This window comes from Pipra filicauda, unplaced genomic scaffold (genome assembly GCF_003945595.2).
Source record: "Pipra filicauda isolate LSUMZ 115617 unplaced genomic scaffold, ASM394559v2 scaffold244_size1468961_pilon, whole genome shotgun sequence".
Classification (NCBI taxonomy): domain Eukaryota; kingdom Metazoa; phylum Chordata; class Aves; order Passeriformes; family Pipridae; genus Pipra; species Pipra filicauda.
Window position 1 is genome coordinate 817,242 of NW_024104359.1, and position 144,179 is coordinate 961,420.

Consider the following 144,179-nt stretch of genomic DNA (forward strand, 5'->3'; position numbering starts at 1 on the left):
ACAGGGAATTTTATCCATGACCTTATGTCAAGGGAACAAAAAAAATAAGAAAGAAAGCTCTAGGTGACATTTTGGAAAAGACAGAATCCTTAATTAATGACCAAATGCTATTGTTAGAAGAAAATAGTCAGAGTTCTGTAAAAATGAGATTATGAAATTAAATCACAGACCTTGTGAATCCCACTGGTGTCAAAGAGAATGGAAAGAGCTGTGGTTTGTCCCTAACCTGTAGAAAGCTTGATCTTTCCCAGCAGGAGCTGCAAAATACCTTTGTAAAGTAGTAATTGTGGTGAACAGCCCAGGTCAGCCCTCTGTAAGATACTCCTGGTTGCAGGACCCCGAGCTGCTTGTGCACAGCAGATATTCCAATGGAATATTAACATCCCTCCCATGTTACAAGGATTTACAGGAATTTTCTGGTCATTTGCTGTGACAGGTGAGAAAAACAACAGCTCCTGTGCATGAAGCTGAGAGGGCTTAACATATATATATGTATTATAATGGGTACAAATTGAAAAATGGGAAATTTAGGTTAGATATTATGGAAGGAATTCTTCCCCGTGAGGGTAGGGAGGCCCTGGCACAGGTTGCCCAGAGAAGCTGTGGCTGCCTCATCCCTGGAAGTGTCCAAGGCCAGGTTGGACTGGGCTTGGAGCAACATGGGATAGTGGAAGGTGTCCCTGCCCATGGCAGGGGGGTGGAAAGAAATGATCTTTAAGGTCCCTTCCAACCCTAGGACAAGTAAATTCAGCACCAGCCATCGTGCTGGAAAATCACCAGGAATCAGAGGATGTGGAAGGGAGCAGGGAATGTGAGCAGGAGTGGAAGAACTGGAGATATAACCACAGTTACTGTGCAAGAAGAGGAATGAAGGACATGAACCCCAAGACAGCAGATTTCACTGGCTCCAGTGTCCACGGAGCATTTTGTGTTACCTTGAAATGACACAGGTTTTGTCCCTGCCCATGTTAGGGGGGTGGAATGAGATGAACTTTCAGGTCCCTTCCCACCCAAACCATCCTAGGATTCTATGGATAGGAATACACAGGTGTACAGAAATATAGATTATTACATCAAGAAATAGTTTGTGCAGAATTCTATCGACTGAAGCTTGGGCAAGACTCTCGTAGATGAGCTCAGTTCTGAGTTTCCACAACCTCCTGCAACCCAAGCTAGTCCTTTAGGAATACCTGCATCCCACTGGGCTCTCCCACCGAGGAGCAGTAACTTTATGTGGCACAGAAGAGCCAACTGCAGCCCTTGGGCTTCCACATAAGATGTGGAAATAGTTCCCCTCCTTGTTTTACTGCCATGCCAGATGGTCGTGTCAGTGGATCGATCTGCTTGTAAAATTAGGGGATGTGGTGCAATAATGAAAAGTGTTGAGATGTTTCCCATCTCAAGATCAATATTTTGATGGGTTTTAAAATAAATTTGTCGAAAATGATGCTGTGATTGAAGAAAGTCTTTGTAGAAGTGTTATATTTCACAGTGACAAATCTGCAAAGCCGCAAACCATGTTATTCCTGAAAAGACATTGAGATTTATTCTGGAGAAAGCATCTTGGAAATTAGAATACTGGACAAGCTGATACCTATCCTTCTTCAGTTTCAAAACAGAGAAGCTATTCAGAAAGGAGTTTTTCGTTGGTGTTTTTGTACAGAGGTTCAGAACCCCAGCCAGGAGACATATCCAAAGCCCAAAAAAATGAAGAGTTCCTGGGGGTTATTTGGGGGTTCTCTTACAAAGCAAAGGGACCCGGTGCAAGTATGAGGAAAGAATATGCCACAGCTTCCAGCCTGCTTCCATTTCCATATTGATTTGGACTGTACTGTAATTAGCAGCTCACAGGTTATTGTACGTGGTGGTTCCACACTGTCAGACATTCCCTCCGGGCTTGTCCTCGCAGCAAACACCATTAAATTTGCAATTTACCTCAGTGCCTGCTGCATTCCCCATCCAAACCTTCCTGTCACATTGCTTCAGCTGCACAGAGTTACCTAAATGCAACATAGAGCACAGTTCTGTCCTTCCTTACCCTGTTTTATTTATTCCATTTAGGTTTCCTGCCTTTAACAGTTGTTCTGGATTTCCACTCCATGTGAATCCTCCCAGATGGCACTGATACCTCAGGTCTTCCCCTTACATGCTAAACTGCTTTATTAAGCCTCTTGGATTTAAACCTTTTGCAGAAAATGTCACCATTAAATTAACCTAAACTCCAAACTCGAGCTGCAGGTGTGTAGCCCACCTTGTTAGAGCAGCATCTGCATTACAGGAATTACAATCGGTGTCATGAGGGGCAAAGAGAGGAAGGAAGGGGGCACTTCCATCTTGTTGGATAGCAAAGGTTTCCCATCTCAAACTATCAGATGTAGCAGTGTGGAAAAAGAAGAGGAGATTATTTGACATTCCTCTGTGTCTCAGGAAACTGCGAAAGATTCATGAATATTTCAAAGAACCCTGGCTTTTCAGAAAGGTGCCTTAAATCTCTTTAGTGTGCAACAGCTGTGCTGTTTTTCATACCAGGTACAGCACCACAGATGCATAGATTAGGCTCCACCATGAATTTACTCTGTTTTAAGCATCAGGGGAAAAAATAAAATAAAAATAACTTTTTTTCTTCTTTTTCCTATGGGACAGTCCCGGACCCTGCTCAGTTGGTTCACGTGAACACAGAACTATTTTCACACCCTGCTAATTCTTTTGTAAATCAATATTTTCTAAGCCAGATGAGGTCACACAGGACTTGTTCATCCTGCACTGGCTCTTGCTCTGTTCCCAGGCAGCTGCACTTTCTGTAGTGTCTCCTGTAGAAAGCAACATTCAGCTCAGGTGAAAGTACAGAGGCAGCTTCCAGTTTTCACAAGTTTTGTTTCCTTGCCTCCATAAAGTGGCATTTTTCCTTCTAAAGGTGCTGCCTTGGGATAATTTTGCCCAGAGCCAAAGCAGCTGCCACCAGGTCACATTCCAGGGAACCCTGCAGAAGTTCCCTGCCTGTTTCTTTGGACACACAAACCCCATCTGGTGTGAGCAGTGGGGTTTGTAACCTCCCCTCTGCCTCAGAAAGCCCCAGATTTCATCCCAGTGAATGCAGGCAAGGAAAACACAGAGAAACAAGGAAACAAGACTTCAGAACTCCAGGAAGGCTTTGGTTTGTTTGGTTCCTTCTGGATAGGGAGGTAAAGGACATTCCCATTTGTATTACCAAGCCCATATTCAAGAACTCTGCAAGGCAAGACATACATTTAACTGTCAGAGACAGAAAATGGTAAACCCGGAGTGAATTTCCCCCATTCCTCACAAGATTTGGGCCCATCTGGGTTTCATCTCCTGCAAAGCATCACCACAAATGGATTGCTGCATCATCCCTTTTTATACAAACCATTTACAACGTTCTCCAAAAACGACAGATTGCTCCCTTCCTCGCTCTCACCAACAGGCAGCAAGCACACTGACAGCCAAAGTAATGCAATACCTAATAAGAGGATTAAGTAGAGAGGAATTCTAGTTAATATTGTATTAGCAATGGCTGATACCTTCCCTGCCCATTCTAACTCCCTCACAGGATACAATGTCCATGCTTGTAAGGGAAGCTTATTGACATCTGATCAGTCAATAAATCTGTTCTTGTTTTTTAATGACCCCAAGAGCTGGTTCCACATGCTCACATCATCTTACCAACAATTTACCCTCATAAATTAATGACTGCCTTTAGGGCCTTTTAAACCCTAGAACCTGTTTTAGCTCCTTTTCAGTAATTTTCATCTAATTGCAAGTCAAGTCTTGGGGCAGAGCAGGATTAAACCTCACCAGCCCCACCAGAGCTTTGTGGAACCAATAACAGAGAGGCAGAGACATGAGGCTCCTCCTGTGCACAACCAATCCAACACCTACAAACAGCAGGAAAAACCTTCTCAAAGAATCTGGGAGTCAGGACCCCAGATTTTTGTCCAAGGTGATTAGAGCGATGGAGCATCTCTGCTGTGAGGAAGGACTGGGAAAATTGGGGTTGCTCAGCCTGGAGAAGCAAAGTCTTGGTGTGACCTAATTGTGTCCTTCCAGTACCTGAAGGAGCTACAAGAAAGATGGAGAGAGACTATTTACAAGGGCCTGGAGTGACAGGACAGGGGGGAATGGATCCAAACTAAAAAAGGGTAGGGATAGATGGGATGTTAGGAAAAATTCTTCCCTGTGAGGGTGGGGAGGCCCTGGCACAGGTTGCCCAGAGAAGCTGTGGCTGCCCCATGCCTGGAAGTGTCCAAGGCCAGGTTGGATGGAGCTCTGAGTAACTTGGGAGTGTGAAGGTTGAAAATGGGAAGGTGTCCTTTCCCATGGCAGGGGGGTGGGAATGACATGATCTTTAAGGTCTCTTCCAACCCAGGCCATTCCATGATTTGGAGTAAGTGGGTTTGAGTTCACATGCTAAATCCTGCATGTGACATTTGCAATTGGTTTCCCTCCTGTGCCTGAGTTTTCTGCCTGTGTAAACAGGGAGGGTGGCACTTTGTTATCATACAAAGACCTGATCAATAGGAATGTATTAAAGATTCATACACTAGTATATTAAAGCATCCATGCCATGATAATGTCTCCCATTTAAATACTATAAAAAGCTCAGTGGGCTCTTCACTGAGCCATTAAGTGAGTGATAGGCAAATTGGAAATGTCCAAGAGAAAAGGAGCAGAATTACACTCTGCTATGAAACACCAGGCAGCTCCCATAAAAATCAATGGGACTGCACAGCAGTAAATTGCTGGGGAGATGAGCTTTATTTCATGGCTCATAAGTGAGCATGAATCTCTAACAACCTGTCAGCCCTGACAGCTGTGCCTCTGCAAGGAACTGCCTTCTCCAGGGCGACCTCCGTCCCCTGGACCTGCCCCTCTCCCATCACACCCACGGGCTGGGGAATCAGCAGGGGCTGGGACATCCCCACATGGTGCTTGATATACTGGGAGGTGGTAGGAAGCCTCTCAGGACTTATCCCACCAAAACCTGCAGAGATGCTAGAGCGACTGACTGAGCTGTGCAAACACCTCCTGAGACTGTGGGCTTTATTTTTGTGTGTTCTGCTCTCTCTGCCTGAGGATCTTCTGCTTCAAGCAGACAAGTTACTCACTAATAATGTTATCACTGCACTTTAAAGGAGGCACTGAGAGAGAAAGCAGCCTGCCTGAAAACTAACAGAGAAATCTCTGACAAGGCTACAAATGGAAACGGGAGCAGGGCTCCCACATGCCTTTAAATTCTGTCTTGATCCAGGGCCTAAGCAGAGCAGGAAGCTGCAGTGTTGCTACTTGGGTTTATGGCAGGAAAATTGGTAAGGCATGGCAGTCATCAAATCAGATAGGCAGCAACTGTGGTGCCACAGAATACAGGACAAGAAGAGAAGACAGAGATGTCAGACGTGGACTTTGGTGACTGTGTTGCGCTTGCTGAACTGGGAGGGCTGAATTTGGGGGAAATGCAGGTTAATATGCAGGATGTCCTGCAAACAGGAGCAGCTTTGCTACTCCCTTAGCTCCATGGAAGAACCTCTACCTCTCCTTGTATGCCAGAAACACTGCAAGGGCCAATAAATTATCTCTTTTTGAAAAGATTCCCATCCAAATAACTTGTTTTGATGCTGGCTGGTCACTTGGGAGCACAGTGCCAGCTCAAGAGTCAACAAGAGCCAACAAAGGATCTACACAAATCAGCACTCTGTGGCCTTATCTAGAGATAAAGGTCTATGGGAACAATAGATAAAAATCAAATAGATTACATAAGTCCCTGAGGTTCTGGAAGAAAAAAACAGACCCAGATTTAACCACTGCTCCCTACTTTTTATCTGACAGTGAAAAGCACGAACTCCTAAAACTCTGAGATGACAAACCAGCCTGAAAACAGAATGTATTTTCCCTCAAGCCAAGTTCTTCACCTTATCCTCTCCCCAGACTCTGCACTTGCCTTCAGCTCCCCCTTCAAGCTGCCAGCCTCCTCACACAACCCACGCCAGGCAGGCACTTCCAGCTCTCTCTGCCTAATCTTTCAACTATTTTCTTTTTCCGTAGTGTTTTTTTTTTTCCCTTGATGATTTCCTATTATCCTCCAAAAGGCTTTTGAATCTGTTTTCCCAGCTCATCCAGCACAATACATTAGCAGGAATTAAATTAGCTGTCAAAGGGCTAATAGACTTGTTCCTTCAGGGGCTAAATTAGTAATATCCAACTTTGTCTGGAAGGGGGAAGGTTTAAAAATTCTTCCAACAGGTTTTGGTCCTCATTAGATACACTGGAGCCTATTTACAGCAGCCACTCAAGAGAGCATAAGAATCAGCTGCTCAGCACAGATGGCCTTGAACTAAAGGTCAGAGAAAAGAGCATAAAAATGTGGAAATACTTTAAAACTGTTCCTGCAGACGGTGGTTGCTGGCTGGAGTTACCCTTCTGGATATGTTTCACTGCCTTTGAAATGCTTTCTCAGTGTTACTGAATGCAATTTCATTTTACAAGTGGTTTTTTTTGCTGTTTGGCTTTGCTGTGTGTTTTAAGTGGGATTTCTGGTATCTCTCAAGAAAGAAAAAAAATATTTGCTTCATTGTGAAAGGATTAGGAAGTATGGACAGCTGAATTAGCTGAGATGTTGTGCAATATTAAAGCAGCATATATTCAATGTCATACAATAAAAACTTAATAACAAAAGCTCTCAAAAACAGACTATGAGACTATTTTTCCTTGTATATCCTGATCCCCACTGGCAGGTGAGTGGATGAAAAAGCTATACTGGACACTATTCCCTCTAGGAAAAATGCTGGATAAACACCTGTTGTGTAAAGCCCCTTTCTGTTTATCCACTAATATCTGAGCAAATCTGAGTCTCTAATTACTGTGACATTTCTGCCTAAATGCTGCTCTCAAATCCCAGCCTGGTGCTGCACTTTGGACAGTTATTACCTACACTCTCATTAATACAGAGGTTATATGAAGACAGATCCCTGGAATAACTGATACTGATCCTTAAAGATTTGTGAGACCCATCAGTTTGTGGTGCAATCTGGGCAAAGGAGCCCTTTGGGTGCAGGATCTTACCTGGGTGAGGCTGGTCCAGGTGACCTCCAGAAGGGTCTGTTCCAGCCCAAACTATCCCATGAGGTGATGTCCATCAGGACCTCTCTATCCAAGCATCAGCACTGAGCTGCCTGTCCTGACTACCACAATGTATTCCAGCAACAAGACACACCTGGGAGGCAGGAGATCAGCCCCAGCTGCCCTGGGCAATGAAAAATGATGCTTCATCACAGCATGAGTGCAAACAAGTAGGCTCTTTGTTAGCACCCCCCCAAAACAAGGAGTGGAAATACTGATAGGGCTTAATTTGGAGTGGAAATTAGTGGGGTGGAATTTAAGTTTCACAACTTTTTAGGAAAAAATGGTTAAACAATGCACAACAGCAACAGTCTGTGACAGACATGTGGGGTGCTCTGAGTGTGCTCATCTCTAGTGTTGGCTGGGAGCCAAATCTCTGCACAGAAACAACATATTGTGAGTCTAAAAGGAACCTTTAAAATGAACGCCTAGTTGATTTTAAGAAGCACCATAACAAGGGGATTTTATCCTTTTGGAAATATTATGAAACAGAATTCTTTGAGGCCTCCAGGAAATACTTGAGAGTAATTTGCACAGCCCAAAAAATTAGCACAAAGATGAAAAAAGGCACTTTAAAGCAAGCCCTAAAGCCAGCTCCCTCAGGTGGGCTCTTTCAGGCAAGTTGGGTACGACTTACAGAAAAACTCACCAGCCAAGAGACTCACAATGGCTTAAGGAAGAAAGAGCAGCTGATTATTATTGTCAAAAAGTTCAGTGTTTCTCTGTGAAATCTCCATTTCTTTTGGCTGCAGTTCATTCCACTGAATAAAAACGTTTTCCTTTTTCCAATTCATTTGAACTTTTGGCACTTACACTGCAGTTCATTGGCCAGCTTTTGGTGGCTGCCCTGCTCTCTGCAGTTCTTATTGTTGGGTAGTTCAGGTCATATTATTTCACACGAGCCAATATTAATGGCTGTGACTGTTCCCAGTGCTCACACAGTCATCTATCAAGTAGACAAGCCCCTAATTCTGTGAATATCTCCTCTCCCAATCAATGGGCTTTGTTAAAACATGGTTATACAGTGAAATGAATAGGAGACTGTATAGTGAGCAGCTAAAATTAGTACTAAGGGAGTTGCAGAGCCCCGTGGGTCAGGAATGAGCCATGGCCCAGCTGGTGACAGCAAACTTGCCCTTCACCTGCCTCTAGGAAAGGACAAGAGCTAAGCATGTCTGGGAAACTATTCATCTTCTCTGAAACTTGCACCTTGGCTCTGCTGCAAAGAGCACACCACCGTAGAGCCCTACAGCAAATTAAAGGATGTGTTTCCAAGTAAATTAGGAAAACAATTTGTTTCCAAGAAAGAGATGAATTACAACTTAATTAAAACAACATAAGGAGGCTGGAGAAGGAAGGATGAATTCAGATCAGTCCTAAGGGAGCTCCACAGTCCTTGCAGCACGCTGAAAGACAACACCCAGGTGTCATACAGCAGCAGCACAAGAATTTCCATCAGTCATTCCCGGGGGGCACAGCTCTCCTCAGGTAGATGGTTTCACAAATATATACCTTTTTACCACAGCATACAGAAATCACTCACTGCAAAGTCAGCTTGTACTTAGAAACAAGAAGGGACAGAGATTGAATGGGAACACAGCAGCAGCCAGCTCCTGGGAGATGGGAAGTGGCAGCAGAGGGAACAGGACGTGCCCCCAGCATGGCATGGAAGGCACCCCCGACCCCCAGCCCAGCAGCCAAGGGGGTGTCTGAGCACACTGTCCGTGCTGGAGGCAGGCAGTGCTCTTGGGAAGTGGATAAAGGCAAGGAGAGTGTTACCCTTCAGCAGTGTACAGTCTTTCGAAGAACTTGTTTACCAACTGCTTTTCAATAGCAAAGAACCCTCAGTAATTAACAACCCAGTTTTATGGCCAACAAAAAAAAAAGAGTAAGATTCAGCTTTCCTTGTTCTGCACTTCTCCAGTGAGGAAAGGCTGAGAGAATTGTGTTTGTGGAAAAGAAAAGGCTTTCCTTTGGGGCCTTCCAGTAACCTTCAGGAAAGTACTGGAAAGAAGGCTGGAGAGGGACTGTGGACAAAGGCACATAGTGACAGGACAAGGGGGAATGGATTAAAACTAAAAGAGAGTAGGTTTAGATGGGATATTGAGAAGAAATTATTCCCTGTGAGGGTGGGGAAGCCCTGACACAGGTTGCCCGGAGATGCCCCATCCCTGTAGGTGTTCAAGGCCAGGTTGGATGGGGTTTGGAGCAACCTGGGCTAGGGGAAGGTGTCCCTGCCCATGGCAGGGGGTGGAACTGGATCACCTTTCAGGTCCTTTTGAACCAAAACCATTCTGTGGTTCTGTGATCTCCTTTAAATCTCATTGCAGCAAAATGACTCAAACATCACCAGGACATTCTTGCTGTTGGATGCACTTTAAATAAAATCAGCAAGGCTCCCCAGATATTACCTCGTATTTCCCTGGGATCCCAAAGCCAGAGCATTAAAATAATGAAATAAAAAATTATGAGAGCAGAACCAGCTTCCTGATGGGAAAGAATAAATCACTGCCTGTGCCTTTCTCTTGTGACTGACCCAGGGCTCAGGTCTAAATAGCAAAGCCTCTGAGCGTGTTCCCAGGAGAGACTCAACCAGCTCCTAATTACATGTGCTAGAAGTGGGTGGTAACTTTACTAGGAGCTGGTAACTGAGCTGTCTGCCCACGGGACTGGAGCAATTTCCATCTCAGCCTCACTTTCTAATGCTGGATTCTGGGAAGAGAGCCTAGTCCTCGAGTGCTTTTTGTTGTGATTTCAGCACTGCTGATTTGAATGCTCCCTAGGGTCTGATACTCTGAGAAAAGCCTGCTTTCCTTTCCCATTTCCAGTCACACAGCCCGACAGCAGCCAGTGTCCAGCTGCTGTTGGGCTTGGACAGGTCAGTAAGGCTGGGTCAGTAAAGGTGCTCCCACGGGCTTTGTTTCCTCTCTGCTTTAGCTCCCTGACTTATTCCCAAGAACATGGGGTTTTCCCTCCTCAGAACATACTTCCTCAGTTGAAAAGAATATACTGAATCCTTTGTGTTCACCCTTCCACTCCCAAACCCAACAGTCGTTTTTTTTAATGTGTTATATTATATCTGGAGGTAGAGCACCAGCCCCACTCCTCAGAAAGCTTTCCTGTTTTCTGTTCTCACCCTGCCATTCCTCTGGCCCACTCTGCCGTGCTGTACAGCACAACACGTCCTGCTCTGCCCCTTCCAAAGCTCTGCTTGCCTCTGTGTCTGTGTGAAGCACACAATTCCTCTCTGGATCTGTAAAAGCTCGTTGCTGTGTGTTGCTGAGCTGTTCCTCTCGGCTCTGTGCTATGTTTGGGAAGGGGTTTGTCTCAGTGTGGTCTGTTCCCAGTGCTGGGGTGGATTGCACTGACTGGGTCTAGTTTTCAAACCCTGTGAGCACATAAATACTGCTCTGCTTCCACGAATTTCAAGGATATCTCCTGAGGGTGACCATCCATCCAGCTGATGCCTCTTTGCAGTGCTCCTTTGCCTTTTCCTGTCACAGCTGTGGAAAATACTCTGAGCCAGACACTATCACACATTCAAAACCTTGTGATTCAGTTCATGCAATATTTTGATCACCTGTTTTGAGTGCCAGGCTGTGGCAGAGGCAAGGGCAGTCCTAAGGGAGAGCCTGGAAGCTTTCCAGGCTGGTGATTTCTGTTGCCTGGATCCAGTGCAGATGTTGTACAGAACTGCTGTGACCTTTCTGCTGCTGAGCTGTGGCCCTGCAGAGCCCTCCAGGGCTGAGCAGCCCTTCCTCCCCCCTGTGCAGCTGAACCAAACTGCCCCTGCAGCCAAGGCACAGCAGAGAATTTATTGACTGCCTCTGGAATTAGGCAATTCTCTTAATTGTCTTCATTTTCCAGGACTCTGTCATTCTTTCCCTGCACCACTGGTGGCACAGCTATTTCTGTGCCAGCATGAGCTGCTTGGGAAAAAAAAAAAAAAAAAAGCTAAAAATTGAACAGCAAATCAATCCAAGACAAGGACAGATACCTCTGAAGCATAATTGCATTCAGATATCCTGGGGAGCCCTTACAAGTCCCTTTCCAGCTTCCACAGCTCTTTTCCCTCTTGTGGCTTTGCTCTGAGGAACCTCTATTAAGCAACAAGACATTGCTAAACAGTGCCAGCAGTGAGTAAAAAGATTTCTTTTTTTTTCATGATTTCCCTCCCCAGTGCTCTCCAGCCACACCAAACTCCAAAGCAAGAACTTTTTGCATTACTTTTTTTTATTTCTAAGGGTCAAAATGGTGAGGGTGGCTCTGCTTTTCTCACCTACAAAGCACGTTAAAGAGCACGAGGACATTGGTGGGTTCTTTTATTTAGCTGTGGGGTTTTTTTTCCTTTTCTTTGCAGCCTGGATGTTCATCCCTGTGCCATTTCCCACAATGAACTCGGGGTCTGAACTTGGATATGTTTTAAGTAAATGAGGTGGGAGTCAGTAATTGTGAGTTGTTGTCTACACAGAGCTCCTAGACAAGAAAGTCACCCAATAGTTTTAATACATTGAACTCATGACACTCAGTGTACACATTATGTGTTATTTACATATCCATATCCATACTTACTTGAAGTCTGTGGTATCACAAATGCATTCAAAACTGTTATATTTCTGCTTCAATATCTCTTTGGTTAGAAAAAAAAAAATAGTAACTTCCATAAGGAGGATTTATTGCCTCTTTTCAGCAAGGTGGTTGTAGCACAGTTGTGATCCCCCAAAAATACAGTGCTAGAGTATAGTACACATTTTGTAAAAAAACCTGATATCTGGGGGTGAACAGTCCTCTGGCAGTTTTGGGATCCCATCCAGCATTTTCAGATTTGGCAAACTGGAGAATACACTTAAAAGAGAGACAAAAGAAAAATAGAAATTGAGATAAATAACCTTGGGAAATGTTGAGAACAAAATAGATGCTGCTAAAAAACAAACAGTGGATTCAAACACATCTAAAATGGATTTGTGTTGCTGGAAATCTTGATTTGCCATTTGTTGCAGAATTTACCTGATAAAAAGCTAATTAGAAATTCTCAGGTTTCACTCCGTTGCACAAGTTTTATATCCTCGGACTGAGTGAAGCACTTCAAATATCTGTCTGCCAACACTGGCAGTGAAAGTAATACCAGAATTTAATACCAAATAATACCAGTATTTAATTGCCTTAAAACTGGCAGGAGTGGGAGAAGAAACACAATTAGTAATTATTAAAAAGTGCTTTTCTGCTTTTGTTCTCCTGGACCCTTTGATATGCAATTAAAATATGAAATCCATCATTTTTAATTTATGTTTTGCTGATATCTGCCTTCCTACCTTTAAAAAGCATAAGCATCACCATCCCACTGCCAAGGGGATGCCTGGAAGACTAAAGGAAAAACAAACTGGAAACCCAGAAAGGTTTTCACTAAACACTTTCTTTTAAACTTCTCCTGTCTTTTATTCCCCTTCCAGGATGAGGTGGGAAGAGATGTATCCCATCCTAGACATGCTGTAAGGTTTATCTTTAATATATCAACAGTGCCTTCTGCAGATGGCTGACATGACTGTGTGCAGTGAGGAAAAACTCTCAACCACACACATTTCTGGAGAGCGAAGCTTAAAATAAGTTATCTTCTCCTAAATTCTTTATCTTTGTATTTAAATTTCCATTGCCAGTGCCTGAGGGAGGTCTGTTAAGTCTGTGTTGCAACACGACCTACACTGAGTGGGGTGTTCAAGGCAGAGCATCTTCCCCAGCGCTGCCAGGAAGGGGAGAGACTCCAGAAAAAATCAAATGAAGGGAACTCAATTTTCTCTTGCTTTTGCTCTCATCTTTCAAGGCATCCTCCTGATTCCATCTCTGACATGTAATGCAATTTTAGACTCCTTGCAGAACACACGAGGGATGCAATGAGACTGAAGAGAGTTTGAGTAATAGGTAGTTTCTATTAATAAAAGGAAATCTAATTTGTCTGCCCTACTCACTGTCTCTAAACTTGATCCATGGACTTAGTTCAGTTCCAGAACTGCCAGTCATGTGATTAGAAAGCCTCCTAGGCAGCTTCTGAATATTTTGGGGCTTTTATCAGATACTGGCTCACCAGCCCATGATCCTGGAGCAATTTGGATAGTTGAAACTAGAGGAAAATAAAAAAGATTCTTCTAGAAAGCTTGTTGTATTTGAGATCCTATTCCTTTTAAGCTGTCTCACAAACATTTCTTTGTGTTTATCAACTTTTGTTAGCTGTTAGACTTACAGTTGTCTGTATTTTTCTTGGAACTCACAGGGATTCCTCTTGAGAATGAGGGATTCGAGCGGAGTGTGTCTGAAATCTGATATTCCACTTAGTGTCATAATGTTATTTTCAGCCAGAGATAAGTGCTGAATCTGAGGGATCTTTGGCAGCTGTTTGAAGGATCTAAAGTGGTTTTTATTGACATTTAATTCTCTGCATCTGTAAAGTATAAATTGTATGCCATCACTATCACATCTGTGACAGAATATACCTGTAAGCCAACACAGGGGGGGATTTTATACACTAGTTTTACTTTTGTGCCATTTTTGCCTACCCATGGACATCAAGATCAGATCCCTACACTTCAAACTCTCAGCTTGCTTTATATTGCACAGTGGATGCATCACTATTCCAGTTCTCAGTGTCACAACTCTCCGTACACTCACACATAGAGCAGCAAATGGATTGTAAAATACAGCTGTCATGGTCATGCTTGGCTTCTGTTCCACCATCTCTTCATGGAGATTCCTTCAGTGTGCAACAGCTTTCTTTTTTTGGCACAAATCTCCCTGAACTTCACAAGGCTCATTAATTATTCCCCAGGAGTGAAGGGGTCATCATCTGATCTCCTCACTGAATAGTTTCGGCTTGGGATGACATGAACTCAGAACTACAATATACTGATAGATTTTCAATACAACACTCCCCCTCAAAAAGCATATTTGTTGGTTCTCAAGAGTCTGCTCCAGCTATTACCTAAGTAAGTAATAATTTTGATTTCTATGATATTGCATAAAAATAGAAATAGGACATTTTGTCTACCTTGGCAGCCTTATGGCACTGAGGTCTGTCAAAGAATTGTCCACCAACCAAAGCTTTTCCACCCGAATTAATCTTCGGAGAATCCTCTTGAAGTTTTCCACCTGGTAAACATCACCCAGGTCCTGGAATGAAAGGTTCAGCTCCTGGGAAGGGAAAAATAAGATAAATCACTCATTTTTTTCTTTTTTTTTTTCTTGCTTTCTAATAACTATTCATCAAATATTTTTATTGCCAGAATTGGTTAAAAGGTTTTATCTATTTTATGATGCTGCTCTTATAACAATTGGTGGTGCCAGTTGCCAAATTCACCTCAGAGCTGTAGTGATGGACTCCATAATTCTTTGGAAGTAATGAAAGAAATCATCCTTTAAGCATGAATTTTACTGTCCCACTCTTTGAGTGGGGAGGCCAGAGTGTGTGCACTGGGTGGGGAAAGCAGGACTAAGTGGTTGTGGCTTATTGCTTTGGCTTCTAAACTCATCTGAAACAAAAGTGTTATCTATCAGCCAGATATTAATGTTGATAGAATCACCATGGAATGGTGTGGGTTGGAAGGGTCACGCAGTTCCAACCCCTGCTGTGGGCAGAGACACCTTCCACTAGATCAGGTTGCTCAAATCTAACTCTGTCACAACACAGAATTTTTTATCTTTTGGGTCACAACCTAAATAACATTATATTCCAGTCCTCCTTCCCTTGTAAACCCCTTCTGGTTTACAATGTCAAGGTGCCAACCTGAGCTTTAAACCTGCTCACTGCAGGGAGCAGCCAACATGTTATTATTTGGTTTGTTTACAACCAGAGTACAAAATGGTAATGAGAAAGTTTTACAGCACAGTTTTCCCAGTTCTCTTGCAGCCTCTTCTCCCATTTCTCTGTGTCAGTTACTTGTTTTCTTTTTTTCAAAGTATGTTGTTCTCTTCTGAAAAACAGCTCTTCTTCTGGGGGCCCTGGTCAGAGAAAAAGATTTATAACAGTGGATGTGATATGGAACTGGCACTTAGTTACCTGCTGAAAGATTATATATGTGGCTGGGAAGAGATCTGTAATGAAGAAATATATATAATATTACAGGTGTGTAGGTTTCCAGGCTTCTAAAATATAAATTAATGTGAAGATATTTCTACCATTTCCTGGCCCATAATTCAACAAGCAATCTGAGGTCCTGATGATTTGGTACGTGGTTGCTAAATGACAGTTCTTCTACAGGTCAGAATAAAATAAAGCTATTTTTTAACGGATGTTCGAAAGGACCTGAGCTCTAAAATCCTGTTTCTATAAGTTCCTTCACGTGCTCTGAGTTAGCCTTTAGTTGTTCTGAGAAAGGAAGGTGTTTGCAACTTTCACTGACAACAATGGGGTCAATGACTGTACCCAAAACCTCATTTGTATTAAGAAGGACACACACTGAACACTTAAATTCTTAAGGTTTACTGAAATGTCTAGAGCTATGGACATCTTCAAACTCCTAACTAAAGCAAGGACAGGGTGGAAATTTTCCACTGTTTAGTCCCAAACTTGCAAATACTGGATTTTGAAATCCATCTTTCATTCTTGAGTGTGTTTGTAGATCGTAATGGAGCCAATTCAGCCTTAAAACACAATATATGTGCCACTGTTTGCAGGACTGGATTTCCCTCTTGGTTTCTTGTTTGGCATATGGCTACTGCATTCTGAGCAACATTTAAATGTTAATGAACTTTTGAGAGAAGTAATCAACACCATATTAATACTAAATATTTTCAATTTACTGTTCTGGCAGTTGTTTCCCATTTTTTGAAATTACAAAGGATAACTTTTTTAGCCATTAAAAAAAAAGCACATCTGTACAACATGGGATAAAATCCTGCCCCTTTTCAAGAGAATGGCAAACTCCATGATTTCTGGTCATAACATTTTAGGCATGTAGGTTTTGAGCAAATAAAGTTAAGGCTTAAATGTGAATGTGTCTTTTTGATCTTCACCTTCTCTCACTCGGGGACAGCGGAGCTGATTTCCTCGAACATCGTGTTCCTCTATGTCACACCAGCCAAGGTACTTGAAGGAGTCAGAAGGAAGCTTAAAAAAAAAAAGCAAAATAAAGACATAAAAGAATCAGTAAAAGTTCTTCAGTTCCTGACACTGTATTTTCTCGTATTTCTGGCCTTATTGCAGCAGAAATCCCTCCAGTTAGAGCCAAGCCCAGAAGCTGGTAAATGCTGTGAGAATTCACAGTTCAGAGTAGTTTGCCACAGCTCATTCTGGTTTACTTCTACAAATCGGCTCAAATATTGGAGAAGCTTTTCCAGGGCTTATTATCCCCTTGCCCATCACCTCCAGTTTGGTGCAGAGTGCTCAGAGGCCGAGTCAAACCCCTTTCCCCAGCACAGACACCACAGCACAGAATCTTATTTATAATCTGCCCCGGCTTCGGAAGATAAGAAGAGGTGACAGGATCAGCCCCAAAGCTGAGGAAGAGATTTCTGCCTTAGCTATTCTTTGTCATGTCTCTCTTCTATAAACCTGTGCTTGGACTGGTAAAGCCAAACACTTACTGGGGAAGGCAGCCCAGAGTCACAGCTCGGCCTGATGATTCCTCTGCCTTGTGATAAACCCGGTGGGATTGGGTGTGTGTCCCTCAGGATGGAGCAGCAGGATGGATAGGATTTACTGAACTTTTCATTGCTTGTAGTCAGACCTGAGGAACTGAGAGAGATGTTAAACCAGCATTGATTCTGTTCAGAGAAAAGCAAATTGTTTTATAATTAAAGAGAATACCGAGAGTAGCACGGGGTAGGACTTGGCATCAGGCAACAGCCACGTGGTCCTGAGGTCAAACCATAGACAGTCCCCTCACCTCTCACCTGAGCAGTGTGTACACACATGGAGGCTTTCAGAGATGAGTCCAAACATCAGAATGAGGAATTTACTGACAGTTTGATAGAAAAATTCATGAGAAAATGAAGGATTGATCTTTTTCAGCAGTGTGATGTGTCCCCTTCTACCCTGTACAGCCCTGCTTTGATGGATCCAGGTTGGATGAAAAGATACCTCAATTATTTATTTTAATCCCTTGTATATGTATTTTAATTTGTTATTTTACTAATATTATACCAGTATATTTATTTTAATCTCTTGAATACGTTTTAGGGGAATCTCAAGAATCCAGAGAAAAGCTGAACTTAGTCCAATAGAGTCTTCAAACCATAGAATCAATAAGGTTGGAAAAGACCTCCAAGATCATCAAGCCCAAATTTCAACCTGAAGTGATGTGTTTTTGTGCTTTGCTACTCCATTGCCTCAGAACATTTCCAAAAGCCCATTTTATATACCCTAAATGATGCAATTCCTCCAACTGTGCTTCAGAGGGACTGAAGAATTTGCAGACTGGCAGCTTTTACCATGGAATCCTTGAAAAAAAATGATTTAATTGAGTAAGTGTGTGCACACAGCACTGTAATTTGACTTTCACTGTACAGGCTGGGTGAGCTCTTGCCAGAAAGTATCAGCTGTCAGTGTGTATTGTTAGAACAACTCTAGTCAGGAATGGAGATAAAAATGCAGCTTTGAAATGGTTTGGGGAGCAAGGCAAAGGAAGTTTCCTACTGAGTGTAACAGACAAACTAAATAGAACATCAGTTAAAAGGTGCAATTACAGGTTATTGAAGAGACATGTGCTGTTGACCTTACTATGATTTTTTTCCCCAGTATTCCATCTTTGCTGGCTTTGGCCCAAAAGTGCTCCCAGGCTCTGACGCACGGATCTCCTCCTCCCTTCATACTTTATGGTGGTTGTTAATGGGATCAAACCAGCCCCAATAAACCATAGGAGACTTCAGAGAAGCTGAGTGAGCTCAGCATTTGGGAAATCAAACAGCTATTTACTGGTTTTTGAAGTCATCTTGAGGCCATTTTCATGTGTGTGTGTCACAGAGCAGCAGGTGTTCCCATGCACAGCAGCCCTGTGAAAAGGGGATTTATGTTGGGTCAATATTTTAAAAAAACCCAACCCAACAGGAAATAAAAAGTGCTGGGAATCCTTGTTTAGCCCTATCTCGGTATTTGCTCTGCTTCTGCTTCCTTGTATGTTAAATGAGGTCATACCAAAGAAATATGGAGAAATTATTTTGTATTCAAGAAAAAGGTCTGTTATTTTTCTCAGTTTAGAAGCGACTTTTTAGGATGTATTCAAGTGACTATTTATAACTGCAAGACTTTTCAAAACCTACCTTCTTCTCAGCCAGATACCTCCTCCTCTGCTGAGACAGGAATATGCATTCCCAGTGCCTCGAAATGTGGGATAAAACATTTTAGCTGAACCATTTCACACAACACCTATTCTTATCTCCTGGCAGAAACCCACTCACAAAATTCTATATCGTGATAGAAAATAAAACCTAAAAGTCCAGAACCAATATGTGATAGTTACGACTTCTCCAATCAGGTGGGGAGTGAGATTTCCATGGGAAAGAGGGACAGAAGGAAACATTTTTCATCTCAAAACTCCCTGAGTTTAATAAGCACCAGCTGGACCTCAACATTCTGTCAGAGGAGATTTTTCTGGAGGAGCAAGTGCCATCCTGCTTTTCTCTCCCTTGCTTTGTTTTCCTCCCTATTTTGCTGCAAAATTGATGCAAAAGAAATGGCAATGAACGAGGCAGGATGCAATTCCAAGCAATTACAGATCACACAATACATGAAAGGAACGAAATTTCCTGCCTTGATTGTGAGGCCCTTCGGCTGGATATGAATCTCCAATGACACCTCTGGGAGCTGCACACTAGATTATGTCAAGCATTAAGGGAAAAAAAATTAGATTCATGATGTCTGTCCAGGCTGAGTCATTTCCTCTCACTTCGCCTGCAGTGAGAAATTGGTGGTTATCATAAATCATGGACCTAAATTCTTATGAGAGAAGAATTAATTTCACTAATGGAAACCCTCTGTGGCAATAGCATTCCACCAGTCTCTCTCTTTTTGGGGTGAGGGAGCTGTATCTATGATGTATTTTAAGTAGAGATACTTGACTATATTTTAAGAATTCTACAAAAGAAGACTTGAAAGGAAACTTAAAATGATTATGGGGTAAAAAAATCCTGTGTGTGACCAACTTCTAATTTCTGAGGGTGGCTCTCAGTCTGGTTCCTACCACAGCTACCTTTGCCACTGATATCAAATCCAAGTACAAAATTTCAGAGTACACCAGTCAAAATCAAACATCTAAACCCTCCATCTGGTTCAAGTATGATTTCCCCCACCTAACTGGAGTTGCCAGGCTGGAAATCCAAGCTTAGAAAATTTTTTTGTCTCTCTCTCCAGTCAGTGGAGATGAGTGGGAATGTCCAGATATTCACTTACTCAACCCAGCCTCGATGCTTTTTACTTTCAGCTGGAATGACTCACCATCCACAGGATCCCACAGGCTTCCCTGAGAGTAGGCACAACTTCAGGGCATCTGAAGTTTGATGAGGAGGATTCCACCCTAAGTGCCTACGAGACATTTTGAAATAGAAGGACTCTTGATCCCTTCAAAAAAGCTCAGGGGAAGCTTTCTGTTCCATGTAGCAGCACTGAAATATATAAACCACCCATTCCATCTAAATAATTAAACAAACAAGCAAAAATTTGTACTAAACAAGTCCTAAGCACCACCTTGAAGTCTGGAGCTGACTGGAGGTAAGTGAAAGTACTCACAACTAAGTCCATGTATTTCGTGTATTCTGCTCAGTGGAAGTCCCAGTGGGGAATTAAGGGGCTGAAATGTTTTGCAAACTGGCAGGAACGAGGACAGAACTGCTACTGCATTTTTCAAAACACGACTGATGAGATATGAGGCCATATCTTGGCAAATCATGCACTGCCACAGAGCTCCCCGATCAAAGTCCCACTTTATCAAGACGTCAGTGTCAGCTGTGAGACCATGAAATGCTTCTCCTCCCACTGACCACATTTTTACAGACTCCAGAATGCTCTAAGTTTCCTTAATGCAGTGCAAGTACATTTGAGCCCAGCTGACTTTATGGGTAGAATACATTAAAAGCCCCTGAAATACTTTGAAGAGCTGTAGCTGAGCTACTTCTGAAACTACAGCGGGGAAAGATATTGTGAGGGGAAAACTGAGTGAAAAATCCCTCCTGTGTATATTTTAGACACTCAGCTGCTAAGAAAGGACTGTCAGACAAAAGACTCCTTTCTCCTGATAAAATGACAGCCTCGATAAACAAACATCTGAGGCTCTACAGCACAGGTCCAGCTTTGCCTCACAGAAAATGGAAAGCTCAGTGGAAGAGGAGGAAAGATAAAGAAGGTTATAAGCGAACTCTTGCAGTTGGGATTTGAAAGGCTTTCAGTCCCAGTGTTTTCAGTAGTTTTGGGGTCTGGTCCAGCTTCCCACAGTCTTATTCCCAGCTGCTCTTCATGAATCAGCAGCCTTGAGCAGGCTTAGCTTTCACTGAGTGATGTCTACTTTCCCCATAGATCTGAAACGCTCTTGATAAAAGATCTGGGAAAAAGCAGTAGGGCTATTCATACTAACTCTTCACACATCCAGTGTCAGAATTCCTATGGTGCTCCCTACAGCTTCACATCCCACCAAATCACAGAGCATATCTGATGGAAAGGTCCCTGCTCCCATGTGGTTGATCTCAGTGAAGTCTGGTCTGGTTGGTACTTTACAGCAAAGTGCTCCAAGTTCTTTCAGCCCTGCTACAGTGCAAGTGAAAAATGTGGACCATTCTAAAGGAACCGAACCAAACGTGTTTTAAGATCATCTTTCAGAAAAAGCAAAATAAAACCAAACCTAAGAAACCAAGAAAAGGGTGATAAATCCTCCCAAACCAAGGAGTTCTTGTCACTAGGTCAGAGCTGCTGATTTTGCAAAGGCTCCAAGAAGCTGGTTCTGGGTCTGCCCAAACCACTTGCACAAGTAGCTGTTTGCTCACAGGATACAAACACCCCATTATTTTTGCTGTCCCAGTCAGTGGCACAAGCCAAAGTCCCTCCACATAAATGAACTGCACGGTTAACTTACAAACACAAATCCTGGAGGTATTTAAAAGGCGTCAAACTCACAATTTGGGCTGTCCTTAGTTCTGAATGCACCCAATTTACTGCTCAGGAGCAGCTTTGCTTGTATGCAAACATTTATTATGAGAACTCTCTGAACTTACAACAGTCAAGGATGTGGACACAGTGTTTCCATGCTCTATTACCTTTCAATTATTTTTATAGGAGTTTTATGAGACATTATGCAACATTTTGAAGCAGCTCTTTTGAGCATAATTTAGTGACAAACACACCTGTAAGTTATGGCTACAATGCACCCTTGCTGTTAGCTGTAACATCAATTATCTTGCTTTATGCATCATAAAATCGCCCCCCACAAGACATAATTAACATAATTAGGTCCTATCACCATAATTATACATACCTAGAATATTAACTAACATTTTCTTCGTGGATACAAATTCCACATCTCAATCCATGTGCCTTTCACACATCTTTTGCAACAAATTAGGCATTTCTGATGGGACAGCTTTTGTCTTTCAGCAAAAGATGGCACCAAGAAAAAAAAAATCCCCCATTTGAATTCCTGTTTTTGTTGCACAACAACCTCCATTAGCAATACAGGCTGGTACATTCTAAAAAGACACTCAATCCTGTAACACTATCTTTGTTGTCAAAGCATGTCAAGCGGTGCAATGACTACAGGACCGGCTCTCCTTTCACCCTCCTACCTTTCAGACATGTCTCGCTGGTGCACAAAATCCTCACATCTTGCATAAGGCTATTTGTCTACAGCCAAAGCTTATCTTCCCATCTCTGCCCCTGCATAGGGAGGGAGTTCTCCAGCCTCTGGAGAGGGGTAACCTGCAAGGATCCTAGCCGGGGCTGGATGGATTCACTGTCTCCAAGGAAACGCTGTCACCTCGCAACGCAGTCACGTTAGGAGCTATTGTTACCAATCTCTTAAGTACATCAAACAAATTCCTGGGCTGATGGAGCTGGTATCAATGAACTGTCTTTCCAGAAGGTGCCTAAAGATAGGTTGGTGATACCTGTAGCAAGATACGTGATCATCCGGAAGAGTCTCTGGTCTGCTCACTCCGGCGGCTTCACTTTCCTGAATCACTTTCACAGTTTTGCCCACTTGAAGTTAATATTCTCTTTGCCTAAAAGACTTCCTGCTTCATTAATGGCTTGTTAAATGCCTTATTAATTTATCAAAGAACTTTGGATGAAAAGAAACTACTTGAAGAGCCTCGTGTTTTATGTAACGTTCATGAAAGTTCTTCATGGGCACCTCTTCAATCTGTTGAGGGTTCTTGCCTTGTTTGAACCTGCTCAGCCATTTAGAAACAACCTTCCAGGCTTCTTTCTTCGAGTTTGCAGCTGAGAACGAAAACAAGAGACTCTTCTCTTGGTGGGAACCAACAGGTCAGTTTTGTGTCTGTTTTTATGTTGTATTTTTCTTAAAACATCGAAGATGTAGGTTCTGAGAGCCAGTCCAGTGAAGCTATTCCCTTGAAAACATGTTTGGTGTGATGTTTGTTTGGCTCACCCAGACAAAGTGCAGATGCTGGCAGGGTGCCACTGATGGAATTGCAGCCCAGTGTTGTTCTGGGCACTGGTTAGCTCCTGCTGAAGTTTACAGATGGCTTTTAAACTCCAGCAGCTGTTACGGGAACCAGGTTTCGGTGTAAGGTTATAATGGAGCACTCAATCACGCCCTATTGATTGGCATCTCCCACACCACGGGCACAGCTCCTGCCTCACTTGAGCTCCTGGGCTCAGCACTGAAAGAGAGGGATAAATAAGTTAAAATCAATGTGGAAAAAAGTACACAACCCGCTCTGCCCGGGGACATTCATCTGGAAATACCATATAGTCAAACCCTCGGTGGTTCTGACTTCCTACTTTTCAATTTCTTCACAAAAGAATTATTCCTTATTCTCCCTTTCCCTCATAATTCCCTTTTCTCTTCTTGGTTGTTGCAAAGGCTGATCAATAAAAGATTTTTCTGTGCAGAAAGGCGTGTGCTTTCCCCAACAGTGACTGGAGGCTCCAAAACATTCCCTCAGAAATTCTGCTGGCAAACTTTGCCGCGCCAGTAAAGTAGAGGAGAATAATGGTTATTAGAAACTTTCAGCTCCTGTGCAAAGGTATTTTGTGGTTCCAAATGTTGAATTGACAGGTTATGTGAAATTTAACAAAGTAGTCATTTCACACAGGTTTCATTAAAATTTTATGTGGTAAGAGCTGAGTTTATTACAGGGTGGGCAGAGAATGGAGTATTAGGGATTCATCAGGTCACTTGAATGTATCCTTTCTCTGCCTGCTAAGAATAAAAAAATTAATATCTAAATCAAACAAGACTGTAATTTGGGGCCTTTCTACTTACCATTTTTCCTCTCTGTACAAAATGAAAGGTATTGGTCCTCATCAGGGCTTAATAGGCTTCAGATCTTCTGTGGCAAATGCAATCCTCATAAAGCCCATGAAAAATTATCTCTGTGCTATTGCAGAGAAATGACATATTTTACATGGTGGCGGCCTTTCCATTATAAATACCATTTTTCAGATCTTTACAACCTGCCCATAAAAATGTGCTTCTGACAAGAAATGCAGCAGCATGCCCCAACTCTGCAAGAAAGAGGTTTTTTCCCACTTTATCCAGTTTTGGTCAGTAATTTTGTCTCTGAAATGGCTGAGCAGGCCAAATGCAGGATGGGCATCAGTCTCAACCACGTGTCTCTCACATCTACATTGGATCAGATGCTTCCCTGGATGTCCTGCAGGTGCATGAAATATGTATGAACTGGCCAGAATAGGGCTCATCCTGAGGTCTGACTAATGACAGGAACAATTCCAATTATTCTGACTGCTGTAGGCCACAAGAGGCCCTGTTGTTCTGGGCACCACAGAATGCCAGGAAAACAGAGTTTGCTCCAGAGAGTTTGTGCTTTAATTGAACAGAGCAGACAGACAAAGAGTAGGAAGAAAGGAAATAATATTATCCCGCCTCCTTTTATACAGAAATAACTGAAATGCTCAGACCATGAAATGCTGGCACTGTGGCAATAGCCAGCAAAAATTCTGTTCCTGTGACCAGGGTCAGCATTCCCACAGCATTCACAGAGCCTGGCTTGGTTAAGATCAGACTAGATGAACAGTCTGGCTTTAAAGTCTGCATTTAAACAGCTGAGTTTCTCTGAGCTGACATTTCGTTAATCATCATTAAAGAACACTTAAAAATCACTTCTGGGTGATAACATTTTACTGAATCAGAGATGCAGCAGCTAAAGATTAGTTTGTTGGTACAATTTCGTGTTCTTTACATAAAATACTTAATTTACTTAGGTGATATCAAACCATTAAGTAAAATCAGATCTAAAAGTTTAATAACATTTTAGCAGCAGCAGAAAGTGAATTTCTCTGTTGATCTTACCTGGCTTGACCATATCCAGGAATCCGTGGTATTGGAGTTGGATCAACCAGTTAGAGAGAGAATTTCTTTGACTATTTCTTTAGTATGATCTGCATGGACAGTCACAGGAAGCACTGGAAAAGGAACACAGTATTAAATGCACAGATGCTCATCTGTGCCTGGGCAGAGAAGCAGGCACAACTTGCACAAACCAAATGGACATTTTGCTGAGTTACCCAGGCAACACATTTCTTTCTGTCCTGCCCGTTCAGGATTCCACTCAACTATTCGACTCCCTCTGGCAGGACTTGGAGAGCATTCCCAGGGAAAAGCCAAGTACAACAGGACAAAGCCTTGGAGAGAAGGAGAGCAGAGTTAGTGAAACTTTTCATCAGGGTCACCAGACAAAAAGGAATCAACAACAAGGCGCATAAATTATTGAAGTGAAAACTATATATGTCTGGTTTTGTAAGGTGTTACAAACCCAGGGATTCCAAGAGGGTTGGGGGGGCTGTAACCAAGCAACAAGTACTGAAATTTGGTTCTCTCTTCTGGAAAAACAGCAGGCTTGCAAGTCATAGTGACAATGTCTGGCACTAAAAACTGAGCCTGTCCTTGATTTTATAGTCTTTGGATCAAGCCATAAGAAGAGATGTTTATGGAACGGGGAATGGAATTTTTATTTGGTTTAGGAGAGACTTATTTCAGTATCAAATCAGAATTTTCTAACCAAATGTAGATCAACAATTTCTGGATGAGTTGGACTTTATCTGACACTACAGAAAGATCACTTATAAGTAATGTTTTAAGATTTTTTTTTAAAGTTTCTTTTCAAAAAAATATTGGCCTTAACTTTCCTTTTCTTGCATTTGGCAACTTGAAAGAGAAAACCTAATCATACCCCAAGTGCAGTGGGTGGCAGGCAGCACCCCTGTGGATTGACAAGCAATAATGATTTCTCCCATTCTATACCTCACTGAGATTTATTTTCCCTTTAACCTTAAAACATGGCTTGTTATATTGAATGAATTTATTGCATCCTAATGCACAGATGCACATGAGGTCATGCTTAACCTTGTACCCTCACAAGTAATGCCACTGAATTCAGCTGGAGCAGAATCCAACCTGTATGTGCACATGGAGAAATCCCAAAGGTACCTGCCAGGTATCTGCCAGACTTCTCACAAGAGATTGAACTGAGTGTTCCTTCACCCAAGTCATGCTTTAGAACTCACTGAAAGTGATGGACAAAGTCCCCTCCATTTTAATGAGTTTGCTGTCAGTCTCCACTTGTCCAGGTGCCATTTCTGTCTAACCCCCAAAATTTAAAACACTTCATCCAAAGCTGCCAAAACAAACAAGATCAGGCATTTGATGGAGAACTCTGGTATGAGGTCAGCCTCATTTCCTCCATCCACATCCTTATTATGAATCTCATGTTTCATCTTAATTGTTAGCAATTCCCAATGGAATACAACATTCATTAAGTACTTCCTAATTTATCAAACATAGGTTTCATCAGGTAATTTTAATCATATGAAAATCATTCTGAATTCATTTTTGATGTACAATTTCCTGTTGAAACCACGTGAGCCTCCTTTCCCCCTGTGTTGTTGGAAGCAACATCTCTGGTTATTCTCCTCTTTAACTTCCATCATTGCAGATGCCACAATATTTCCACAATTTTTTGCATTTATTTATGAAACTGCTGCCAACTGCTGAAGAGTTATGTCTCCTCTTTTTGTGGAGAATTGATGACCTGGATTACATTGGAAAAATTGTTTCACTTCATCCATCAAAACCCTCCTTCCCGAAACTCAGATCTTGCAAATATGGGAATACTTGGGAGTCACCAGAGCACTTCTTTATTAAAGTGGCTTTACCAAGTTGTCATATGTCAGATATTTGAGAGAAATAAGCATAATCTCTTTAAGTATGGAACAGGAAAACTACTCCATTGCTGGGCCAAGGTGGTAAAAATGACCCAGCTCTAAATAAGCTAAGAAAGGAGGGAAAGAGCAGGAAAACACGGAAAAGCAATGCAGTTGAACGATAAACATAATTCAGTTGTTTAAAATTCAGAGATGCCTGTCCCCATTCCAATCAAAGAAGGAACTGAGAGCTCTGAATGTGTATTTACAGGCAGAACTCGTTCCTGACATCTCTGATTTTTTTATCCCTATTCTTTCCCCGGCTCTTATTGCCAAAAAAAATTAGGTTTGAATGAATGCCTTGTTATTCACTGTCTGCAAGGATAATAAAGATGTTCTCTAGCTGAGAGCAGAAAGCAAGGCCTCCTGTGATCATGGGGAAAAGAAGAGAGAAGCATTATGAGGAGAATCAACTGTTTTTATTAAAGGTGTTGTGTTCCTGCAGCTTTTGTGAGGAAATCCAAATAATTTGCTCCCACTTGCTTTCATTTGGAAAAAATGGCAGCCTTGTGTTACATAAAAAAAGGAGAAAGAGCCTTGTTTCTCTCCAGTGCTTCTTTTATAGGAAGGAGACAGACACACTGTGGCTGTCCACAATTGCTGCCTGGAAAGTTAGGAACAGGCACAGCCTACCAAGAGAAATTAAATGTAATGACAATGTTTCTGCTCAAAGTCAGAGACTGCATTTGCTGTATCACAGCCTGGGCGTTCTGAGGGCTGGAGGATGTTCTCCTTCCAGCAGTACTGGGGGCACTGAGGGATTCTTGGGACTGATTTCCCATTGCTTCGTCCCTCAGCTGAGGGTTTGTACCTGCTGCTCAGCCTCACCAAGTGGGGATTTCTGAGCAACAGGTATTTTGTATTCACAAGGCCCAGTTACAAATATCTATTTTAAATCAGGTCTCCTGACCTCAGTAGAGGAAGGATTCCGGACTCACATATATTCAAAACACAAGAAGACCTCAAAGTATCTTCCAGTGGATTATTTGCCTTCCCCTTACTCTCCACAACAATGTCTTTCCACCCAAGTTCTGGCACTGCAGGACTCCAAAGGTGCTGGTGGGACTTCTCAGAGCCTGTGTTTGTAATTCCTGGTGTGGGCAGTGCTCCATCCATGTGTATTAGTCCTTCCTGCCACGGGATCCCTTTCAATCAGGGCCCAGGGAAGGTGATCCACTGGCTGCAAATGGAATCACTTCACCCGATGCCTCGCTCTGCTTTAGCTGTTTTCATCCAAAATCCCCTCTGAGAGACAAAGATGGATTTCTCAGAGGGTCATTCCCCACCTCACACTTTTGCTTTAACAGAGAGGAGGTGACAGAAGCAGCAGCTTTTCTTTCAGGAAAAAAAAAAAAAAAAAGAGTGAAACCTGTACTATTGAGATCCATCCTGATCTTTGGGCTTCAAAGAGGCTCTAAGTCCAGTGCTGGCCTACAGGGGCTATAAAGGTGCTGTTAAACTGCTTTATGCCACTGTATTCTCCAGTCACAGACCTGTCAGGCCCCTGAATAAAAACATTAACTATGCCATCTTTCAGCTGCTCCCCTTTGCTGCCAGCTCCATGCTGTATTTCAGCAGCTGGGAAATGAGAATTTTCTTTTCTCCCTACCTTGCACTGGGAGAAGAAGAAAGCCCTGTTTTCAGCAGCAAACGTGCTGATGTTGCTTCTTCAGGCAAACAAAACTTACTGAAAAGCAACAAGGTGTAACTCCCTTGATTGAGGCAGAATATTTCTGCTGATACCTGTTCTTTAATGTCTTCTTTCAAACCTCATATTTTTTGCAGTTGAGTTGTGAGAGATGAGCAGCTGAGCTTCAGTGGTGTTCCTCCTCATTTTGCATGCTGCCTTTGCTGTTTTGGAGAGCTGCTGAATACAAAATGAAGCTGCAAGTGTGTGTTTGCTCTACAGCCAGCAAGGCATGAAGCAGTTCTTTCTCCAGCTGTGGAGTACAGCCAGAATGTTGCTCACAGTGTCGCTGGAGATGTGACTCAGTGTGTGACATTTAGTATTCCATTGTGTGACACCAGATGATTAATGCTCACAGCAAAACACGAGCTGGTTTAAATAAACAAAATTAAATGTATTTCTATGATTATAGAAATCATGTGCTATATCTCTGAGGGAACATCAGCTGCTGCTCCCAAATGCTTCAGATCTGTTGGCTTGTTTTTAAATGCTGTGATTGTTCACTGGATTTTCCTACTGCATAAATCCATTGGCACTTGGGCCCAACAAGGCCAGTCAGGGATTTGGCCTGGGGTTTGGGACAAAGCAGGTTGCTGCACATCAGCCTCAATCTTGTTTCATGGTCAGCAATTTACAGCATCCTATTGTTCCAACTCAGCCTTAGAGAGACATCACGAGATATAAAAGGGCAGGAGCTCAGCCCGGTGCCAAACCAGTGGGATTCTCCCAACCCTGTCACCGGGGCACCAGACCAACTGTCCCTGCTGGTCACTCACCAGGAGGGTTGTCCTTTCCACTCCAGCAGTGCTGTTTTCTGTGCAATGAGTCGCTTGGGATACAGCTCAATGTGTGGAGCAGAGCCCAGTCCTGAGTCTGGTGTGTGTTCTGAGATTTAGAACAGGAATAAATACTGATTTTATACTTCTCTACCAACTGTGTTGGGGAAAAACGAGCCTTAACTGCCATGTCTGAGCAGGTTCAGGTAGTGTTAGAGCAGCTGAAGGCACCAGCAGCATTATTGCCACGACACACAAAAGCACAACACTGGCACAGAGACCCCTTTGTTTATTAGATTGTCTTCAGGTGTGTGTGCTCAGTGTGAACACACCTGCAAAATTAATAATCCCCAAGCTTTATTAAAAAAAAAAAAAAGGCTTTGTACAGAAACTCTCCAAAAAATAAGCAGGGTTTTGGAGCACTGAAGGAGATGGAAATGTAAAACACCTCTCCCACTTGAGACCCTTTTCTCTGTGGAGTCATCAGGATGCATTTCCTGGAGAAACAGCAGAGACTTCAATCTGCCTTTTTCCTGAATGCTGCTCAGATTATCATGCTTACCATGAAGGGTGCAAAATGGGCTGCCAGCTGGTTAATGGCCCTTCTGAAAAACAGCCTTCTCTGTTGCTTTTTGGGAGTCACTTGTCATGGAACTATCATAACATAATCTCTGTGCTCTCGTCGTCCATGGGAGGGAGTATATTTTCAGCAGGTGTTCTCAAGGCTAAGAGAGCCTGAATTAACTTCTCTTGAAGATACTTCTTAGTGCACTGCCAATAAATCTACTAGAGAGTTGTTCTATCTGCAAAATATGTGCCAAGTGATACAGAGGCAGCAGATCAGGAATGAGTTCTGCCAGCTCCTCATGTGGGGGTCGTGGCTCCTCTTCAGGGCCCTCCTGGTGAGCTTTGCCACTGCCCCTCGTGTTAAACACTGATATCTTTGATTTCCCTGAGGTTCTCTGCCTTCATCTGTCTCCTTCTATTAACTTTGTGAATAAACCTGTGCAATGGTTGGAGGCAGAGGAATTTGCTGCCATCGGTTTCAAGAGGCTGGAATTCATCATTTAACTCCAGGGACTGAGAGAGAGGAGCTTAGCCAGGCTGGTGACTGAGAAAGGGAGGGGGCAAAGAACTTTTTTATTCCCTTGCAGGCATCCTGCGCTAAAGAAAAGTCTCTAAACCAAGAGGCATAGAATGGCTTCATTATTTTGTACTGCATTATCCTATGGTTTCATGCAGCAATAGGTTAGGTTTTGCTTACTTATAAGAGTAAAATAATAGCAGGATTTGTGATTCTTGTAGTATATCCACATTTAATGAGTGTCTGTGCACACACACCAAATACAACTTTACAAATTCTCCATCTTGCATGCTTATAGTCTTCACCTTTTTTTTTTTTTTTTTTTTTTTTTTTTTTTTTTTTTTTTTTTTTTTTTTTTTTTTTTTTTTTTTTTTTTGTAGAAACACTGGGATTAGAAACCCATTTCATATTTTCAGGTAAGTGGCCTCAAGTAATTTTTGCAAATGGGGCAAAAATTGAGTTCTTACTAATCCCACAAAATCACAGGCATGTCAGTTCCCACCCAGTTCTTTGAACTCAGGCTTCAGGGCATAGCCTGAGAGAAACCTCGAGTGGTCCAAAACTGGTTGCAACTAATGGCAATCCTTTTATGGTGGACTGCAAAGGGATTTGGAACAGGCTCCAGGTGACTCTGACTAAATTTAGCTTCTTCTGGTGATGCTCTTTGCTATGGGTGTTTTGGACACTGCATGATTGTTTGCTTGATTTAAACATTTAAGGTTATGGAATTAGACACCCCCTAATTTCTGCTCTGCCTATCTTGATGTATCATCAGTGAAGAGGAAGAGCTGGCAGCATCCTCAGCTTTCGTAAGGGCTTGATCCAAGGCTGTTTTACTCATGATTCCAAGCTCTCTGTCCCACACATTATGATTCAAAAGCTCAGTAATTAAGAGGTCACCTCCTCAGAACACTTTGTTCCATATGTGTATATACACTGAACTTGGAATGACACTGGAAAATACATGAATTAAAATCACTGAAGGTTACCCTGTTCAGCTTGCACCCCAGGAAACTGCAGCAGGAAGACTAGTTCTGAAATATTGGGATGATTCACAAATAACTTCTCATCAAAAAACTGATGTGAACTCACAAACTGGAGAAACTCACATTTACCAAGTCTTCTGACAATGACAAAAGCCTCAAATAAACAGGCCTTTTGTGTCATACTGTTGGTGACCAGTGAGATTTGACATTGTCCAGACCATGATCCTTACAGGTTTCAGGGCAAGATGGATTTCTTGATATCTTTTATTTCTTATCACGTTCTGACATATTTTATTCACTCTGCTCAGGCACTGCTATCACAGTTACCACCTGCAAGGATTCCAGCTTGGGTTTAAAACACAGCTCTTAACAAATACCTGTAAATAGAGCAAAAATATTAAACTATGACTGGGTCTAAACTCTTTTGGTAGTAGAATACTTGAAAGAATGGCTGAAGCTCATCTTTTTCCAAGGGCAATTCCAAACCCTTAACAAGGACACTAAAGATGTGACTTAGACACAATCCAGATTTCCTCTGTATGTTTTTCCTCCCTTCCTTAAAAGCACTTCTACACAAACACAGAACTGTTTTTCTGTAGGAATTTTCCACCAGTTTGTCCAAAAGATCACTCTTCCATAGGGAAGATGTGTGTTTATGAGAGAAAGGTAGTAAACCAACCTGTAATCAGTAGAAGATGGGTCATATCCAAATCGTCATTCCTGTTGTGAGTCAGTGTGGCTGAAAAGATAAAAACTCAGGCAGTGGGTTAAATTCCTGAGCTGCAGGAACAATTTCAATTCTTTCCTCAACCAGGTCCTGGTAGACCTAGAATTTTACAAGCATTATCTGTGTCTTGGATAATATATTTATCTTTCCAACCTTTCTCCATTACCTACCTGCCAGAGTGAGGGAATAAGCCTGAAATCCTTCATTACCTCACAGCCTTGACTATTGCACCGTGCTATTGTCTATAAACTGCAATTTCGACTGCATTTTGAGTACATTACTTTTGTCTGTCTTTTCATTCAGTTTGCCTACTGCCTAGAGCAACTGGTCCATGATGGGTTTCTAACTAGTGCTGTAAAATGAAAAATATTCCCGTGGACGTGGTTGTAAGGCAGTGTTTTGTAAAAAGAATGTCATGTGAGAGTCCTGGACAAGGGGGGTGACAGATACATCGTGTTAATGAGTTGCAAAGTACCAACTGTGTGCACTGAGAATGGTTCCTCATGTGTAACTTTGTTTTCCAGCCCTCATCCAGTGCCAGCTGGAAGCCAAAGAACCCGGTGAACGGTGAACAGAGGTCCCAGTGAGCAGCTGGAGTCTCCCTCCTGTCTGGACCCCTGTGACTGCGGCAGCTTGATCCAAACCCCTTGGAGACCACAGACAGTTTTACAAACTAAATTAATCTACAGTTTCTCATCAGGTGTGCCAGTAGATGCAGATCAGCTCACAAGGGAAGTCAACTCAGTTCTTGCTGGTGTTATCTGAGTTACCAAGGTACTGTTTTCCTCCTCCCTGGCACTGGGGTTTGGGGGTAACTCATCCATCTCTTTCTAATTCATGTGTTTCCATTTTCCACTGCAGGGACAAAAGCAAAGATTGCCCAATTCAAGGGACAGAAACAACCCAAGAACGAGCTTGTAAACACTTTTGGAGAAGGCCTTGTTGCCACTTTAAGAAAACCCTTGTAGGAACATTATTTGCCTCTGGCTCAGGGAGAGAGAACACCTGCCAGGGAATCTGCTCCTGCAGAAATTCCAGTGACACGGTGTGAGGCAGCAAGGGAGGGGGGGAATTTAAGAGCCACAACAAAAGAGAACAACAGAATAATAGGAGCAGTATATCACTGACTTCAACCGCAGTTATTTCTCTCTTGTAGAAAAGAAATCATATGTCCTGTTGCAGCACTGACTCCAAAGTAACCCCAGCACGGCTCTGGGGCTGTTCATGGAGACAGGCTGGGAGAACAACCTATTTCTGTTATCCCCCCACACCCCCAGCACACAATGCATCCTGCAGGCCAAAAATTGGATAAGAATTCTCCTGGGAACGATGAACTTCATCCAGCAATCCATCATCAAAGATTCAGAGCAAAGTTTGCAACACCAAGTATTGGGGTTTGTTCCCCCCGTCCCCAAATATTAACCCCAGAACCTGGGTCTATCTATGACCCAAACTCATTGATTGTACAACATCTACATCCACTTAAGTCCCACTCAGGATGCTCAGCTTTCCAGCACTCCCACAGGATTACTGTCAATAGGAAAGTCCTTCTTAGCTCCTTAGGATAGAGTGACATCTTGTGGTTTCTTCTTTTGTCCACCATTGACAAATAAAAATTAGCCAAAAAAGCTTTGCCTAAGTTTGGTTTTGTTTGTTTTTGGTATAAACTCCAACATGTTCTTTGTTTGAGGAATATCATGTTCTTGATTTTCAGACACTGAAACAACAGTTTACTTTGCCACCACCAAGGCTTGTGGAAAGAGAGTGAAAATTAGTGCTTGGAACAGCAACAAAAACATTCTAATTCGTAAACACAAATTCTTGTTTAAATGTAGAATCTACAAAAAACTGGTGCTCAAAATCATTTACGAGTGGGATCTTATTAGTTAAATACATTATTAGTTAGATATATTAGTTAAATAAGTCAATCTCCAGCAGTAGCCCCACTACTAAAAGGATTCTTAGGGAAAATACTCTTTCCAACTGCAGCTCTGGAAGGCATTCCCACCTGGACTCCAGGTGGGCAAGGAATTATTCTTCTCATGCTTCAACTGCAGCTGCAGCACAGAAGGATCTCAGTAATCAATGCTACACCACGGGTCACTTACACAGCACAATTAGAAAAGTTACAGTGATTTATTTTCTGATTTAGTCTCCAACACAAAATACAATTCTTCATTTTTTTTTAAGACTACACAGCTGAACTCACACATGAGCTACTGCTGACAAATTTCCCTTACCAAAAAAGAGATCCAAACAAAAAAGACAAAATTATTTTGCTGGTTTTGTATTGAAAAAGCAAAAGTGTCTTTGAAAGGAACATTATACAAAATCTAGAGTAAAACCCATAATGGAGTAGTATTCATGTACCTCAATAAATTGGTAGCAACACTTAGGATATTATTCCCACTGAAAAGCAGTATTGTTTGAGAGCTGTTCTCATTGTGGTCTACAACTGACATATTTGCATAAGTTGGAAATAAATCATGTTGTTGAAAATCACATAATTCTCAATTTTCTAGAAACATAAAAGGGCTGTTTTGCATCTGTAAGGACCAGGAGAGCTGCAAGTGAAATCACCAGTGTTTGCATTTCTGTTCCTGCTGGTTTTCCTATGTGCCCACTCAGGCAGTTCTCAGAATTAGATCTGGAATGTTTAATTCCACATCATTCCAGCTGTACCCCTGCTCAATCCAACTGCTGGGGAAGGCTGTGCACTCGCCTGATATCCTCTGTAAACACTCCTGCCTGCCAGCTGTCCTTCCAAAATTCCATAGCTTCAGTTCAAATCTCTCTCCAGTCCTTCCCTCCGTAGGAAGCCTCTATTGTTACCAGGAACTGGTGCAAAGAAAAGGCAAAAGTGGTCAGGAAGAACTTCTGAGGGACTCAAAAAAAAAAAAAAAACATTGGCTTTCTTGTGTCTTTTCCAAAATCAGATGAGCACCACAAAAATTAGCCTGAAAAAAAGGTCATGGCTTAAAAATCAGGTTCCCATGAGATTAAACCCACAAGAGATCTTCAGCACGTGGGTCACTTTTACAGACACGAGGGGATGTTCATAGAACTATTTAAATATGAAGAATGAGCCCCTGTATAACCCCCATCAAAGCTCATTTTACCTGCAGGGACACTAGTTCCGTGTCTTGGTGAATTTAGCCCCTGCTCATGGTGAGCAGCACTCCCTTTTTGCCCTCCCAAGAAGAAGGTTTTCAGCTATCCAGAACTAAAATCGCAATTTTTGTCTAAATTTAAATGCAAAACTTTCCCACCAAGCTTAGACTATAATATATAAGGGTAACAAGCAACAGCAACACACTAAGGAGCCCCATTTTTGAAACAATTCAAGAAGGCGAGGCCAGAAATGTGTCCAAGTGCCCTTTCTCCAGGGGAGCATAACCAGCCTCCACAGAGAATATCCATCACATCCCAGATCTGCACCAGCAGGAGAAAAGACTGAACAATGTGTCAGATTTTGGAAGTCCTCCTCGCATGAATAACTTTGTGAGCAGTATCTGTGCTGCTCTGAAGTGAATGAATGCCAGAGAAGCCCATGACTGAAGTTCAAGAACATGCATTTGTTCCCATAGAATTCCAAAGACAAAACTCCTGTTGACTGAGAAGAAGCCCACTTCTTATCCAAAGGTTTGTGCTGATGATGTGTTTCAGAGGAGCTTCTCCCTCCTTTTCCCCTGTTCTGTCTTACCTTTTTAACAACTCCTGTTCTTTTTGTACAACGAGGGAGGAAGTAATTACATGGCTCTCTGTTGACAGTGGGTACTTCTCATCTTCCAAATGGAAACACCAACTAACTCTCCTGCTAACATTACTTGTGCTACGTGTCATTCTCCTCTCTGTCAGTTTATTCTCAAGAAAAAGAAATGAAAAGGATTGTGGTTTTCCTTTAGGCATTTATTTATGAATTTTTAGACACTTAAAATTAAGGTGTTTCAGTCTTGTTTTTTTTTTTTTTTTTTTTTTGAGATAGAACATTCTAGATCCCTGAAGTGAGAGAGTGAAAAGCTCAGGTTGAAGTAGAACAACTACTCTGGGGGAGAAAAATATGTGCACACAAATGACTTTACTACTCAAGTATTTTACTTCAGTCACACACAGAGCTGTTCTGCACTGACAGGGCTCAAATATTCATGCCATCAACTTTTATTGTCATCAACACTTAGGGAGGGTCAGTGGCAGTCACATGCAGGAGCATCCAGAAAAGCAACATTTGAGAATCACGGGGGAGAGTTCACACAAAGTCTACCACAGTCAGAGAATAAAATCCACTCAGCTTCTTTTGTTCCATTCCCCCCCCCCGATCAGCCAGCAGAGCACAGGCTGTTCACTGCTCTGACAGGAACAGGATGAGAGCACATTGTCCACATGGAGCTCTTAGAAATCACCACCAAGGTTTGCCATTTGCATTATTCAGAGCTGCACATTCTGCTCCTGTCTCATTGATCAAGTCAGTCTTTGGACCGTAAAAAAAAATTACAAATAATGGGTTTGCAGTTTTCTGCTTTACAATCCACTAGAACAAGAAACAGTTGTTGACATGTACACAACTTTATTTTAAGGACACAGCAATCACAACAACAGAAACAGAACCATTACTTTAACACTGTAAGCTTCCCTCTGGGAACTGACTTGCACGCAGTTAGATCCGAAAGCGTTTGAAACAATATCTTGGGGGGGAAACACAGCAAACCTTAAATATATTAACTTCAAACTTTATGTGCTTATCTCCTCTTTTTGGTGGCTGGTGGCAGTTAAAGCTTTTCAAAGTCATGGCCACTTGTGTTCATTGCTTCGGGGTGCATTACCCTTCCCATGAATAGCACGGTACCTGTGGGGAGAGCGGGAAGGGAGGAGGGGATGGAGAGATGTCAGAACCAAAATTAAATGGGAGGCTTTGAGATAATGAACACCAATAATAAGCTCGAGAGCACGTGGTGCCTGATTTTCAGAGGAAGATACAGCAGAGAACTTGGTGGCCATGAAAGGCAATGGCTCAACAGCCCCTCTGAACACAGTAACCAACCCTGAGCACTTGGGGTTGCCTTGAGAAGGGTCACTATCACAGACCTTTCTTCCAAGAAGTTTTTAACCTTAGATTTCCAGATTAACAACAAGCTTTGAGGCTTTAACTACAGTTGTTGGCCATTCCTCTTTCTACATGCAACAGCAGTGTTAAGAACTATCCCAAAGTAACCGGGTTCTGCTCTGTTCTGATTTGCAGTTCTCTTTTTGGGGAGATTTTTGCATATTGAGTAGGGAAAAAGGACAGATCTCCTCCTCCAGATACATTTTTTGCCTAATGTGTCTACAACAGCAAGGATACTCAATTTAGTTCGGTCAAAAAAACCCTTAAGAGTTGGTATCCTGCCTTGCTGGCCTCGTTTCAGTTGGGATGAAGGTAATTTTCTTCTTAGTATCTGGTCCAGTGCTGTATTTTGAATTTTGTACAAGAGAAAAGTCACACAAGGACTCTGCCCAGCTGGACTGGAAGCATTATTGCAATCTAAATAAACAAACAAACCTAAATAAACATTGTTACCTGTGGTGGGGATCACAAACACAGACCCACGTGACAGTCTGTGAGTGCACAGGAAGGTTTTACATCCAGTCACAGCCACATCATTAAGACAAATTACAAATACGAAACTGAGGAATTACTTAATCACTGCCCATTTAGTTGGTGAGGGTTGTTCTCATCCCTCACCTGCCACAGAGCACTTGGAGAACACAACAGAATTATTCATGGCTGTAATATCTGTCCATTATGCAAATCATTTGGTGCTGGGAACGTATTTCACTGGTCTTGCTACAGCCAAGCTCTGAGGGGATGCAGTGATTACTGATGTTCAGGGCAGTAACTCTGTGTTCTCACAACAAAAATGGTGAATTTTTCTTCCCTGGGGTTTTTAATCACATCACTTTGAATGTTTTTTTTGTCAGATTTCGATGTCTTACTTGGAGAAACATTCAGGGGGCATAGAAAAGATGAGCCTTTCAATATTAGGTTTTTAAAAGGAAAATTATTAATTAAGGAAATGTCATAATAATTAATGAAAATTCATAACACAAGCCCAGTTCATTGATCAAAACATGCAATTTTCTTTTGAATACTTGATGGTGTGCTGTGAAAAATTCAAGAGTCTGCAATATTCTTACCTGTTCTTCTGTTTCTGACCAAAAAGAAAAAGGGATGGTCAACTATAACTTGGGGATACAGCACTGCCATCCTGCTGATGGCAATCATTCCTAGAGGAAAAAGAACACAGGCAACTTGTTAAACAGCACAGCACTTCTCCTGCTCCTCAGGAGAGACACTTCTGCAGCCCAGGGGCTGCCACTGCAGTCCCACACTCCACACCAAGAAACAGGACAATATTAACTGAAAATGAGAGGGACCTGCAGAGTAATTTTGGCTTTAAGAATGACTAATAATGCAGAGTAGTGCAATTGCCCAGGCTGAGGGAGCAGAAGATAAATTTTAAGATCCAGAGCCTTCAGAGGAGTTATGATTCCCCTCACTCGTGGAAGGGGAGTGAGCTGCATTAGCCAGCACTGCTGACCTGTTTTACACAGCTCCAGCCTGAGGTGCACAGTAAAAGGTAACCCTTAATAACTATGAAATGTGCCACAATTAAATGGGCTGATCCTGCAGCTTTTATATTGTGTTGATAAATAATGCAGAGGCTGAAAGTAAAATTAACTGAGAATCAGGCAAAATTTGACTCTTTGTTATTTTTATTTGGAGATGCATAGATTTCTCCAGGACATTATTATTAATTCCCAGTGTTTCATTTAGTTTCAGGTTTCCCCTGCACTGTTCATACAGACTCCAGCATTGCCAGTAATCTCTGCCCATATTAATGGCACAATTCAACCCAGCCCAGGGAAGCAATTCTTCCTTTCCTCAAAGACTGGCACAAGCAGAGGCAATTGGAAATCACCTGATGATCCATATTGGCAACTAATGTGACTTAATTTTAGGAAAACCATGTGATAATCACGTCAACCAAGCAACTGCCCCCAGCATTAAAAGGGGCCAGCAGTGGTTTTGCATTCAGCACTTCCCATCTTGCATCTCAGAGTATTGCTTATTAAAATTGCTTATTAAAATGCAATTGCAACAACTCCCATCTCCTTCTAACTACTCTGATCAAATGTCTCTGACCATCTCAATTAGCAGGTAAAAACAATGAAAGCTGAAGTTCCATAAAGAAAATATAAATTGCAGTCTGTACTCTCCTGACAACCAGAAGGAAAACACGGAAGAAGAGGTTTTTCACAGGATGCTCAAAATCCTTCGTGAAACACAACATGTTGAAAAAAAAAAATGCCAACACTTCATTTCCAGAATTCTCCTCTGAAAGCAGTACCTTGCTATGCTGTGTCCCCATCCTATTTAGCTTTCCTGGCTGTACAGCAAGTCAGCTTTAAAAATTTAATTAACACAGAATAACCAGACATTTGATTTAGTTCTGCTTTTCAGTCGGTACCTGAGGCAGCAGCAGCTTCTGATCCTTCCTCATTAACTTCTAGAAATGCCTTGTGAAATGCCTTTGCAAGGTAAAGTTCCTTGTTATCTGGAGAGGAAAAGGAAACACATTTCAAGTGGCTCAACAGTAAGACTGAGGTGTTAAAAAAAACCTTCCAAACACTGCCAAAAACCCCAACACTATTATTCACCTTCTATAGCAGGCAGGGAAGGATAAGAGCTTTGTTGCATTAAAATACCTTCTGCCAATACCTTTAATAGCACCATTTACCTCACTTAAATTTGTAATGCTCTCCTACAGCACGGATATTAAAATAGCTCAGGACTGCCTAGAGCACCACTATCCCAGAGAGGGTAAAAAACAATCCTTGAAAATAAGATTTTAAATGCAACTATTGAAAAAAAGGATTATGACATTATATAGCAAATACTCAGACACAAAGAATTTTACCTCTGTGTTAGGTACAATACAGACTTTCTCCAAGAAAATTAGGTCTTTTCTTTCTTCTTCCATTATATTTTGAAGAAGCTGAACATCAACATTTATTGCCAAACCCACTGTGAAACTTGGGTTTTTTTTTAGTCTTGTTTGTTTTCCATCCTTCTTCGTCAGTATTTTTATTTCAGTCCAAGCCTCCTCCTGCTTAAGTCTGTGAGTGTTTCATTACTTTCCTTCAGTGGCTAAGGGATCAGACCTACTGGAATACTCAGTAGTTCTAACACTAAAGCAAGTCAAAGGCACAAGAAGCAGCAGTCTGAAATGTCTCTCCCCAGCAGATCTCACTGCACTGAATTAAACCTCCTGCTTCAGCTGCTTCACTTCAATCCCACCATCAAGAGCCCCAAATCATCCCCTTGGGGACTGTGGGTATAAAACATATACAAGGCTGCTAAAAATTGTACTAGTTCTAGGCTTCAGTTCCAAGCCTTCAGTAAAGCCATCCTGAAAGCTGGGCTCAAGTTTCCAGCCTGTTACTTTAAAAAATGGGACATGTAGCCCCTACCTATCTTGAACATTAAGCAAAAATCTTAAACCCAAATACATTTTTAACGTTTAATAACAAAGAGATTCCTGCTTAGCCTAATCATGCCTTTCAATCCATTTTTTGTTACCACAGCACTTAACCCTGATCCTGTGACCTGTGACAGTCCCAGAAATACTCCGTATTTTCATCCCCAGTGCTTTATTTTGCAGAGTGTGGTGGCACTTCTGGAACTCAAGGTACATTTCTGGTCAGAGCACTTTGTACCTCAGAAGACTGGCCTCCATCTGATGAGCTCAGAGACCCTAATTCTGACAGCACAAACACTGCTGACATTTACCATCAGGTGTAAAAGCAGGTCTACTTCTATTCAGGATCTGAGTATTAAGAAAAGCAACAACATTTAAAGTTGACAGGAACAGAGGTGTCACTGCAGATGAGACCAATACACCCAGTTAGTCCAGCACACTGCACCAGCTCTGGCATTGTTGTTGCTCCAGAAGATCCAAGTCACCTCACAGATGAAAACTACAGCACAACTTACAAGAGAAAAATATGCCTTATACCCTAAACCAAGTTTCTAATCCCCAGAATACACAGAATGCCTTTATGTACCATAGATAGTTGTCATTGCTCTGAAGCCATTTTATTTTTTTTAATCCTACCAACCTCATAACCCCAAGGAATGCCCAGCCGAGATAAGCTGCATAAGTTTTCCATGAGAGAAGCACTTTCTATTTGTTTTCAATTTGTTGCCTTTCACATCATTGGATATCTTTGTCCTTGGATGATGAAAAGAGCAATTCCACATCCCAAATTACTTTCTCTAGGTTCTCCTCTTCGTAGTGGCACTGCCACATCCCTCTCATTCATCTCTCCCTGAAGTGAATTAATCTATTTTCATAGGAAAGCACAATGTTGTCACTGGGAGTTCAGGCAGCTCCTCTTTGATGCAGTTGGTGATTGTCACGTCACTGACTGCAAAACTCCAGCATCACATCTCCTCACAATTATCCATCTTTCCTTATGCCTTCAGTGGGGACAAGGTGGGGCTCACCTGAGGATCTGCCATCACATCATTCTTCTCTAGCAGCTCCTTCAAATGTGTATTTTCATAAGAACCAACATGATTTGGTTGTTAATACCTCAGGGAAGTCCCATGGGGATCTGGTGCCAAGGTTTAAGCTTTGTGCAGGACCCAAGCCCAGATCCCCATTAAGGAGTGGGAGGGACGTGAAGCTCCCTCCTGATGTCCAGGACTCCACGAGCATCCCACTTCATTTGTCATCACACTCCATCTGTCTGCAAACTCCTACTCAGCTGCCAACTGGCTGCTCTGCAAGTCTCATTTTAAAGAAATCACGAAGGTTTATTGGCTCTTCCAGCTTAGGCTGTCCCAGAAAAATTATATGTACGTCAGTCAAGACTTCAAAGAGCCATTTACTGGACTGATGCTCTTCTAACTACTTTATACTGTGAAAGTAAGTCACTGAGATCACTTCACTGCTCACTGCCACACAGGTCACCTTGCATTAAAAGCAGCTGCCATTTAAGACTCTATAAAACACTAAGAAATATTATAATCATTTGAAAGAGAAGGGGAATTTCAGTATTGAAATTAGTTCAAGGGTAAATCTTAAGTGGTGTCAAAATACTCAAGCAGTGAGTTTATGTGCTGTGTAAATTCTAAAATGCCAAATATCAGAAGTTGTTTCAAGATTCTTTTGGACATCTGACGGAATCAGATGCAAGTAAATACTGTCAAGTCTTTTGATGAAAGTGAGAGTCAGAACATATGTGACCTGACAGCCAAGGAGGAATGTCCTCCTACTCACCTGGGATAATTGACAAAGAACTTAATTTCTGTGAGGGAGTAACATTTGAAATGTGCCTCTGGATTAGAACTTCCTCTTGGGTTGCTCAGAATCCAGCCATTCCAGAGGGCAAAGCCAACTCCACCATTTCCATTTTTCAGATTGAGTGCAAAAAAGCACAAAATTCTCGAAATTAAAAAATAAGTCTGTAATCCTGCAATTTGCCTTGTTATCCACTAAACCCAGACGGAATTTTGCTGAACCCACCAACGTGCCTGGATCTGTTCACAGGATTAGGGCTGTTGCTGAAATTGCAGCGACTTTCCTTGACAGTAAAGCAAAAGCAACAGGAGAGGAGGAGGAAAGTATTTTTAAACACAACAGAATTCCTCAAAAATCTCCTTAGATTTCATTTATGATTCATGTCTTCCTAAATTAAGTGTCCAGACAAAGATTTTGTTCCAATACTTGCATTTAAGGTTCCGTGAAGTGCCAAATATTCCAGAGGACTGACCCTGAGATTCATGGAAACTTCCAGCTTCCACTTCCTTGCTACCTGATGTACCATTCTGGTGTTTGTAAAAGCAAGCTTAGAACAACTTTTCTTCATGATTTTTATTTTCCCTTCCTCCCTCCACATTTCACATTATGAAAATTAGAAATAGGAAACATACTCTGTATTTTCATTATTTAAAACTTCACCGCCACGGCATCAACAGTGGGCTTTTCATTAAAGACATTAATTCAAACCCAATTTTTTTATTTCTTAATTTACAAATGACCTTTTCATCCCCTGGTGGCACATCCCCTTTTCAGTGAAACGCAGGCAAGTTACAGTGAAACTCATGAATTCTCTCTGTACACTGCTCTGTACTCAACAAACAAGTTAATCTTTAAATGGCAGAGGAGTTAATTCGGTCATGCAGAAGAGGGTATTTTGATTTTATACAGTACAGTTGTCAGAAATATAAAACTTGAAACAAATCACTGGTCACACGGATTAAGACACAAGCACCTGATTCTTTCTGCCAACCTCTCCACTACAGAATTAGTCCCTGATACAGAGATGAATTTCATATGGAATTAAATAAGAGCCAGGAGCTGCCTTTGTGGTTCCATCTCTGTGTATTTTCTGTTCTCCTTAATGCTTTTCCTCAAGTAAATAATTTTATATATATAGACCAGAATTTATTGGAAAGCTGACTGGTCTTTGAGGTTACAGAGAAATCGAAGGTGTTTTTCTCCAGAAAAAATGCTATTTCTTTGAAGAAGGATTTTTCATTTACTTCAATTCCTTTCATTAGCTAACTCTAGCTTTTCCCACAGCTTCACTGGAAAAGTGAAATAAGCTGCATGATACACTAGAAACAGGATTTCAGACTTAGCAAAAATGGAAGGATGTGAACATCACAAACATTGCTCTGTGCATTTTCGAGGAAGGTTTGACTTATTACCAGCACTTCGAATGAGCACCCAGGTGTGACTGTTCCCAGGGACAGACAATGCAGAACAGGGATTGCCAACCAGGATCTACCTGGCTGGTTGGGCAGCAACACATGGAGCAAAAGAACCCAAAAAAACAGAGGGAGCAGTGTAGAGGCATAAATTACAAGGACAAGGACAGCAGCCTCATACTGCTTCATTTTGGGTTTCACAAAATTCAGGTCTAGACAGACTATATTAATAAACTGCTCACCTGGTTCCTCCTGTTATGTAAAGATGAATCAACTTTTCAGGCATTTTTGTGCCACTTCAACAGAGAAGCTGTGGCTGCCCCATCCCTGGAAGTGTCAAAGGCCAGGTTGGACAGGGCTTGGAGCAACATGGACTAGTGGAAAGTGTCCCTGCCCATAGCAGGGGGATGGAACTGAATGAGCTTTGAAGTCCTTTCCAACCCAAACCATTCTGTGATTCTAGGAACACCTTTTAGGAGGTATTAAAAACCATAAATATCTCATTCCCACCTGATTTTTTAAATGTATTGGATATTTCAACTTGTGAAAATTAAGTGTTGACAACATATTGCACCAGGCAGGCAGCATCTGTGACTAAATGGCTTTTATCTCAGAACTCCTTCCATCCACAGGTATCTGGGGAGATGACTAATTGTGCAACAGCTTAATGCTCTTAATGCTGGGAACAAACAGCCTCTAGGGATACAAGGATGACAATCCCTTGGTGTGGGAATCTCCTCTGCCAGGAAGGCACTGCAGCCATTCGCTGCTCTCACAGTATCACACTTTCTCTAATTTCTAGTGAGAGTCAGGTCTGAGATACTCAGAGTGAACTTTCCCAGGTAAAAAATGGATTTCCTCATATACCTTGAGAGAAAAGACATGAACCTCTTACCAGACATGGCAGTGAGGTCAGCACTGCTGCTGAACAGCTCTGTAATTCCCAGCCCTCTCCAGACTTCTTTGAGATCAATCTCCTGTTCTACTGTGAACCTGCAGAATGGAACAGAAAATCACAAACAGCCAGATGTGAACACTGCTCACTGGTATTAGAAGATTCAAATTTCTAGGTAAAAACACCAAAATAAATAATGCAAAGGAGGAGGTTCACTGCTAGTGACACCTTCTAAAAATGCCTATAAACAAATTAGTTTACTCACAGCTGGATCTTTTTTCTAATACACAAGCAATCAAAAATATGTTAATGGTATGTACAGCCCGTGACCATAAAACCTCAGTGCAAAATTATGCAGCAGTAATGGAAATGATTACTTTTTATATGAGAGGTTTACTACAAAAACTGAATTTAACTGTACAAATACTAGAACAGAATATCAAATGGGGCAAATAACAGCTGATTTTCATAGAGAGCTGTGGGCAAAGAAGGAGTGGAAAGTAAGAAAGATACTCCATTTTCACTGTGATAGTATAAGCAAAGACCAACAGTTATGAATATGAACATAAAGCATTCCTGACTCAGCTTCTAATTAGTCTGGTGGCAAAATTGTAATTGGGTTTTGATTGTGAGTAAACAACAGGGAAAACAAATAGTTGTCAGTGTAAATGCACACGTGAGTACAAGCTGGCAGGATTTCAGGGGGAGCCTGCAAAGCCTCCTTCTAGGGAATGTTACTGTGCTGGAAGGACAAACTGAGACCTGTCCTGAGGGCAAGACTTGGGCAAAAGCTCCTTCCATTTCCAATCACTGCTTTTCAAACAGCATCAAAGCTATGCCTGGTGTCAGTGAGACAAAAAAAATACTCGAGTCTTTTCTGTGTGGCCAGAAACAGACTGGACAGCTGGAGAAACAAAGAAATGTGTCAGAAAAATAATAACAATGGCGGAAAATATCAGATATCTACAGACAAACACAGGGGACTGAGTACAAATGTTTGTTATGGGTGAGTTGTGGGTTCTCTGTGGAATAAGCAAGCAAATTATCAGTGATTTACATTATGATGACAGTGACTGGTTGTAACTATGGAATAACAAAATTTTTAGTCTGTAAGGTGTTGTCAGAGTTTCTCCAGCCACTGAATCAAAAACAACCCTGCAGCTACCCAGCAGCCCTCAGTGATGGCACAAAGAAGTGCCAGAACCAAATAAAATAAGTGTTTCTGTGCAATCTTATTTTTCAGGATTAAATTCCCTCAACTCCATGGAAGAACATGTTCTTTTCAGGAGGAAGTGCAGCCCAGAACTCTGGGCAGAGCACAGCTCATGACGAGCTGAGATGTACAACCCAGCATGTGCAAACTTGGCAGCTTGAAAAAGAGGAATCTGGACATCAAAATAGAACTGGATTAGAGTCAAGTGGATCTTCCTCACTTACACAGAAGGAGAAAAATCCAGCACACAATCTACACTCATAATGAACTTACAAATGCCTCTAGAAGCCAAAAATCTCTGATGGGATCGATATTAGTCATTACCCACAGAAGGATTTTAGGAGTAAAATAAGATCTGGAGATAGTTCAGGATTGATAAATCAATGGTGGCATTGCAAGTGTTCATGTACCTTGTCCAGAACAATTCCAGGACATGCCTGGAATAAAAGTAAAGGAACTGGTTCTTGTGATTTTATTGCTTTGGCAGTTCTCAAAAGAGTCAGAAGAGACCAACAAAGATTTAAGTACTGCAGGAAGCTCCTCATGGTGTTCTGGCATGTTCTGCATGTTGAAGCATTTGTTAAAAAAAGAGGAAAAAAGGCATTATTTTAATGAATGAGATGTGGGTAGACATGAGATGACCTGAAAATACACAACAGGATTTTAGGAAATGGAAATGTGTCCTGTGAGCTTTCTTTTCCTCCTGGAAAGCTGTGGACACTCACACTGGTCAAAACCTACCTTACAAACAGAGAAGGCATATGAATGTTAAAATGCAGTTTATAAAAATTTCAGTGCTGTATATTTTCCTTTCTGGCTTTTATTTCACCCCACTATTAAATTTATTAAGGTTTCAACACAATTTAGGTAGGGACCAGCAATGTCAAACTAGTGAGGAAAGCAGCAAGTCAAGTCTGCATGAAAAGCAGAATTGGAGGTAAAAAATAAGAAAAATAACTAAAAAAAAAGCATTTTTTCCAACTGCAGGGTATCAAAGGCAAACGAGGTGGGTTTAAGTCTCTGGCCCATTAGACAGGAAACACACATCTACTAAGCCATGGATTGTGACCCAGAAGGGAAGTGGGGCACAGGATGCCTTTGCAGACTGATCAGGGAGGGTTTGGGAGATGTTTTGGGAAAAAATAAACCTGTAAAGCCTCAGCTGAACATGGATCTGGAAAAAGGGAAAGCAAACAAGTTGATTGGTTCTGCTGCTCGAGAATCCCTGTGTGAAGGACAGGAGCAGTCCCTTAAAATAGAGGCTCTGTCCCTGACTGAGACCTCTGGAAAGGTAAATTCCAAACAAGTGCATGAGGGAAGGTCTGTACAATATCTACAGGAGTGAGTTCCTGCTTTATCTGTCATAAAAAGCAGACTAAAAATATCACATCATCAGCTGTTTAAATATCAGATGATCCCTTTATGGAAATAAAACTAATTACTTCCCTTCTCCCCTCTTTTAGTTCTGTCCTGTGGTAAACCCCCACTCCAAACCACTGTTCCAAATAGCATCCCCCCTCCTTTTCCTCCTGCTCTGAAAAGCAGGGAGAGTTACAGATAAATTATTAATGAGATTGCCAATATTTTAGCTGACACCAGAACCGGCCTTTTCTGAGAAACAACAGGGCTGCTTTACACTGGGAAATTTAATTCCAGGCTGTGCAATCCCATGTAAACACTCAGGGTGAGTTATCTTCCATCACATTTGGATTTCTCTGCATTCCTCCCAGACAGTGATGTCAGTATTCAAAATCAAAGCTGACAACTTAGAACACAGAGCTGACATTCCATCTCATTTCCCAGGCATCTGCTGCACCTCCAGACTTTGGGAATGCCGAGCTACACATGGTTATTTGCAGTGTTTGTTGCATATAATGAACCAGATGGTCATATTTCCCCCACCCCCCCAATCTTTTAGGTGCTTCTGATGCTAAAAATACTATGAAAAAAATCAATTTCAACACTTCAGTATCAGAAATCATGGAATAGCTGCAACTGGGAGCTGTAAAAACCACAAAGGGAAGTCTGAGGAACAGACACTGAAGAGAAGATTAGATTGAGAAACCAGCAAAAAATTCTCTGGAGAGTTCAGCAGGGAACTGGGACATTTTAATGAAATTTAAAACTTGCACAAGCATTAGATTAAAATGATGCATTTATGTCACTGAGAGTCTTCTGCAGTTCTGTGTCTGAGCCTTTAGGTTTTGCAGAGAGCATTAATACACCACATCAGGCCATCTTTCTTCTATTTTACAGACATCCAAGACAGGAAAATAAAAGATGGCTTCATGTTTTATGATGCTGTGCAAACCTTCCATAATGCTACATTTTTTCTGATTTTTAGATGCTCAGGATTCCCAGAAGGATCAGGGGACACTGTCTAGTCATCCAGCAGAAAAATGACTCATCCCAAAGTGTATCATTTCAAAAATTACTAAGGGTTCTGAACGAGCCAGAGTAAGAAAATTCCAGGTTTTCAGATTGGTTCTAATACATTCAATTCTGCAGAACAAAAGGCTCCATTGCTTGACATCAATATTCTTGCTTGGAGGGCAGGCTCTGAGGATCTGAAGCACTATTTTTACCCCAGCAGCCCCTCCAGTGCCAAGCTGCCAGCTGATATCAATTCCAACATTTCGGCTGGAATTTCAGCTGGGCTGTCCCGAGGTGCCAGAACCAGCCTGAATGATTTAACAGCCTGAAAACAAACAAGCAAGAGAGCAAAAAAAACCCCCACTAACAGCAAAATCAACCCCAAAACCTCAACTCATCTGCTCTGGCCAGGTGAAGAAAGGCAGGTTGTGGGTTTTTCTCTGGCAAGATCCTTCTTTCCAGGGCTAAATATGGGCTGAGAATGGATTTCAGTGGGACACTTTTATGCCTTTTATGTGGTTGTATCTCCAGAACATCCAGCACTGGCCCATTCTGCTCCTCATGAAAAGAGGACTTGAGACAGCAGGTTAAAAACCAAAAGACAGAGGATCTTTTAATTTGGGTTTAGATTTTTGTTGGGTTTTGAGTGGGATTTTTTGTTTGTTTTTGTTTGTTTGTTTGTTTTGTTTTTTTTTTGTTTTTGTTTTTTGTTTTTTAGAGAAACAACCTTCAGCTAAAACCACTTATTTCAGCACTGTCTAAAACATTTTTAAGGAATTTAAGTGTACCAAAAAGCAAGATCATTATAGAGATTTGGAACACTCCTTAAGAGGAGATCTGCAAACTGTAGCACTGCTATTAGGTACCAGTTCCTCCTCTGCTCTTCAAATAATTTATGTTACAGAGACAGCTTTGTAAATTAGATTCATGGTCTGTTTCACTCCTATACAAAAAGTGGATTAAAATGTTGATCATTTTAGTCTGGGTTAAGCTGGAAACAATGATTTGGAAATGAAAATGAGAAAGTATAATTTAACAATTCTGTACAAATCTCTCCTTTGCTATTAAGAGGAATAATACCCAATTTCATTTGCACACAGATAATGCAGACAGAAATTACAAAGTTGTGATTAACTCTGCTTTGGTTCGTCATTCAGGTCCTATTACAAATGTATAAGTTTAAAAAATGTTCACTTTATAATTGGATAGCATCTTTCAAGATATAAAAATTTAATTTTATTCCACTGCTGCTTTCAATTTCTCAGTGGACAGAGCCTGGAGGCCACATTTCATAACACGCTTTTTCTGAGTCACAGCATCAAATATTTATGAAGTGTTTATTTAGAGCATTGACAAAATCCTGTAGATCACCTCTAAATCCCTAATGGAAATCCAACACCTTGGGAGCAGGCAATTAATCTTTGGATTTGCTGTAAGGAGACTGCAGTATTACTATATGGAATTTCAAGCTCACAATAGTTATCTTTTATAATCTGGAAATACTGACGGTAACTGGCTCGTGGTTCCACCTGGTTTGCCTCTGTATAACTGTAATTTGCAAGTGTTTATCAAGCTCTTTGAGGTTGTTGGATAAGAGAGACAGCCATTACAAGCAGCCCGAGGGCAGAATAAATAAAGACATTTTATGATCACACAAACCCCAGGGCTCAAATTCACACCTGAGAACCTGGTTACAGAGAATCCTGAAGTCTCTGCTCTTGCTTAGAAGCAAACAAACCCCCAGACCACCTCTACAAACTTAATTCAAGTCATGAACATAATTAATATGTTTTCAACGCCATTGGTGTATTTAGACACCCAAGATTCTCAAATGTGGAAGGTGCTTTTCACAGATTCCCCATTGAATCAATGGAGAGGGACTCCTGTTGTGGATCTCACACTCCAGAAATTCTTTGAGAGAAGATGCCCAACTTCAGCAGCTGATGCACAGGCTGGGAAATGTGCCAGGCATAAAAACAAAGCTTAAGGGATGGAAGAATCCTCGGATTTTGCCTCTAATTAACATCTAGGTCAGGTTTGCCCAGGTCTGCAGAGAAAGAGCCCGTGAGAAATTCCCCTCCCCTGTGTCTTAGTGGACTTTGTGAAGCCTCTGGGACTTGAAGCTCCAAGAGAAAACAAACCAAAAAAAATCCCAGGAATAGTGTAGAGTAGGTTCAGTTTGTATAAAACCTGCAATGCAGCTCTTTGCTGTTCTTCTGCTTCTTTAAAGAGCAGTGACTTAAACAAAGAGAGAAACTCTTACTATGGGGCAGCAAAAAAACAGCAAAAAAAATGCTGCTATTCCCTCACCACTCTGCTTTTAAAGCTGGAGAAGTGGAATTCTGTCTCCATTTGGCATCAGGGCACGCTGACACCACCAGTCCATCTCAACCTAATTTATCCTGGCCAGCCTTGTTTATTGTGCTCAGCTGCAGTTCAGCTTCTGGAAAGTGGTCTTGGCTTTGGAAAGGAAGCTGATGGACTGCAGGGAGCCTTAACACGGGAAATGTGACAAACTCAAATCTCCAACTCGCCTGAAAACAACTATTTTAATGATTAAAAGGATTCACTACAGTTTATTTTTCCTGCTGCTCTGTACCCACTTCACAGTGCCACAAAAACAGAGCAAGGTGAAGTGATTCCATTGAAACTGTGCCCTATTGTTACATAAACACTTCCATGAAATCAGGATGAATCACTTGCAGGACACAGTGATCCAACTGTACATTATTAGTGACATTTAGTAGTAAACAACTCTGCTACTAAATCAGGCACAGAGCATGAAAAATAATTAGAGGTGGATGAAGCAGGATTCCAGAAAAGATCCTAAGTGGTAGATGGGAGCAAATTGCCACTGAGCACCCAAAACCTGCAAATGAACTAACAGAAGTTTCATCCCTTCTGCTATAATGTCTTGTTATTTTATTGCTTCTCTCAGGAAAAAGAAAGCAGCATTTATTTCAGCAAAGAAAAAAGCCTCAAATTGACTGGAATTATTTCTCAACACTCAACCATTTGTATCCACACAGACACACACTACTAGAACTTCTTCAAATAGCAGCACACAGAAACCTAATTAGCACCTAAATGAAACATCTGATAGTTCAGACTTGCAGTATTTCTGGGGCTCCTGTCTAAATGGGACTTATCCATAATGAGTTCTGCAGTACTCTGAGCATCATTCCGAGTGGATATGTTCCTGATGTGGAGGAAACTTTCCCCTCTGGAGTGTTCTATGAAAGGGATATAAATGCAGAGCTCATCTGTTGCTCAACCAACCATCACTCTGCCCCACACCCCCCAGGCCTTCCTGCCAAAGCAACCTTCCCGTGGGTGCTCCACAACCACAGGCTTGGGCAAGATGGACAAGTTTTCCCTGCTCTGTTCCTCCAACCATTCTGGATGCAGTTTTTCCCCCTCCAGTGCCATGGGAGCACATTCTCACCTTGGTAAATACACTTCCACTTTCTGCTTCTTTACAGAATTGGCCCATTCATTAATCAAGGAGGCTTTGACCAGTGGTTCCAGTGTGACCAGTGGAACCTCCTGCCTGGACAGGACGATCATCATACTGATCTCATCTCCCTCATAGGGGATCTCCAGAACCTGGTAGATGCCACCTGCTTCGTTGGAGCCATCACTGAACTCCCCTATAACAGAAAAATAACAAAAAAAGCCATTAGAAGGATTTTCTTTTGTCTTTACTGGAGATAGGGGAAAATAGAACCCTAATACTAAGTAGTACTTACTAAACATACATAATAACAAACATAAAAATGACCCTACTTATTCTGCATATAATTTGTATTGGTTTCTTCCTCATAGGATTTGAGGCTTACATGTGATTTCCTGAAGAACGCAAGCTCATGCAATGACACAGTTTGGAGATAATGACACTTTTATGACCCAAATTCCACTGGTTAGACAGAGGAGGCTAAAATTTAAGCAGCTAAGACCTTCATGGAAATGGGCAGAGGTTTTGTATTCAGGAGTGATAATTTTTCAGTGATGAGACTCAGTGAAATGCTGCCAATGCCAGACACCACAGAACCCCCTCGGAACTCAAACTCAAGATAAAAATGATCATTAATTCTGCTGTTCAAGAACCCCCTACTTTACCTTTTCAAGGATATTACAACAGTTCTGAGCAAATATTACTCATTTTAATATTTAGCACAGGACAAGAAAGATATTTTTGTGATAAGCAGGACTAACTTGAGAATTGTAAAGAGGGTAAATACAAGGAATAAACATTCTGAAATTCACCACGTGGCACCAAACAGGTCATTAAAATTGTTATCTAGTTATCACATACACTTTAGGGAAAGACACCAAAATCTGAGTCCCTTCATTGGGCAAAGAGCACATCAAAAATTCCAGGTGAATGGAGAGACCACAATTCAAATTAACATTACTGCAACAGACCCATTAAGCCAAGACTTACTGGCTTTAAACTGCTAAAGGTCCAACTCACCGTAGTAAAACTCTCCCTGTTGGTACATCATTGGAATCTGCACTTCACTTTCATCATCTTTAGTGAAAGAAAAAGTTCTTGTATTTTCAGGTCTGAACTGTGACTTCCAGTTGCCCTTAAAGTAGATTGCATTGATGAGAGCCAAATGAGTGAGAGCACCAAAGTCTCCCGAAGACACAAAATCTTTGATCATACCTAAAAAGAAACCCAACTGTCAGTCTGTGTGTCAAACTGAGCATTAAATCAAAACTTGAGACAGCTTGGAAAATCAAGAAAATAAAAAGCTGTGCTAACATGTAATTTCCAATTCAGATGTTTCATTAAATCTCAAATTAAACTGCCAGTGTTTTGTAAACCTAAATCACAGTGTAGGTGCATAAACCCTTCCATCAAGCACAAGTTAGCCAACTCTTTCTTGATCACTACTAAATATACCCCACAAGGAAACCACGTGGAAAAGGGTCACACATGGAATGTTTACACTGGGGCTATGAAACAGTTCAGTATTTTCATCTTGAGGGCAGAACTTGTGCAAACTTTGGCTCCGATCCCAAGCAGCACTGAAATGGGAGCTCAGTTTAACGTGCACCCACTGGAACTCCCCCTGGGCCAGTTTTGAAGGAAGCATTCCATTCCAGCAGTGCCCTACTGACTCCAAAGTAAGGACTGATCATCAAAACCCCACAGGAATCCACAGCATTTGCTCCACTGACATCAGCTCCTGAACAGCAAAAGGGAAGAGCCACGGAGCATCTGCTCCGTTCAGCTGAGCGGGGCGGCTGCTCTGCTCCCTCTCCTACATCAGCCATTCCCATCACAACACACTCTGGTACCTGCTTTAGCTCATCTTACATGGCTTGATTTCAGCAAAATCATTTCCAGTTTGGTAAATTTGGTGCACTGACCGGCTCTGCCGCTGCTCTTGAAGAATGACAGCTTTCCTTGCTCACTTCTATTTTTAACTGATATTGCAATGCAAGGTGTTAAATAAACACATTCCTCGGTCTGGTTATTACTCCTTAATCCATGGTTTAAAAAACAAATTATTTCTGCTTTCTGGAGCACATGATCCTGACTAACTGGTGTGAAATTTGTGTATCCCAGGACAAGATTTCTTCCAGGTTGCTGTTTGTGCTCCATTTTATCCAGAAGGATAAAGGAATGAGTTGTGACTGATACTGCCACACTCACTACGAGATGGAAAAAAGAAAAAGGAAACATTAAGAAGGAAAACACTTCCAGGTTTCTGTTTCTATTTGGGAAGTCATATTGCCTTATGTTTTTTCAGGCACATCTCGTTAACACACTAATGAAACGTGAGGCATTTTTCTGCCCAGAGAAATCTTTGACAGTTCTCGTTTCTGCTCTGAGCCTCCCATCAGGCTCATCCTGCTGGAACTGGAAACCTGCCTGTCCTGAACCCCTTTCCTAAGGAGAACATGAGCCTCCTCCTCTGTCAGAGCTGGAGGCAGGAGGGAATGAGATGGAGTGACCAGAGAGCAGCTGAGGGACTGTTACATCCCAACCCGATGCCAAGAGCCCCCCAGTCTTTGTCAGCCCTGGTTCTCCTTTTCCCTCAGACAGACCCCATGTTTCCCTGAAAACACTTGGCAATCTGCTGCATCACTGACATCCATCTCTACCTGGAGACTGAGATAAAGGGCAGAGTTTGTTATGGACACAACAGCTGCCACGTTCCCCTGGAAAAACACCACATCACTGTCAAACTGGAATAAAAGCATTACATGAGGAGGTTTTCAGCTTTGGAGCCACTTCCATAAAGCATTATGGATTCTTAAATGCTCAGACCACATGGTGATGTGGTGAATTCCTTATGGGGACCCTCATCCCTTCAAATTTCCAATGGTACAACTGGGTTAGAGTCAGACCTGATGAATTCCTTGTAAAACATCAACCTTCAGAGTGGGCCAGATGAACCAGAAGGAGATGATGCTTTGATCCTTACAATGGGAGGAGTAACTGCACTCCCTAACCTGGAGACCCTGCAGGTATCCAGGGAATGTCTCCTATTTGGGATCTGACAAGCCAAGCCAGCACTGCATCAAGCAGCTCTCGGTGTGTTTATTTACAGCAGTAATTTTGGGCTTAATCCCCTGCTGCAAATTTGTGTTGTGAAACTGTTGACAGTCTTCCTAAAATCAACTACTCTCTAAACACACTGTCAATCCCTCCCATTGCAAAAAATTCCATTACAGAGCCTGATTTTGTGCTTCAAAATTACCTTTTTATTCCCCAACAGTCTATTTCTCAGTACCTTGTCACTGTGAGTTCCTCAGAGTAGTGATACTACACAAATCCAAAGCACAGCCCAGCAATTCCTTTGTAGACAAATTTTCTGCCATTGGCAATAATACTTGTCTTTTTTTATATAATTTAATACCAAAATCAGTAATAAAATACTATTAAAATGTCTACTGTTAAAACACTCTCATTCAATAAATGTTAAAGGTACTTTAAGATGGTAAGAACAGAGGGAAAAAAAAAATTCAAATAGATGCTACATGATCAACAGTGACTAATATTACTTGTGACAGATCATTCCCACACGGGAAAAAATAGAAATACTAGAATTGTTTTTGTGGGAGGAGAAACTTTAGACTCAAACAGAAGAGATAAAAGCCAAGGCAACAATTCAACAACGCTGCAGAAGTCTGGAAACAGAAACACTTCCTGCAGGAAGTGTCCAAAAGAATCCCGTGGACTTACTGTTTGTGTGATTCTCCACCCACTTGTTGATTTGGGCAGCAACTGCTGCACTTTGGCTGAAATCCACATTCTCCACTTCAGCCTTAAAGTATTTTTTGACCAACTGCAGGAATTTGTCACTGACATGGAACCCATTCTGCACATACAGGGAGTTGGCGATATCCAGCACGTAATGACTTTCTTCAGTAGTTGCCATGTCAGAAAGGTCCTTCAGGAAGGTAAATTCTTCACCTGAGGGAAGAAAAACAGCTTCAGTGGTTCAGAAAAAAAGTTAATCCATGTTTTTTTTCTGCTGAAAATTCACTAAGACAAAAAAATAAAAGTCTTCTTTTTTTAAATAAACTTGTTTCTAAACCTACACACACACACTTTCAGATCTGAAGGAATATTTTACAAGAATATATTACTTGGAGCTTATTTTTCTACTAGTTATAATTAGTATAATTAATGAGACATTTGAATCCCATCAGAGACAAAGGTATCAATGGAAATCCTTTCAACATCAAAAGAGCAATTAAAGAAATTATTACTGGTCACATTTGTATGTCTTGCCACCACAAATCCTTAACAGAACTTTTGTTCCATCCTAAAAGCTTTTTGTTTAAGGAAAAATGGATTTCAAATTTTGAAACTAAGGACTTCCCACAGAGTTCTCTATGCAAAAAGCAGGTCTAGAACTTCCCAGGATCCTGTGTGGGGCAGGACAGAATCATTTGCTTGGGTAATGAGGGATCCTGAGGAGGACTACAGCAGTCTAGGAAGCTTGTACTGCTGCATCATATACCTGAAGCTGAAATCTCCAATTTAAAAAAAAAAACAACAAAACAAACCTTAAAATCTGATTGCAATGATATATTCCAAGCAGAAATCATGGAGATGCTCTCACTGAATACCACTCAGTGAGAAGAGTGACTGGCCCAGCTCAAATCAACTGCATAACTCCTTCAATTAGAGCTGAGGGATAATTGATTAATGTTCTAGAGACAAACTGCAGAATTAAATTTGTGCCTCCACAGAGAGGCATCATCCCTGCAGTGGTTTTGTTAAACACAGCTTGGTCACTGTGTTCAGAAATTCCTCCCCAAGAGCCTTTCACTGAAGACTTGAAAGTCCAGCACTTTGTATGAATAAGAAATTTCAGTCAGGTTTCAAATCAGTTCCTTTGATATCAATATAAGCAATTTTGCTGAAACTACTGCTTTCCTTTCAGGTTTCACTATTAATCCCTAAAAAGGATGTTCCTAAAAATCTTCTTATATCCCTGGAGGCAAAGGCAAGCTTATTCTGCAGGAAGCAAGATGAACAGTTGGCTGCAGTAGCTGAAGATTCAGGTACCCAAGCCAGGGTTGTGTGTCAGCTGCTCTCAGCTCATGCAGAACCCACTCAAACATGTTCCAGCACGTCCAGACCATCAACAGGACACCAAAAAACCCAGTGATTAATAACCCAAGGCCATGACCAGGCCACCTGCATCCTTGTTCAGGCATTGCCACCTGTTTATTTAAAAAAGTAACACATGATTAAGAGGCCTCACCATTTTTCAAGCTGTCAAACCCCAAGGCATGTCGAATCTCTTTCAAAGTGGTTCCATGGGCACCCAGCTCCACCATTCCCATGGCCAGTGCAATGCTCAGAGGAGAGAAAAGGATGTTCTCATCTTCTCTGGTGGCTCTCAGCTGGTTGTAAATGTTCACAGAGAGCTCAGCAATGGTTTCATCGGGAAAATTGGTCTTGAAGGCTTCACTTTGCAAAACAAGCAAAGATAACAGTCCAAGGAAATACATGACTTGAGACTTTAAGATCTGCAAGATAAATTTTAGAGAAAATAAGTTAACTTTGTTCAAGTAAAATAAGATTCAACTTTAGTCTTAAGTCTGTGGGGAAAAAGAACCCAGGTGAGAGCTCAATGCACAATGCAGTTATTTGGAGGAGAATGTTCAAACTGAGGTAAGGATCTATTTTCAAACAACAAAAAAAAAAATGCTTCAGTAGGTAAATGTATGTTTTTGAACTCTTCCAGTCCCAGATTAACAAAACACTTGTGGCTGCTACAGAAAAAGACCCCAAAGACAGCAACACCTTTCCTACTTCATGTTTGAATTCTGCTCTTGTGGTTGTTCAGCAAGGCTGACCTGGAATCGGTTTGTGCTTCTGTATTTTTTCACCAGGGAGACCCAAAAAGCCACTATTTCTTTCATTTGACCTTCCAGTAGGATACAACTTATTCATCTAAGTCACTCTAAGCCCCCAAAAGGGAAAAATATTTCCAGCAGTGTAGGACAGCTCGCTGACACAGTGACAAAGTTACTGTACCGTGAGGTTGCTCCCTTGCAAAACACCTGGCAAGCAGCCAAAACTTCTTTGAAAGAAAAATCAATCATTCCTTGGTTACCAAATGAAACTCCTTTTGTTAGTAAATAATGTGAAAAGTTGGGTAGCTATGCTGGCCAGGAGTCAACAGCCCTCAGAGAGGGTTACTGTACATACCAGGCAGGAAGATTCTTGTGGAAACAAGAAAGTAAATTAAATAAAAAAAAAGGGTGAGCACTGGTGCTTTTGACTAATCCATCCTTCAAGCTTTGCAAAATGCTTCAGTAAGCAACAGTCCTCACTCTGAATAACCCCAGTTCAGCTCATCACGCTACCAACAGTAAAATTCCAGCTCCTGGAGCAGTGTGCGTGTATCTCCATCCTTCCATTTCTTCCCTTTACACTCCGTGCTCCCTCAGCATCTGACCCACTAATGCTCCATGTCTTGGGGCAGAAACACAACCAACAGAGCTCACATTTCAGTTCCTTCCCTCTGCCCCTCCTGGTGTCTCTAACACACAACAGAGCCAATCCTCCCCAGGCAGCAGGTTGGACAGGACAGGACTAAAAGCTTTATTCCAGCAGTGTTTCCATGTTGTTGTGTCAGCGTGCAGGGCTCCTCAGCCCAGCACAAATTGTGGGAATGCTGCTGCTCCACTGAACCCATCTGCACGCAGCCAGCCCAAGTGCCTCTCCTTATGCTTCCCAGCAATCCTGGGCCCCCATTTCCACGGGGTTCTATATCCATGGCACAAAGCAAGCTTTACACAACATTTATATTCCGCATTTCATCTTCAAAGGCTTGTGTAGCAGCATCTAATTCACTCACACAACACAATGATCCATAATTTAAGTGTTATTACTCACATTTTATAGCTGAGAAAATACAGAGGACAACTGGTACACACACGTGCCTTGGCAGCCACTGGGGCTGGCACTGGTTAAGATTCCTCCTGTCCCCCAGCCTCGGATTTGTTTAGTCCTGAACTGAGAAAATTAAACAGATGAACCAGTGCAGGGATCACACAGAGTTCAGGGAAAAGGAGAGCCTCGACCCTGCCTCTCCTCTCATTTCTCATGGTTGTTTCCATATATGTGAGGAATATCCCCCTTTTCTCCATTTCCAGTAAACTCTCCTCTGTGCTGGTACCACTTCATCCCTCTGGGCTACCTGATCAATCTTCCTCTGATCCTTAGTAAAGTATCAAAAGTCTCCACTGAAGGCTCTTACTCTGTTTAAGAACAGCCCAGATAAGCCATACAAGCCTGAAGTACCAGGTTTAATAGTTGCTGCTGACATGTTTCACTCCCAAAACTCCCCAGCACTTCGCTGCTGCCCAGTGGCAAACACTGCACTCTGACCATCACTAGTTATTTCACAAAGACTGTTTTTTATAACCAAAACCATTATCCACACACCACAAACTTCCCCATCAACTGCTTTGCTTCATAGCAGTTCATTTTTTTTTTAAACCTGTCCGTTTAGAAAGTATTGACTTAAGGATATTAAGGTTTCTGTTATAGAAAATAACTGGATTTCTCTGTGATCAGGGGTATTCTAGATTTCTTTATTTTAGAAAAACCCAACTCTCACAATGTTACATAAGACTTCAGTCAGCACATCCCTGGGATAGACTGAGCCCAGGTATTATTCTCTTATCCTAAAAGCTGCACAAGGCAAGAAAGGCTTAATGAACCCACGTCACACAGGTCTAGAGCAGCATCAAAAATAGGGCTCAAAAAATAGATAAGCAGAAGCTCATCTTTCTTTGGTTGAGGATGAACCCAAATCTGGGGACTCTCCCATCCTCCTAATCCATACAAAACAGTTGTGCAGCTCAATGTGGATGCAATTATACAGAGAGCTCAGCTTTCCCCTCCAGGATCAAGAATTGTTTGAGCTCACTTTGAGACCTGACATGGTTAAAACAGATATAAAATAACCTTCAATTTTAAAAAAGTCAAATTCTCCAGCCTTTCAGTTGCAGAGGGAGCTGTTCAGCCCTCCATCACTGATCTTTGTCCTGTGTGCTATTGCCAGACAGGCTTAAATAATTGCAGGAGGGAAGTTTATACATCTTAATTAAGTGCTTAATGTGCAGGTCAGACTGTCTGAATGCTAATAAAATATTTGGTATTAGACAATGCTAAAAACCCCCAAGTTATTTACAAATCAAAGGCATGTTTCTTTGTGACCACTCTGGAAAAGCTCCTTATGTGAAATAATTAAGTTACAATACTTTTCATTATTTAGTTGGACAGAAAATGGGGTAAGTACATAGATGGAGACAAATACAATTTATACTGAAATGCACTTAACAACACAAGGTACCAAATGTCTGTTTTTAAATACATGCCAAATCCCACTGATGGCAACACAAGAGGTTGAGTGGTGCAGAATTAAAGCTTCCAGTAAAATGAAATAAAGTCTAACAATCTCTATTTCCCCCCTGCCCCTTCCACACTTCAGTCTAGAGAGGTTTTCCAATAGAATTCACAGGGAAGTTCCCCACCCACATGTCCAAGGAAAAGGAAGACAGCAGGGATGCAGGAAGGAGCACCTGGGTGTAGGCAGAGAATGAGACCAGCTCTTTGGCTGGCACAGCTCTCTAAAGATATTTGTGAAAACATAAAAATATATAATGAGCACAATGCAAGGGAAGGTGATTTAAAGCAAACTGAAGGCGGTCAGCAGGGAAAAGGCTGTAAAACACCACAGACATCTGATCCATCCCTGCCAGCCAGGGTGAAAACGGTCTTATCTTATCCATCTAATCAAAGATGTCTGTGGTAAATTCCTCAGTTCAATTCTTCTCTCACTTCTAGTACATGAGTTCACTGTTCTGACAACGGGGAATCCAGCTCTTAATTGGCATTCCAGTCAGAGCAGTTCCTGCTTCCCTGGTCCTGCCTCACTTCAGGCTCTATTACTTTTGGTTTTATGCCTCCTCATGCAGGAGGGCTGGATCCAACCAACAGCTGAGCATTAATTATGTGCAGCAAGTTCTCAGCATCTGTGCCCTGTAAGAGGCAGGGGCACCCTGGTTTGTCACTGCAGCAGCCCTGAGAGCAGCTGTGAATTCCCTGTGCCCTCCTCACAAACACGCCTTAAGTGAAGGCAGTGAAGCTGAACATTATGTAATGTACATGCAGAAAGTTAAAGAGTTCCTATGAGTATCATCAAACTTTTTACTCAGTCTTTTGTCTCCTCCTCAGACATCCCCAGCACAGCCTGTCAGTGCTGATCTGCATCAGTGCAATCCACTTAAATAACACTGCAGCAGTGGGAAGGGAGTCAAAGTCCCCACTGAGCAATGTCTAAAAATCAAGAGCCATCAGTTTCAAATGTTACTCTGTGCACTTTGCATTTCTTGGCTACATGTGGGAATGAAAAAAGCTGTTAAAAATACCTTCACTCCTCAGTCACACAGATGTTAAGACCAACAATATGAACTTCTCATTTGAGGGCCAGTCTCAGACTGGGAGTTTTGTTTTATTTTATCTTGATGCATGAATACCTTTCCTGCCAGGCAATCAACAAATCAGCACAAATATACAAACACTGTCCTTGCTAAATAATTGGGTATCACAATTGCTACAGAGGTTTGTCAGAGTATTAGTTTTGCTCTTGCTTGCAACTGTTCTCAGGGTAAAAAAGCAGCGACAGAACAGCAAACCACAAGATTCCAGATGCCCTTCAGCAGGTACTGGCATTGAGGTCACAACTAGTTCAATTCCCAGGGAACCTTTTCATCCAGAATTTCAGAAAACTGCTGCAAAGTTGTCATCAGTCCTGAAAGTCAGCCCAGCACGTTTCCACAAGTGGTCACAACCAGCTCAGTGTGAGGGCAGCATTCCCATTCTCCTGCCCTTGGCCAGCCCAGATGTGCTCCTGGGCACAAGGAACACCCGTTTTTGTAATGTTTGAAGAAAAACACTCATCTGACAAACACAGAACTGCTGCTTCTCTCCAGCTCCTGCCTTTCCCGAGCATAAGGCTGGGATGACTAAGAGGAAGCAGAACAACATCGCCCCCTCACTCCCACAAACCCTGAACTATTCGGTTCATCACATGTGCTCTCAGCGAGATGCAGAAGGGGCCAGTGTTCTCTGTAAGACAAGATATTTTGGGAGGTATCATATCAACAAACTCCAACTGAGTTCACAGACACAAAGTACTGTGAAATTTGAAACAGCCAGAACTGGACTCAGCGTAGGAAGGTGCCAAAAATTCAATTAAGGGTTGCATTCTAGTACCTTGTACTTGTCAGACAGGTTGAAAAAATGGGTTATAATTTCCTTGTCTTTAACACCTCTACAGACAGAGGGTTTTATAAAGAAACTCATTTATGGTTTTAAAAGCTTACAAAATAAAGCTGGTATATATATTGCCTTAGTTCCTCAGTACACAGAGACTAAACTAAGATTAGTTGCCTTAAAGATCACTCCTGGCTACCTGCAAACTCAACACCAATGGTGTGGGAAGCACAAATGAGAAAAACTGCTGATTCCTCATCAGGGTGTAGAAGAAAAGCTCGGGGAGAAAAGCAGGACTGATTACACTCTCTCCTGTAAAGAGCATCTGCAGTAACAGACAGAAGTCTGGCAGAACAATTTGATAAAGCAAGAGCTGAATGTACTCAGGGAACAAGAGCTAATGGTCAGAGGGAAAAAAAACACTATTTATGGATTCGGGGAGGAGCTGGGTCATTCTCCTTCCCCTCAAACCCAACCAAAACTATCATGTTTGTGACAGATTAATTCTGGAAGAAGTTTGAAATTGGTGAAATTCAGACTCTGCTGCTCTGCCAGTCAGTAAATATGACAATTGCTGCAGGTACCTTTACTCTGGGTGATTTCTGGTTGGCAATCACATCAACCAACACAGCATTAAACAGGGAGGGACCACCTAACCAGTAGTAACAGTTTAGAAAATGAACACAACTCTCCCTCCACAAAGAGTCCAGAGAGCCCCAGCTGAGCACAGGAGATGTAGGAACAGTGAGTGAGATCCTCAGCAGCCCCCAGGACCAGCAGTGGTTGTCATGGCTACCCTGAAGGATATGCAGAGGAGGCTCCCGTTGATGGCCAGGATTTGCTCCCGGACTAGTTTAGGTTTGGCCTGGGGCTGCCCTGCAACAACAGGGGAATGTGGCTGCTGCCACAGCCCTCCAGGTTCTTACAAAGCCACTTGATCCTCTGCAGAACAACACCAGAATTGCTTTTTCAGTCCTTTCTGCTTTGCTCAGAAATCCAACCTTTTAGATTTTTGTTTGAAGATGGGCAAAAATGCTTCTGCTGGAGCAGAAGTATTCTCACAACTGGAAGGTTGTGGTTTTACCTCCCACAGAAGGAGTGTGACACTTCATCAGCTGCTCACTTTGTTCACTGTCCTCTTCCTCCCCATCATTCAGCCCCTCTCTCCCTCCAGCACAAAACAAAGTTCGAACCTGAGCTGACTCCACCTGAGAAATAATTTCTTTTCCATAACCAGTGGCACAGGTGTAGAGGGGACAGCAGAGCAAGGGCTAACTGCTGGAATCAAACATCCTAATGGGAACTCCTGCCCACACAATGCACTGGGGCATCCTTACACGTGCAGCTGATCCAGAGCCTGCCTGGAGGTGATAGCAGGGAAATTAAAGTGCCAATTCTCACAGCAACAGACATGCAATTCATGAGGTGTTACTGCTTAGAGCCAGGAGAATATACCCAAGGAAATGGGAAAATAACTAGATGTCCATAAAATGTTTTAAGCTCCAGCTATCGGGGACAGTGCAAGCAGCACATGAAGGGATCTGCCAAGTCCTTTGGTTATTAGAAGTAGTTTGATTCCTGGAAGTGGTGACAATCCTGGAAAATTATACATTCCTCTCAATAGCAGGCAGGCACATCACTGCTCTGACATGTGTTACATTCAGCCAGCAAGTCAAGTCCTTTATATTAGGGCATGTATTTACATTTTCTGCGCTGCAAAACATGTTTATCCCTAAAAAATGTTTATCCTCAGCTTATGTGAGCATCTGACCTTGACGAGCAGAGATCCCACAGACACGTGTAGAACCATTAAGCTTGTTGGAATCTGTTTGTTCCATGCATGTGCCATGACATCCATATTTCAATCTGCACAAACATTAGTGATAAACTTATGGCATTTTATCACCATCTGTCAATTATGGTGTCATTGCCTTCTGGAGCAGGAAACCTCGAGGTTAATTTCATTAGAAGCAGCACAATAACAATAACAGAAAATAGCATTTAAACCTCCAGGATATGGTGATTAAGACCAAGAGGAGTCATTCTATAGGAAGTTTTTGGACTACACTAAAACCTTGCTCTCCAAAGCACAGCAAGCCATGCCCCTCATTTTTTAAATGACTCCACAGCACCAGGAGCTTCATGAAAACCTGAAAGGAAAATGGTACCTTGAGAACTTTCGTATTGACAATTTTTACCATTAAATCCCAAATGTTTTTAAACTTTCATGGAGCTTGGCACTGAGTCACTAACCTGCTAGGGCAATTATGCAAGCCAAAGTTGTCTTAATTGCGCTTCCTGAAGCGTATTCCCTCAGCTCCAATTAAAAAATAAAAAGAGATGCTGAGAAGCCATGTCCAAAATACTTAAATTTGAATAGCCTGAAGCGAACATCTAAATACATGTCTCGACAATTTAAAAAAGGTGGTCTTAATTCAAAAACTACTACTGTAAGGCCTGCAGTTGGGAGGACTTGTATGCAATTTCTCTATTTGTTTCTTCTGTCTACAAGGAAAAAAAATTTGGAGTTTGGCAGAGTGCTTTAATTGTGACAGCTCCAGTGTGCCCCACAAAGCAAAAGTTATAAATAAGGAAACACAAAACCCACAAGCTCTGTGAAGGAGAAAATTTGAAGCATTAGGGAATTTGAGGATTCTAGAGGCTGAGAATTGGGGGTGTGCACGTGACTCTTCCAAGAAAGTCAACAAAGCCTGGCTGGGGAGAACTTCTAGGCTGGAGATTGAAATATTATATTGGATCCGCTTTTAACAGATCAAAACTGAGGGTCTACCTGTCAAGTTCCACAGAAGCAGCTTAATCAGGCACAGATGGCTTGGTTTGGTGTCTTTAACATCCACTGCTGCCTCAGTGAGGGCTGGCAGCCCTGTACACTCCCCTGAAGGGGGTCACCCTCATGCACACTGGTCTTGTGGTGAAGGTGTTGACCTGACTCAACCATAGGAGGAGGGACAATACCCAGGCACAGAAGGTGAAGTTGGGTCTCAGAAGCTCTCAAGAATCAATTCTGACAAGTTCTACTTTTGCAATAATGTTTGTTTGGAGTGAGAAGGCCAAGGCAGTGCTCCACTCACAGTGCAACCTCTGGGGATAACACCCCAAAGGAGACAGCACCATTCTTTTCCCTCCATTTAGATTTCCTTGGGGCTGTTTGGGAAAGGCAGGGTGTGATCTGATTCTGCAGCAGTCACTTTCTATCAGGAGCAGCAGAAAAGCCACACTGCAATCAGTTCTTTTCCAAACAAGAACAACAACTTGCCTGCTCTTGCACGTACTCCACATTTCCTTACTTACAATAAGTCACATTTCTGCCATTTTACTGTGAAATTCAGTTGATCAGGAAGCTCCCAGTAGCAAGTTCCCACTATAATTTAATTAAAGGGCAGTAGTTAAGTTCCACCATATGCAACTGCCAGATGCAATCAGTGCAGTTTAAGTCTAAAGGCGCCGTTCCTGCGTGTACTGGAGCATAGTTTATAAGTGATGAAAGCTGTCACTTATGTCACAGATATTGCTCTAATGCAGGATGATATTACAGTTTCAGCAGAACCAAAATATATTAATAATACATTTTGTGAGAGCATTTACAGCAAGTGAGTTTGCAATACAGTGTTTCAAGTGCCACACACTTTCTTGCAACTCCACATTTATGGATAAAGCCACTCGGGACCTGTTACATTAGTCTATATGCTTTGCCTGGCATCGTAGCAAGCTCTCACAGCCAATTTTAAACCTTCCCAAGTTGGAGGACTGGAAGACACGACTAATTAGGGAGAAACAAAAACAGAACAGGAACCCTTCACTATCCAGGATCGTAGGAAGAGGGAATACAGCATCAAAAGTACCTTAAAATTGGGTGTCTCTGGAAGACACTTGCTGAATGCCTTTCAAAAGCCTAACAACCAACTCAGGAAAGTTTTCAAATGTCTTTAAGAAAATGCAGTGAAGAATGATAATCTTTGAACCATCCTCAAATAACTAAGTAGAAAAATATACATTATGTGTTAAATAGTGTTTCAAAACATCAAAGCAGAAGTTAATTCTTCAATACTTTGTCCAGCTCCCGCCACAAGGACTTCAGAAGCAAAGAGATCAGGCTATGGTACAACTGTGCCAAGATGATGAAGAAAGTTAATTAAAATGTATCAGGATTTCAGAAAAGGAGTCTGTCACTTTCATAAACTGAAAGCAAGCCTGACATACAAAACAGCTTGTTTTCCTCCAAAATAACATTGGCTTTAGCCTTGCAATCAACACTGGGCTCCATTTACATTTAGGTAACGTCCCTCTTGCCAGGAGAGTTATTTTTCCCTTCTGTTAACACTACTGAGATCAGAATTACTTTCTCACAGTACAGTAATAAGAAACACAGCTTGTTTCGGAAAAGCCCAAAAACAATTAACCCCGGCGCTAAAAGTAGATGTTATACCCTGATTAATTACCAGGAGCAATTAATCACTCCCAGGATTGTATTTACAATGCACAGACACTGCTCCTCCAACGCTTCCCAGCTCCGGAGCCTTTCTCCATGGAAGATGCAGCTGAGCTTCCAGACAGCTACAGTTTCTCTGGGAAGGCTCTGCACGCCCCAGGCAGAGTGTCCTGACAGCCCCAGCCCTGCCAGGCAGCAGCAGCACAGCCCAGGGAGCCCCCGGGGCAGCGCTGGCACTGCCCTGGACCAGCCGGGCCCTGCGCTGGCACAGCCGCGCCGAGACCGCCCGCTGATGGAGCTGCCCTGGCACAGGGCTGGGGCCAGACAGACCTCCTGAAAGCCTGTGCTTAAAAGCAGCTGAAAGAGCTGTTTTGGCAAGTGAGCTGAGCCTGAGCAGCAGATCCAAAAATCTGAGTGAAAACAGGCTGGAAAGCTGGGCTGCACAGAAACTTCAGGGACAAGAGGGTGAGAAAGAAGAAATGGAGTCAGTAAACGAGTACATTTAATCAACGTCACTAACGCTGAGAGAAAAATTTAGCTCTAATCCCCTCCACTTCAAATATTGCTCTAAGATAACAGCATAAATTCTAGTACAAAATACAGACTTTTTTAAAAAAAACTACAGAATAATATTCAGCCAGTAGCAGGATTTTTCACTCTGGGTTTTACACAGTGGAAAACTCTGAACAAGGCATTCGATATGAATTTCTTTTTGATGTGAAGGATGCTGATCACTCGTCTTCCCAAAGGAGTGAGAAGCATGGGAAGACCACGTGGAGAAGAAAATTAAACTTCTCTTTGCTCCTGCCCTAAGGCCAATTCCAATTCTTGCCTCTTAGGCTTCAGCATCACTGCTATTTGCTCTGCTGCTATTTTTCATGTATTTTCAAATATTTCCATTTGCCTCTCTTATCTCCACGATTTCTTCAACTCTTCAACTCCAGTTTTGTTTGGTTTCCACTTGAGAGCAGCTCTGCAAATATCTAAAAGAAGGAAGGAACCAGAATATTTGCCCAATTACAGACGTGACTCCAGACACCAATACAAGCAACCGATCACTCCTATCTGGACAGGAGTTACAACCAGCCAGTGGGGCACAGTGGATAGAACTGCTATGAAAACCCTCATGCTTGTTTCTCCACATCATCATTCCAGTCCCTCCTCCCTCTTATTTCTCTCAAGCTTCCATGAATTTACCAGCTTAAGAAAAAAAACCAACCAAGAACAAATGGAACAGTGGCAGCCTCACAGTGTTCAAACCGGGAAAGCTGGCAGGGCATGGAAATGAGAAGCGAGCTCGGTGCCCTGCATGTCTGTCTGAATTGTTCAGAGAGAATATTTGGAACAGCAGCTTCGAGGGATAAACAGGAAAGTTAGAAACAGAAAGGCAGAGAGGAAAAACCACTCCCTGCTGTGCAGGCATCTTATTCACAACAGAACATATGTAACGGCCACAGAAATACAGTTTTCTCAGTCAGAGGCAAAAAACAAGACTCGTTTTGGGGGTGGGGGAAAGGGGGGGGGAAATATTCTCATTTTTGTTCTGATAGTTTTGTTTGTCCTGGCCTTGGAGACCTGTAGCTATTGAAACATCACTCTTGGCTCAGCACGGACAAAACAGCTCAGTTCAGAGCCCAGGACTCAAGCTGTGCCTGGAAGGTGGAATCTGGCCTTGGAGCACTTGTGCAGCTCACTGTTCAAGCCTCATTGGTTTGTGTTTATGAGAACTGACGTTGTTCCAAGTACCCACTCGATGATGAGCCATTTAAACACCACATGGAGGGAGCTGAATTTGTCTTAATCTTGCTTATTCTCCCACACAGAGGAGTTCACATCACGTTAGACCCAATTCTAAATGCTAAAGCAATTCCCATGAACAAGAGCAATCACAGGCCACTTGTGCTGTGCTCTGTTGGCTCCCATCTACACAACCTCCCCAGGGCCCCAGGAACACACTCCAAACCCTTGTTTAGAGGGTTTTTTGGTTGTTGGTTTTGGGTTTTCCATGGGTTTGGTTTTATTTTTATAATTCAAAACCTCCAATAACTTAGAGAAAGTAATCAAGTCATTTCCAACGCCCAGAATGAAAAATGAAGGTTGTAACTTCACTGTCTCCCCCTCCCAAAAATCAAACTACCTGTTTTCCAGCAAGCCCCAGGTGTTTCCATAAGGATTCCCTATGGCAAGTGAATATTAATTCTACCTTTTGTTAGAGAGGCTGTAACACTACTCCCATTTTTGGTGTTACAAGCCATGATTCATGCGCGTCTAATATTTCACATTGGTGGGTAATATCCACGTTCTTGGGAAAAATTAGGTTAATCTTTTTAATTAGCGTGGCTTTGAAAACTAAATAGGCCAACCTGAATTCTTGGGCCTGTATATAAGATCCCAGTTTTCAAGCTTTCCACAGGTTATGTCTAAAGGAAGCTGTGGAATAGGTGAGGTGGGCAGCTGTACCTCAGGGTAGGGAATCAGGCCCAGCTTGTGCCAAGCAGTTGCATTAACACAGCCACAGCAGAAAAAAATGTTTTAATTTTCCGGCAATATGTCTCAGCAGCAAACTCATTGGGCAACAATCAACCAGAACAACTTGCCTCACACAGACCTCCTGGAGCTGGTGCAGCTGCATGGGAAGCATTGCCCAGATCCTGCCCATTTTTTAGCCAGTCACCACAGAACAGTTACTGCACTGGAGCCAAATCCACCCCGAGGTGTAAATGGGCAAAAGCTCATCTCTCATCACACAAAGACTCTGCTAATCCTTGAGGGAGCACAAGAGATCAACTGTGCACCTCTGGCTCGTGATCACCAACTTTATCACTGGGACACATGAGACACTTGTAAATTATGGTGGGCCTGCTTCCTAGGGGGGAAAAACAGGCATGGCATAGAATTTAATGGGGAAACACTACTTAGAGCATGAAATTATAAACCTAAAAATAACTTCAGGTGGGTTTCTTCTTTGTTCAAATTCATCCAAGGCAGAATGTACAGAATATACTGCCTTGAAGTGAAGAACAACACTGATATTTGTTGTTTTAAGCAGTAAACTGCCTACAGGTGAGGGTAGCCCCACTGGATCCAGTGTCCCATCCTCTGTGACATTCAGTGGCGTGGATTTCTGCACACTTAAAGCACAAACAGTAACTGTTTGCTGCTGAGGCAGCAGCTTTGTGCTTGTTTTCATAAAAATATGGGGTAGCCAAGAGCAGAAAACATCAAACCTTAACCAGGATACATGTCTATTTTAGCTCCCAAAGCCACAGTAACCAAGGCTACTATAAATGGATTAAAAGTTCATTATTCTTTTTCCTTCCCCCAATGCTACATTAAAAAGCTTGACTTTAAACAATCCAGTCTTCACTGCATAGAGAATTGTAATATTTTTGTGCTAACTGTGGCTTCTAAATACAATAATAATGATGTCAGACATGGCCATGCACTTGCCCAGGCAAGACTTGCATTTATGTCTCTATACAGCCAGAAATTACCAGCCTAACACTTGTTTTCCCATGATTCACAGGGTTTCAGGAATTGTTACGATGCATTAGGAGGGGCAAGGAAAGGCCTAGGATGGATTAAGGAAACCCTCAGTAGAGCAAGACTTGAAAGCACACTTATCAGAGCTGTAATTACAAGGCTGAACGGCCCCAGCTGATCCCTAACCTCAAACACTCTCACACTCCCCTTCAGCGACTTTGCATCAGGGAAAAAACCTTTACTGTGGCCTTATTAAACAAACATTTCCTTGTTCTCATTTTAAAGGTTCTACTAGTTTAACCTGTATTATATAGAAGGAGTCAAACCATGACAGTACAAAATTAGAGCACTGACTCCCTCGAAGTCCTCGGGTTGTTCACATTTCCATGGGTCTGAATTGTTTCGGGGAGGGAACTGCACCACATGTACCTGCTGTTTGCCACTGGCAACTCCCCACTCCCTCCAGGAACTGCTGAGGTTACTTTATCCAGGAATGCAGACTAGACATTTTCCTGATCACACTGTGTGTATTTCTGTGTATTTGGTTTATGATATTGTCAGAGAGGTCGAGGTGGTTGCTGAGAAATAAAAGCAGTGCCTTTCAAAAACCAGGAGTGCTCCCTCTCCTCGGTGACTTTCCTGTGACACAGCTCAGCTACGAATTCTCGAAGGCTGATGTTTATTTTTTAATTGGACTAACAACGATGCCAGTTGAGGTAGCCAAGTATGAAATTAATATGGATTTAAAAGCTTAAACTTTGCCAGTTTGGGGATGTTTTATTTCAGTCTCTAACTTTGATATCAATCACGCAGGGAGAAGAAAAAAGGAATTAAAGTACTATTCTGTGTACACAGAGTGCATGGGTCGAGGAGAGCCTGTAACTGTAGTAAGAAAACATCAGGCTGGACTTTAACAATATAATTCTGCTGGTAAAGACAAGAAAGCTCTGGAAAAGGTTGCCTGGGGAGGTCTCTACCCACATCCACAAGATCCCTTTAAGCACAGTTTTGGTTCAAGGATTTTGGAATTCTTTGGCAAAGCTGGCAAGTAAAGTTCCAATCTCTGTTCTGTGTCAGAGATGGAAATACCGAAGTAGCCCCTGTTTTGTGAGATTTATGGCTGCCAAACAAAGTCCACCAGGAAACCAGTTCTGCTCACTGTGCAGCTCTGCTTTTATTTAAAAGGCCTGAAAAATCAGAATTATTTCCCCTTGGCTTAAACTAGCATAACAAAAATAATTTGAGCTTCTCAGAAAATTTTGCATGTTTAGCTGCTCAATCTGTAAGTGGAAAAAAGTTAATTACACAACCCATTTAGGTATTTAATGTCCCAGGGCCAAGTCACTGAATGTCCAGGAAAGCATTAATAAACATGGTTTTATCTACTTCATAAAAGTTGTGATTATCATTTTTCAATAACAGAAGTTATCAGCACTATTTCACCTCTCATATCTTACGAAATTAAACCAAAATGGCAAAGCCTATTTGAATTCAGCTTATTGTGAACATGTTCTCTTTTTGTTCCTATGCACAATGTCAAAATTCAGGGCTGGGTTTCTCCAAGTGCAGCACACCAGGGCTCAGCTGGGAACAAAGAGGAGCAGCCAAGCAAATAAGCCTCTATTTTGATGCCTAAATGGGAAATAAATATTCAAGTGTAAAAAAAAAGAAAAAAAAAAACCCAAACAAAACCACACACAACAAAAGTCTGCTGCCTGTTTTCAGAATCATTACATCTTAAATTTCTGTGTAGAAATGGTCCACTTTGCTTTTCAGCTCCAGACCACACAATAACTATTTAAGAAGTTCATTCTAAAGAATAAAACCCATCACAGTCCTATGTACTTGCAGTCCAAGGCCCACTAAAGTCAACTGAAAGACTTGAAGTCTATTATATTTTGCATATATGAAATTATTACATATACTCTATATGCTTTAACCCATTTTATATATCTTATATATGCTTTAACCCATATATGAGTTTTGGTTATCCCACTTTTGAACTGTTCCTGAAATGCCACCACTGTTGGCTCCCACTCAATACCAACCAACTGCCTCTTCCTTATTCTGAGCACAGACAAAATAATTGTTAATTGGTAGGAAACACTAATATTTCAATTAGGAGTGAAAGTACAGAGATTCCTAGAAAGGAAACAAAACTGGTAACTTTTCTTGCTGATGGTTACATATACGGTAACATATGGATGAACTTTATGAATTATGTGCTAAATTAACTTCAAATGTAAGTGTTGCAACAAAATATACATATCATCCACCTTTTATATGCTTAATTAAATAGAAAAACATGCTGGCAACTCATCCTGTAATATAGAGAGGTCTAAATAGCAACTTACACAGCAGGTGTTAATGGTTGCAATCCCTGTTTGCATTACCAGATATAATTATGACAGGATTTTTAAAGGCATTTTTACCACATAAAGGTTCCTGCTCATATCACTATGCCAGGTCCTTCTACTGGAAACTTCCAAAACTCAAACAGGTTCATCCAGTACATGTGCACAAGGTTAAGTCTTACGATTTTAAACCGTTTTCAGATTAAAAATTTTCTCATTTTTACTCAAATCCAAGAAATGGACCAGATTCCCACAGAAACCATTACTCTTGGGTGAACCCATTGCAGAATCCATGCTACTCAAGCCTTGAAATATTCCAAAACAAATGGAAAAAAAAAATAATTGAAGAAGAAATAAGTGATTTCCCTAAGCATTTTCATAGCTTGCATAAAGACATCAATTACCATGGCTTGTCTTCTAAATTAATGATTCCCAGTGATGGATTATTCATGCAAGTCGGGCAGCTGAACATTATACTTTGACTCTGGGGAGAAAGTATAGCATGTCTTAATTAACTAGATTTTGTATAAGCCAGAAGATGCTCAGAAAAACTTTATTTCTCTAGTCAACCAGGTAAAATGTAAGCAAATGGAACAAGTGGTAATTGAAATATGCAAAAATCTTCAGCAGTTTTCCATAATCCATATTTAAAGGGAACCAGCAAGAGCATGTTGCCTCAAGTGAGCTTTGTCAAGTCATTCCAAATTGCCACTTTGGTGAATGAACTGACTTCAGATCTGCTCCGTCTAAGCATGAAAAAGATGGAAATTTCATATTAATATGCTGCTTCCTCTCTGTGCACAACCTTGCAAGACTCCAGCGATGGCACAATTTCTTGTTTCAAAAGGATATCAAGTATTTTTTTGACTGAAATACAACTTACACATTGCAATTTTCCATGAGTGAATGATAGGTTATTATCCCAAATATTTTCCAAATGAATGCTGTGTTCTAACGGCCTCCTTGAACAAACATAACATTTCTGTGTTGTGTAACTCTATTGATTATGTTTTTTTCTTTGATTGGGATGGTCCAAAATACCCCCTACAATTCAAACAATTTCTAGGATTTGCACTCATTTGCTTTCAAAGTGTTCTTCAATCACTGTATTGAAAGATTTACAAAATAAAATGGAAGTCTTTGATAAATGTTGCAATTTATCCTTAGAGTAAGTAATAGGAACAATCTGCTCTCTCTAAAAATCTATACCAAGCTGCTCTAAGACAGATGAATTATATGACCATCTAGTTACTTACAGTTTATATACATTAAGGTTGTTAAAAGTACTAATCACAGTCAAATAGACCTTTACCTTTTAATACCCAGCTGCTTCACAGCCATTAATGGATTTTATTTTATGAGTAGGAAGACTCTGTTTTCATTTTATATTGGAGAAACATAGGTTAAGTATAGATTAAGTGACTTGTCCACTGCCAAAGAATCTAAAAACATGGGAGCTTTTTTCCTTCTTCCTTTAAAACTATCCTATCCACTGGTGTTACCTTCTCTGAGCTCCTGGGATAATCCTGGAGCCTTTGAAAGCAAAAATTTAATTTTGTCCCTGCTCTCTCAGTGCTTCAGCAATATTTCTGGGGATTCTCCTAAAGCCCTACACTTCCTAAGGAATTAAGTAATAACTCCAATATAGGACAGTTACATAGATAAGGATTAGGGAAGGATGGTGAAAATCAATTCAATTATTCTCTACCAATCCCAAAATGACAAATAGTGGGAACACATATTATCATTCCTCTGTCTCCACAGGGCTTTCCCTACAGGTAAGGATGATCCCACAAGAGACCCAGTTCCTTGTAACAATTCTTATATGCAGATTTGAATTTATGCTGCTTTCCTCTCCTTCCAAAAATGAGATGTCCTTGTGCTCTTGTTGGGAAATATGCTTCCATCACTCCAAGAATTTGTTTTCATTGGGGCTGAGTGAAAGCTTGTCCTCCAGCAGCTAAAGGGTATTTGGCTGTCACTTCACATGTGAGGACCTGCCATCCCTTCTGTCAAATCCACAAGTGCACTGTTTTGATATTTTACGTACATTTTCCTCCCTCACATTTGTATGTGATAAATTACCAATGGCATTTTTTGCTTCCTGTATATCATCCCCTCTAAATAGATCTACTTACAGTCAATTTGATTCTTACTTACATTCATAGGGATCTTCTCTGTGTGTCCTGCTGCTCCATATCCCCTGTAATTAGCCATTTCTCTTTGCTTTTTTCCTCCCTGGTATTTGTTTTCCTTGGTATCTCCTCGTCGATCTAATATCCTGCTTTCTTTAGAATTTTAACACACGCAGGGCAGGAAGAACAGATGGAAACTGTCAGCTACAGATGATGCCAAGGAGCTCCTGTGCAAGTGGAGACTCCAAAAGCTCCAAAATCCACGTGGGCTTTTGTGCTACCATGACATTTTCTCTAAGATTGTTATCTCCTGCCTTGCTGGATTCCCAGGAGCTATTTAGAGATGGTCTTTACACACCTGACACACCTGAGTCTGTCAGATGAGGGGCAGGGGGAGATGTGGGAAGAAGTTATTCATTGGACATTTTATTCCCTCTGGCTTAAAAGAAACAAACAAAAATATTAAGATGAAACCCCATCACTTCTGGCCAAGTTCACATGGGGCTGGGACATTTCAGAGACTACTGCTATTTTCTGTTTGAACTGGTAGTAATAAACCTACTCCTGCTCACCCACAGCAAGTGCTTCTCACAGCTCTGCTTCCTTGCAGTGGCACTTGCAGGTGGCAGAAGTCAGGACCCTTGGAGGTCAAAGGAAGCAAAGATTTGTGAGCCCTCACTGCAGGAGCACAGAGCACTGTGGGAACAGCAGAGGAAAGTGGAGCATGGAAAGGGAGGTGCTCAGGGGTAAACCTGGGCACTGAGGGAGGAGGATAAACCAGGCCAGCAGATGAAGGGGGAAGGCCCAGTTCTGATGCAGAGGAATGACCTGAGGCAAAGGCAAAATATTCCCTCCAGACTTTCACTACCATCAGTGGGGACAACACATAATCCCTGTCTGTCACACTTGATGTTGTCTGTCTGGCAACATCACTGCAGGATGACAAGGAGATCACAGCAACCACAGAGCAGAACAGCACCGAATTAAAGGGTTCAGCTCTGCATCTCCCAAGGTTACATCACAACCCCTGCATGGCTGTGCTTTTGAAAACCTTGCCTTGCTCCTCTGAAGGGATTCTCAGACACTGCTGTCCTCTTCTTCCCAGCTCCTCAACTCCACACCTCCACCAACAGCTCCTTGGGCTGGAGGGAATTAGGGGAGCAGATGTGCTGAGGGATCCTGGGACTGGCCTAACCACAGTCACTGGGCACAGCAAAGAGCAGCTGGTCCGTAGCACCTGCAGCCATGAAACAAGACCTTGTTGGTCACACTAGACCATGGAAGTGTAGCAGGCACATTAAGCATTAATCTAAAACTCTCCTGTCATCTTCAACTCAAACATCAGCTTTGTCAAGTGTTATCTGAACCTTTATTTTAGAAGTGTGGAGTCAGCTTTGTTTTTTTATTTTATTTTCTAAATCAAAACCCCACCTGCTGCCTGTACTGTTACTGTGAATAAACAATGTTACTGTATTAAAGAGGTTTTTATTCACCATATGTAATTGCACATGGTCTTAAAGACAAAATAGAATTACTACAGTGTTTTAGAAGTCCATATCCAGTTTAATAAGAGACTAGTTTATTCCTCTTTAGTCCTTGCAAGAATCATTAGACATCTTTCAACTCCCACTAATTACTTTGTTTTTGGCAGACATCGCTGTTTCCTCCTCCTGCTTTTTTTGAATAAATCTGAAATTAACAAGTCAATAAAGTGACATATTTACAGTAAAAATAACTCAGCTCCCCTCTCTTCTTCCTCCCACTTCTCATATCTCTTTGCAGATGAAAAGGTCATCGTTCACCTACAGGCTTTACACACACTCCCAGGGATTTGGGCACCTTCCCTTTGCATCAACTGGATCTCAAGCTGAAGATCTGATATTAGTGAGCTCTTCCTGCTGTCTCAGGGTTTGATTAATTGCTTTAAATAGTTTAGAAACCAGAGCAAACACTTCTGAAAAAAAGATATCTGAGAAAGAAAACATGAGTTGCTTCAGTGAACTCCAATTGCCATGTGAAGTACACAATCATTAAATGCTCCAGGAGCTGCTTTAATTTAAATGTGGAAGGAAAAGCACTGGAAAAGGGCACTTTCGCTGTACCAATTAAAAAAAGATGTCTTAAATCTTTAAACCCACTTTCTTCTTAACTCCAACTTACATAACTGAGATGTATGGGGAAAACTAGGGCAGGAAACATCACCTCAGAGAGAAACAGCTCCTAAACTCCAGAGTTTTGCAGTACTGCCAGGGAAGGAGGCATCTCCAGTGGCTGAGTGATCGTGAGGAGCTCCGACAGCCAGTCCTTGGCAAAGTACCCACGCTCTGAACGTTACCTTGACATGCCAAGGTCAGCTAAAAAAAAAAATACACATGTAAAAGTAGATGCCCAAGTTCTCCATCTCACTCCAAACTTCTACAGGAGAAGCAAGAGCTGGAACGGGCATATTATCTTATTGCAAAGGCACTCACTCTTCTGTGGTATCTGAGCAAAATTCTCAGAATTCAGTCAGAACTGCAAAAGCAAAACAAAGCTTTTAATGTGTTGTTCAAAAAGGTTAAAAAGGAAATGACAGTTCTCCTTTCTCTGATGAGGAAATCCCCCCAAATCTACTGCACATACAGAAACACGGATGACAAAAATAGATGAAAACAGAAGAGCACAGGAACTGCAGCTCTTCCGAGGTCTGGAGAGACCATTCCCAGCTAACAAGTGCTTGGTTTGTTCATTGCAGAAGTCCCACTGCACATATGGTACAGCTACAGCTTGCATTCAGACAGAATTGATCTTTCTAGAAGCAGCAGATTGTCCATTAGGCCCATCAAGTCATCATGGGGTTAGAACTGTCAGACACACACAGCAGAGCAGAAACAGTTGCTGTTATTAAGCATTTATTTATTTAGATGTAATGGTGAAAGACTGCAGGGCTCAAGTACATAAATAAGCGCTAAGACAGTCTAGAAATCAGAAGGCATTTGGTTAAAACTAAATGCAACCACCCTGTTTTAACTTTCTCCTTCTAGACAGTAAATTACTTGTCATTATGGACAGAATAGTCTCAAGGTCTGCAAAAATATTTCCAAAGAATTATCATAATATTTGAACACTCGACTAAACCAAAAATCCTTTACAACACAGGAGGTCAAACCTTATTAACCCAAAAGCCATACACACATTTAACTCATTAGCTTGTATGAATAAGAAATTTCCTCTTTTCCCATCTCAGAGCTGCAGCTGCTTTGCAACGACTCCAAAAGCCCAGAAAAAGACGTGGATAACTCACGCAGCTTTTATCACATTAGCCACGGGCTGCACTTCCCATAATCATTAGCTCTGAAGTGTATTAAACAAACCAGAACACGACCTTAGAGCTGATATTTTAATAGCTCCACATAAGGACAATTCTTTATCAGAGATACTTTAGTGAGGCCACCAAACGAGATGCTGTTGAGAAGTACCCAAAACAAGCAGGCAGAGAACTCTGTCACACAGCACAGGGCAGTGACCAACTGCTTTTAGATGCAGAGTCACCACACAGCTCCCAGCACACACCTCTCAGCTTGGCTGAGCTCAGGGACCAACAAGAAGCAGATATGTGCAAGTGGATGAGACTAATGCAGAAAAGAAATCAAAGCTTTTAGTTTCAAACTAATGCAATGCAGCATGGTTTTGCTCATTAGCAAAATGCACAGATTATCTTATCCACGTTTCTGTTCAGTCCAATATGCCATTACCATTTTAGAAATGGAATCTGGGGAAGGGAAAGTGAAAAGAGATGACACGGTGCCCTTTGAGTGAAGTCAGGAAATTGAAGATATTTCACACAGGAATTCATCTTACTTGAATTCTCACATTACTGTATTGCTAGAGATACCTGCACTAAGGTATTTACACTATAAATAAATACATGCTTAATGTGATCAATGCAGTTTTCCTTACATCCCTGCCATTGTACTGCTTTAAATACCAAGAGCAGAGGGAAGATAAATCCAAAACTTTACAGTTATTATTGAGCTGTGGGATTATTCTTTTTGTCTTGAAGTGGCTATGGCTTTGTTATCTCCACGACTATTTTACAAAGAAGTTTAAAGAAAATGTGTTCTTCTGCCAAGCCAATAATTCAAGATTCAGAAAGCGTTTTCTTTCCTACTGCGGGAAAACGTTATTCCCCCCCCCATCCCTAAGTTCTGCAAACCTTTAGTCATTCAATTCACAAGACCACGCTCAAAAGACATGAATTAAACTCAAGAATTTTAAAGGTATTTCCAAATTTAAGTTAACTACTCTGGTCTTTCATACATTTAGAGAAAAAAACAAAGTTATCACTAATTACAGACGTCTCTCCCTACCATCTGCCCACTATACTGCATCTGAGATATGCAAGTGTACATAAAATAGAGAAAAACAGACATTAAACTTTAAAGCCACGTTTGCACACCAGTTTTTAACATACACAGCTTAATTAAGATGAGGACAGCCTGCAGACTGAGCACAGGACAGATGTACCCTGTATTAATTCCTACTCAGCCTGTGCTTTACAAAGACAGAATAATGTATTGCCCACACAGAACACGGTTTGTTAGAGATTATTTTAAAAGGTATTCAGGCATGCCAAAAATGTGTCTTCATGGATGATGAGCAGCCCAAAAACAAATCTGAAATTTTGAGAAACTAAAAAGGCCTTTAAAGAGCCAAGAGCGGCCAGATCTTGATGTGAAGGATCCTACCAGCACTAACCCATCTCCACTGCTACATTTTGCGATACACAAGATTATACACTGAATTAAGCCACACATAAATACAACATTTACCTCTACAGAATAAATTTCAAGGGGGTCATTACAACAATGTAGGGTTCCTAGAACTCTACTAGATTCTGTATGAACATATATACATTCTTCCATCTGAGAGGAGGTAAGAAGAAACCCAAACCTTAAAAACAAACCCCAAACCACCTCGGTGTGCTCCTGCAGGGAGCCAGCCACTGAGCAGCTCCGAGCTGCATTTATCCCTGGCTGTTCTTGGAATCAACTTCAGCCAGCAGTGCTGTAGCTAAAGAATTCCAAAGGCCAGCAGACACACAGCATATTGTGGGGTGTCAGCCTCGAACATGAAGGCAGATGTAGGTGAAAGTATTCATGAAGCTGTCACTCATGTGGACAAATTGCTCGCCTACAATGGTAGATGGGGAGACAAACTCAAAAGCAAATTTAAAAACTCTTAACTCGATTAGAAGATGTGAGAATACAGGATAGGCAGTCTCACGAGGACAAATTTTGGAACTCATGACTACATTTAACAGGAAACTTCACATTGCCACAAGCCTTCACATTGTATCATCACATCTCAGGTTGCCCTGTGTAATTCTGTAGACAACAACTACCTCAAAGAAAAAGCCACCAACCTTTTTCTCCTCCCTCCTTTGCCTGGGCTACTATTCCTCATCACGCTCAACCAAGCTACAGTAATTCTAAAGAATTCAATGGATTTAAGCTATGGCTTAAAAAAACCCCAAACAACCAAAACCCAACAGAATCTGGAAAAGTATCACAACACTGATGGAGGGGGATAACAACCTATTTTAAGTTTTAGCAGCTGCAGGACTGCAGCTTTGTAGCTTTATTTAAAATGCACAATTTTCACTGAAAGAATAAAACACCATTAACAGGCATTTATTTGGCTCAATCTATGCTACCACATTTCGGTAAACACTTCTCACCTACTTGGAATGGCATCGGTTTCCATTAGACTACACCAAAAATGAGATGAGAATTGAGGAATCAGAGCTCGAAGGTGATTAACAGTACAAAACTCACACACGTTATGCAGGTTTTAAGCAGCCCTTTAATACCAAGATGTGTGGAGCATTTGATATATGAGAGATGATACACAGTCTGATTAAAACAAGCTGGTGCGGGAAGGAGAAAATGCACACATGTTTTAAAGTGCAACAACCCAGGTGCTTTTTTTCCCCCTATTTCCCCCATACACACTGTTCTTGCTGAGGTAAGTGGAGGACGTGGGGACAGGTAACACACAGGGACACCTGCACATGATCCATCTGTTCCCACAGGTATCAAACTCTTCCCATCTCTCCCATCAGTGCCGCAAGAAGTTGCAGCCAACGCCTGACAAGTTCAGCGCTGAAGCTGCTCATCCGCATGTTCACATTGGGGAATTCATGTGCCTTAACGTTAGGTAATACGGACCGGTATTTAAAAAAAAAAAAAAAATTATAAAAAAAAAAAAAGAGTTTTAACAGTGATGCATCAGAAACGCAGACGCAAACCCAAAACTGAGGAGAAGCCTTACCATTAATTTTTAATATTAATTTTTAATAATCGAGCTCTTTCTGCAATGTAACGTAAAACTTTAAAGCTCAAAGATTACAAGTAACAGCGTTACCTCGACAAATAACACACAAGTTTGGTTGTTTTAATAGCCAAAATGCAGAACGCTCGGCGCGCACACGCGGTCTGCGGCGCGCTGAGCCAGCCGGCAGGATCGGGGGTGCCACAGCCGGGAGCAGCCCCTCACAACCGGGCTCTGGAAGCCCAGCTGCGGGCTGGGAACGGCCGGGAACAGCCACCCCGACCCGCGGGACACCTCGGGCGGGTGTTTGGGCAGGACTTTCCCCTCAGCACAACTCCAGCTGGAGCGCTCCCGCCGGACCCCCGAGAGCGCCTCAGCCCCTCGGGGGCGGGGGAGGGAGCGCGTCCCTGCCCTCGCTGCCCGCAGCAGGTGAGCGAGCACCTGAGGGTCGCTGGGCTTGATTGAGGGGGTTCCGGGCTTGATTCCCACTCCTTTTGGGTTATCCCGCGGGGAAGCAGCTCGGATCCCGACCGCCCCTCTCCCGCCGCAGCGGCGGGCGCAGCCCGTGCTCGTCCCTCCCTCAGGTGCGGAGGGAGCGCCGGCGACCCCCGCACGGGCAGCGGCTCCTCCGCACCGGCACGGAGCGGGGAGCCTCGCTCGTTTATAACAAATAAACTAGAGCCGCCCGGTGCGTTCGCACACACAGACCCGCCACGGGACGAGCGCACTCACCGGCACTGCCGCCGCCCTGCCCGCTGCCCGGCGGTGCGCCCGCCGCTCCGCGCTCCGCCGCGGCTCTGCTGGGCTCGGCTCTGCCGGGCTGGGCTGTGCTCGGCTCCGCTCAGCCCCGCTGTGCCCCGCTCCGCCCGCCGCCGCCCGGGGTAGTGCCTTCGCCCCGCTCCGCCCCGCGCAGCCCCCGCCCCCGCCCCGCTCGGCATTGTGGGGCTTGTGGTCGCGGAGCGCGGACTACGAGCCCCAGGGCCCCGCGCGCGGTTCCGGACAACGCCTGGTGTGTGGTAACACCGCGGGTCTTCCTCCTCCTCCTCCTCCTCCTCCTCCTCCTGCTCCTCGCGGGCGCTTCCGGCGCGGCGGCGGCGGCGGCGAAGCCCCTCGGGAGCGGCGGGGCCCGGCGGGCCGGGGCAGGTGAGGAGCCGAGCCCTGCCCTGCCCTGCCCGGCGCTCCGCGGGGCGGGCGCGGGGCCCGCCGTGCCCTGCGGGGCTGCGAGAGGGGCTGCGAATTAAACCCTCCTCCGGCACCGCGGCCGCGCTCAGGGAGCGGCCGGGGCGGCCTGGCCGTGCGGGGAAGGTGTGCGGGGTGTCCCCTGCCCTCCCGGCCGGGCGGTGACCTCCTCCTGCCCCCGGCCCCGGCAGGGCTCGTCCTTCCCCTCGCCCTTCCCGCGGCCGCGGGGCTCCGGGGCCCTCCCCGTGCCCGGCCTGGTGCCGGTTCCCGGTTCCCTGGGCCCGGGCCCGGCAGGCGCAGGCCCGGATGTGTTTTATTTTTGTGTGTGCATTTATTTTTAGCTCGTCCTCTCGCAGCGGGCGCTGTCAGGTGGCTGCGGCGGGCAGGGAGAAAGGGCACCTCGGCTCCTTCCTGCGCCGGGGGAGGTTGGGCATAAGGAAGAAATTACTCGAGGGTGATTAGATAGGGGAAGGGGCTGCCCAGGGGGTGGTGGAGTCACCGACCCCGGGGGTGTTTAAGGCAAGGCTGGACCTGGCACTCGGTGCTCTGATCAGGGTGACAAGGTGGTGTTGGGTCAGAGGTTGGATTCGATGATCTTGCAGTTCTTTTCCAACCTATTTGATTCTGTGATTCCCTGATTCCTTCTTAGCAGGGTCCCCCGGGCTGTGCCCCCCTTAGGGACTGAGCAGTCAGGGCTTGGGTGTCCTATTAAGGTGCTCACTGAACTGGTGAGTTTGGCTGGTTCCTCTCCTGTGTCTCACACACACTGGATGGCTCAAACCTTGAGCCAGGTTTGTGCTGTTCCTGTTATCAGAAGAACTAATTGTCCCCTGGGATTTGTTTACTTGTTCGGAGCTGTGTCATACCTGGTGGTGTTTGATAAATAGGTTCGCTTTCACATTCCCAAGGAGGTGAAAAAGAAAGAGAAACAGGAGTATGTTGTTGTGATTATATATTCTAACAACCACGACCTGTTTCAGTTATGCTGTATAACAGTTTTAGTGTTGCTGACTAGTGGAACTGGAGCACAGGCTGTGGGTTCTCACGTTAGACACAAACTGGATGTGTTAGGACAGACTAAATCACTTCCATTTTGAAGTCCATCAAAGGAACATGAACTAATTGTAAGCCTGACTTCAGTTTAGGCTTGGACTTTGTTGCTATGGTTCTATAAATAGGCATCTTGGGTTTATCGCAGGTTTGTCTGATTTCTGAATTAGTCATAGAATTGTTCTGACAGTAATAAAACGCATAAGCAGTTCTGCTTTGTCAGTGAGCTCAACTTGCAAGTGGCTGTTACACGTGTGTGGGGATGTTTGAGAACTGCATCTCTCTGTTCCAGACACTTTAAAGGCACTTCCAAAAATTCAATACTCTATTCTGGTGACATTCTTCTTCAGTGAAACTGCTGGCTGTGAGAGTTAGTGGAATATGGAATCAGTGCACTAGCCTGCCTTTTTGAAATTTCTTGTTATCTTTGCTGATTTTAAAATACAGAGATTGTTATCTTAAGGTTTGATCTGTATGGTAATCCCAGGGCATTCACTCATACAGTTTTAAAAAGAAGGAAAGTAATTCTGTATCTGAAGCACAAAGCCTTGAAGCTTTGTATAATACAATCAAAGTTATGCAGTGGGAAATAATTGAAATTGGGGTAAACATCTGACAAAAAAAAGAGATGTAGGTTTTTTGGTTTTGTGTTTTTGTTGTTTTGTTTTTTTTTTAATTTAAGTGACCATTAATAAGAGAAACATAGTTACCAAGCTATGTGTGGGATGTGCATATAGTTAAAAGAGCATATTCTGCAATTTTTTTTTCTTCTATAAACTTTGCAACAGCAAAGTTGACCTAAACCCCTTCCTTCCATCCACATTGCTCTTACATTTTGATTCAAGCTCTTTGCCTCTGAATTCAGGATGGAATTTATGCTGTTATTTCCCTTCCCCTACTCTTTCTTCCTGGACTTAGGTTATTTTTTCTGTTAACTCAGGGATCTCAGGTCAGGTTAAAGGTAAAAACCTCTTGAATCCTCACTGCAGAAAGTGGAGCAGAACTTCTTGGCAGTAGGACAGTCTTTTCTAGCAGGAATAGAGCTGTAGTTTTTGCTAGAAGCCAACCATTGAAATAATAATTCTTGTAAATCACTGCCTCAGGCCTTGTTCCTCTGTGGTACTTTTCTAAAAAGAATATTAATGTCTAAGCACTTATGAGATCTGAGGTGGATGGAGCCTGGAGAAGGGAATAGAGACAACTTCAGTGCAGAATTAGATCTGCTGATGACACAACTGAAGATTGAAATCCTGCCAGTTGATGCCAAATATTTCTGTTGGTTTAAAACTCTTTAAAAAAGTCGAAATGAGGAGAGTCTGCCCTCTTCTCTTTAAACACTGTTTCAGAAATAGTGTTACACAAACACCTTTCTTTAGTGGACACCTTGCTTGTTTTCACCCTGGCCTATGCACAGGTGTGGGTTTTGTGGATTTGTAGTTCCATCGTGATGGTTGTGTTCTTATTAAGTACCTCTGCAGTTCTGCTTGATTTTTAGGGCATGGCTAAAAGTCTGTCAGTAAATGACACACATCAGAGGAAGCAAATTGTCACGTCAGACACCGATAACGGTGGTTGTACATCCTGGGAAGGGTGGTGGTTTGTGCTCTTTACCTTTTTTTGGCTCACAGGAAGTTTATCTTGGTGTAGGTTTTTTTTTTTTCTGCCAAAGTTCAGTTGAATGATTTCAAATGTCATTGGATGGATATGGGGAACGGGTCTGTGAAGAATCTTTCCAAATCTGTCCTACATCTCTCAGTGTTTGAATGGGATAATATTTTAGTGCTGAGACTTAAAGGTTAGAATGTCAGATTTGTACTGACAGGGAAAGGATGTGTTCCGTGTTAGTACCTCTGTTGATGTGTGGTGATTAAGATTGAGCAGGCAGGCTTGTATTAACTGGCATCTTAGCACAGTTTGCAAATCTAGATTCTCTGTAAATTCCCTGTGTCATTCTGTACATTCTCCCCCATTGCTACTAATTGCACATACATGGATTTGAATCCATGGGATCACTGCCACAAGAAAAGCTCAGGCTCACACACAGTGTCATATTTGGCAGTGTCCTGCTGTCTTCTCCTCATCTGCCCTCTCAGACCAATTAACAAGTTTGTCAGCAGAGTAACACCTTTTATGCATCTTACAGCAGTTTCCCAGGATTTTCGGAACTGCACCACTCCATTGTACTGTTCTAATAAATCACCTTCTCGTGGAATCTTATTCCATCTTTTCTGAGAATGTAAAAATCCAGTTGGCAGATGAAACTGGGGTAAACTCTTCTCAAAGAAAAGGCTCTTTGGAGATAGCAGGGAACTGAAGTTAAGCTGTTAGGAGACAGTGTCATGCAGGCTGGCAGCTGTGCAGAGCTGCTTTTGATCACATCCCAGAAGAAATGCTGGAAGCTCCTCGTGGCTGCCTGATAATGTGCATTAAACTTTGGCTCCAGTCAGGCCGTTTTCAAGGTTGGTGAACTTGCTAATAGTTGATCTAAATAATAGAACAGAAACTTCATGGGGATTTGGTCCCTCACCAGGATTGAGCCCTTCCTCAGGGATATTTGTAGGTGGTTTAGTGCAACTGTGACAAACTGTCTTTCTGTAGCCCAGTAAATGTGGAATTTTTTATGAAGATCTTTATTCTTTCTATTTAACACCAGCAAAGCCTGAAGTGCATAAGTTACATCCAAAAGCTGTGAAGAAGCTGATCCCTGACTGCAAAGATAAATAGTGTGGCAGGGTCAGCAGTCAGGTACTTGCCTGACAGTGTGTTGCTTCCTAATGTATCTTCTAGAAAATGGGGAGGTTTCTGGAATAATGAACAACCAGTGTGATATATTGAATATATTTCTTTTCATACATTGGCAACAAAGGCATTTGATGTTCTTATGTATTTCTTGTGTGCATGTGTATATATAAATCCACCTCTCCAGTCACAACACTGGTATCTTTATATAAATCCAAAGTGGTGTATTTTTTTTTTTTTTTTAGGAGTGTCAGTGTCTGGTAAAGAGGTAATAGATAATGTATAATTGTTTTTATATTAGGAGTTTAGCTGTACCATGGATTAGTAACAATAGCTTATGGCTCTTCAGGAGAAAATGAGTTCTTCATGGTAGTCCACAGTGTAATAGGTTTTCATCATCATAAAAATCCATCATTTCACTTAGTATTTCCTTTTGTGTGTGTGTGTGGGTACTGCTAGCCCATAAAAACAAAGTAATTATATCTAATGGCAATTCTGTCCTTTTTTGCCCTTCTTCCTGTGATAAAAATCTTTTGGGTAGAGTAGAACGATGTTCAGTGACCTGATTTAACTCTTTAAAAAACTTACTCTGAGAATACAGTCCTGGATAAAACCTCGCAGTGAATTAAACTGTGAGTGCTGCCTTCGGTGGTGCTTGTCAGATTAGTATCTTGCATGAGTTTATGTTTACTGAACTTCAGAAACATGGAATTAAACAGCAAAACAAAGAGATCTCCAGCCACTCTGTCCCTCACATGCCAGCCTTTGGAGCAGGGAATACTCATGGATAATAAATGGGACAGCTTGTACCTGCAGTAGGGAGTGAAAACTTGCTCAGACAAGTTCCCACCCCCCATGTGAGCAGACCTTGCATGAATTTATGTAACTCTGAAACAAGTTCTTGAAAAATATTCCACTTTTTGAGGAATGGTGAATATTCACTTGTGTTCTTCCATGTTCCTGACAGCTCTAAAATATCTCTAGGTAGGGGAGAAAAATGTGAGAACCCTGATTTTTGCAATTCCATCCATGTGGACGTATCCACACAAATTCCTCTCTAAACTCTTGGGAATCCTGTTCTGGGGCTGTAGGACTTGCTCATGTGTGTTATGTTGAAGGGTTGGAACAGCAAGAGTAATTTTGGAATAAGCAATCCATGTCAGGAAACTGATATAATTTTTTTTACTATAGTCACGTTTAATTTTTCTTCAATGTTTTAACTGTTGTGTGACCAGTTCTTCACCTACTTAGAAGTACATTCACAGTGCCTGTTCACAAGCTCAGATGAGACATGTATAATATTTGTAGTGATCCAAGTTCTTCTCTGTGCTGACTGTAATCAATAACAAATTTCACTTGTGTAATTAGGGCTAAACTACTATAAACCTGCCCTGGAAAAAAATATCTGTTCTTTTATTGAAACGGCCCGAAGATTTTTAGCTGCTGCAGAGCATAAATAGGAATATAACTGGAAGAAATATCTTGGTTTTTTTCACCTGTTCACACTCCCAGTGATATTGATTGCTGGAGTAGCTTCTGCTGTTTCTTATAATTTCACTTCTTTCACTCCTTACTAAAATGTCAATAAATTATGCAGATGTGCAAATGCCTGATGACTGAAGCTTGTTAGGAGGAAAAAACCTCCTCTAGTGCATCAGATATTCCAAGCAAATATAAGAATTAAACCTGTTAATCTCCTTTTTATTTTTATTTCTAACTTGGACTTCAGGTCTTTAAACTCAATTATGTCATGTAAAATATTTTTAGAGAATCTGATGAACAGAACACGTAGCAGGCTGGAACAAAGATTTCTTGTGAGCTGTAGGGTGATCTTTCTTCTTTTCCACATATTTTCTATGTCTAAGCAATGATGGCTCCATGTTGGATATTATGAGCTGGACTGGGTGGAGAACTTCCAAAACAGAGGTTCAGTTACTGGAACAATAATTTTCCATTGAGTGAACAGAGCTGGGGACACACCCAGAGTGGAAACATGACTTCAGCTTATATAAACCCAAAGAGAGAATATTAGGAATTCACAGAGGTGGAAAGTAGGCACAGCTTGATGCATGTGCAAAAGTATGGGGTATTTATAGGTAGTTCTAATGTTAATAGTCATGATGCATCTATATGGCGTTTGGGTTTGCAGCATTTCAAGCTTTTTCTGTAGGGGAGTTGTCAGGAACCTTATGCTGCTGCTTATGAGTGGTGGCAAGATTATTGTAAATAAATATCAAACAAAATCACTGTTTTCAGGAAAATTGATTCCATAAGAATTTGAAGAAAAAAAACCCACTTCTGGTAGCACCCTACTCTTTAAAATATTCACTCAATAGATTTCACTTAATAGATTTCAGGGTTTTGAAGTCACACAAAGTGGTCATTCCATATTTACTTGACTCACATCATAAGGAATTCCTGGTTTCTGGGCAGTAACAAGCTGACGTTGATCTGTGTTTTCATTTTTAGAACCTGCCAGTCACTCAGGAGTGTTTGTAACTGTTGTGTTTGTTTTGTCTTTTCCCTCACGCCCTAAGGACAATACGTTTTTCAAGCCCTTCAAGTATTCTTGCACGACGAGGAAAAAGAAGAAACATTTCAGTGAATGAGGAGTTTTTTGCTTCTATAGTGTTTTCCTTGAGAAGTGGCTCTTTGAATGAGGATGACAATGGAAGAGATGAAGAATGAAGCAGAGACCACTTCTATGGTTTCCATGCCTCTCTATGCTGTCATGTACCCGGTCTTTAATGAGGTGAGCTGCAGTTTGCTTTGGAATGTGACAGTCCCCTTTATTTTGGGAAACATGGGCACAGTAACAGGTTGTTCATTTTGACTGTGGAAGCTTTGTGTCTGACACCATCTCCTTCCCATGCATTGTTTTACCCTTTTTCCATGAATACTATTTCATGCTCTTCAGAGGTTGCTGGATGTCTCGGCCCTGATCTTTTCTCTTACCTTTTACAGAGGATTTTCACAAAAATGCCAGGTCTGGTATTCTGTGGCAGGAAGTAACATACGCTCAAACACATACTTGTGAACATTTTAATTTTACTGCTAATGGTTGTAATTTAATAGGATATTTGATTTTCTGTGAGTATCAGAGATTGGCAAGATGCTCTCAAAAACTTCTGTGAGATTTCTGCTGCAAAATACATCCAGTGACATATTTGATTTGAGGAGGGGGAAGTCTTTCCTTTGGGATTGAACATTTTAGTATCTCTCAAGTGACACCAGTAATTTGAAAGCCTCTGTCAGTTCCCAGTTTCATTATGTGTGTAAGGCAGGGCATGAGTATTTGACTTGTTTTGTTCTAATAACCTCAGAATCCCTAACAATTCTAAACTTTCATTGCAGCTAGAAAGAGTAAACCTGTCTGCAGCTCAGACGCTGAGAGCAGCTTTTATTAAGGTGAGAAGTAACTTGTTTTGAAGAATGATTGTTTAAAAGGTAAACCATATATAGTAAAGCTAAAAAGTCAGCTTTCTTGTGTCCTTGTCTTTGCCTCTGAAGACTCCATCCTTGATCCAGCAGTCCAAAAGTGAAGTGGACAATTGCATGGGCTGTAAGTTTGAGAGGTCTGATGTTATGAGTAGAAGAAATCTGAATGAAGCACACTGAGACGTTTTAAACAGACTTTCGTCTTGTCCATATAGTACAAAAGTTTAAATGAGGAAGCAGTCAGTGAATAAATAATATACTTAATCTAAAATTGCCAAGATTATGTGGCAGAGGTGCTCATGAGCAGTAGACACACAGCAGGCTTTGGAAGTGCTTTACAGAGTGAGTGATAATGGGATTTTTTTGTGGATGAAGATAAGTTCAATGCTTGTGTCTGCATCCAGCAGTAAATGGAAAAAAGAGACTTGTAACTTTTATATTCCTGAAGGGTGAAAATTCCTTTATACTCCTTTACTGAAGTGCTGATCTTTTGAAATTCTTAAAACAAAAATAATTGCAGGCATGACAAATCTTAACATGTGAGCTGTGCAACTACATTGCAGGTCCCTGTTTATAAGCCTAAATCTAAGTGTACCTTGACAATCTGAAGTCTCAGCTAGAGCTCATGCAAGCTAAATGTTTTTACAACTAATGATAAGGAGCTGAGCTAGGTGCAAATAATGTCAAAACTGAGATATTGGTAGCAAAAAAACCCACCCCACAGTTTCATTCCACACAGTGCAGTTTTTTTAATAGCAGCACAGGTAGTGGGAACACCTCCAGTGTTAGCTGAGCTCTGGCTTAGTTTTACTTAGATATCTCATCAATCAAAAGCTGGGGTTTTTTTACTGAAAAAGCAATTCCCAAATGATGTCTGAGCGTATGATGTGATTTGTAAGAGGCACACTTATAAAATGTCCTGTGGAAAGGGGGGGGAGCAGCACCTAGCTTGGAGTGACTTGAATTCCAATGGATACAATGTCTTTGTCTCAAAGCTTAGCGTTTATGAAAATATAACAGGATATAGAAATTCATGAAAACCTTTCTCATTCAAATTGAAACGAGTGGAAAAGCTTATTGGAAAAGTTATTTATACCAAATCAGTGATGTAGCCCGAAATAATGAATGTTGTAGTGGGAAAAATGGTTTTCAATGTAATCTACTGCTCTAAAACCATTAGAATTTATAGTTTCTGGCAAACTCCTGCAGTATCTGAAGCGAGGTACATGAAAATCTGCCTTTGTGCTTGCAACATTCAGGCATTGCATATGTCAGAGTAACAACTTGCTTTACTGTACAGGCTGAAAAAGAAAATCCAGGTCTTACACAGGACATCATCATGAAAATCCTGGAGAAAAAAAGTGTGGACGTGAACTTCACGGAGTCTCTTCTGCGTATGGCAGCTGATGATGTAGAAGGTAATAAATCTCATGTTGAATAACTGGATTTTTAATTACACTGCTAACTAGAAATAGGCATTTCTCCGCCTTTTTTTCAGAAGAGATTATTTGTTTCCTAATACAATTTTTTTTAGCAGGGTCAAAGAAAATTTGCATTTCTTGAATACCTCTTTAGGAGAAGTTGAATCTTCCTGAAAACCATACTTGAATAATAAGAGAAAAAAAGAAAAGGAATGTTAAGGACTATATTTCTGTGGGTGCATAGTACACCTTTTGCATTGCTAACACAGAAAAAAGCATGTGGAGTATAACATGCTCTTTTTTTCGCCCCTGTTTCAAAATAAAAGCAATAGTTACACTGTCAGAGAAGGAGAATATAGGCTTGAAATTATTTTAATACTGAATTGGGTTAGTGTAGTGCCTTCAGTGTCTCAAATAAATTAAGATGGGTTCTTTTTCCATCGTGCAGTAATAAAGGTGGTTGTTGCACTGTGTTTTGGTTCATACAGAGTGTATTCACTGCAGTTTTCTGGTCAGGGCTATTTTTGTGCTGTTCACCTTCAAATATCCCATGGCACTACTGCTGCATTTTTGTGGAGTGTTTTTAGCTGTCACTGGAGACTTGAGGACACGCTAATGGTGTTTCTGAATATGTTCTTTTTGGTAGAGTATATGATTGAAAGACCAGAACCTGAATTCCAAGATCTTAATGAAAAAGCACGAGCACTTAAACAGATTCTTAGTAAGATTCCTGATGAGATCAATGACAGAGTGAGGTTTCTTCAGACAATCAAGTAAGTACCATGTGATGGATTTTTCTGCAGATCGAGAGGTCATGCTTTTTATTTAGGACTGATTCTCACTCAAATGTTTAAGATATTCCTTGACCAAACTTACCTTGCTGATTCCCACACTGAATTCCCAGGGCACTGCTCTGGCTCTTTGCATTTGGTCTTGTGACATCGTGTCTGACACTCACTCTGTAGAACCTGTTTTAAGAAGTATTTGATTCCTAGAAGGGGATTGAATTCCAACATTTAAATGGGATCACTTAAGGATATTACAATTACTTTTTTTTTTTTTTTTCCAAATAGGGACATTGCAAGTGCAATAAAGGAACTTCTGGACACAGTAAATAATGTCTTCAAGAAATACCAGTACCAGAACCGGCGGGTATGTGCAGCGACTCTTCACATAGAATATTTGAAATAGTCTAAGAGGAGGCATTTCCTTTTGATCAGAGGATGAGTAGGAGACTTTGACTGGTCAATGACATAATGATTTAAGAGCAAAATTGTTGTGTGATAGGTCTGGGCAGTTTTATAGGAAGAGAATGATATCTCTTCATGTCTTCTCGGAAAAATGAGAATCAAAATGCTGTTCCAAATGTAATGTCAGCCAGTTTTCTGATCAGTTCAACCTCAAGATTCTCACTGTACCCAACAATATGTGAACTAAGACTCTGCTCCTGATGTTTTTGTTTTCTCAGGCACTTGAGCACCAAAAGAAAGAGTTTGTAAAATACTCCAAAAGTTTCAGTGATACTCTGAAAACCTATTTTAAAGATGGAAAGTAAGTATGGTTTTGTACTAATAATTTACATCAGTAAGGCTGTGTCAATCAACAGGGGAAAATGAGACAAGCTACTTTTTTCAGCACTTGCCTAATTTTCTGTACCTGTGTCCTCAGACTATCGTGGCTGCTCTAAATACTATTTCTTTTGTAATACCTTTGAGGAAAGTGGATTTTTTTAAATGCACCACACTACAACATCCATATGCAGTGTTAGTTTTGAATCTGAATTTGTGAAGTTAAATTTCCTGGCCTTGTGTGGTTTTTCTCAGTGTGTATACAAGGACAAAGAAATTATGAATTCTTTATTGAAAAAGGTAATCTACCTATTTGAAGTATCATTTGCAAACACTAAACATCTGTGCAATGTTCTCTTTGATTTACATTTTTATTGGCCTTTCTTTATAGGCCCTTATAATGCTTTGCAGTGTTTGGAATTACTCAGCTGAGTCTTTTCTCTTTGAACATTTTAGCCTTCAAACTGAGGCTTTTTCCAGGTCTTCACCTTGGCTTTTGAAGTCCATGTTCCTGTATAATTCACTGTAGTGATTGTTTGGGAAGATGAGTGTATCCCCCTCAGACTTTGACAGTGCCAAAGTGTTCTGTGTGCTGCAATTCTAAAAATGAGAACTCCCTTTCATGTCAGCTCTTGTTGAGCTTGGCAAAGACTAAGAACACCCAGGAGATGGTGCATTACTAAAGGGCAAGGAAGTCTTAAGACCAACTGGGAATACTATCTTGCTTCAATCAAAGCATTCTGATTTTCTTTTCTTACTGAAATTGGGGCTAAATTTGGTTATGATACAAAAAGAGAAATTTAGACCCTGTAACTTTATAATTACTGGACAGAAGTGCTGTGTATTGTAGGCATAAGCTTAAAGTGTGTTAGTTATTTGCAGTATTGTAAGAAATTCCATAAGGTTTGTATTTCCTATCCTTATGAAATCAGGAGTAGTTTTAATCTGTCTGAACTGCATGTTGAGTGAGAAACCTGCTCCCACCAGGAGGTACCAGCCCCAAAGAGAACATCCTGCTCACAGGTGTCATTCCTGAGCTCAAAAACCCAGTGAGTCCACACCCTTCTTAACAAAAAGATAACTAAAATAGCAATTTCCTTCCACATACGTGCATGCTTAGTATTTCTACAGGAAATATTTGCCAGTTCTGAAATTAGTGGGGGGTGAAGTGCTCGGCTTTGGAAAGAACATGAGTTTGACAGTCACAGGATCAGAGAATGGCTTGGGTTGGAAGGGACCTTGAAGATCATCCAGTTCCAACCCTGAGTCATCTGCTCCACTTTTTTTCTTAGTTAGCTAAACCCCAGAATCGAACAGTTGAGATGTCAATGATGATTGAGAGCCCAATTCTTTCAGTTCCTGCCAAATAAACACAGCCTTTCTAGGATTAGCTGTGCAGATGAGGCTGGGTGCCAGCACTGAGCTTCAGGTAGATCAGGACAGGGTAGGACATCAATATACTTCCAATTTTCAAAGCCTGGATGCCAATAATGCTGGATTTATGGAATGCCATGTTTCTAAAAGCATCTGAAGCAGTGTCTTTCTCTTTCCACAGGGCAATAAATGTGTTCATAAGTGCCAACCGACTAATTCATCAAACCAACTTGATACTCCAGACCTTCAAAACTGTGGCCTGAAAACTGTATATGTTGAGAGTTGTACTTTTCAATGGTGGATAGGGTACCTTTATATGTAAATTTTAAAGTTTTGACTGTATAAATTATCAGCCCCTCCCCAGGGGGGCCTAATGCAGGATTTTGAATGGGATTATTGCCATCTTACACCATATTTTTGTAAAACATTGTAGCTTAATCATAATCTCACGAGGAAGATTTTGCATCACTTTTTTGCTATTATCATTCTTTTCAGAATTATAAGCCAAAAGAATTTACGCCTTAATGTGTCATTATGTAACATTCCTTATAAGAATTGTAAATATTTGGTGTTCTGTTTCTGACATTTTAACTTGAAAGCGGAAAACTGCAAGATTATGTATTTAACGATATTGGTGGCAAATATTCAATAAATAGTTTACATCTGTTAGACTGTCTTTTTGTATGTGAACAAAAGTGCAGAGCTCATCTTTCTAGAACTGCAGAACGTTCATTAAATAGAAAAATAATTCAAATTATTTGGGTGCTTAAAGCTACTGGGAGTTCAAATCAGTGTAAAATCAGGGGTTTTCCTTAAAGCTGAGATTTTTTGGCTGTGATCTAGACCAGAATACCAGAATAATTCTATTAAAATGTCTTTGACGAAGTAATAAGTAAACTCAGAAGTGAGATGTTCTTTTGTTTTTGATAGAAACTAAATCTCACTTCTTCCTTAATCTTCTCTTGGTGGTGAGTTAACAGGCTTTTTACTCCTAGACTATTCCAAGGTTTGGAGCAGAGGATTATTTTAAATATATGCAGCTGAGTTTGCAGCAAAGGTTGAGTTTAAAATATTAAGATAACTGGGTTTTCAGTTGGTGCCCTTTGGGAGGGAGGAGGAGAGAAGCTGGAACTCTTCCAGGTAGCACTAGTGATATCTCTACTATGCATGCCACAAGGCAACTTCTATTTTTCAGGGATTGAAATCATGTGAGACCTCCACTGACAAACCTTGGCTGTGTCGATGGTTAAGAGCTGCTGATGGACAGAATAAATTTTATCATTGTGATTTCATGGTGATATTTCACAAGTTTAAGGAATCTCTCACGTGCCCCTTTGAAGTGCACCTTGAGCTTATTTTGAAATAGAATAAACCTCTGAAAGATCTTTAAAATCTGTGGCCATAACTAGTTGGTTTAGAGAAGAATGTGAAGCAGTTTATAAAGCTGCACAGGCTGTTGCAGGAGGATCACTCCAGGCTGAAAGAGCACAATTGCTACAGAAATACTCCTTTTTTAGGTGTAAATGCCGAAGAAAAGGTCCATCCAGACTTTCCTTGCACACTGGCCTGGTGCTGTATTGCTCATTTGGGGCAAGTGCCTTATCCAGAGTCCAACAGCTGGGTCCTTGAATTTGGTTATCTGCTTCAACCATCAGAGAGGGGGGAAGTGCAACCTGCAGCCCTCCTGAATAGCACTGGGTGTTCTGCTGTCTGTCTGGCCATGGAATTGTTTCCTTGATGAGAGCACTGCCTGTAGTGAAATGGAACAATGTAAGGAGAGTATTGTGTGAAAATGACTCCTTGGGAATGTACCTTGTGAAATTTCTGATTCCACGTGAAGCTCTAAACGGGACATGGCCCTTAAAGCTTTGCTGTTCAGCCTGTTTTCTGTTCTGACAGTGGTGTGTTGTGTCATTAGCAAATTGAGCTTAGGAACATGACAAAGGGATGCAGATACAATTTAGAGATAAAACTTCCTGTTATTTGTCAAAGCTTGGCCTGCTGAACTGTCATTTCTTGGAAAGTGGTAGAAGAGCAGCAGTTTTAGCAGCTACTAAAGAGACAGCCTGACTGTAATTAGAGTAATATTTCATTTGCATCTTTGTATTCTGTAAGTAAAAAGGTTGAGTAGTCTTCCTTGTGGATGATGTTCACTTAAGTCATAGCTCCAAAGGGCTTCATGAAGACTAATTAGGTTAGAAGGAAGGGAAAGGCACCTGGAGTTTATGATACTTCATTTGTCTTGAAAAGAGTGTTTGGTACTGGGGAGGCTGCAGCAGTGGCTGCAAGGAGACAGAGACATGAAAACTTGGGTTATATTTTCCAAATTGGACTTAATTCCCATAAAATTCTGAGATTTCTCTATTTTCTTGAATTGAGAGAGGCAGTAGCAGCTGTTGGTAATCATTAGTTGAATGATACCATGTTTATAAGTGTCATAAAAAATATATTAAAAAACCATTTATGACTTGGGTCCCAAACAAGATGCTGTGTTATGTCCTTTTAATTGATTCCTGATAAAATCAGAGGCTGTTGCATCAAGAAATGAACTGTTCCTGTTCATCAGTTCTTTCCTGAACCTTTACTGGGTAAAAGGTACCAAATACAGGGCTGAGCTTCAGGTAGTCTGGCCAATGTGTTTTGTTTGATTTATAACCTCATTGTGATTTCTTTATGTTACCCTTAAAATGAATGGAAAATTATTCATTGTAATCAATGTCTGGTAATGGGAAAACTTGAAAACTGGTGTCTTCAGGTGACACTCTTCTGTTGTGTGCAGTGAATCCATATCTAGTGGTCTTATAAACCTCTATTTTCCACTGAATATGAGCTGGGACATATGTCTGTCAAATTTTATTGTGGTTTTTGCACTTTATTATTCAAGTTACCTGAGTAGCTAAAGATAAGTTTCTCTTAAGGATTTCTAATACAGCAGGTAGCGTTGCAAAATGCTCCTAGAAAATTTCTGCTGTGAATGTGGGTTATAACTGCTATGATAATGTTAACATACAGAAAATCAATCTAATAAACAAAATAAAACTTTGTATATTTGTTAATGAAGCAAAGAAACGTCTTAATCACTTGTTTTGATTTTCCTCAGCCTGTAAAAGCAACGAAGACAAGCTCAGATTGACTTATTTCTGGTTAGAAGCTTGATTTATTACTGGTTAGAAGCTTAGTTTAGTCATGATATAAAGGTTTGTGTCCGAGTGGGTGAGATGTGCCTGTGCCAGCTCAGCACAAGGTGTATCTGGACGGTGAGTATGGAATATCAGAGTGTTCTGCTGTCACAGCTTCCCTGCACCCAGGCAGTGGGATGAGATAGGATCAGTCTTGATTAAGCATTATCTGTTGACATGATCTTATCTAGATTACCAGTGAAGTTCCTTCTTAATGTTCTCAGCTCCTGCACTGCATGTCAGGGGGAGATGTGCCTTGTTCTGCAGGCGTTATCTGATCCTCCTGCAGAGACTCTACTCCCTCAGTTAGGTGGGGAGTGAAAAGAAGGTTGTCGAGACAAACTTGCCACATGTCTGATCTTTAGATTGTTCCAGTCTGAAGGGGAAATCAAATAAATGCACCAGCATGTGCAATACTAATAACTGGGTTTGGTACAGCACTGATTGTCACCTGCCTTTGGAGGAGGCACTGGCTGTTCTGCCTGAGAATCTGGCTTTGCCAAGCCCAGCCTGGCTCCTCTTCCCAGAGGGACTCTCCTGGGAAGGAAATTGCAGGCAGTTTGTACTGGGAGGTGTGGGAACTCTCTGAGCTTTGCATAATGATTCAGGGTAGTTGTTCCCTGTGCCATTTTTTACTCCACTGTTTTGCTCTCATACTCATCTGGGCAGATGCTGCTTTTAAAAGAGACCAGCAGGGAATGTGCTTCAGGACCAGAGGCACTGCCTGAGAGCAGAATTAGTTCTAAAAAGTAGGACTGAAAAGATGCTCCTGGGTCCTTTGGCCTTTTGTTACAGAAATTAAAAAGTGCTGTATAATGTTGCCCTTAAATCTGTCCAGTTCTATTGTAAAGCCAGGTTCTTTGTCCTCATTCCTCCCGTTAGATGTCATTTTACAACAGTCTGAGAGAATAAAAAAAGGCCTTCAAATACTGAAGTTTAATATGCTGCATGAATTTAATTTATGATGAAGAATTCACTAACCTTGTCCATGACCAATTGTCCTTTTTCCCCTCTCCTTCACTGAGTCATGGGATGAATTGTATCACCACAGATACACAATCTCAAGGTTTGAGACCTCTAAAAAGAGCAAAGTACTGGGCAATGCTAAAATTGTTCCTTTGAGGCTGAGACAAAACAATTTCTCCTCATGTTTGTAACACGAGCTGGAATTTTGCCAGAGAACTCTTTGGTGCTGGTGTCTGCAAGGCAGGGGAGGAGGGTTTGGCTCATGGGGAGATGTCTGTGGGGGTGATGGGAGATGTCTGTGGAGGTGATGTCCCTTGGCTTCTCTGTCCTTCTCTCCTGCCCACAGATTGCCTATGATGTTGTAGACACAGTCCTTGATGTCTGAGACCAATGCAAGATGCTTCTCACTAGTTACAACCTGTAGCAGTTCCTTGCTGGATGGCATCAGCATTTCCTCCATGACTTGTTTTGCACCTTGTCCTCTCCCCCATCCAGGCACAGCTGCTGTGACAGCTCAGGAGGCAGAGCAGGGGCTGGGGCAGCACATTGTCACCTCAGGGACTCGTGTAGTGCAGGGCAGAACACCAGGATTGACTCACAGGTGATCACCTGTGATCTCTTCTCCAATTTAACACATATTCCATGTCATCACAACTATTTTTGTGGGATCTGTGCAAGTCCACGGGGGTTTTAATGTTCATTAGAAAGGTCAGGGGAACAGCTCAGCAACATTTGAGGTGCAAGACTCTGTGCCTGCACTGCACTCCCTAAAGAGCTTGGGCTGGGATAACACCTGGGCACTCTCACAGTCTGTGATTATATGATAAAGGGTTTAATCTCTTCCCTCATTCTGCCACCTTTCAGTGTTTCTTATCCCTGTGTGAAGATCAGTATGACTTTACCTGGCAGTAAGAGTTTGCAATTTAGGAGTCAACCCTTCCAGACAACCTGTGTTGTTGGGTAAAGATCAGATTGCTCAGACAATTGCAGTTAAAAGTTTGGTTAAACTTTGCTATTGCTATTCCTTTGGAGTTTGTTTCTTGCCATTAAAGATTTATAAATCATAAAGATTCCTTTTTGAGGCAGAAACCAAAGGTGGCCATGTAGGGAGGTTGAGTTGGTTTTGTAAGGACTGTCAGTGACACTTATGAGCACCAAGAGGGAGGGATGTTAAATTCTTCCAAGAAGCAAGAGGAAGGGAGGATAAATCCTTCTCACCCTAGAGACAAAAGTGTTCTACTTACTCAGAGTATTCAAGAAGGAAAAGTGTTTTTAGTGCTGTAATTCCATTATTGGGGACAAGGTAAGCAAAATAGATTTTCAATTGCTGATTTCTCATGCACACTCAGATCTGCTGTATAAACAGTTGTGAATTTGCATTTGATATCACAGTCAGAGGAGTGATTACACCTGATGGATAGAATAATTTTAGAGAATATTTTGTAGTATTTCACTAAGCTAAAAAGCTGAAAGCCCTATATCTAAATTAGACGTGTCTCTGACATTTTATTATTTCATAATTGTAACTATTAGACTTTTCATAGTAGGTAATTGCTTTTTTCCCCAAAGCTGCCTTGGTCTCCAAGGACAAGTGATGGGTGAAATAGAAGCCTGAGTGCCTGAAGTTTTAAAGTAAAGAGAATAAAGTATGAGCTACAAATATAATTCACTTAGTCTCCCTTCTTGCTGCTGGGTATCTAATCTCTGCTAGAGCCACAGTGAAAGAATTTAAAAGGAGGCTGAGTTACAACCTTTAAGAAAATGCAGGAACTTCCATGGTGAGTGAATTTCCTAATTAAAATGTTAATTGGAAGGATTTTGCCTTGCTTATCAAGGAAAGTGTGGTAACCCTTTTTTCCCTGCTGTTTGTGCAGCCGTGTGATATCAATAATCTTGTGTGGTTTTCTACATCTGCTTAGTGAGTGACAAAGAGCATTTTCTTAAGTGGTTTGGGAGATCAGGAATTCCTGTTGAGGTTGTAACACAGTAAGGATAATAAATATTACCCCTGAAGGTTAAGAAGAAAAACTCACAGAATCCTTTAGGTAGGAAAAACCTCCAAGATCATCCAGTCCAACCTGTGACCAACAAACACCTTTCACCCAGCCCAGAGCACTGAGTGCCATGTCCAGTCGTTCCCTGGACACCTCCAGGGATGGGGACTCCACTCAATCCTACCTGTAATTTCCCTCTGGATCCAGACAGTCCTGCCAGTAAAACTCACCTGAGGTCCTTTAGCCCAGCCCCAGGATTTAGGGAGCCACGATCCTGACTGGAGTCTTGACAAACTCCAATTTTATACCAGTTTCTCTGAAGCCTCACACAGAGCCTTGGTTGCTGCAGGTAATGGGAGAAAAAAAAATCCCACCTATTTCTATTCAATACAAATTGAAAAGTTAAAGGGACAAAGAAAACATAATTAGAGCTGAGTTTTACCTGCATTTTTTTACATGACTTTAAATATAAAACCCAAAGCAAACATTTAATTGTAAAGCCGTGTGCAAGTAAATATTGTTATCTGAATGAGAAAACTGTGGGGTTTTTTTAAAAAACAAACATTTGCATTACATAAAAATTAAGTGAGGTTTTGTTTCCTTCCAGCATAAGGAGAGACCTTTTTATCATGGAATACCAGTAACACCAACTGCTGACGATGCCAAAGGCAGTGAAGTTCAACCTGTTGACCTCTTGCTATCTGGAGCTTTTTCTCATGAACGTGCAATAATGCTGCTGTAACTCCCTGTCAATATAAGGGAGCAACTTGCATGAGGAGAGTAATGAATAAGAAAAATATAGCTGAGGTGCAAAAACACCTGTTGTGACTGTGTCTATTGGACAGAAATTAAACAGCAAGGCTGACACACAGGAATAATTAGGGATCAAAGTGGCCATTTGGCCAATTCTCATTTCCTGAGGTGTCAGGTGTGATGTGTAACCTTGTCCCAGGGCTCCACCTGTGAGGACATGGAGCCCAGTGGGACGTGCCTGGTGTTCTTGGGCTTCTTTACTGGGGAGGAAACCAAGAGCCCCCAGTCTGAGCTGGGGCTGCTTTGTTTACCCCATTCTTGAGCTGAAATGAGCAGTTACCACATCATCTGCGCCTTGTGTGGGCTGCAATTATAAATACTAGGGAAGAATCAGGTGCAAACCCTGCTGACTGTTTACGTAATGATTTTTGGTACAAAATCATCCTTCATTTCTACAGGCTGCAGATTTGTCCCTTGGCAAAGCTCTGGGGTTTAGAGGCAGCACCTGGCATCGCTGGGCACGGGGTTGAGGGCACTTGGATCCCTGCTCTGCCCACAGCCAGAGCTCAGGGGCATAACTTCCAGCCCAGACTTTCTATTTGTTTCCAAACTCTTCTCCTGTAGCCCTTGAGGCTGCTGGAAATGGATGGGGTTGGTTTGCACAAGGAACACACCACACTGCCATTTATTTTCTCAGCAGCCCTCCCTGGGCTGTGTTTGTGTTCAGACTCCAAGCTCCAATTTCAGCTCTTCTCTGAGCTTATTAGTCACTGTCCTTTGAGCCTAACTTGGGGAACAAGGGGAAAAGTTCATCAACAAAAATGCCTAAAGTAAATGGATTTTACCAGGGGAATGGTTCAGCTGTGAGCTGCTGTTGGTTCTGTTCATCTCTAGATTGGTTGTCTCCCTGAACTGAGGACCTGGAACTAAATTTTACCGGTTGACAGATTTGGGAGTTTTCTGACTTAAAAGCTAATTCAAAACCTGTACCTTCTGCTGCTGGTGCAAACCTTGCACACAAGACTTGCTACTTCTCTATTTCCAAAATTTATTTGGAGGAGAATGGTGTGGTAGAAATGAATGAAAACCATGGATTTTACATTTATTTTCTCGACCTCTGAAAACTGTCTGAAATGGTGAGCATTAGTCTGGTGGGGTTTTTTGGGTGGGGAGTCAGGGGATGATGGTTACAAGTTAGTTATACCTTTAAATAATGTCTAAAAATGTTTCCAGCTGAATTCCTGAATGTGTGGACACTCACCAGTGGAAGCTGGACAAGATTTTTGGTTGGATATATTGTATTCACTTGCTGCTTGTTGGGATGACGTTGCTGCTCTTCCCATTGCAAGGCTGTCACTGCTTTGCTGAAATCCCCCCTTCCCATGGAGCAAAGGAGTTTGTAAAAGCTGTTCCATAACTCAGATTTTTGTAGCTGAATTAGCAGCAGAAATCAGAGGGATAATTTTGTATGAATTTTATCCCTGAGCTATTAGAGTTGGAAAAAACCAACACCCCATCTACATCCACAATTCTCTGTCTTTCAGTCTCTGTGATAAAAAGCTGCTTTCCTACTGACAGATCTTGGTGAAATAACTTACAATTGGGCAAAAGAATTCATGCTGTTAGGAATGGAACTTGAAATCCAGAAAGACAGTGTTTGAAATTCCATAGTTAAGTGTTAAAATAAGGTTTGAAATTTTCCTTACACGAGGTGTGACACTGGAACATTACTCCTGAGTGCTGCCATTTTTGGGATTAAAAGATTCCCAGATGTGGCAGAATTAGAAGCTGTTCCTGTAGGAAAGTGTTGGTCTGTAGGGAAAGCTGCACTGGTTTAATGTGAGTGTAACTTGCTGTTGGTTGTCCACAACAATTCCTTTCTATCCTGTAGCTAATCAAGCTGTATCTTTGGTTTGCTAACGCTGTAGAATTGTGTATCCAAACTACATCAACTTTTTGCCAGTGTTTAGAACATCACTCAGTAGGCAACTCTATGGAAAGTCAAATAATTTTTAATTTGCAGTTTCAGAGAGGATTCAGTTTCCTTTTTTCTACTAGAGCTCCCCTGTTGTGAAAAATCCCTCCTCTGTGCTCCAGAGTTCAACACCGACCTCAGAACCATCATCAGTGGGACACTTTAGAAATAAATGTACAATCCCTTTAAATCTTTTAACCACCCACTGGCAGAGGACAAGAGTGGCCTTGTCCCAAACAGGAGTGGTGGTTCCAGCTGTTTTAACCTTTATCTGACCCCCACCAACCTGCTGGATTTCCCTGTGCCTCAGTTCCCTGTTCATTAGTTAAGGACTCCACCCCACAGGACCCTGAATTCAGCTACATTACTGTAATAATAATAAAATTTCCCAAGCATAAAGGAAGGATTTGCAGGCAGTGAGTCTGTCACATTTTAGAGTGAGAAACATTTTAATGTGAGCAAAGACAAACCACTCACAGTGTGGGAACACTCCGAAACTAGATGGTGTCCTCTAAATATTTCAGAATTGAGACAGAATAAATAAGTCAGTATCTTTTTAGCTAAAGAGCTCATATAGTTTTCTGCATGGATTATATTGCCAGAAGAAAATTAGGGAAGCAAGTACTGGATGAGAACAGTCATAATTTGTAGGAAATGGTTGTGTGGAAGGTGAAAATATTTACTATTTCATTGACCTGTCTACTGAATATTTTCTTCCTGCAGCAGGAAAGTGCTCAGGTACCTTAAACTGTTCATTCCTCACTGCAGCACCTGCAGAGGTGCTCTGGTTAAATAAGTTTTATTCATGTCATAGAGAAAGTTTCTGAGCTTCATGGGGTTTTTTTTCCCTAAAGATCAGGTGTTTGAACAACATTCTTAAGTCTCTTTTTTATTTTAAGGGTACAGTAGAATCTGTAGTCTTTATGAAGAATTATTCCTGGGTGGCCTCCATTTCAAATTTATCCCAGAAACATCGCATTATTTATTGTAGTGTAATACTGAAAGTTTTCATTTCAGAGTGGGGTCTTGTTATGTTTTGGCGTGTACATGCACTTCTGGAGAGGTCCTAATTGTGGTTAAACAGAGAATCCTCAAATGGTTTGGGTTGGAAAGGATCTTAAAACTTGTTTAGTTCCACCCCCTGCCATGGGCAGGGACACCTTCCACTAGCCCAGGGTGCTCCAAGCCCTGTCCAACCTGGCCTTGGACACTCCAGGGATGGGGCAGCCACAGCTTCTCTGGGCAACCTGTTCCAATATGTACTTACAATATGCCAGGTTTTTTGGTTTTGCCCAAGCAAGGCCTAAATACTGTGTCTATTGAAAATAAAAAAATAAAACTGTGGGACATATCTTGGAAAATCATTGCCTTGATACTCTGTTAATGTAGTGTGCACATAGGACTTAACATTTACTATCTTTTTCTCTTTACTACAACCACTTCTAAGCAGCCTGACCATGGTACACCTCGAGATGAGACTTCAGAAGTCCCATGCTGGAAAAGTGGCAGATTTTTTTCCATCTCTCAGTGAATCCAGGCAGTTTGGTTACACACAGACCACCTCAGGGGGGTATTTATGGGAAAATACTTTAATCACCGGTGTGAGAGCCATGAGAAAGCATCCCATGATTATTCTCCTGAAGCACGACAGTTGCAGCATCCCCAACACTTGTAGAGTCAGGGGAGTATTTTATGACTATAATGGACAGTGGTGAGTTGGAAAAGTGTCTGTGTGGTTCTGGCTCCCTCTGTTCAATAGGATTGTCATGAGTGGGGTCGGAACCGGAGACGTGTGGTTAAGGAGATCAAGGGAATTGATTAATCTTTTTGTGATGAGAGATTAAGGGTTTGACTTGTTCAGAATCTATTCAGGGTCAGAGGAGAGATTATGAATCTCTACTTCAATATTTGGGGTAGATAAGAAGAGAACTGCTTCAGCTGGAAGCTGATATGGTTGTATGGTCGAGTTATTATGACTGTAGGATAACCACGGCTGTGTTGGCTACTGACAGGGGGGTTTCCTCCTTTTGGAGGAAGAAGTTGTTCTCCTTACAGAGAAAAAGAACCTAAATGGCCTTCGGGTGGAATTTGAGTCCTGGGGAAACATTGTGTAACTGAGTGGCAGAGTCGGGACAGGAAATGAGATCAAGTCTAAAAATACCTGGGGCTTATCTAGGCCTGAGGAGAGCTTTAAAGGCTCCTGAGCACTGGAAATGTTTGCACTGGACCCATCAAATGCCTCTGCTGGTCACTGGTTGGGACCAGGAATTTGCTTCTTCCCTTCCTGTGCTGTAGTGTATTTTTTATTTATTTTTGGTGTGCATGTTTGGGCTTTTCTCACTTCCCAAGTGACTCATTTGGCTGCAGGAAGCCAGAGATGGGGCCGAGGGTCCTATTGGAGCAAATGCTTCAGCACCTGCATAATATAAATTCATTTTTTATGTGTATGTGGTAAAATAAAGGGGTGTAAAACAGCAGCAATTCCCTTTATCCTTCTACAGACATCCTATCAATTGTGAATTGTTTGGAAGTGGACTGTGACCTGGGGGTGTGATGACCCATGTTGAATGGATGTACTTAAGCTCCACTGTGGTGTAAAGCCAAGTGAGCTTCTTCAACCCAAAATGCCACTTTGGACTGATTGAAACTAGCTGTAAAAATGAATCAAATTTTGTACTTAACTAGAAAAATAGAAGTGTGTGTGTATGGGGGGAATATTATAAAAAAAAAAATCAAGAATACTTAGCTCAACATTTGCAAAAGGAAGTTTTACCCTTTTAAAAATGTTACATTTAGAAATTTAATTTTTAGGCATTGGGTTTTATGTCTTTAAGTCTGAGTTAAAACATCTCTAGTAGAAGAAAAGTCATGATTCAGCTTGAAGAAGTCCTCCTGATGAGAAAATGAATCTTGGCTTGTTTCCTTTTGGTTTCCATTTTCAGCCATCAAGACGCAACACGAGTTTTTCTGTCTGTGCTCTCACTGTCCCACTGGCAAAGCATTTGAGATTGTTCATCCCCTTAGAAAATCAGGGTGTATTTACATTCCATAGAGTAGAGATCCTCATCCTCATGAGTGAAACAAGTTATTCTTCAAATATATCATTTGCAGTCTAGACTATCATGATAATGCAAAAATACAGCCTGGCAGGAACAGCAATAAGAAAATAGAATCAATACAGGAATTAGCTGTGATTTTTCCACACAAGAATTACGAAGCTGAATTTCACTTTATTTCTCATTTTTCTTTAACAGGAAAATGAGGCAACATTTACCAGGACAGACAGGAAATTGTCGGGAAGAAATGGGATTGTGCTCCTGATGTCATTGCCCACTGCCCTCCCCTTTCTCCCTGCCCAAAGTAAGTACATACAGAAGTGGTTGGTAAAGGATAATTGAAGAAATGGGGGTAAAACGTGTTCTGTAGGATAATCCTTAGGAGATTCATAACAAGATACAGGAGCTTTCAGCCAATTTCACCAGATCAGGTTGAGCCCAGCAACCAAAAATCATCACCATCCAACAGCTGTTCAGCAAATCATCTGAAATAAAATGAGTTTATAGGCTCAGGTGTCCAAAGCTCAAAACAAAAAACTCAACCCCTTTCTTTAGAACTGGAGTTCATTTAGACATTTCGGGGTTTCAGCAGAGTGACTGTCCCACAGATAAGGCAATAAACATGTATATATATATATATATACATATATATAATATAAGTACATTCCCCAGGGAACTGAGAAGTCTTGGGATTACTTTGTTTTGAGCTCAGTAGAAGGCATGAAATTCCCTCTTGTCTTTACAGTTGGAGGGTACAGCCAGTAGTGGCATTTATATTTCATCCCTATGATGGAATAAACCCATCCCTGAATGTCAGGGAAGGCTCAGTTCTGTCTAAAGTTCCAAATATATGTGTGCCTCTTACTTTTTTTTTTTCAAATACTGATCTTATTGCACCATTAATACATGTTGGCACATCACATTCATGGCTGGTCTTCTGTGTCTGAACACCTTTGTGCCAATGTCAGAGCTCTCTCTATATATTTAAACATAAGTCTGTCAGTGATTATTATTTTAATGCCTTCTATTTTGTGCTGATAATTAAAACCAATAGAAATTACAATTAAAATTAAAACTAATAAAACCAAATTTTTTTAAAATAGGATAATAATCAAGATAATTTGGGGATCTTTAAGAAGTGGTGGCATGGCTACAACTCCCAGTAAAGCTGGTTTGGCTGCTTGGTAAACACAATTTTAGATTTGTGAGCAGCAGAAGACAAACTGTAGTTGTTTTCTTGCCCTTTTTACATTTTTTTTTTTCTTGTAAACCTAGAGGTTTTTGGTAAGTCTTTGCTAGCTGAGTAAGGTTGTGATGGCATTCATCTATATTTTAGGGTAATGAAGGGTGTGGGGAAAAATGTAGTCAGGTGAAAGTACAGTACTGGCACGATTATATATATAAATATAAATTGGCCTTGAATAATTTAGCTGTACAGTTCTCATTAGGCAGCTCCTCTTAGTACAGTTCCAGTGGGAACTGTAAGAGGAAAATACCAACTACCAAACAACAAGAAAATATCCAGTTGGCATTTGAGCAAAGTGAGAGATTATTAAATTTTTGGGAAGACTTTATATTCTATTGCTCACGGCATCAGAGGTCTCAACCCCCTGGCTTTGGAGGTTTGTTCTAGTGCTGTACCTGTGCATGACCTGAATGAAATGCAAGGGTAGGAAGGGAATTTATCACTGAATCATAAGCTGATGGAAATTACAGGAGGAAAAGAAACTCTCTCATGTCATTTAGGCCATTCCCTTGGCAGCACAGAACATGAATTCAGTCTCACCGCTCGAGCTTTTTCTAATATCCAGGATAAATTGCCCTCATCCTTGCTGCAGACCATTCCTCACATTTATAATCATCCTACCACATTAAACAGGGTTTTTTTTCTGTTTATGTTGGCTGCCTTCAGTGACTCCCACACTTTGTCACCCCCTTATTTGTCACACACCCAAGCTGTGCACATTGAGGTCTTTCAGTCTCTCATAACAAACCACTTTCTGTCTCATTAAGGGAACCAGCCACAGCAGTGACATTAAAATATTAAAATGTAAAGACCTGCCAGGTAGGGACTGTTAATAAGATGGGCTCTTCTGCTGCAGCTGGTGCAGCTGCCTTGATAAATGTCCTGATTTGAAATTTCAGGGTTGACAACCTTTTTTTTTCACCTCCTCAAGTCAAAAGCATCGTGGGCAGGAGGGCGAGGGAGGAGATTCTGCCCCTCTGCTCTGCTCAGGTGAGATCCCACCTGCAGTGCTGCCTCCAGCTCTGGATCCCCTGACATCAGAGGGATGTGGAGCTGCTGGAGTAATTCCAGAGGAGGCCATGGAGATGCTCCAAGGGCTGGAGCCCCTCTGCTCTGGGGACAGGTTGGGAGAGCTGCGGGTGTTCCCCTGGGGAAGAGAAGGCTCCAGGGAGAGCTGAGAGCCCCTTCCAGTGCCTAAAGGGGCTCCAGGAGAGCTGGAGAGGGACTGGGGACAATGACATGGGGGGAATGGCTTCAATCTGAGAGAGGGCAGAGTTAGATGGGATAGTGGGAAGAAATTTTCCCTGTGAGGGTGGGGAGGCCCTGGCACAGGTTGCCCAGAGAAGCTGTGGCTGCCCCATCGCTGGAAGTGTCCAAGGCCACATTGGATGGGGCTTGGAGCAACTTGGGCTAGTGGAATGTGTCCCTGTCCATGGCAGGGGGTGGCACTGGCTGAACTTTAAGGTTTCTCCCAACCCAAACCATTCTGTGATTCCAAGTCAGGTCATTCTGTGTCAGGTACAGGTTTTCTTCACTGCTGTAGTTTCCTTGTTTGAATGATCAGCTGGTTCTCCTTAAGAGGAATGCTGGAAAGGATCAAATGGTCTCTCCCCTCAGAATATCCCATTATTACTGCAGGGAGCAGTTCTGGTTGCTGGAGTACTTGCAGATTCAACCCTTTCCTTAGGACATGAGGTTTGCTTTTCATCTTGCTTATTCTGAGACAAATTTGAGGGCCAGATCCCCTCCCAAACCACGGCAGCTGTGCTGGGTTGTTCCTGCCAGGAGTCTGCTCCTTGGAGGAGGCTTTGCAGAGTATCTGCATGGTTTGAAAAATGATTTCAAAGACTGAAGTCAGTCACTGTCAAACAGCTGAAAATCAAATGCTGTGCTTGTCTTAAAGCAGCTTTAGCATTGCAGTTTTCCGAGCAGTGTCTGAGTTCTCCCCATTCTGAGCTGTACCATGAAGAAATTTGTTCCATCTCAGCTCCTGCTCCTTTCTCCCACTTTTCTCCTCCATGAAGTTTTTAATTTGTCGCATAGTTTGATGTTATGGAAATTACTTTAACATCACCTTTTAGTCAGACGTTCCCTGAGGAGCATGACTTCGAATACAATTTAGTCAGAAATGAGTTTATGTCTTTGTAACAAACTGCAAATTACCAAGCTCATGAAACACCACTTGTCATAAATGCCTCTTACAACCTTGCAGATTTGAGTCCTCGAGCAACAGTCAGGCTTCAAACCTTCCTTATTTGTCTTTCTGCACGGACTGCAGAGCAAAAATTACAAATGCACTTGGGTTTTAAGCAGAAAAAATACCCTGGGAATTTCATTTTGATCCTCTCATACTGTAGAGTAACTGTGTATTTGTGGAAGAATAAGAAACAGTGTGTTGGTAAACATTAATACCAGTCTTGCTTTGCTGAGTGAAGCATAACTGGTGCAGCAGCATGGACAAAATTGAGGTAATTTATGAGAAATCCCTTCAGAACTGTATTTATAATGAAACGACAGTGGTTTGAAGGAGTAGTTCACAGACATTCACTCTTTCCCTATGGATCTCACCTAAAAAGCTGTGTTCTGTATAGTAGTGCAGTGTTTCCCCACTGTGGATCCCTTTATGGTCCATTCTGAAGCAGAGGATCTCCCACAGCTTGGAGTCTGTGAGTGTTGATGCCACTGGACACCTCCCAGGATTAAATGTACATTATCCAGTGCATTGTCAGGCTCCTGTCCTTGCTCTCTATGGAGCCATCTAATATATGCAAAACCCTGGCAGGTCTCCAGGAACACTCTTAAGCATGTGAGCAGTCTGGAGTTGAAACACAAGCACTGGGGACCTCGCAGGATCCAACATCTGCAGGACCAATTCCCACTAAATGCAGTTCATCACAGGGACCTTCCTTAACGGGTTTGGTATCACCCTGCAGGTGAATTTTAACATCATTTAAAATCGTGTGCCTGGTTCTGTAAGATCAATTTGTGGAATTGCTTTACAGCTGCATACAGCTCTTCCTTCAATGCCGTTATTTCAAGTGCAGCCAGTGTTATTTATACACTCCTGCTGGTGTGGAGGGAGGCTTCTTTACATCTGTGTGTTCCAGAGTTGCCCAGGGAGTTTCACAGAATCACAGACTGGTTTGGGTTGGAAGGGACCCAAAGATCATCTCATTTCACCCCCCTGCCATGGGCAGAGACATCTCCACTAAACCAGCTTTCTCAGAGCTCCATCCAACCTGGATTTGAGCTCTTATTTTCCACTCAAAGCTCATCTTAATTGCTATGCTAAAAGCCTTAAAATTAGTTCTCTCTACTAATTTACCATGATTTATTATGATGGCCACGCTTGGGTATTGTGCCAGTATTTTTTTGCCTGTATGTGCATCACCCATCAGAGTGAATTATGGCATCAGTTACATGGTGGCTGTGATTTCAAAAGATAAATCAGCCTGAAAAAAGATAAGATGGAGTCTAGAAAATAAGCTTGGTGAAATTACAGGTAATTGAAGGTGGAATTAAAAGAAAAAGCATTATACTTTATTACCACTATAATAAATGGTTACATTTATATAATAGATGATAGATGTCATCCACTCGTTTTCTGAGAAATGGGATATTTTATTAGCTAAAACCTCCACCTCTCCTGGATGGCCCCCTGCAGAGGTTGATGCAGGGAAAGTGCACAGCAAACCCTGTTTGATTTCTTTGATTCCAGGTCGATTCCTTGCCTGCATTCAGCTATTGATCCCCGGCAGCTCCGTGTTTCAGGAATGCTGCAGGGAACCGGCCCCAACGGGCCTTTTCCTCTGATCCGTGGCAGTTCCTGCCATTGGCTTATTGAGGGCTCTTTGCAACACACCAAATAAATATTGGCTTAGGAACTGCCTGTTCACTTATGTGCACAACAGACCATGATATTCCCATCTAAGCCTCCTGCACCAGCCCCTGGATGATTCCACAGGAGACTTTGACCGGATTGCTTCCCAACCGGCCTGACTGCAGAGCTCTCCTCTGATATTCCCCTGCCTTTGGACACCCTTGCAAAATGTAAGTCTGCCAATGCTGATGTTTCAGCTTCTCTCTGATAATTCTAATTTCTCTCTGTAATTCTAATTTCTTTCTGTGATTCTAATTTCTCTCTGTCTACGAGCGAGAGACTTCGGACACAACGGCTTTGCTTCCTCTCGTTCACCCGATTATAAACCAAATGCATTTCAGCACTGTGTCAAATGAGAAAGGCACAAACTGGGGGGGAAAATGAGTGTGATTGATGAGCTGGGATACACACCCACGTGTACTGCAAGCCACAAACCTCTCTGCAGCTCCCTCCTTCTTTTGTGAAGGAATGTGAAAGCCACAGAATAAAACGTGCAGGAGCAGGAGCAGGAGATCACTGGAATAAATGTGTGTTCATGCCATGAATAATAGTACAGCAGGGCCCTGGCTATTGACACAAACCAAATAATAACGGGAAATGGTGGTTGACAAGTCTTTATAAAGCCAAGCAAAACGTGTTTAGTGGCAAATGGGGAAAATAATAAGCAAGACAGACATTCTGCAGCGAAAGCTATTTGTTCCTGAATCCCTTTCTGAGGCAAAAACTGGAGATAATTGGTGATTTCTCTATTATGTTCACAGGTGTTGAGGATCAGGGGCATTCAGCATCAGCTGTGCATCCAGAAGATTGCTGGCTTGTTCCCAGAGATCTGAAATCCCATTCTTCTCTTTATCTTAATGAAGTGCAGAGATGCTCCTTTATCTCTTCTAATAATGAACTGATGTCACTGAAAATGGAGCAGGAAACTCGAAGGATCAGAGGCAGCAGGAAAGCTGTGGTTGGATCCTGGGCAATTCAGTCTTGAAGCAGGCAAGGGAAAAAGGCAAACTCACCTTTCTGAATTTCCATGAAAAAAAAAGGTTGAAAGTATGTCCCTGGAAGAGATTTTGGACAGGCCAGAGGAATGAAAAGAAACAAGCCCTTATTTTAATGGGAAATTATCTCACATTCATAGAATCACAGACTGGTTTGGTTTGGAATGGACCTTAAAGACCATCCAGTCCCACCCCTTGCCATGGGCAGGGACACCTTCCACTAGCCCAGGGTGCTCCAAGCCCTGTCCAGCCTGGCCTCGGACACTTCCAGGGCTGGGGCAGCCACAGCTTCCCTGTAGCCTAATTGTGATGTTTTGTGGCACTCCCTGGAGAGAAATGTGGCTACTCTGCTTCTCAGTTCCAGTGGAATTGCCACACCAGCTGGAGTCCTCTAGCCTTTCCCACCAGAAAGGGGCTTAGTTTTAGGAAAAGGTCAGTGTTTCAAAGGGATACAAAATCGTCATGCGTCCTGTGCTTCAGCAAAACAGCCATAATAGAAACAAAGAAAGAAATGCCCTAATCTGAGATGCTGTAGGGTTGTCTCTGAGGAAAGCCAGTGTTTAGTGGCTGCCAGTCACAAATGGACTTGGTTATAAAACTCCCCTTTATTGCCACCTTCCCTGTCCCTGAGGATGCCCCGGGTCCTGCAATATGCATGAGCTGTAATTAGTGCAGATCCCTCTCTGCCAGCACGTTTTCCATGAGTGGCTCTCGCAGTGGCAGCCCTGGGTGTTCTCAGACTGAAGTGACTCAGTTAAACGTGGTCCCACTTGGTATTCAGAGGGAGTGTTGTTTGTCTTCCCAGCGCTGGAACGACGCTGCAGCCCGTGGTCCCACGGCACCCTGTGCATCCCAATGAGGAGCCAGGGCTGCTGCTCGGGGAACACACTCCTCTGATCACTGCCCAGCCCCAGCACCACCTCTTATCCACTCCTTGGGATGCAAACATCGTGTTCTGAGTGGGGGCAGCACGAATTTTTTCATCCCTTTGGTGAAAATGAACGTTTGTAGCACGGCAGCAGTGCCACAGTCTGATTAAAAAGGAAAAAAAGCAGAAGCCAGTGATGTAATTTGCTGTCAAAGCATCTGTGCCCACCTGTCTGAAAGCACAGTTTGGCATCTGCTCCCTCTGGACGGAGTGTTTTCAGGTTGAAGAATCAGAAGCTGCTTAAATATGTGCTTTAAGAGAATTTTAGATTACTTTAAGCTCTGTTTATGAGGGGTTACTTTGCTGTTTCATTAATGGGGTCACAGGGCTGCTGCCCCTCTGCCCTGGAGCCAGGCTGGGAGAGCTGAGGGTGTTCCCCTGGAGAAGAGAAGGCTCCAGGGAGAGCTGAGAGCCCCTTCCAGTGCCTGAAGGGGCTCCAGGAGAGTTGGAGAGTGACTTTTTATCAGGGAACAGGACAAGGGGGGAATGGCTTCCCACTGCCAGAGGGCAGGGTTAGATGGGATATTGGGAAGAAATTGTTCCCTGTGAGGGTGCTGAGGCCCTGGCACAGGTTGCCCAGAGAAGTTGTGGCTGCCCCATCCCTGGAAGTGTTCAAGGCCACGTTGGACAGGGCTTGGAGCAACCTGGGCTAGTGGAAGTGTCCCTGCCCATGGCAGGGGGGTGGAACTGGCTGAGCTTTAAGGTCCCTTCCAACCCAAACCATCCTACGCTTGTATAATACAATCTCCTCCCAGGAGCCTCTATGGCTACCAATTATCCCTTTAATCAGCCATCACTGAGTATCGATGAGGAGGTTTAGAGACATAGCAACACGACCAATGTCATCAAAGCAATGTCCAATTTATTATTTAAATCAGTTAACTTTTATACAGTTTAGTTTGCTCAGGGTACATGCTCACAACAAGATGATTGGATAGCTCAGTTTGTGCACGCCTCTCATGCTCTCAGTTTATTGGATCTGAGGCTCTGTCCATGGAACCTGAAATCATTCTTGGCATAGAAACCTCTTTCTAATTAATCTGCTTTTAGGGGTTTTCCTAAATCTGCAGGTGTACCTTTATCTCTAGTTTCTCAAGGTTTTCTCTCTATAAACATATTATGTTCTCAAACCTTATAATTAGACACCCAGCTAACAAGTATAAACATCACATATTTTCACACAGTCTATAAGTATAAACAATACACAAGGCAAGCAAGGCCTACAGAGTGCAGGAAAAATTGTTCAGAGAAATCTCTCTGTTCCAGCGACAATTGAGTGCTAAAAGAGCTTTTAGACTCATTGGAGCTTGTGCTGGTACATTATAGGCTGAACTGTCTTTCCCAAATAGCTTTTGGTGCACTCGAAATCTCTCATGTTCAAATGCAGCTTCTCTTTGGATCGGGCTCCGAAGGCAAGATCAGCGTTTGAGAGTTTTTTCCTGGCTCAGGAAATGGAAATTTCTCCTGCCAGCATGGAAGCATTGTTTATCTCCAGCTCAGTACAGATCCATCTCAGCTCAACAGAGAAGCTGGTGCAGGCTGAGACCAGGAGAGGTGACAGCCACCTCCTGTGGGACCCTGCAGGAACATGCCAGTGTTTGAGCAGAGGAGGAGGAGGTACAGGAATTAGACTTAGTGTTGGGATAAATCAATTCCTGAAGGGAATGACTGGGTTGGAGCCAGGTGATCTTTAAGATTACTTCCAACCTAGCCATTCCATGATTTTCAGCTTTGGTGGGTAATCCCAACTCCATGCAATGCTGAGGAAGTTACTGGGAAGGCTGAGTCTTTAGCACTGCTCTCCCACCTGCTGTGAACTGGGACTGGTGTATTTTGCCAGTGCAAGTCCTCCTGTATTTATAATTGTCTAAGAGTTCTTCCTTCACTACCCCAGTGCTATAAAACATCCATATGAATTTATCGTGGCATTAGCCATGACAATGCGTGAATTTATCCATGGACAGTGGACCAATTCCTGTATGTTTTCCATGTAAGGCTTCAATATGAAGTACCAAATTAATTTTGTTATTAATAAAGAGTTGCTTAGCAAGAGGAACACTGTTTTCAATGTGTATCTGTTTTCAGTTTAGCTGGTGAAATTGAATCTCTGTGAGCCACAAGATTAAAATAAAAAGGAGAGGGTGACTAATTCCCTTCAGAGAGCAGCATCACTGGATGCTTTTATTTTGGGGAGAAAAACATCTGTAAGGATTTTTTGGTAGAGATATTCCGAAGTTAAATGTATGCCTGAACTTGGATATCAGTTTGCTCTGATGTAACACTGAAAAATTAAACACCCCAAGCACAAAGGTTTCCCAGAGAAGCTGTGGCTGCCCCATCCCTGGAAGTGTCCAAGGCCAGGTTGGACGGGGCTTTGAGCAGCTGGGATAGTGGAAGGTGTCTCTGCCCATGGCAGGGGGTGGAATGAGATGAGCTTTAAGGTCCCTTCCAACCCAAACAATTCCATGATTCCCAGACAGTAACTACTAGAGAGGCTCAGAGGAACAAGTTGCTTCTTGGTGATTCGGGAACAGATCCTAAATACCACAGCTAATCCTGTCTCCAATGAACATCAGGGGTTTGACATGAAATGTTGTCCTTTTAGTTCATCTTTCTGAAGCATTGCTTCAATAAAGCTTGGAGTAAAATAACACCCTTGTGAAGAAGAACAGAATCATCTCAGAAGAGCTGAAAATACAAGTCTGGTAGTTTATTTAGATGAATCAGCTTCTTCCATAGAGCAAATCTGTCTCACATCTATAAATGGATGTGATCTAGACTACAGTTTTATTTCCCTCAGATATTTAGAGCTCTCAGTGTCTAGATTTAAACCTATTTTCTTGCCCCGTGGCCTGTGTTTTTTACTGCTAAAGCTATTTTTGCTTTTTAGTATCTGGAACCATGGCTGTGAAGATGATAAATACATCTAGGGCAGGTACCTGTGAAACTCGTGTTTTCTGGGCTGTAAATGTACATTTTCACTTACAATGGTGTGTAAGCCTGTGATATCCCCTGCCCTGTGTTTTATTTTCCCCTCTTCCATTCATTCAGTTTTAGATGCTGATTTTTTTGAACTGAGCAGTGTCTGTCTTCCAGTACATCCATCTCTTGAGTTTGGCATGTTCAATACCACCCCATGGATGGATATGGAATTATATTATATCATAATATATAAATTACACATAATTAATAATATAAATTATATTTATTATTAATAAAATTAATTATCAGACAATTACATAATTCTACTATTAATAGTATTCATATAATATTTATTATTAATTTATATATAATTTATAATGTAATTAATTTCTGCCCACACTGGAGCAGTGCCAGCACATGCAGAGGGTCAGCCAAAGCTGGGTGATGTGTTGTTTCCACAGGCAGGTCCTGCAAAATCTGAGTTATTCATTCAGTTGGGATGCTCCCTGCCTGGTTTAAAAGGCAAAATTTAACTGTGCAGCTGCACACTGAAAATTGGTTGCAATTACCAGTGAATATATTAATAAAAACACCTATTTAAGTGGCTTAAAAGGGAGGGAAAAGCCCTCTTATAGCCCCTCATCCAGAAAACTGATGCTTTCCCAAGCTGGGAAGCAAGGCATGGAGTTTAATGCTAAATTCAATGCCACCTTCCCCATCTGGAGTGATCAGACCCTAAACTGCTCCCATGCTGGGCACAGGTGGGCTTGGACAGCAAAGCCCCCACAGAAGCAACCACCTTGTTAACTTTGCTGTGAAATGCTTGTTAGGGCAAGTAAATATTGAATTTTACTGCTTTGCTAATCAGATCTTGAAAGAGCAATAATGAAAATTCATTTTCTAGAAGTCCTCTGGAGCTGTAACCATAACTGTCCAGTCCTAAATAACTTTCCTCACCTTCATCACTTTTATATTGGGCTAAAACCACATTTTCTGGCCCTGTTGTGCCTTTTACCTGCCAAACATTGCAGAGGCAGCAACAGATCTCACACTTCTCAATGTCAGTTCTTATAATTTATCTTTTTTTTTAATTATTTTTCTCCATTTCTTTATTGCTAGATATTAACTTCCCTCTCACACTCCTGGTTTAAATTACCTTGGATGAGTTGATCATAAGCCCCATCCTGCTGGTTGCTGGCCACAGAGGAGAAGGAGGCTCTCAGGAGGCAGCCCTGGGCCATTAAAACTTGTTCTAACATATTAAAAACTTCTGGTAATAGAGTCTTCATTAGTTCCTCAAATAATTTCTTCCAGCCTTATGTTCTGAAAAAGAAAAAAAAAAAGGCTTTTAAATAGCTTTTTCTTGTGCCTAATTAGATTTTCCTTCTTGCAGTTTGAGGTCCCCAAAGCCTCCCTGTCCTTCCGTGGTCATGGACAACGGGAGATTCCCTTCTTGCAGTGCAACAGCCTTCAGGGAACTGGGGGTTGTTGTCACAGCTTTCCCCAGTTCCCTCCACTCTAAAATAACCACATACCTATGCCTTGTTGTCTCCTTGATCCATAGATTTCCTGGACCTCTCTCCAGCACTGTAATATATATATAATGTGTGTGTATGTATTTATATATATTTATATACGTAAATATATCCTTAAATTTTGGTTTTTTTTTTTCTGAAAGAATAGCATCTAAAATCATCCTAATTTCTAATTTTACCTCCACTGACAGGTAGTGCCCTCCAAAACCCACATCACCAGGTCCTTTCCATCACACAGGTGGTACCTGAGGGCACGGAGGGGCCCTGCCCACCCCCTGCCAGGCTGAGCTCACCCTCCCACCTGGGCAGGAAATCACAGACATCCACACCTCTGCTCCTCTCCTGACAGACTTTAATCTCCACAACTAATTAGGAGAATGTCTGTCCAACCCCAAGATGTATTAAATCACCTGCATCTTTCCGTGTGAAAGGAGCTGGGATGTGCTTTGCTCTCGCTCAGGGGGTTGTGGCCACTGCTCACCTCTCGTCCCCCTTTGCTGGCAGACCAGAAAGATCCTTTTATTTTTCCTGATTAATTTTTTTTTTTTCTCTGGATGGAAATAACTCTGTCATGGTTTTCTATTCCCCCTTTGCTGGCAGCCAGGGAGAACAATTGCCTTTTTCAATTTCCTGCTGCTGTGCTGTTTTTCTCAGGATTCCTCAGTGCTCAGAGTTTGAGGTTCACTGCTCAGACTTTGAAAACATCCATCTCTTCCCGTTATGATCCGACCCCCTTCAGAGACAGCTCTTACCCTCCTGTCCTTGCTGTTAACTACCTGCTTGACATCTTTAATAAGACTAATTAAATAATGTATTGAACATTCTGGCCTTCTTGGCATTGCTGAAATCTTTCTCTAAAGAACCAATATTTCCCCCTGATTTTCCTCTTGTCTTGACTCTGGCAAGTTGCTTCTTGCTATAGTATACCTAAAAATATATTTTTATTTTATTTTATATTTTTTAAAAGATTTTTGTCCTTTCATATTTGTGTGATTGTACTGTTCGGTGCTCTTGATTCTGCTAGTTGCTCATAAAAATTATTTATAAATGTATGTAATGTATGTATAAAACCTTCTGAAATTAGTGATATGTCATGACAGCTCCCATAATCTGTTTTTCCCTTTAACTTTTCCAGCATATTTTTGAGAAAGGATATGATTTCTTAATATATCAAATAATATATTTCTTTTTTTCCTCTTCCTTTCCTTTCTGAGCATTCTGCACGCTCCCAGGATCCCTCAACAATCAGCAGAGAGCTTAGAATGCAGAAGAAAATACCAACATTCATGTAAAAGAGAAATTTAATTCTAATCAGAGCTTAGGTTTTGCTCTGCTTGAGATTGTTTTTTAAGGGCAGAGCAGTCTTTGTAATTGGGTAAGTATGAAGTGTGTTGCTTCTCAAATGAGTTTCTGTAATTAAATAAGAATTTCTAAAGGGCAGCATCACGCTACCTCACTTCAAGGAGTTTTTTTTTTTACAAAGTAGACAAGAAAATATATCTGATAGTTTTGACCAGTTGTTGCTTGAATGGATCAGTATTGTATTTATGGCTTTAAATAAGAGCAAATGTTAGTTTGTGCTATAAGGTTTGTGCAGTTTCTGCTGTAAAAACTTTGTAGGTTTGACTTGCACTATGAAGAAATACATCTTTGAAATTTGTCTTTTAAAGTTCAAAGAAACAGGGAGAAACTTTGTTGACAAGAATTTGGAAGGTAATCGCAGAATCACAGAATGGTTTGAGTGGGAAGGGACCTTAAAGTTCATCCAGCCCCAACCCCCAGCCATGGGCAGGGACACCTTCCACTAGACCAGGTTGGTCCAAGCCCCGTCCAACCTGGCCTTGGACACCTCCAGGGATGCTCTTGAGTATCAAGTGCCTGACAGTTTTAATTGATGAATTATAACTGGGATAGTACAATCAGAAATGATCTGTTCTGATGGTGATGTCTTGACTTTGGATTGAACTGAGGCCATCAGACTTGGCTCTCTGATGCAGCAAACAACAGCAAGAGTTTGTTGTCCTTGAGTTCAGTCCATGGACAAAAATACAGGAAAGAAACAATGGTTCTAAATTAAATTTCTCCTAACTTGTAACTTTGATCTTACTGATGAATTCCCAAGTAAGCTGCTGTCTCCTCAGCCTCCTGGAATTCCCCTTTCCAGGGGCTGTATCTGTGGTTCTGCCCTGCCTCTCCCCCTGCTGATGCTCCAAAGGAGTGACCCAGGAGTCCTCTTGGGATCTCTGAGGTTGGGATCAGAAATCTTTTTAGTGAATTGAAAAGATGGGGAAAAAATACAAACCAATGCCAAGTGCTCTGTGATTTGCATTTCAGATTTCAGTGTTCAGAGCACATATGGCTGAGATTATTTTAATGAAGATGTACATGGCAAGACTTTCTCTTTCAGCCGTTTCTGCTTTCCCCAGGTAATTAGCTCAAACACAGGACCTGCTGTTATCTTTGCTGACTGACAGTGGGCAGGAAATCCAGCCCTCAGCTGGTTGTCATGGGGATGCTGAGGTTCAGCACCTGAATGCCAGCGAGAACAGGCTCTTCTCCAGGAGCACCAGGGGAGCTGCAAAGGTGTAGGAAAGCCTGTCCTTCTCCTTTAGCCTTTCAAGGTACTGGCTTCTCTCAGAGTTTTAGTCATTCTGACACGAAATGGCAAAGCAGCAGGGTGCTGCTTTCCACTGCCTTGCTAAGGAAAATGGTGAAGCCACAATGCTGTTGGGAAAATGGTGTTTGAGTTCATCACTCGCCTAAAACCTGAGATTTACAAACAAACCATGACCTGCAATCCTTGCTGCAAGGACCAGGCAACACGTGGTAGAAATCCTGCTGGTTTTACTCAGTTATTTCCAGCTAAATGAGAGAGGCTGTGTCAGAAACCTTACAAGGCTCTGACCTCCATGGGTTTGCTGCCCTTTACAGCAGCTTTTGGGCAGTCCCTGCAACGTGTCACACCCTGTGAGGTACCAGACCCTTGGAACCCCCAGCAGGACATTTAGTTGGAGCACTCCTCAGTTAGAGAGGAGTCATCACCTCTGTCCCTGTAAGAGGAAGGTTTTGAAATGGGAGCTGTGCTGGTGCAGATCAGAACCTGCTGGTTCCTCCACTGGCTGTGTCCTGTCAGGTGTGCTAGAAGGTAATAACAATTAAACAGGTTTGTAAAGTATTTCTGGCCTCTGGTGGTGCCTCACAGGCAGAAACTTCTCTCTGTAATGGAAACTCTTTGCAATGTTATGTTCTTGTTGCTTTGACATCAGCCTTGTACAAAGATCAAGCTCATGCCCTCATGCCTTGCCCCATTATCCAGAATGCTGGGGCTGAGATTAATGTGAATTAAGCTCTTGGCTTTGTCTAATCAAAAGTGCTCTCAGAGGAAGGTTATTTCAGAGAAGTCCTAATAAATAGCAATAATAATATGCATTTCCTGGAAAAGAGGCTTCTCTTAATGCTCCATTAGGACTTGTCTAAATATAAAAGTTCTGCCTTAGAACATCAGGTCTATCAGGTCTCCTGTGTATTGTGCCTATCTTCCATTTCCACTTTTAAAAAGCAGCATTACAAAGCCATAGTTCTGTTTTAAATAATAATAAAAAAAGCATGTGTAATGGTGGTGCTCTTAAAGAATAAGCTAGAAGCCCAAATTTGAAGAACAGTCAGAGTTTTACATTTGTGTCCTAAAGCTGAGGTCGAGTGAGTCCAGCTGGGATGATCCAGCAAGGGAATTCCTTATCTCAGATTTTCTGTCTTGTAAATAAAACTGGAAGATGAAACCTCCCTGAATCTCATACATAAAACAAATACATGCACCACCTTTGAAATAGTTCCCTGCCAGGAATTAGGCATAGTTGTAATTCCAGCAGGTGAAATGCATTCCAGCTTTAATGGCAAATACATCTTATCTCAAAGTACTGTCAATATAAATTATCAGTGCATTAATTATAGTGCATTTAAATGAGATGTACTACCACTATTTCCCCAAACTGCATCTTTTGAAAACCTGTTTTAATGCATAGAAGTCAGACCGTAAATTAATGAAAAACAGCCTAGGAAAAGCATATATTGGTGCATAGCAATGTAAAGACTTAATTGGGTTTTAGCATCGTGTTAGACTAATGCAGGGAAAACTCAGTTTTACATGGAAAAGAATTCATGATGAGAGGTATGTGGTGTAGCCACAGTCACTAATTGTGTCACTTGTTTTTTCTTTGCTTTTATCAATTTTTTTTGGTGATTTGTTTTTTCATTGCTTTATCGACTCTGGAATTAATAGAGCATTTTTTCTGCTCTGCCTATACTCATTTCTTTTTTTTTGCTTCTTAATTAGAAGTTTGATTTCCCTGTCACCATAAACTTAGTGCTGGAAAGGACTGATCCATTGACATCTCCCAGATCCTGGCACTGAAGATGAGAACTGTTACATGCTGGGACAGGTACCATATATGTTATAAGAAAAAACAGGCAAAGATATATTGTTGAAATGTATTGTTGGCTTCAGTTTTTTTAAGACATAAAAATCTATGAAGGTCAAATTTTCTCTAAGCTCAGTAACTCACTGGCAACTCGGTGCAGGGAGAACATTCAGGTCTGGCTGCACATCACTGAATGTTGCTTTAGAAGCTGCAGCACACTGAAGAAATGCCTTTCCAGGCCTCTCACAAATTAAGGCTCCAGTTCTGCACAACAAATCCTGTTTCAAGCCATTTGTCTGTCCATATTCTGGTGGTTACAGCACAGGATTGCCCCACCATTGACTTCCTAAGGCTTTGTTCTCTCTGCTTTGTAGTAGAGAAGAAAGGGCACTTTAAAATTGTTCAGGATCATCAAAGGACTGAAATTATAAAAAGCACCACTCTGCTGGGTTTTTACACCAGCATTATGAAAAATATCGAGGCATAATTTGCAAACATTTCCTTTGTAGACTTATAATTTCAAAAAAATACAGATGTTGCTCCAGCTGAGGAGACGACTTGTGCTGCAGTTGTTCACTGTGAGATGAGGAATAAAAAGGAATTAATTACTTCTGTGTCTTTGTCTCTTTTCAAACTTTCAAAACAAATATCTTTGTCTTTTAGGATTGAAATTCAGGAAGGAAAACACCCAGGCTCAATACCACAGTAGTGGTATTGGCAGTGCAGGGATTGGAGAAAGAGGCCTTTAATGCCAAGGGTACCTACAACCTCTCTCTGTGCTTTGTGTTGGGTATTTATAGAACTCGCTGGTTTTATGTCTGAAATCCCAGCTGTGAGATGGGAACACTGGTGCTGTTCACACGTGCCTGCAAAAGAACCAAGGCTCATAAGTAGCCTTGAATCCATGACATTTGCAATGAACTGAGAACTGAGAATGATGTTCATTATTGCATTGTTTTTAATTGAGAGCTGAGTCTGAAGTTCACCTCATTCAAATTGTATCATCTAAATACTTGTCTTGATTTTTTTTCTTTATTTTTCTGTTTCCACCAATGCAGTTTAGTCTCCAACCAGCTCATGTTCTTGGCTGGTTTGTGTAGGTGGGATGAACTGCTCTCTGAAGCACCACTGACCACAGCAGGAGAGTAGAAAGATGGTTCAGGTATAGCCCAAATACAGGTGACTTCCAACACAAAGAAATGAATCCCAATTAGCTGCCAGCACAAGCTCTGGAGCCATCTGAGTGCTGAGTTCTGCCTGAGCCTTCTGCACCCAGCCAGTCCTCCTGGGCTTTTTGGTGTCCACAGGGGCCCAGGTGACTTCTACTGGAGAACAACTCACCTGTGTTCCTGCACTTAAGCAGAGTCTAATTAGAGTGATGGAGTTTTCTACAGTGTCTTCTCAATGAGTTATTTTTTTCCAATTCTAGGCATGGCTTTGCTTCTTCAAATAAAAGCAAGTTTTATTTGCTGTGCTGAGTTGAAAGTCAGTGTTAATCTCCAAACAAGAAAACGTTGCTGCACTATGTAAAATATTGTTGCAGACAGACTAAATTGTGTTTGTATTCTGCACATGAAACAGGACTAAAGGCCTCTGTTTTGGTGAAGATCAGTCTATTTTTCTTCCTACCAGGCTATTGAGCACTATCGCTCTTCAGCTGGGATCACTTATTTCTTTTTCTTTCTAAAAGCAAACGGTAAAATTAAAGATAAGAGCATTGTTACTGATTATTTCTGCTTCCTGTTTCTATCAGGAAAAGTCTTATTAAATTACCACTGGTGCAAAGGCAGCCATCTGTTTTCCCTGATTGTAACTTCACCATGTCCACCTGTATCCTGTATAATCCTGCTGTTGTGGTCCCTTGGGGAGATATAAATTTTGCTGTCTGGTTCACTTTGTCTCTTTCCAATCGACAGATAAACAGAAATGGGAAGAATTTTATCACCTAAACACTTCACTGGAAACTCCAGTTTTTTTCCAGCTGATATTTCCCGGAGCATTGATCATTGGAAAAGCATTGACAGCTCTTCAGGTGGGAAGATCCCTGCACCCACGTCGTGGATCTGAACATCTCTGAGGTCAGGATGTCATTGTAGTCTGTGGGTAACAGATGTTATAAGATACTCATATGATTATGTATTTATTTGAGTCACTGTAGCCATGCTATCAGTGATATCACTGATATGCTGCTAATGCTGGATAAATGGGATTTGCAGCAGGTCCTGCTTTATCTTTGATTTCTCAGCAGAAAGCATTTTTATGGCAGCTCTGTTCAAAATGCAGCTCAACCTATTAGAAATAATAACCATGTTTAAGACAGTACAGATAAAACACTTCTTTGTAGTAGCAAGGTGTGAGTAGATTAATTTGTTTGTGACTGGTTCATTTGTGCATCTTTTATGAGGGTAATTACAACCTTCCACCTGAGTAACGGGAAGAAATTGTGTGTTCAGGCTGAAGGAGGGAAGGGGGGTTGGTGTCTGTGTCCTACCCTCAGTGCTGCATTTCACTGCCATGAATCCAGTGACAGATACAGGATGTTTATTGCCCGACAGATCAGTGGGAATGTGCCCTTGTTATCACCTGGATCCATCCCTGCCTGGGAGGAGGAGGGGCTGGCTGGGGGCCAAGTGTGGGTCTGAGCAGGTGTGACAGAATCAGGATAGTTTGGGTTGGAAGGGACCTTTTAAATCTCATCTTGTTACGCCCCTCTGCCATGGGCAGGGACACCTTTCACTATCCCAGGTTGCTCCAAGCCCCATCCAACCTGCCCTTGGACACTTTCAGGGATGGGGCAGCCACAGCTTCTCTGGGCAACCTGTGCCAGGGCCTCCCCACCCTCCCAGGGAAGAATTACTTCCTTATATTTAATCTGAATCTATCCTTCTTTAGCTTAAAATCATTCCCCTTTGTCCTGTTGCCACAAACCCTGACAAAAAGTCCCTCTCCAGCTCTCTTGGAGCCCCTTTAGGCACTGGAAGGGGCTCTCAGGTCTCCCTGGAGCCTCCTCCTCTCCAGATGAACCCCCCCAGCTCTCCCAGCCTGGCTCCAGAGCAGAGGAGCTCCAGCTCTGGGAGCATCTCTGTGGCCTCCTCTGGACTCTCTCCAGCAGCTCCACGTCCTTCCTTTGCTGGGATCTCAGAGCTGGAGGCAGCTCTGCAGGCGAGGTCTCACCTGAGCAGGGCAGAGAGGCAGAATTCCCCCTCCCGTGCTGCCAACACTGCTGGGACAAGCCCAGCACACCTTTGATTTCTGGGCTCCCAGGACAGGTCACGTCCAGGTTTTCATCCACCAGCACCCCCAGTTCCTCCTCCTTAGGGCTGCTCCCAATCCCTCCACCCCCAGCCTGCACTGACACTGGATCATTTCGAGAATCAAGGACAAATGACTGTTTATATTGAATTTGTGCACTGTGAACAATTTTTTCTCCAGTATAAGCATTTTTTCCCCAGAGGTGTGTGGGATGTGTGTGATTTGCAGTGGGGGGACTGAAAAGGGGAGTTGGTGCATATCATTGTACAGGCATCAGAATAACATTTTCTGTGTAGCCCATCATGCATAAAAGTACAATATACACACAAGAAAATTAAAAATATTTAAAATGTAATGCTACACATAATCTTTACTCCTCATTGATTTCCCTCTACTTGGGTATGTTTTAGCTATTTAAGTAACCTCCTGCCTCACTTGGTACGTTTTTGTGCTCCTTAGCAACTCATTGTATCAGAGGCAGCAGGTAAAGCATTTCAGCCTCTCATTTGGATGCTTTCTGATACTGAAGATTGCAAGTTCAGTTTTTGCTAATCGAGTTGGCAATTACACAGAGGCACTGAAAGGAGACGTGAGCCAAAGCTCCTGGCCTGGCTTTAAGGAGGCAGGACTGAAGCCCTTGAGAATGTCCCTTTTTTGTGGCCTAACAGGGCAGTGGGAAATGATCCCCACTGGGCTGGGTCTGAGATAAGAACCTGAAATGAAGCCCCTTCCCTTCCCAGGACAGGTGGGGAGTGGGAGTTGCTGGTGATAAACAGAATAACAAAGTCCCTAAGACCCATTTCTCACATCCTTAGAAAACTTTAACCAATATTTTAATATGGTATTTTAATATTTTTATGATTTTCATTAAAAAATAACTTTTTTTCTGTTTGCCTTTTTTTTTTTTTTTTTTTCAGTGACCAGCATTAGCCCCCTGCAGGACTGCAAGTTCTGTTTGCCTTAAAAAGGTGAGCTTTCATAGAACACATGTATATATCAGATTTGGTAAGAATTTATGTATTTATTTTCTGTAACTTTGGCTCGAGATTGGCTGATCCATTTAAACTCAGTGTGGTTCAGTCCTAGGAGCCGTGGTGGAAAAGCTGTTTGGAATAGCAGTCTGGAAAATGCCAACCTTAAGCTATGCTTCAATCCTCCAAAGCCTCTGCAATCCAAACCAGGGGAGAAAGCAACTTATCCAAGAGATTTTGTTGAGAACTGGAGGTGACATGCTGTATTTCCATATAATATCCTGGGTGCTACTAAATTACTGATAATTGAGTGCAGAGTTGGGGGGATTATTTACGACTTGGTCCTGTCAGAGTGACAAAAAGCAGCCTTGAGGTGCTGCTGGCTCTGCTCACCTCCACACTTCCAATATATCCTCAAGGCTATTGCTCCTGTCTGCTGTCACAGACCTACCTCAGCATTTCCATCCCATTACCTTCAGCCAGGAGCATTCCCTTAATTCCTGCCTTGTTTAGTTCTAGACTATAAATAACACGAACGGCTCAGAAAACTGAGCCTTGCCCTGGAGGCTCCTCCAAACCTGCAAATTTCATTGGTTTGACAATCTTTACAGACTAACATCTCGTATATAATAATCATAATGCTGGTTGGAAGTCTGCAATTATGGCCCACTCTGAGCTGGGGCACAGCAGATGAGGAATAATGTCGAGCACTCCACTGGAGGAAGTGCACTGAGAGTGTTTGCCGGGCCATTTTCTCTGTATGATTCTTATTCTGGCTTCCTCTCCCCAATTCCCCAGTCAGTATGATGGGAAAATAAATACAGATATTTATGCCCATTTCTGGGAATGCAGTTCTCAGCACACACAGCACCCAGGAGGGCTGTAAGGAATAAATGAGTGATCTATGGTGGGGATGTGCCAGCCAGGATGCATGGCTGTTTGACTGCTCCTAGGGAGCTAAATATTTCAGATGAGCAAGGTTTATGATGCTGTGAATGTCACTGATATGTCAAAGGAACAATAAGCTTATTGAGCTTTCAGGGGTTTATTCTTCAGCCTGCTGCTGGGGAGATGTGTGGAGGGACTGCCGCTGCTGTGGGTCCTGCAGTCCCACAGACCCTCCCCACAAGTCATGAACACAATATTTAGGTGATAAAAATTCATGGAGTCTTGGAATAGCAAAACCAAAATCAGGGTGGGCAGCAGGGGAGGGGGGGTTCTGCCCCTCTGCCCCCTCAGGTGGGACCCCCCCTGCAGAGCTGTTCCAGCCCTGGGGTCCAGCACAGGAAGGACTTGGAGAGAGTGCAGAGGAGGCACCAAGATGATGATCAGAGGGCTGGAGCAGCTCTGCTGGGAGGAAAGGCTGGGGGAACTGGGATTGTTCAGCCTGGAGAGGAGAAGCTTCAGGGTGACCTGATTGTGGCCTTGCAGTGTCTGAAGGAGCTACAAGAAAAAGGGAGAGAGACTGTTTACAAGGACCTGGAGTGACAGGAGAAGGGGGAATGGCTTCACACTGACAGAGAGGAGGGTTAGATTGGATATTGGAAAGAAATTCCATCCTGTGAGGATGGGGAGGCACTGGCACAGGTTGCCCAGAGAAGCTGTGGCTGCCCCTGGATCCCTGGAAGTGTCCAAGGCCAAGTTGGACAGAGCTTGGAGCAACTTGGGATAGTAGAAGGTGTCCCTGTCCATGGCAGGGGTTGGAATGAGATGATCTTTAATGTACCTTCCAACCCAAACCATTCCATGATTCTATGAATATCCTGAGCTCGAAGGGACCCACAAGGATCAACTCTTGGCCCTGCACAGGACAACCCCAAAAACCCCACCATGCACCTGAGAGCATTGTCCAAACACTCCTTAAATTCTCCATCTCTGCTGACATAAAAGGAGCAAGGCCAGTTTCCAGGAGCTGGGGATCTGCTCCGGTAATTAGGCAACACTTCCCTGCTCAGACAGCTGCTGGTGTGGAGACAACTCATTGATGTCATGGCTGGGATGTGCAAATGAGGAAGAGACTGTGTGTGGCCACCATCTGCCACCTTGTTTGGTGGGTTTGATCATCACTCAGTGAATGGTTCTGCTGAAAGTCCATGATTAATCTCCGGGATCCGATTCTCTTTATCGGGATGAAGGATGGCAGAATTTAGCTCGTTATAATAAAATCGTGTGAATGTGCAAATTCTCTTCAAAAGGCATTGGGATTCAGAAAAGCAGCTCAGTACAAAAATGGGGAAATGAGCTGGGGCTCTTTGTGATGCCTATTTACAAACACAAGTTCCTTGATAAAAGCTGGGAATATCTCTGGTAGATAAGTGGTGACTAAAACAGCACCGTGGTCGTGCTTAAAGGACTTGTGGAAGGCACACAAAGTCTGAAGGCAGTTTTAATGAGTGGCACTGATTTCACAAGCTGTAGGAGGCTTTTCTTTCTAGGTGGTAGAAGGAATATTTCATTGACAGGTGTTTTGAAGTATTTCCTGTACACTGACTTGGCTCAATTTGTCTATAATGAGTAAAATGAAATTTAGGGATCATTTAGGGGTTATTAATGGCCCTGATTTATTAATTATGCAGCAAACTTTAATTTTCTCTTCCTAAAAAAGCCAGTTCAATTAGAGACCTTGGAGTTTTTAATTGTGTGTTGGAATAGTTTTTCAAATAACAAAGTATTAAGTCTCGTTACGGGTCCATTTCACTTTTATGGAGATAATTTGACCATAACTGGTACTGACAGGGAATTTAAATAGTCTAAACCCAGCCTGGCAACAAACACAGAATCATAATGTGTGCAGCCTACAGCCCATGAAATTGTCCTCAAGTCAGGGAGGCTGCACAGGATACAGGTCACAGAGAACAGGAAATATATTCTTTGTTGTTTTTCCTGGCCATTCTTCAAATGTGCATCATATGTCTACATAGCAACTTGAAAATATGCAGATTTGTTTACTATATGCAAAGAAATCTGTCCACAGGGTTATTGATTTATATTTTTTCCCCCCTCTCCATCTCTATTCACTTTCACCAGTGACTTTCAATCCTATAAAGAAAACTCTTTACACAGAGATTTACTTTGGAGCACTGTATTCATGAATAGGAAATAAAGTTGGGAAAGAAGACTTTTTTGTGCCGTAACTCTTGCATTTTGCACTGCACAGGGAAATGAATCCTTCCAGCACTTGTAATATGTATTACCTGTGGATGCAATTTATTTGCAGGTTTGTGCCAGTCGATATTTGGGAAGTGACTGGAACAACGAGGTCACGCATAACAGAGGCAGCTGCAATGTAGAATTTTTCAGCCCATTTTGTGTTTTAGGAGGAATGTGGAGTAAGCTGTGTTCCCTGGGAGGTGGCTGATGGCAGGGTGGGATGCTCAGGCTGGAGCTGGATCCATGATACCCATTAGGAGGGAAGTCAGGATCTCCCAATAAGCGGGGCAAGCAAAAGTATGGAAAATATAGGCAGAGTGCAAGGAAATCAGTCCACTTTATTTTCTGTTCCCTAATAAGACAAGTGCAAAGGAATCAGGTTTTACCTGTGGCTTTAATTTTTGTTATGGTTTGGTTTGGTTTGATTTTAGCAAAGGGAAAAATGGAGCAAAGCTTCGAAGTCCAGGTCTGAGCTATTGAGGGAAGCCCACGGAGCCCTTTGAGTGTCCAGCCAGGCAGCTCAGGGAAAATTATTTCCCATTCTCACCCCCCTCATAAGGAGGAGGAGGAGATCAGTCCTCCAGATCCAGGATTACAAGTGATGGTCCCCAGGAAGCTTCCAGACTTCTGTGTTCAGACACCTGAAGTTATTTTTCTGAAAATATTCTGAGTGCTGGCTCCCCGCCCCCTCTCCATGCAGCTGTACCAGTCTTTCTGTGGAATATCTTAGGAACAACTTTTCCCTCTTTAGCCAGCACTTGGGTAGAAATATGAAATATAAATAAAAAGCAGCTGTGGTATGGGAGTTATTCTGACTTCTAAAAACAACACTTTTAAGAAGTGCTCTGGTAGAAATAAATACTATCGCTCTACAGATGTCTCAGGGGAAAGATGTGCTTTCTTCCTCCCTTTTTTCTTCCAGGAAAAGGATGACAACTGATATATTTACATATAGGAGAGTCTGCCCATCTTATTTGAAGACTGCAAGAAATTATTCAAGCTTCAAGCAACCCTTTGCTTCGTATTTTCAGGAAGAAAATCAGCAAATTGAAAATCTTCTCGCCTTTCACAGGAAGGATGTTGCAAAAAAGAAGAAAAAAGACTGATGAGGGTGAAGACATGAAGAAAAGAAACTTATTTTCTTGAGGAAGAATCTCCTAATTTTGGAGATAAACAGTCATTTTACTTGTAAGTAACTTATACAAGGTGGGTTTATGCAGTGTTGTGCTTTGACCTATGTCAAAATTGGATAAAAAACCAAGAAAAGAGGACATTTCAGATGAAATTTTTTTGAGGATGGTGGAAGACAAAATTTTATGTTTTATTTTAACATTAAAATTTCCTGCAATTTGAACCATTTGACTCTTAAACTAACAGAAATTGTATTTTAAGTAAATTGATGTGCTTTCTCAAGCTTGCTTTCTTCATCCTTCAATCAGGAACTGAACCAACATGTGATGGGCAAAGAGGAAATGGAATTTCCCAGCAATATAATCTGCATCATAAAAATTAGTTAAGATTGAATTTTGTGAGATGTGGGGTTAATTCTGTGTGGGAGAAAGTATTTGTTAGAGACTGAGCAGCAGATAAAAAGAACACAGTGAAACCCATTTTTGATATACTTTAAATTCAGAATCCAATTTTGGAGAATTTGCCCCCAGATTTAAATCCGTAAAGCAGTCAGAACTCACATCTGCATTGGGCCAAGGTTTTATTATTCTGATAGGAAAACAGAAAATGGTTAAATAGATTCATTTTTCCAAGGAATTGCCATTTCCCCCCCTCTTCCCAACCATGGCAGCCAGCATGGAGAGGTGTGAGCCCCTTCTCCCACATCCCAGCCCAAGGGGTGCCTTGGCAGAGAGTTCCTTCTCCAAGTTTTAGAAGAAACTTTTTAAGAGATAAATAGATGAAGTTGTTCCACTTTTGGTACATTTTTACAAGTACATGAAAATGAAACTGGCTTTTGGATGTTCTTGTAAATATTTTACTAGAAAGTGGCCTCATGAGGGGTCCTCTCCTTTGTTAGAGCCAGATTCCTCAGGATCATTGCTTTTGGTAAAAATTGTTTTGGGGTCACATCAACACGTCCCAGTTTCCAGTTCTGCAGTGATGGGGAGGCATTTCTTAGACTGTGTTCTTTTTTGGAGACATTTGTGGTAATGCTGAAACCTCTACACCAGTTACTAATTTTTACATAATTAAAATTTCATTAAAAAAAGATGATTGGAAGCCTTGTTATGTAAGCTGAATTTCTGGCTCACTTGCTAAACATCTTGTATTTGTATGATTAGGTCGTGTCACATATGACTTGTAAATGGCATTTACCTGATCTGAGGCCTTCCAAAATCATGAAGAAATGGGGTTGGAGCAACCTGGTCTGGTGGAAGGTGTCCCTGCCTGTGGCAGCGGGTAGAACTGGGTGAGTTTTAAGATCCTTTCCAATCCAAACCAATCTGTGATTCCATGTCTCAGGATTGGGATGCAGTACATGCCACTCTTTGGGTTTTCAGTTTATACCCAAAAAGGTTTCCACTGTTCTTGGAAGAATTCAGAGAGGAAAGAAACTGTTAAATGCCAAACCAACGTGAAACAGTGAAGTGGTAAACAGCTATTTTGACATAATTCCCTTAGTTGCATGTATATCTATGAATGGAATATTCTGGGGTTGGTTTTTAAATTGACTTTTCAGGCACAAAACCACAGCAGAATAGGAGCCTTCCTACTGAAGGGTGGTTAGAGTTTCCTGCCTCTTTCTTCAGCCCTGTCATAAAAGGTCTCTGCCTAAGAGCAGAGGGTCACTAAAATGTTCTTGTGGCTGTTTAACACTTAGTCCTGTGGAGTTCCCTGGCTGGGAGAGCTGGGGGGGTTCACCTGGAGAAGAGAAGGCTCCAAGGAGCCCTGAGAGCCCCTTCCAGGGCCTAAAGGAGCTCCAGGAAAGCTGGAGAGGGACTTGGGACAAGGGATGGAGGGACAGGACAAGGGGGAATGGCTTAAGTTGAAGGAATGTAGGTTTAGATGGGATGTTTTGAAGAAATTGTTCCTTGTGAAGGTGGTGAAGCCCTGGCACAGGTTGCCCAGAGAAGCTGTGGCTGCCCCATCCCTGGAAGTGTCCAAGGCCAGGTTGGACGGGGCTTGGAGCAACCTGGGCTAGTGGAAGGTGTCCCTGCCCATGGCAGAGGGATGGAACTAGACAATCTTTAGGGTCCCCTCCAATCCAAATCATTCTGTGACTCTACTTCTGAGCAGGCAGCAATAAAACCTTGTGGTGGTTTGATTGTGGTGGTCCACAAACCTTTATTCTGCATTCTTCCCTCAAGGTCAGCTCCAGGCCAGATTTACACACATACACAACTATATCAGTATTTCTAAATAAATACAGAAAATGTGTGTATCTGAAAAGTTTACCCCCAAATGCTTTCCAAATCTCCCAGTTCCATAGCTCAAAAAGAGACTGAAGGCAGCAGCATGAGCCACATGTCAGTGCAGAGCAGGGCAGCAAAGTGTGGGAACTGCAGCTGATCATCACACACCGACTCCTCCTGTGAGCCCGACCTTGAGGGAGACACTTGGATTCAGTTTGTTACATTCAGGGAGGCCATGAGGGATGTGGCTTCTGGGCAGGCACAGATTTATTTCAGCTGACAGTTTTACATATGATTTCCCAGGCATTTTTCCTCCTGGTAGGGGCCCAAACTGATTCCCAGCTGACTCGTGGTACCCTTGTTTCAAATGACATCTAAATATTTCAGCAATAAATGATACGTAGCACCTGAATTTTTCTGGGTACAGGTTGTTTTCACAAAACCAAGTAATAATTAACACTATTAATTATCTTCAGGAGGCTGGCCCAGTTTCCCAGCACTTACTGTACTACCTGTGTTCATCTCATTTGGGAAGAATCCCACCACAGCAGGCAGGTTTGGCTTTTTAACTGGTGTGGAAACTGGGATTAGGAAAGAAAGGGAACTATTTATTTTCTCTAAAAGACAGTAAGGGGAAAAAAACCCCAAACAACCCACAATCAAAGATGCTTTTACCCTGCCCATCTGTTCAGAGGTTCTGAACACTTTTTGCCTGTAACTGTATTATCTGCCTGGTAGAGCAATATTATAAAGATTGGATGAGAAAAGTTAACTTATAGAAGCACAATTCCATTTGGTTTCTCAGTAAACCTGCATTTGTAAGGTGTGTTTAGGTCACTGAATATTGGAGCCCTCGAGGAGACCGATGGCATGAATGAGTTTGACTTTGTGCCTCTCCCTGAGAAATGCTTTTGGAAAAGGACAGTGGAGTGGTGCTTGGAGAATCTGTGTCCTCCTGGGCTGCTGGAAGATGAGACCTTCATTATATTCTCATTACTCCAGCTCTCAGCACAGAAAGGCAAAAAAAAATAAAGGTCACTAGCTTTTACCATCTGTGCTAAAATGAGTTGAAGGTAATAGAGAACTCCAAGATTTATTGCTTAGCCACTGATTTGAGGCTTCATGGAAGTAGTAAGACTTTTAATCTGACCTCAACAACTCCTTACTTTATAAAGACATGTTCCAGATCCCCCTGAATTTGATGGAAACACCAGAGCTTCCTTCATCAGGTGCTGGATCAGGCTTCATAGGTTAGCTGAAAAAAAAGTGAGTCTGGAATACTGACTTCTGGATGTGTTTCACCGAGGAAAAATGGTTTTAAATTGTGAAATACATCCAAGAGTATGGGAAAAAAGTGATATTTGGATATTGTACCACAATAAGTGATAAGTGATTTCTGCCCAGGTGTGGTGTTTAGTAAGATGAGAGACTTCCCTCAGTCCATTTGGAAAACAGAAGCTTTGTTCCACTGTCAGCTCCACTGAAGATGGGAGAGTGGAAGCTGGGCAAGAGGCTGCCTCAGGTAACTGGAGGAATCATTTTCTCCTCAGTTCCAGTCAAACCCCAGCAGCGACAGAAACTCCTCCTTTCCCTGTCCAACACTGAGTGTGCAAGTGCCTGGTGCTTAATTACTCATTAAATAGAAACTTTTGATGAAACAGAACAAAGTTGGAAATGTTTTTCAAGCAAACACGGGGCTAAAAAGGGAGCTGGAAGAAAGCAATGACTTCTGTAGCCTGTCTGTACCAAGCACAACATTCTGCTTTATCTGTTCCTACTGAACAAGGAAAGTCCCAAGAATTTATCAGCAGTACCAGTCTCATTAAAACAGGTATTTGTTATCTGGGTGTTATCTTTGTTCAAAGACACCTTTTCACTGTTCAAGTCAAGCTGGCATTTGGCAAAGTCTGTCCAGCTGCTTAATTTGATTCATTAAAGCAGCTGACTTGTGCATTCATTAGTGTCTTTGCATCCTGATGAGGCTTTCTGATGGCTTTGCAATTTGCTTTGCAGCTCCTATTCCTTAGAAATCCTCCTCTCCAAACCTGACAGTAACGTCCTGCTGATGGGGAGGAGGGTATGTGGCACATACAACCATGCATGTGGAGCATTCAGGTGGGTTATAGACACCAGTACCAGCTCTTTGCAGGTCAGAATTTGGAGCTTTGCTGGGAGACACGTTCACTTTGGGTGAGATGGATCTTAAAGGTCAATAGCTCAGCTCCCGGAAAGAAATGAGGTGAGAGAACCTGATTGTGTTGGACACTGCAGCTGACTCAGCAAGGCCAAACGTGCAATCTTTAAATTAAATGCTTTGGAGCTGATTTAATCATCATATGAGCTTTAAACTTTTTAAGCAGGTTTCATCTGACCAAGGGATGTTATTGCTCAGTAAGGGTTTAATCAGCAGCATCTCTCTCTTTCCACGTCTCTCCCCACCTCTCTCTGCTTTTCTGTGGGAGGCCAGGTGTAAATACTGTGGGATTTTAATACACACAATTCCAGCATTCCAGAACTTCCCCAGTATTTTAGCTGTAACTCTCCGAAACTCATCAAGCAAAATAAAAATAAGTCTTGCACTTCCGTGCACTGTGAATTGCTCAAAATGAGATAAATGAGGGATAAAGCCATTAAAATCGCGTGGACAGTGCAATTTTAAAAGCCAAACTTGCACGAAGGGTGAATATGTGTGAATATCCCCATTACCAAACTAAATAAACTCAGTATTTCAGTTCTAAAGGGACTTGACCTCTCAGTGACCACTATATGGGGAGGAAACAGCTGGATTGTTCATACAAATCCCTGTCATGTCAGTCCAGCTTTTATTTTAATGTATTGTGGCCACAGTCCTGTCCCCAGCCCGCTGATTATTGAGGTTTTTCCTGTACTAGCTGTGCCACAGACAAGGGCACTGTGAGCTGATTTGCTCTCTGAGGCTTTGAACCATCACTCATTAAAGCCACTCTGCTGCCTTTTGGACCAGGGTAGCAGTAAAACTGTATCAGATCCTCTTTTGCTGCTAAGTTTAACAATTCCCAGTCAAAACTTCTCTTATTTGTGTGTTGAAATTGCTTTCTCGTATCTGAAATTAAGTGTTAAGCCCTGGTAACATATTAATTATTTTTTTTTAATTTAACATACCTTTTAATGAACTGAAGCCAGAGAGGCAGTTTACATCTTTAAAATTCTGATCCTTTAAATCATTGCGAGTTTCATCTTAAACTTACAGAAATCAGTAGATAAATCCTGTGGCTTTCCCGAGAACTAAGTGCCTGCAATTATAGCTGCAAGAGGAGATTCCAGAGCTGGGAGAAAAACTTATTTTGAGTTTTTTGCTGGCTGCTTCCCCCCTCTGCACACAGGGCACCGTTCCTGCCTGGGCAGTGATGAACAGGGCTCTGTGAGTGTTGTGTGGCTTTGATTTGATTTTATTGTTCTCTGCAGTGATAACAACCACTTAGGAATCAAATTCAGCCTTTGCCTGCTGGATTCATGGCTTGTTAAATGCACTTTCTGCTTAAATGATTGTAGCAATTTTGATCTGTGCAGCTCAGCCACGTCCTGAGGAGCGAACATTCATCATCTTGTGAAAATATCCGAGTGTATGGAATTCTGAGCGACTTAATTCCTCAGGCCTCTTTCCCAAAGAAAGGAGTACAGCCCTCCTGCCCACACTGCTCCAGAGAGATCCTACCAGGTGTCATAGAAACAGCTCAGTGCATATCAATTAATTCTTATTCATGAACTAGTCTGACTTCAGCAGGAGGGATTTATGCATATGAGAAGAAAGAATCTTGCTCGGGACAGGAGGAATCCCTGAAGATCAGCTGTATCCATGTAAATAAATGGCTGCAGGCTAAACCTGCTCAGTCATGCAGGAGTTCAGGGAACAGTTTTAATGCTCTTCTTTCAGTAGAGGATAATTTGATTATTTTTTCAAGTCCTTAATGGCAGGATAGATGATACAACAAATTAAAAGAATGGAGATTTGGAGAAGTGGGGGGAAGGGAAAGCCAGTCCAGTCTCCTCGAGTCGAGGAGGGGATTAACTTGTCCCTGTGTAAAAGTCCAAAGCAAAGTTCTGCCTGACACTGGGAGGGTTTTGGTAGGAGCAGCACGTGCAGGGAGGGAGGGAGGCCTCTCCCTTTGGATGTTTCAGGATCTCCAGCTGATTTTTAGCACAGAGGTTTAAGTGGGGAAGAAAGATATAATCACCAGCTACAAAAGCACCATCAAGGTACATTCCCAGGGATTTCTCCCCTGAGATGGACTGGGTTTGCTTTTGGTGCCCAAAAAGCTGCTGGCTCTGGCTGAGGATTTCACAGGAATGGGGCCATCCCCAAAGAAGGGCTGTTTCTCCTCCATCCAGTCCATCTGCTTTCCTGTTCTGTAGGAATTATTAAGATCCCTGGGATCTTAGCTCATCCATGTTTAATGGTGAACATGGTGGTGGGTTTAGGTTGACATGACAATCTTAAAAGTCTTTTCCAGCCTTAATGATTCCATGATTATATCCCATCAGATTTGCTAGACCTGGTCCAAGGTGAGGCAGAGATGGAACAGCGTGGTCCTCAGGACTGAACAAGCCTAACTGGGAGAAAAGTTGCCAAAAATCTAACTCTTTCAGCAGGACTGGAAGCAGAAAATCCAGTGTTATTCTTGGAGTAGGACAGTGCTTGATGTCTACCTCTCTTATTTTTTTCCCTCTTCCCGCAGCCTAATTTTCACAGTGCACCTCACCAAATGTCTCCCTGGTTTTGATGTGGAATTCACTCCTGTTTTGTAGCCTTGAAAGCTGCATTTGATGAGAAGATCCCGTTCCCCAAAGAAATTCATGATCCTGAACAGAAAACCGAATCAACTCTGCGAGTGAGTGTGGAGAGAAGGCGAGATAAGAAACAAGCAGCAAGCAAAGCTGGGAGAAAAATAAACCTCCTCTTGCAGAGGAAAGTGTGTATAAAGAATGCCTGATCCAGGGAAATTGCCTTTGCTCTGTGCCATTAGTTTTTCCACTGTGCTCCCTCTTTTCTTGGGGGGAACATTTTCAGCCATTCCTTGGGATCTCGTCCTTACTCAGCTCATAGGTCTGAACGAGGATCCCAGAGCTTGTCCTGGGCTTTTCATCAAAGGAACTGCAATCAGTGAGGTAATTTTTACAGGTTTTTTTGTCTGGTTTGAATCATTTCTCTGACTGCTGAGGTTTCCAGGCATTTACATGTTCTTGGAGTGTTTTAAGACTGAGAGCGACCAAATCCTCATCTGATTTAAACCAAAGAGTTTGAGTCCGGTGATTTGTCAGTTATTTACCCTCTTCCAAATTTAAGGCTTTCTCTGAGTTTCCTGTTGTAACCCTAAAAAAGAAATGCAGGTGTGAGCCCCGAGAAGAACTTGGTGTTTGCAGGGATTTTCTTCCTATACATGTTCCATCTCCAGGGTTTGATACTCATTAATTCAGATTAAGGAAGTGCTGACCCCCACCTTGATCTCACACTTGTACCAGTGCTTGTACATCCCTTTGTATCATGAAGCCATATGCAAATGGCAATTAGCAGCTGAGCTGGGTGCCTGGTTGGATTAGGTGGTGTCAAAACATTAATCATGGCAATCACAGCTCTTCTGCTCTTGGTCTAAAAAAAAGGAAAAAAAATATATTGTGTGTCCTTGGATGTAAAAAAAAAAGCCAATATTCTGGCACTGGTTTACTCTATTTTTTTTTTTAATCTGAAGGGCAAGAAATCTCTGTAGACAACCTCATTTCCTATATTTTCTAGCTTAATACCTGTTGTGGATAAATTTGGGGAGAGTAATTGGCGATTCAAGTGCTTGGCTAAACTGACAGAATGTTTTAAGAGGTACTTTCTCTAAAAACTCCAGCTCTAATTCTTTCTCCACCGGGAACTTTGCTTTCCATTAAGGAGCAAGGGCAGACTGTAGGAAGAAAACAAGGAGCTGGTTTCCAGCCTCAGATGCAGCTTTTGCTCGGGAAATGCTGCTCTCTGCAGTACGTGGGGGCGTGTTTGTCTTCTCATTTCTACTGGAAAATATTTTGTCACTAGCAAATGGGCTTTATTCAAACCAATTTCCATATCTTACTGACATAATGTTACTATGTTGGCTCATCCTCAAGTTTAAGTCAATCTGCAAAATATCCTGTTGTGGAATAATTTGCATGTGTAATTTTCCAGAGCAAATCCTGCAAAGATTTGAGTCACAGTGCATTCAGTAGGACTATTCAGGTTTACATATGCTTTTCAAATTAAATCTGAAGTGCACAGTTGTTTGCAAGGTCAAAACCTGTTTTTTTGCCAGTATCCTGTAAACTTCCAAGTCAATAAAATCAATAAAATCTCTCCCTACAAGAACATAGTTGCAGGGTAACATGATAATGGGTAATATCAAATGTGTGTTCATTAATTCAGAGCCCTTTTAGCACTTAGTGCCGTGGATATGAGTCACAGAATCATGGATTGGTTTGGGTTGGAAGGAACCTTAGAGATCCTCCAGTTCCACCTCCTGCCAAGGGCAGGGACACCTCCCACAAGACCACGTTGCTCCAAGCCCCATCCAACCTGGCCTTGGACACTTTCAGGGATGGGGAGTCAGTGGTTTAACATGAATAAAGCAATCTGAGGAGAGTTAAGTAATTAAGCCAAAGAATTGAAGAATAGAACTTTAATTTTTATTTCTTTTCCCAGAATTGTGTCTCACTTCTCCTGTGACTGTTCTCTCTGATAATTTTTTCCAGCTCTCCTGTATTTTTGCCTTAATGACTTTAGGACCTCAATTACATGCATTCCTACATGCTTGATGCTTTCTAAGTGGTGAAAAATTATCCTTGCTCTGAGAAACTCTGAGTTAGATAATTAAAATAATCAAGCAGCACAGCAAAATGAAACAAGCAGCTCTCACCCTGAGTGTGTGGGCAGGTTTGGAGATGGTGTGGCAAAGATCACCAGAGGGTGGGAGCAGAGAGGTTTTTGGGAGGGTCAGAGTGGGTGAAGAGGCAGAGAAGGTTGCTCTGGAGGGTGACAGAAAGATGGATCTGTCGGTGCCACAGGAGCTGAGGGACTTTCCCTTTTGACTGCCTGGTGCTTGCACGGAACATTTTCTTCTTCATATCACTTAAACTTAATTTCAAACCTGAGGAGTTTCAAGCAGAGGCCAATTTTTAAAAATTGATCTGCTGGAGCGATGCCCTTTCTTGGCTGGCAGGAGTGGAAAGCAATTGTTGCTCACCTGTCCCAGATTGGAGCTCTGCAGGTCTGAGGTGCAGATGGGAGGCAGTTCTGCTTGGACCTGGGACATAGGCTTGATTATTTCTGCCCTCAGGGCTTGAAACTAAATCTTTATCCTCTTGAACAAAGAAGATCCCCACCCTCCCACAAGAGGTCCAGTCTGAGGTGATGGCAATAAACTGGACTTTAAACAGTGTCTACAGAAAAGCTTTTTTGCTCAATTTCAGAAGTTTCTAAAACATTATTTATGGCATTCTCTTCCTTTTAAGCTTGAGCAAGCTCAAATTTAAAATGTGCAGAGTGACAATGAGTGTTTGTAAAACGGCCACAAATAACGTTTTTTGTGCAGACACAGCTCTCACAGGCTGGGTGATACATTACTGAGGCACAACGGGCTTGTCAACACCTCCTGTAAGTGACAGCAGCCTTATCTCAGACTCATCCAGATTAAAAGCTTCCTAGATGTTCTATCATATATTTCCAGTGCTTTTAATGTCACAATATTTCTCTGGTTTAGACTGGATTGCTTTTAGGCTAAAGCTGTTTTGTTCACGGGTGTGTTCAGCTGGTGAGAGACTGAGGAATGGGTCAGGATTTGCAGCGTGCCCCAGGTAAAGACTGGGCTCAACCACAGCCCCTGTGCCGACTGAGGGGGATTACACAAATTGCTTTGGATTTCCTTTGCTGTGGGAAGAAAGGCAAAAGGCACAGGACAGAGCAATTCCTCGTGGAGCCACGCAGGATGAGATTGTCGCAAGCCCCTTGTAACAGATTGGTTACAAATGCAGAGCTCTGAACTCTGTCACAAAAGTGGTTTCAGGGTAAACAAAAATGTTGGGGAAATTGAGGCAGAAGTGAGCATTTCTTAAGGTCTCGTTACCCCATTAAACTGAAAGTTGTTCCCTCCATTAATTTCTTCCAAAGGCAACCCAGTGAACATTCCTCACCTGTTGAGGCCCTTGGTGCATTAATCAAATTGTTTTTCATGTTAAGCTTATCCATGTCCTTGTTTTAGTCTTTATTTTCCAAGGCAAACCTACTTTAAAACCAAACAGTGGTGAGGTGTGACGCTGTTTTCCAAGGAGTCATCCATGCTAATCCTTTCTAGGGCTTTTGGGAACAGAGAATGTATTAGTTGGATACAGCAGAGCAGTTAGTGAGAGCCATTAGCAGAAGAAAGTTAAATATTTTAAGTCATGTTTGGTATTCCCAGTGCCTAAATCCAGCTTACTTTTGCTTAAGCTTTAGCAGAGCCCTGCGTAGGCCTCGGCTCTTCTCCCACAGGACCAGTCAGTTCCTGATTGATCTCAACAGAAGCTGTTTTGGAAAACTTGAATTAAAGATATATTTATCTCTGAGACTTAATGTGTGTGGGCACTGATCCAAAGCCCATTAAAGTAAATGGGAAAAGTCCCATTGGTTTTATTCCTTTTCAGATGATGCCTTTAGGACGGTGCAGGTGATGAACAGTGTGATGGGTTTGGTGAGGGATTCTCAAAAGAGCTGCTGAGATGCTTTTAAAATCCCTGCCTTCAGCTCCCCGAGGTGATTGACGTTTATACTCTGGGTTGAGACATCAGAGATATCCTGTTTCTTTGTATCCTGCTTGTCCAGCCATAAATAAGATCCCCATAAAAGCAAATAAATATGCTGTGGCAGTTCTCTGAATGGAGGAAAAGGGTGTGTGAGCGTTCGTGATCCTTTTGAAGTGGAATTCTAAGCCAATATCTGAAAGTGGCATTTCGAAAGGAAAGTTTGACTTGGGCTTTGAAGGATCAGTGAAAAAATTCTTATTCTTTAAATGTCACTTAAGGGCAGATTTCTACCAGCACCTTTAGTGATTTTGACTTAAAAATTGTGGATGGGGGCACAACACAATTGAAAATCCAGGCTCATCATTGCTATGAGAGCTACTCTCTACTTGCTACAGAGTATTTCTCAATAATTAAAATAATGTACAGGCTTGGTATGTGTGTAAGAGTGATACAACATTTGTGTATATAACATTTGCTGCCCAAATCAGGGAAACCAGACAATCACGTTTCTCAGGAGGAAAAAAACGCTCTCTTAGTCGTAAAACAATTTTCATTGTGTCCTTGATTGGGGCATTTAAAGGAATATGTTACCTTAAGCCAAATGATATCTGGAAGAAAGCCATAGATAGGAATTTTAGCTTTTAATTTTACATGGATTTTTCTGTGACTAGCTGTGACATCCATTCAGACACAGAAGTTTACTTTAGGAGGCTGATTTACACACAGTCCTGCTACAGGTCAGAGATAACACTCCCAGAAGACAGAGCCAAGTTCCCTCCATGAGTAAAGACACGGAGCAATAAAACTTCAGAAAAGTCAGTCTTGTTTTATCTAATTTTCTCAGGCAAGAGTAGGAATTTGAAGATAAATCACTTCCCCGGTTTCAGTAATTTAATTGGCTTCAATCATCTGGAGGGGAAAAAGTGCAATAAACTGTGTGATAAGGACAAGTGCTTAATGGCAAGGCTCTGCTTTCACTGTTCTTGGGATGTCCCTGGCTGGGGGACAGGGCTCTGTCCCTGTGGTGGTGCTGGGTCTCCATCAGGCTCTTCATCCTTTTTGGTGCTGCTCCACTTCTTGAAATGGGTCAGTGGGGGTTTGAGGGACAAGCACTAAAACCAGCTTTGAGATGCTGGTGAGTATCTCCTGATCTGCTGCTATGTCTCCTGTGTAAGGGATTTTCTGCTACTGACATAAATTGCAGTACATTATTATTATTATTTTAAAGTGTTTTTCACATGGTAACAACCACAAATCAATGTAGGAAATAACTCTAAAAGAAGGAGCACAGCCTCTTCTCCCAGGCAACAAGGGACAGGACGAGAGGAAACTCGTCCTCCAGCTGTGCCAGAGGAGGTTCAGGTTGGACATCAGGAGGAATTTCTTCACTGAAAGGGTGGTCAGGCATTGGAAGGGGCTGCCCAGGGGAGGTGGTGGAGTCCCCATCCCTGGAGGTGCCCAAGGAAGGACTGGAGGTGGCACTCAGTGCTCTGGGCTGGGGGACAAGGTGGGGATGGGGCACAGGGGGGATCCATGGGCTGGGAGTGCTTTTCCAACCGTAACAATTCCGTGATTCTGTGCAATGGATTAATTTAAACAGATGTTAAAATTCCCTGCCAAAACAATCATTCCTGCCCTTCAGAGACACACTGATTATGTGGGCTCTTCCCTTGAATACAATGTTGAAGAAACCAAAAAGCCTTTAGAATTAAATAGCCATTGTTTAAAGCTTGATCCTACATCTTTGGCTTCAACACAGGCAAAATCAAATCCTTAGCTGAGGGTTTCCTGTTGCACAGCGTGTTTGGAGCTCTGCAGGAACTCTTCAGCCCCAGCCCTGCTGACAGTGGGACAGGGCAGGTGATGGCTGCAGACCTCAGTCCTTGGCTGCTGGGCTGCATTCCAGCTGAGCTGGGATCCCTGAGCATCCCAAACCAAGAACTTGGTCCCTATGGATCGTATTTATGGACTGTATGCACACACAGGTAGGACCTGACACCCAGTTATTGTGTGTACAAACCTTACCCACGAGCTCCTCACTAAAACTACCGGGAGAATGAAGCATTCATTCCTGTCACAAGAGATTCTGCTCTCAAATTTACATCCTGTGTCAGAAATTTCCTGTAGCTCCAGTCTCTCCTCAGCCTTCCCTAAAAAAGTGTTTTAAACTGTCTTGTTTCAGCTGAGTAAGACAGTGAAAGATTAAAAAAATTACTTCAAAAGGCAATTCTACAGTTTTTGATAATACTTTTTAAATGTGTGCAACCTGCATGGAACAGATGAATTCATGTTTTAACAGCAGGAGTATTTGCATCTCAAAACTTAGAAAGGCATTAAGCCAATTTTAATTATTTTTATCATTCTAATATGATCTTAACAGGCCCAGTCAATGATTTGCACTTAGAATAAAAAGTACTCAGCATATTGGATGCTGCTTTGAACCACTGTTTCCTGCCACAGCCCTTTCCAGGCTCTCAGAAAAATTACCAAGGGACAACCTGGCTTTTATGGTGTATTCATAGACCAAAGGTTTATGATGCAAGTCTGGTCACTCAGGCAGGAGACCTGTAGCTGTTATAATTTGTTTCCCTCATTATTAGAAATACTTAAACAGCCAAGTTGCATTAACCAGCATCTCTGTGCCTGCTGCCAGGTGTCCTGCAGGCAGGCCCTGGCACAGAACTCTCTGCTCAGGCTGCCTGTTGCTACAAGATGGGTAGGAGCAGAGCACTGACTGCAGGTGGCCACCACACTGAATGAATTTCATCTCCAAAGGCTGGAAAAAATGACAGTCAGAAGAATAGAGCGAGATGAGTAGGGAACTGAAGAGAGGGGGAAAATAGGCTGTAATAAACTGAACCACTGATGGAGTGGCATGAAGCAGCTGAGCTGTACTGCTGGTGACATCGGTGGGGGTGCTCTGGAACTGCACCTGTGTTTGTATTCACAAATACAAATGGGAATCAAATAGTCAAAGGTTTCAAAATCCGAGTGTTCTCAACAACAGCCAAACATACAAGTGACTTAAAAATCACCTGTATCTCTGTGTGCTGCCCACACTGACTCTGCCCCTCTGCCCCTTCAGGTGGGACCCCCCTGCAGAGCTGTTCCAGCCCTGGGGAACAGCACAGGAAGGACTTGGAGCTGCTGGAGCGAGTCCACAGGAGGCATCAAGATGATCAGAGGGCTGGAGCAGCTCTGCTGGGAGGAAAGGCTGGGAGAGCGGGGATTGTTCAGCCTGGAGAAGAGAAGCTTCAGGGTGATCTAATTGCAGCCTTTCAGGACCTGAAGGAGCTAAAAGAAAGTTGGAGAGACTGTTGACAAGGGCCTGGAGTGGCAGGACAAGGGGGAATGGATTCAAACTGACAGAGAGAAGGTTTAGATTGGATATTAGGAAAAAATCCTTCCCAGTTAGGGTGGGGAGGTCCTGGCACAGGTTGCCCAGGGAAGCTGTGGCTGCCCCATTCCTGGAAGTGTCCAAGGTCGGGTTGGACGGGGCTTGGAGCAACCTGGGCTAGTGGGAGGTGTCCCTGCCCATGGCAGGGGTTGGAACTC

General features: G+C 42.2%; 3 protein-coding genes and 1 long non-coding RNA gene across 10 annotated transcripts; 2 read left to right on the forward strand and 2 right to left on the reverse strand.

Moving 5' to 3' along the window:
• Positions 1–11,620: 11,620 nt before the first annotated feature.
• On the reverse strand, positions 11,621–24,915 carry LOC113994354. Of its 6 annotated transcripts, none has more exons than XM_027733302.2 (10): positions 24,809–24,915; positions 24,594–24,706; positions 23,547–23,661; positions 22,204–22,941; positions 16,702–16,844; positions 16,132–16,225; positions 14,999–15,117; positions 14,168–14,310; positions 13,367–13,564; positions 11,621–11,976 (listed from the first exon to the last, which is right to left on the reverse strand). In XM_027733302.2, the coding sequence occupies exons 4-10, from the start codon at positions 22,223–22,225 to the stop codon at positions 11,865–11,867; spliced, it is 831 nt and encodes a 276-aa protein (XP_027589103.1). In that variant the 5' UTR covers positions 22,226–22,941; positions 23,547–23,661; positions 24,594–24,706; positions 24,809–24,915; the 3' UTR covers positions 11,621–11,864. The 6 variants fall into 6 exon arrangements, with proteins under 6 accessions (XP_027589103.1, XP_039237804.1, XP_027589104.1 ...); XM_039381870.1 differs by having other exon boundaries at positions 21,883–22,941; XM_027733303.2 differs by having other exon boundaries at positions 16,702–16,852; positions 21,883–22,941.
• LOC113994356 lies at positions 21,955–33,391 on the forward strand. Its single transcript, XR_003543044.2, has 3 exons — positions 21,955–22,582; positions 30,431–30,466; positions 32,288–33,391. It is a non-coding gene; the product is annotated as an uncharacterized LOC113994356 (long non-coding RNA).
• A 2,449-nt stretch (positions 33,392–35,840) lies between these two features.
• SERPINI1 (serpin family I member 1) lies at positions 35,841–81,328 on the reverse strand. Of its 2 annotated transcripts, none has more exons than XM_027733300.2 (9): positions 81,234–81,328; positions 56,735–57,002; positions 55,201–55,431; positions 52,474–52,668; positions 51,445–51,649; positions 44,414–44,511; positions 39,269–39,355; positions 37,935–38,024; positions 35,841–36,606 (listed from the first exon to the last, which is right to left on the reverse strand). In XM_027733300.2, the coding sequence occupies exons 2-9, from the start codon at positions 56,982–56,984 to the stop codon at positions 36,530–36,532; spliced, it is 1,233 nt and encodes a 410-aa protein (XP_027589101.1). In that variant the 5' UTR covers positions 56,985–57,002; positions 81,234–81,328; the 3' UTR covers positions 35,841–36,529. The 2 variants fall into 2 exon arrangements, with proteins under 2 accessions (XP_027589101.1, XP_039237803.1); XM_039381869.1 differs by lacking the exon at positions 81,234–81,328 and adding an exon at positions 75,246–75,384.
• A 109-nt stretch (positions 81,329–81,437) lies between these two features.
• Positions 81,438–96,314, forward strand: PDCD10 (programmed cell death 10). Its single transcript, XM_027733307.2, has 8 exons — positions 81,438–81,644; positions 88,007–88,221; positions 88,824–88,877; positions 90,208–90,325; positions 90,975–91,101; positions 91,402–91,480; positions 91,797–91,879; positions 93,452–96,314. Exons 2-8 carry the CDS (start codon positions 88,126–88,128, stop codon positions 93,531–93,533), a joined length of 639 nt encoding a protein of 212 aa, XP_027589108.1. The 5' UTR covers positions 81,438–81,644; positions 88,007–88,125; the 3' UTR covers positions 93,534–96,314.
• The last annotated feature ends 47,865 nt before the right edge of the window (positions 96,315–144,179 follow it).

Bases quoted from the DNA above. Each gene is read 5' to 3' on its own strand.
- SERPINI1 (XM_027733300.2), bottom strand. From the start codon at position 56,984: ATGTATTTCCTTGGACTGTTATCTTTGCTTGTTTTGCAAAGTGAAGCC. The intron at 39,356-44,413 runs GTAAGAGGTTCA...TTTCCTCTCCAG, and splicing joins TGACCTCACTGCCATGTCTG to ATAACAAGGAACTTTACCTT. The intron at 38,025-39,268 runs GTACCGACTGAA...TTTTTCCTCTAG, and splicing joins AGAAGCTGCTGCTGCCTCAG to GAATGATTGCCATCAGCAGG.
- LOC113994354 (XM_039381870.1), bottom strand. From the start codon at position 21,928: ATGCAAGATGTGAGGATTTTGTGCACCAGCGAGACATGTCTGAAAG. The intron at 15,118-16,131 runs GTGAAGATCAAA...TTCTCTGACCAG, and splicing joins CTGTCCCCGAGTGAGAGAAG to GGCCCCCAGAAGAAGAGCTG. The intron at 13,565-14,167 runs GTAGACAAAATG...TATACTTTACAG, and splicing joins AGTGCCATAAGGCTGCCAAG to ATGCAGAGAATTAAATGTCA.
- PDCD10 (XM_027733307.2), top strand. From the start codon at position 88,126: ATGAGGATGACAATGGAAGAGATGAAGAATGAAGCAGAGACCACTTCT. The intron at 90,326-90,974 runs GTAATAAATCTC...TCTTTTTGGTAG, and splicing joins GGCAGCTGATGATGTAGAAG to AGTATATGATTGAAAGACCA. The intron at 91,102-91,401 runs GTAAGTACCATG...TTTTCCAAATAG, and splicing joins AGGTTTCTTCAGACAATCAA to GGACATTGCAAGTGCAATAA.